Source organism: Passer montanus, unplaced genomic scaffold (genome assembly GCF_014805655.1).
Source record: "Passer montanus isolate IOZ18808 unplaced genomic scaffold, ASM1480565v1 scaffold45, whole genome shotgun sequence".
Taxonomy (NCBI): Eukaryota; Metazoa; Chordata; class Aves; order Passeriformes; family Passeridae; genus Passer; species Passer montanus.
Window position 1 is genome coordinate 8,865,163 of NW_024369373.1, and position 144,179 is coordinate 9,009,341.

The following is a 144,179-nucleotide window of genomic DNA, read 5'->3' on the forward strand; positions in this document are numbered from 1 at the left end:
ATTTCATTTAGTAGAAAAACAAAAATCAATATTAGTTTCCTCAGTCTAAACCCAGAAAAACTGCTATTTAGTAAAAAAAAATTAGATTGTATTTTTGCTCATAATCTTGTCTATGGCATAGTTTTGGTAATGGTTTGGTGCAGTTTTTGTGCTTTGTCTTTTTTTTTTTCTCTTTTTTTCCCTCTTTTTTCTGTTAGTGGCACAGCTTAGTGAAAGGACAGAGTCAGCCCCGACTGGCTGCAATAAGCTAAGCACTGGTGTGTGACATTAAATGTACACACTAGAATGTAAGATGTCATTGAAAACAAAACCAGTTCTGGAGAGATAAGGTAATAGTGAGAGCTAGCATACAGCAAGCACAATTAAAGTACACCACAGTGTAATATTTGACTAATCCTCTAAAAATATTGGTTTTCCTTAAACTTGAGATTTGTTAGAATCACAAAACAACCCAGCAGCCTAGATAAAAGTCAGAATGAAGAATCAAAAAGCCACATTTGAAAATATGAGTTATGTTGTTATACCCATAAAGATTGTAAAGCAATAGCTGTGTCAGGTCCTCTTAAAAATAATACGCTTTCATCTTATGTCTTAATGCAAGAATGTCTTTTGGAGCAGATGTTCTGGGAGTGCTCCCTCCCTTCTGCAATGACAGAAGCATAGCAGTGCTCCTAGAGAGGTTTACCTTTCAGAGCTGACAAGTGTTAAAAGAAAATGGGGGGTGCGAACAGGTTTATAATCTACATCACAGATCTGTGGGAAAGGGTTTTAAAATACACTGTGTAAGGAAGAGGAGAAAAATCAGACACATTAAATAAAATCTTTATAAATAGTAACAGTGAAGTCATACAATGATCTTTAGCAAAATAAGCCCCACTAAAGCAGGCCATGAGCAGTGAGAGCTGCTATTTCTTATGGGATGCAGTGATAAAGAAATTACATACTTATTTGAGAGGAACATAAATAAAGATTAATAGGTTAATGAGTTATTTTCCTTTCATTACTATACTATTGTACTTTATTATAATTGCTTTGCACTCATTTAATTAAATTTGAACTAGGGCCAACACAAGATAATTTGTTTTCCCTGTACTAAACAATGAGTATGCAGATTGGAAGTACTGAAGCAGTAATCAGCCCTCTGTTTGCAACACTTTTCTACTCTGAGTAGACATTATAATTGATAATTTGATTGTTGCAGCACTCTGTGCAATATATTTTAAAGCAACATTAACATAATGGAAATTATGTTGTGTGCCTAATCCAAGCTTTTCACTGTGTAAGTATATGAATCCCATTCTGTAATGAATTAGGGCACTATCCACCAAACATGCATACAACCTTTACACGCCTCATTTTGGAACAGAGCTATCTCCTTCTAGTCTCCAGTCAATGTCTTCCCTATCAAGTTATATCACTGAAGTTGTACACAAAAAGAGATAAAATAGCTAAGCATTTCAATGAAGGCAAATTTGTTCTGAAATAAATCTTGCATTAAAACTAAGTAGGTTTTTTATAGTCCCTGTATATTTTTTGAATTATTTCCAAGGAAGGTGTTTATCCCGTCCATTAGATTTTATCTTTTTGTTGTCTCTTTCCACCTTCTGAGAACCCCACTAGCAAAACAATGATGTGACTGAGAAGCTGAGGTAGGACTTTTCAATGCCTCTAATATAAACAAAAGCTACCTCATTACATTTTTATATATTCAACTTAGGAAACAAAGCATTTTTTTCATATTCTGCAAGAATGAGAGAAAAGACTGGGGTTCTGTTTGACCTTTTCTTTTTCCCAATCACATGGCCACTCTGCAGTTTTAATGCATTGTTTCCTGTTGCCCACAGTCCCTGCAGAGGAGTTGTGTCTGCATCTCCTGACCTGATGGAGTCCTGAGGGTGGTGGGACAGTCCTGAGCAGTTGTGTGCCACCTCAGCAGTCACCAAGGTTACCTTGCCTTTCAAGTTTAGGCCATGAAAAAGAAGTAGAAAAACAAAGTGAAGTGTGATGGCTTATAAAACTCTGCCAACTTTAACTTTATTTGTTTTCTGACAAAATAAGAGTGGTTTTGCTTGCGTAAATATTTGAGTCACCTCATTTAATATTTGCCTGAAGTGTCCCTGTACTAGAAAGGTGAGTTGTGGGTTTGTAGAATAAGTTCAACTTGTTTGAGAAAAGTGTTGTACAGGAGAGTATTTCACTTACTGTCTTTTAGAACTGAGCTTGCAAAGTCTCCTATGGTCTTCCTAATGCAAGGAATCCTACTGAAAATAATCACAATTACTATTTTAGAGAAGTCATGATGAGCTTAACTGTGCTGCTCACTGGAGAGCAGTGCTAATGAGTGTGGAGTGGCCCAGGTTGCCTGCACAGACTTCTTTTGTTCTCCACCTTGTGTCCAAAGAAAATTTTTGAAGAAGATAGGAAGCCTGACTGGCAGGTTTGACTTCCCTTTTTTTCTCTTCTAGTGTGTAATTCCATTTCCTTTTGCTGACAATTCTTTAACATCGTTATAAAGCCTAATATATTAGGAGAGATGCCACTATAATACTCCTGGAGCTGAGAGAAAATTAGAACTACAGGAGAAATGAATGGTGTTACAGATATTTAAAAAGGTGTCAGAGAGTGCTCCTTGCATCACCACCCAGATCTAAAACCACTGATCCTCTGAGAGGTTCTCTGTGTCTATTGCTATAGTCTGACACTACGTGCTTCCAGTGTTATTCTTTTGGGACTTCTGTGCTTTTCCAGCCATGTAACAGGACCTTGGAGAATCCAGCCCCAAATAGTTCCTCTCTTACATATGAATTTTTAAAATAGGTCCCCAAGTCCACCTCATTACTTCTGGACCCCAAACAGAACCCAAAGGTTCTGTTTGGGGTCCAGAAGTAATGAGGTGGATTTTGTGTGCATGAAAGGAGATGGAGCTGCTGGCCATGGTGAGGCACTGTGTGTTGGGAGGGAGCTGGGACTGCAGGATCCCTGCTGGAAATCAGAGTGTAGGGGAGCTCCTCTCAGCTTCATTCAGAGCCTGCAGGAGGCTTCTTTCCTGCATTTAGTAGCACAAAGACAGAAACCTTTTGTAACTTGTCTACCATGAGGCCTAACCAAAGTCCCCTGAGTCTTAATAAAGGTTGCAGTCATCCTCAGTGTGTTCAGTTTTGCAATAAAGGTTGGTGCATTTCAATAACTTTTGAGTTTTCCACAGACAGGCTTTGCCTGAGCAAAGAAACACAGGATCCATGACAGACAGGGCATCATTTAGTGTTCATATCAAGGAGTGGTGGGATTTTTCCACACCACCTTAGAATCTGTTACGGTGGATTATGCCTTCAGAAAAACTAATTTATAATGTCTCAAGTAGAAAGTGGATCATAAGTGCTCTGTCTTTTTATACAAAGCCACTGCTGTCAGCCCATAAGGCAAATCCAGGGAGGCTTCTGTTTTCCATTTACTGTACTTTTCAATTGATTGGTCAGTGGTGTGTATCCTTTTTCAGTTTCTTTATTCCCTCTCTTTCAGACTAGGGATATCATTGCCTGAAATCCTGAGGGTAACATTATAGATTTCTTTTTATTTCACACAGAGATCTTTAAACACACAACATGCCTGAATTGCCCGTCCATCTAGCTTTAAATCAGTCTGGGTGTGTAACTCAAATCACAGATTGAATGCTATAATATTGCCTCTTTGCACAATTTAAAAGCTTGGACTAAAAAGGGAACAACCCTTTTCATAGGTGTGCATAATAAATATAGCATGACTGGAGATGTAAGAATGGGAGAATATTTTGATATGAGGTGTTTTAACCGAGCTAGGTTTACAGTGAAATTGAAAAGTGCAAGAAGAAAGAAAAGCTCTGAAAAGCATAAGGGGATCATGGAAAGGTATGGATGGAAAATAAAATAGGAGATTTTCAAAGCTGAAGTTTTGTAGCTAGAGAATTCTACCTGCCATCCAGTGTGGATATTTATTTGGGATAAATAAAATAGCAGTTGAGACTGTTGAAATGCATATATCAATCATCTGTAAGATAAAGCGGGTGGGGAAGATTGAAAGATTACAGAACAAAGGGGAAAGTATAAGTAAAAGGAAGAAAATAAAAGAAGTCTGTGTGAAGGCTAAGATAAATAAGAGATTTTCTGAATACACAAGAAATGAGGTCACTGGAGAATGCAGCTGAGTTTGAGACATTGCAAACGTAGTCTACCTTTGGTTGGAAATATATTTTTCAGATGTTAAATTCTTTGAGTCAGTTTTCTCAATGAAGATAAGGATAATACAAAGAAGTGACACTGAAACAAAAAGGAATTATTTCTGAATAGTGACAAAAATTAGCACTTTAAAAATCAACCCAGAATTCTGGGAGAAACTGAAACACTAAGAAGGAAACATGAGCATGCTGACCATGTTATTGGAAATAGCGCCTGTCTGGAAATGCCTGAAGGCTTGAAGTAGAGTCCTGGATGGTGAGTTCTTGGCAGATTTTAAGTCATGACATGTGGTTTAGATAGTCTGTGGTTACAACAGAGTAGCTCTTACACAGCAGTTTCCATTATCCTTATGTACTGTGGGCTTTTTTCAAGTTTACAATAGAGAGAAAGGCACCAAAATGAGACCAAGGTGAGGTTGATGTGGAGGAGCCACATCCTCACTCCATTTGAGTCAGGGTATTTAAACACAATGAACTGTACTTAGGAGAATAGGAAAGACCACGAGCTTGCAATCAGGTGAAGAATATATCACATGCTTTCAAAGACAGCCCAGACCAGTGGAGAGCAGTAAGACTGAAGAGTTCTCAGCAGCCAAACAAAAACCAAAAAACAGCCAACCAAAAACAAAAAGTAAAAAAAAAAATAAGACCAGCAAAAAGAATCAGTTCATCAAGGTGTGAAATGCAAATACAGAGGCTTCGTCTTCGTGTAGCCTGATACCGGTGAGGCATGACAGTAACATCGCAATGCTCGAAAGACCAGTTTTAATTATCTTTTTAAAAAGTTATTGTATGATCAGAAAAGGTTCAAAACCACTGCTAGTATGGTACAAGGGCAGAGAGACCTTAGTTATTTGTTTAAGTTAGAGAAAGCAGGTCTATAGAACAGAGGAAATTAGGAGGTCATCTCATTGAGTCAGAGATAATTCTGAGGGGAATAGGCAGGATAAATGCTACCAGGTTAGTTGAACTCTTTTGAGATGCAAGAACAAAGGAGATGAACTAAGAGAAATCAATGGCCACTGTATTTATTTGGAATTCCTTACAGAAATCGGGAGCAATTGCATATATAAAATATTTCACTAATGGCAGCAAGAGGAAGAAACAATTGAAACAATAATTTAAAGGTTAGTGTATCTAAGGTTTTAAAAACATAGACATTTAACATTAGCATTAACAATGAGTCTTTTCTTTGCAAATAATTATACATTATCTTTTTGCAAGGCAGCTCTATTGCAATAAGCAATAAAAGAAGGCAGCGAACGTTCAAAATAGAAATTTTAATTTAGAGGTGGTTATAATTCTGGTTATTGGAATTTTTCCTACAGTGATTCCCCAACAGCACAAGTAAACTGTGTGTGGCAAGAGGGAGTAAACACTGCTTTACTATATATACTTCTGTGTCTACCATTCATCCTGTTTGAAAACAAGTATAGCAGAAGGGATTGTGTCATCAGAGGAGTTACTTGATTTTTGGGTTTGGCTGGGTTTTCTGTTTGTTTTATTCATTTTTTAAAAATTAATTTAAATTTACATCTGTGCAGAGGAGTACACAAATGCACACACCACACACACATATATTTTTTGTATATTTATATATTTGTATATATATATATATATGTGGTATTGTAACCCAGAAATTTGCATGTTGTAGTTCTGAACTCAAACTGTGAGAGCCCTTCAGGGATTGGTGCTTCCCAAGATCCTCCCTCTTTAACCAGGAGCTCCCCTCTTCTGTTCATGGAAAAGTGCTGACTGAAATGGGGGGCAGAAGGGACAGAGGAATTTTTTTGCCAGAGACAAACTCCTGTTCAAATGTAAAAATGCAGATTTCTGTCTGTACATGGACTAACAGGTGCTATATTTTGTTGTATTAGGAGTCCACCAAAGGCTGAGATGAAGCTGTAACATCCTGCCTGGAAAAGGGAGCCTTTCCTCCAGAGTGCTGATGGATCATCAGAGTCACTGCATCAAAGACAAAACTTTATCTGCAATAAGACCCAGCAATGACCGCCTCTATAGAAGCTGTCAGCAGAGGTCCCTATGGTCTGCTGAAACCTGGAGCTTCCCTTTTCTTTCCAGGATATGAAGATGGACATAAATGTAAGCTAAGAGTAAAGATGAAGCACATTGAAGAGTGGAGTGCAGGGTATGGTTGTGAAGGTGAATGAATATTGAATTGTTGTACATTGAAACAGTTAGGAGCAATAATTACTCTGGATTGTATTAGAAGGGGAACATGTACTATACATCTAGTTCTAGGATGTGTGCCTGAGAAATTAACATATATTTGCATAACCCTAAAAAACCCCTATAGATTCAGAACCATTCCTGAAACTCACCTAGTTTGTGTTTTGCTTTGCTAGGCACATAGAAAAGATAGGATTTTCCCTTCCCTTTCTCAGACAAAGTGGGTTCCAAAGTGGTTCAAATCCTGGTAATCCAGCCTGAAGAATGAAATATTCCTGAAAAGAGGGGGTGTGCTGTGTGAAGAACAGATCTCTGCCAGGGCTGCCGCTCTTCCAGGCACATCCAGGCTGGCTGTAAATGAGGTTGTTCAGGCAGTAATGTAGCCACAGCAGCTCAGAGCTGCACAGGGCATGCTGTTTACCCAGTTTTTCAGCCATGGAACAACATTCACATCAGTGAATGCAGTGGAGACATACCCAGAATAAGAATGTGATTTATTCTTTCAATGTGAGAAGCAGCTATATGTTCAACAAAGGCTTTCCTTAGACTAATGGCCAAAGTAGGCCCCAGTGCAGCTCCTCTATAGACTGAGAAGAAAGGATTGTTTGTTGAGGCCCAACTGTCCCCAAAATCCAGTCTGCTGAGTGGATTCCGTCATGTATGAGTTCTCTGCTGGCTTCATTGTCACGGGTGTTTCCGTGAGCCTGCCATGCACGGCATAACTGAGAATTTACTGCAGCAGTTGCTGATAGAGCAAATAATTCAAAGTCCTGTCACAGCTTGCAAAGAACAGATGACTACTACAGAACAGTTTAATAAATATATAGGATATTGTTTACCAGTGGAATACAGGACAATGTGATTTTTCTATAGACCCTCTCATTCTCAAGGAGTGGCAAAGCATTTAATAAGGAATGAGTTAGAGTTGTGGTTGTTCAGTCCAGAGCAATGGCTGCTCTAGCCTTTCAGTGCAAAATCGTAATGTGCTCAGCAGCAGCTCACAGAGCCATGGCCAGTAAGGGCTGTTGTGCTGAGACAGGGACAGAGATTGTGACTTCATGCTCCACAAATGCAGAATTTCTTCTGGTTGGGCTCAGCTCTCAGAACCTGTTTGTCCTGCAGGTTTGCTCAGAAGGGGCTTGTTATACAGGGCCTCAGAGCTCAGTGTTTAGACATGTGAGTGCTCTGGTTTCAATCTGTGCAGACAAATGCAGATTGATTGAGAAAATAGTACCCCAAAGGTATCTGATTCAACAAAACTCTTCAACACATCCTTGTCTTCAGCCATGTGGAGTATTTAGTTTTTAATGATACACACATTTGGACTAAAGCACAATCTGCTCATGAAACTACATGAGCAGAAGGAGAGGCTGAATTGATCAGCTCTTTTTCTGCTGGAAATTATTTATTCAGGTCACCCTTCTACTGTAAAAGTTTGGGAACAGGAGTGAGTCATGCCAAGAGCTTAAGGGGCTGGAGTGGCTCCATTGGATGCAGAATGATGGAAGAAGGGTGAGAGGGTGGGGAGGAGAAGGGCCACTGCCTCTTCCTGCTCCTGATCCTGGTCCTGCATGAGGTGACTTCTGCTGCTCTGCTGCTGCTCTCCTGTGTGTGAGACTGATCTCCCAGTGCCTCTCAGTGGCTGCCATGCCTCCTGTGGCCCTGCACTGGTGGCTGTCTGTGTCCCTGGGCTGTGCCCATCACCCTGGCACTGCAGGGAGAGTTGTCCCATCCCCACTGCCATCAATGCACTCTGGGCAGAAGGGGACCTTGCAGAGTTGAGGCTGTGATTGCTGTGAAGGGCGTTGCAGTACCTCAGCAGCTGGATGGATGTCATTGAAAGTGAGAGCAGGGGAAGAAAACCCACAAAACAAGTTTTGGAGAAATCTTTATCAAACAATACCTGTTGTGGGAACTGCTTTCAGTGAGATGCAAACGCATTTCCCTTTCATTTCTGCAACGGTTCTGAGCTGCTTCATTAATAACAGACTTGTTTGGGAGACTGACAAGATGGGAACCAGCACTGTAATTACACACTGCTCTTTTTGTGAGGACTGCCATGAAAACAACGCTGTGTTCTCATTTTCTCCAAAGACAAGCAGGGAAACAAATTTCTAACACCTTGCCCTCCGTTGCAGCTGGACACAGTTCCAGACTGACATGAATCAATTAAAAGTAATAATGTAACCCATAGAAACATTATTCAGCAAGCTTCATACAAAAGAAAGAATTTCTACTTGCCTAATTAAGGGATGAGAAAAAAAAATATATTTTTGGCAGTAGTTGTGGAAGTACTTTGCTTTTTTTTTTTTTTTCAAAAGTCAGACCATCATAACACAAAAAATTAATAAAAGAAAAATGTTTCCTTTTCCTGGAGTTGGCTAATTAAAAACTTTCTCCCTCATCAATTCACTGAACACCGAAGGAGACATTTTGTGGCTTTTTAGCACCTGGAATGCCATATTTATTTTTCAATTGAAAAACTGTATTATAGTGAACTGTCATACACACAGCTTACCTGGATTCTTTAAATAAAGCAGTGATAATCTTTATCATTGCTCTCTTGACTTTGTTTCAACATTCTTTTTAATGCAAATTTCCTAATCTAACTTGTAAAACATTTAATATTTAGAATATACTCCTTTAAGATCCATCAAAAGAGGCAAAGCTGCACAACAATGCCTGGTGCTGGAGCATTGTGAGCTTGCTACAAAGGAATGAGGTGATTCTTTCTTTCAGGTCAGAAGGTCAGGCTTCACTGCATTAATTTTGCTGAGTCTCTTTGTTATTTATAACAAACAAGGTCATTTATTTTCATTTCCTTGTTTCTAATTGCATGCATCTCCTTTGGAGTATGAACTCAGTAAACAGGTGGCTGAAATGCTGGGGAAAATACTTGAAGCTGTTCCAGAAAAAGGGCATGTCCCACACTGGTAAAGCAATTTGATGAGTTAGAGATTTAGTCATAGCAGGATGTGCACCTGCTTGAAAGCAAACACACTTCTCTTTGGCACACACAGATACATGCAAATTAAAAGAGATTATTTCACTCTGAATGGTGGGTTGATATTTGATCAAATTTAACACTGTATATTTTAAATAAAGCCTTGGTGTATATTAGTGAAATACAATCTCTTTTCAGCTGCTTTTGATTTTTTTTTCAACTTCTCTTTGAGTATTACAAATGAATGATATTTCTTCACTGGCTGAGCCTACAAAAAGAATATGTCTCTGGAGGAGAACTTTATCAGTGGATCTTTATGATGAGAACTGCCTACATGCACTGAAAAAAAAATGGTATAATGAAAAGCCAGGATGTTTGACTGACAAGGAATAAACCAGATCTTAAATTTTTTATTCTGAAATGAATTCCCACAAATTAAAGGGCATTCATTGGAGTGATAGCAGTATGTCTTTTTAATCCTGTAAACCCCACGTTTCCAGGCAGCCCAAATGGAACTCCTAAATATATTCATGGGCAGCTTTTGCATAGGTAGTTATTGAATTTGCATTTCAAAATACTGGCACTGTAGGGCTAAATCTGTGGCTGCTTTGTCCTGAAAGATGAGATACACTGTGGACTACCTTGATTTTAGGGCTATTTGAGAATGTAGCAGGAAGCAGCAATTGTCTGGCATGACTGAGCTTCTGTTGTTGGTGGTTGAGAGCAGGTCCAGGGCTGAATCCATAAGAGAAAGAGAGGGAGATTTCTCAGCAAGGCCTTCCAGTTTCCCAGAGAATGGGAGGCACCATGCCCCGTGTCCACAGGCTCTGCACTGAGCTCTGGAGCTTCAGAAATGTCTCTGCGCAGGGGAAAGCGTGGGAGGAAAGCTGGAGAGAAGGATGTGCCATCCCAAGAGACATCTTTTTGTCTCTTTTCTAAGATTGGGCATAGAGGGGCTGTTTGGAGGAGGCTCTGCAAAGGGGCATGCATCTTCCTGCTTAAATTGTCCTTTTCTGCAGATTATGTGCAGACTGGGGCAGGAAAGGCAATTTGGATGTAAGGACTATGCTACAGCTTTCATTGTTTAGGATACATACTGTAGCCTTTCTATGAGAAGATTACTGTCCTAGGCTTCTCTTTCCATGCATATAAAAACATACTTTGTAATTTCAGGGAGACAATATCATTAAATGGTATGTTGGAAGACAGAAAATATTTTTTATCTCTAAAATCGATAAAAATCCAAATCCTTTCTTTAGCAAAATATTTGTTTCTTGAATGTAATTATAAATGTCATTGTACATTCTTCCTGACTTCAATGCTTATCTTGAGGAGTTCAGTGAAAATAAATTGTTTTCATGAAAGCAGAGAAGCCATTTGATAAACACACTGTCTCAGAAAATTGTTCCTGAAGCAGAGGTCGTTCTCTCACTTTAAAAGAAAGAGAATATGTTTTGGAAAACAAGCCAGGCAGCAGAAAAAAGCATTTTTTGTTTCAGACAATTCATTTTTAAAAGCAATGTGTAAATCACATGGAAAATTCTGCATTGATTATTTTGACTGCTGTAGAACCCTGGAATAAATGAAGTTGAAATAGACTTATATCAAAGAACATTGCATTTAGTAGCAAGTCAGAGTGTTATTTTACTACTGGTTTGGTTTTTTTTTTTCAGATTTGGTGTTGTGATCAGATGTTTTATTAAACATTAGCCATTCATGGTAATGTGGACTGATTCTTTAAGACCAGCTTGGCACATATTGTTCATGAGCATCAGGAAATAGTCTTGAGAACTGGAATCTGTCTTTTCAACATTGAAAACCTGGCCCACTGAGGCATATAGAAAACAAAAAAACCCCACCATTAACAACAACAAAAAAAACCCCAAAACCAAACAAAAAACCAAACCAAAAAACCCCTGAACTCTATAACTGAACATAAATCCTGAATGAAAGTATAGCAGTTAATTTAGAGATGTTATTGCAGTCCCTAATCACACCTTCAGAAATCTGTTCCTCAATTTTCAATCTGATGAATTTATATATGTGTCTATTACTAGGCCCCAAACTCTATTGTACAAGTACTTATAAAGTAGTGCTTCATTTTTTTAATCCTCAGCTAGAATTATGCTGCTATTAATATCAGAGTTATTAATATGCTCTCAGAAGACTACATCATTAATTAGAAGACCTAAAGGATAACTAATGGGTCCTTTGGAAGACTACTCCTAGTTATTGTATGGATCTGATCTATCCAAATAAAGCAGTATGTCTACAGCACTATTAATTTTGTAAATTTTTTTTTTATATCTTCACATTCCCTAGCATTTGCCACTAATTATTTAATCTTATAACCTGTGCTGGTAGATGGTGTGACATGGTAAGTCACTGTAACATTTGAAAGGGACATACAGCAGCATTTCTAAATGATTCATTTTGTTTTTAAGGCATGACTGTGAAAATACATACTGCTTTTACCTTGTCCCTTGGCAGTGTCTCATCAAGTCCTTCACTGCCTTGCAAGAGATGACCAAAAGCCCATCCCTCCCACAGCCAGCAACAGAGGATGTGCATTGTGGTCACTGAGGGTGGACAGAGCCACCTCCCCAGCCCTGGGGACAGCCACTGCTGCTCACCTCGCCCCTGGGTACCAGGCAGCTCTCAAGGGTGAGTATGCCCTTGAGCTGGGGATTGTTGAATTACTCACAAAATCTCAGAAAGACCTTTCATTGATCACTCCAGAAACATCCCCACATCCTTCTTTAGGTGCTTTTTTTTTTGCAATATGTGCACCTGAAATATATCAGAGGTCGTATGTGTGTATTTCAAACCATTGCCTAAAAGAACATTGGGTGAAATAAAAACTGAGAAACATGCTTGAGTGAATTTGTTGCAGATACAAAGATTAAATGTAACCTTTCCCACCTGGAAACATTCTTTAGAATATCTCTCTAAGACTTTTTATTAAAATAATTCTTTCAGTAATTAGATTTGGTTCTACTGCAAAATGAAAGTTTCTGCCTATCACATTCCTCTAGACTATCAGAGAAATTTAGAGAAGAATTTGGATTTCTCATGGTGAGCATATTTTTCTTTCTGTAGACATTGTCCTTGTAAGTTCCCTGTACAATGTAGATGCCAGTGGCTTTTTTCCCCCTCATAATAGTTCCAGAAGTTTAAATTCAACAAATGTATGAATGTGGAGAGAGCTGGAGGAGAAAATCAGAAACATACCGCACAGCTTTATATCAACAGATGATACAAATTATATATATGTACATGTAATTATATATATGTGTGTGTGTGTATATATATATATATATATATAAAAAACCATATACAGCACCATCTCTAACCAAGTTTTCCTGTCTTGCTTTAAAATAGCATCCCTGGAAGAAAGGAATACACTGCATTATTTTCTTAGTTTCAGTTAAAACTTTTATTCTTTAATGCTAATCTAGTGATAATCTAGAAGTGACATTGTTCCAGTCATTGTTCCTCTAAATAAGTGAATTTTCATATTACTGGACAGTTCCTTTACTGTTTTCAGTGCTGCCATCAGTTTGTTTTTCAACGTGGTCTTTATCCCACAATAACTGTGTACTAGTGTGTGAGGATACTGTAACACTGCAGTCAATAGCAACAGGATATTCCCTCTGCCAAAAAGTAATCCTATATTGTCCATTACACACAGGTTATTTTGGAAGGTTATGGAATACTTTCTTTAAAGCAGCAGAAACCTTTTTGCTGTAACATAGTTAAACAGTATTAATGGTTGCCTCTGCTCTCTAAACAACTCAAATATCTGGTTTTCTGGTAAAATATTGTTCGAAATATTGTATGTGATTTGAGGTGGTAAAATACTTCAGATAAAGTAAGAGACTTCAGCAACCACAGAAGCATCAAAGAGGCATATGTAAATCTTTGAAAAGTTTAATAATTTTATTTTATTCCCAGCTTCACAAAGTAATGTATTTCCTGATTTGGACCTGAAAGAATTTTCACAAACCAAAAACTTGCAGTTGTGTTTTTCCCCTTGCAACAATCCATACTTGTATTTTGAAATAATGATTTGTGTTTTAAAGGAATGATTATAATTTTTAAATAATCTTTTGATCTACAGTTCTCTAGGTGTGGCAGCTGAGACAATGAGAAGGTAAATGATCTTCTGGCAGGTAAGCACCCAACTCCATCTCCCCCAGTTTTTTGGCTTCTCCAATCTGTTGGCTGAAATTCCCTCCTTTACTGCAGGAAAAGTAGTCAGTGACTAATAGGTGTTTATTGATCTCTGCTTGAGATACTTGCTAAGAGATGTAGATATCAATGAATATTTGATCTGACTGAATGTTAAGAACAAAAGTATTTTCTTTATTGCCTCGCTTATACAGGATATTCATGCATGTGTGATCACTTCTAAATGCCATCTGACTCCAACACCTGATGAAAAGGGGACTTCAGTGAGATAAATTTTAATGAATTAATATGCTTTTAATTGCACTTTTTCTTAGCCAGAAGTTAGTATTGTAGTTATTGCTTTGAAGGGTTAATAAAAATATTATTGATTCTCAGCAGCTGTACTTGATAAGTAGAATATAGGTCTAATTCAAAATTCATTGCAGTCAATTAAAGGGACTGTCTATTGATTTCAGGAGGCTTTAGACTCTTTTCTAAACCAGACCTGCTTGGTGCTCTTTCTTTTCTCCTTCTGTATTCCACCCTTTTTGTTTTGTGTCCTTCCATCCTCCACATGTGCTCTGGGGGAAGGGGCTCAGTCCTCACAGGTGACAGCAGAGCTGTCCTGTTCCTCCCTTTCCTCTTGTTCCTCCCAGTTCTTACAGAAGCCAGAAGATAATGTAGGAGACTGAAGGCATAGTGGGTCCTACGATGCTGAATATTTACCTTTCTCCCTTTTCTTTCTCCCTCTTTCTTCTACCTCCCTCTTCTTAAAGCTGAAACAAAAATTTCCAGGAAGTACCTTGTTGTGTCTGGACAGGTTAAAGTTTGCCGAGTTAAAAGTTTGCTAAGTGCCTTACTTCATCTGGATGTTTTAAAATTTGCCAAATTTAAAATTTATTCTAAAGTTTGTGGGTAAAAGTTGTTATTGAACCTCCTGAGAATCTGGGTGTTTCTCCCATGCACTGCTGTCTTTGCCAGTGGGAGGGAACTGTGTGGTTCAGACAGGGGGATGCTGAGATGTGGGTCTTGTGGAGGACCTGGCTGCCTACCTGAGAATTTGGGTGTTAAGAGTTTGGTTTGTTCACTCTTACCTCTGAGGTCCCTTGCTGACCCTGTGGTTTGCTGGAGTAAATCTTCCAGTGCCTTTGTTACTGAGCCTCAGATATTATTTCCAGGGTTTGCAAAGGCTCTAAGGATACAAAGTTTGGGCTGGCATGGAAAAAAAAAAAAAAAGAAAAGAAAAAAAAAAAAAAAGAAAGAAAAAGGGTTGCAAGGCTTGTGTGGGAATCAGGCAGGCTTGGAACATTCATATTTACCTGTGCAAGTTGAAAGGCTCCTGGGCAGCAGTGAGAATTTGTGCAGGCACACTTTCAAGTCTGTATATGACTGATTCACTCAATACAATTTCTGTTCTTACATCAGAAAAGCAGTTTGAGTGTTCTTAATGGCTTTTAAAATTGAATTGTGATGATGAGTCAGAAGAAAGTATAGCTGAAGATGGAACAGAGTCACCATTTGTGTGTTGCTTCCTGAATCATAATTGTTGGCATCAGTAGGCATACATTCAAACCTTTATGAAACAAGGCTTTTTGAAAAGTTTCTTTGAAATTGAGGCTACCCAGGACCACGGAAATTACTGGAGTACTCCACTTACTGTAGATAGTATAGATACTTGCTTTTATTCAACTAGCAGCAAAAAAAAAGAATACTACTCAAAATTGCAAATACTTCATACTCCATCTACTCTGAAAGAAAAAAAAACAACAGATAAACGTAGACTTTTAAAGCCACAGTTTTACCGAAGGACCTTTAATAGAATGGCTTAAGAGAATTTGTTGGACTTCTTTTAAGCATCATGTACAAAAGGTTATAAATACTTTGGCTCATTTTTCATCTTTAAAGTACTCCTGAGATAAATGCATTTAAATGCATTGTAATAAAAAACATGTAATGATGTCATGTATATGCATTAAAAGTATAGCAGAGATTACTCAAGTTTACTTATTTAATATACTACATGGAAGATGTGTTGAGAAAGAAAAACACACACTTGCCTAATTCTTTAGTTTGCACAATTCTTTCTGGTATAGTATATAATAATAATATTTTATTTAAAAAGAAAAATAAATCAGCATATATATGCTAGTTTCTCTTTAGATCATTTTAGATCATTAATTTATTTCACTGCAGTCATACCAGTTCTGCAAAAGACTGACTTTGGGCATTAGGTAGAGGTGACAAAGGTAGATTGTAACTAGGAATTGTAATTCTTTTATTGTTGAAAATATTGAAGTTCTGCTTTATTTTCATGATAGTATAAACAGAGAGTATTTAAAAACTTTTCACCAAATAATACTTTGGCGGTGTTTTGCCTAGCTTGAATGTAATTTTTTTTTTAATGCTGACTCAGTCTGTTCTAATTTCACATCAACTTTCTGAGCCAGTGATGTCAAAACACAGTGTTTTGAAGTATTCCTGTTATGGGTATTACTTTCAGAAGGAACTGTGTTGGAAACAGCAGAATACTTAAAACCATTGCTATTTACATCACCATTGCTCATGTCCTGACCCCAAGTGCTGCTGGTCCCCTGCAGCTCCTGCTGTGCCTCCCACCTGCAGCCTCCCACTGCTGGCCCTGCAGCAGAGGCTGCTGCTGGAGCAGGGGACAGGAGAGGAGGGCTGGGCTGTGCTGCCAGGCAGTGCCCAGGGCCATGGATCACACAGCTCTGCAGCCTTGCAGTGCCTGCTTGCAGTGCAGCAACAGCACCAAAGCCAGACTTGGACTCATTTGCTGTTTGTTCCTCACTCATGTAGTCCTCCACTGAGTTCAGTGGAAATATGCTTTCAGATTTCCTTAGAAGTGCAGAGACCCAGAGCCAGGCAGTGGGAAATAGCTGTGTTCATATGGCAGAGCAGTCCAGAACTTGAGGGCAATGATCTGTTCCTACACCTAAGAATCAGTTGAATGTAACGTGCACTTGGGTAGAATTCTACTTTTACTTTCAGCCTCAGCTGAAAGATGTTTACTGTGCCTGTACACTACACCTTTTCCATCGCTGTGTTGGAGAAATGCTCTAATGCAGTGTTGCATTCTGAAACAGTTTCATTGTCTTTTTCTGAACAATTTGTTTCTCTCAGGAGCATAAGTAATTTTTTGCCACAGATACGGGGTGTGCCTGTGTGCATATTCTGTGCTGTATGTGCATTAACCATTTCTCTCCTAGTAACAGGGTACATTTTGCAGTCTTTTGCCTTCGGTTAATACAGTTGCCATAATGAATATGAAATTGGATTACGTATTTGACAGTGTATGCCTGTTATCTTTGCTATTGAGGCATTTACCCATTCATACACAGTTTTCTAGAAAGTTAAATTCTGAATGCTCTATGGAAATACAAATATGTATCTATGCTATGTTTAATTCTGCTCTTAGTGCAAAATACCATGCTAGAGATGTTTGCTTCAAAGTGTGGTACTTCAGAATCAATATCCTGAATAAGGGTGATCTGGCATGTCCTATACAACCAGAAACTACTTGTCCCACCACAAATATTGAACATAAGATTTCTAGGAATGGAGCTGGGAAGATGTTCCTTTCTACATGATGTAGCTATTGACTGTTTACAGTTTGCTCCTGATGTTTTTAGACAGTGAAGAATTATGCCTGGAGATGAAGTATTGGGCACTGAACTCTGAGGAAGGCATCAGAAGTGTGACTGAGCATGGGCCCAAGGATGTGTGTCCTTCAGAGCAGGTCTTGCTGCTGTTGTACAGTTAAGCCTTGTATTCTTGTGTTACCATTGCTATTTTGCAGCTGAAAGGAGGAATCACCATCTGAGGCGTACTTTCAGCTGCATGAGAACTGCCCAGGAACCTGCCTTAGACCCAAAAGGCAATCCTCTCCCTGTCACGGAGCCTTGAGTCCAGGGCGTGTTTCCATCCCTCTTCCTTGCACCTTGTCTGCAGGGCTCAAGCTGTTAGGTTAACTGGCCTTGTGCTGCTTTAGTGTTTTCTCCAAAAGTTCTGGGGCAGATTTTCAGGTCAGCAAAGCCCTGTGCAAGGGAGCAGATACGGCTGAGCTGTGCCTACGACTGACAAAACAAATTTGGGTTATTAGCGGGTTGCTTTGACTCATCACCCGGAGACTTTGAGAGTGAGGAGGCTTTTGTAAGTGAGGCAAGCTACCGTGGTTTAAAGTCTTGCTCTTGACAGCACATTAGAAAAACCTCGCTTCTTCTGCTACCAACCTGGCGCAGCAAGGCAGCGGTGTGAATCGATACAGCGCATTATCCTAAAAAAGAAAAAAAAAAAAGGCGGAAAACTGGTGGAAGCGGTGCAAGTTACTCACCTGGAACCTTCCGGGAGCGAGGAGAGCCATGAGCAGGGCCGCTCGCAGGCGGCCCCGCTCCGGCCCGGGCGGGGGGAGCGGCGGGAGGGGCGCGGCGGGCCCGGGGTAGCCGCCCCCTCCCCGGCAGCGCGGGGCGGCCGCGGCTCCGCCGTGCCCCGCTCCCCGGCCGTGACGGTCCCCCCGCCTTTGTCGGGCGGGCGGCAGCGGCGGCCGGTCCGTCCGTCAGTCCGTCCGCGCCGGGCGCGTGGCTCCTTTGTGTACAGCAGCTGCTCCTGAATGCGGAGGCAAAGCCTGTGGCTTGGCACTGAGCTTTTAAAAAACAACAGCCCTCCCTCCCTCCTTCCCTCTCCCCTGCCCTCCCTCCTTCCCTCCCCTCCCCTCCTCCCGCCGAGGTGGACGGGCATCCACCTGGGGTCCGCTGCCCACCTCTCCTCTCATCCTCCTCTCTTCTCCTCCTTGTTTACCTGCACTTTTCCGCCGCCTCTTCCCCCGCTGTCCCCGCCGCCCCCCGGCCCTCGCTCGTCCCCGCTCTCGGGCAGGCTCGGCGCCCCGCAGCTCCGCTCCCTCGGCGCTTTGCCCGTGCCCCTACCCCGGGGAAGGCACTTGAAGGTGGATCTATTAAACCTCCCGGCGGTCTCTCCAAGTGGACCAAATCTCCAGCATGGATGTAAGATTTTACCCGGCTGCGGCGGGCAGCGCGCTCCCCGGAGACCCCTCCAACCTGGACTTTGCCCAGTGTTTGGGTTACTACAACTACAACAAGGTGATTATTCCCGCGGGTGTTAATTCCTCGTGCTGCTGCCCGGGCCGCTTGCCCGCGGAGCGGAGCTGGGGCTCCGTCGGGGCGGGGAGGCTCGGGGCTGGGGGATGCGCAGAGCCCGGGGCGGGAGCGCCGCCGCTCTCCGCGGGGCCGGGGGATGCCCAGCTCCGCAAAGTTGCGCTCGGCGGGGCCGGGCGCTCCTCCTGCCGCGGGGCTCGCCCCGGGGAACCTGCCCTCGGGCCGGTGCTCGGGTGGCTCAGAGGGGTGCGAGCGGCAGAGAGCCGGGAAGAGCTCGGGGAGGCGATCCTGCTCCCCAGGGCCGGCGAACAAAGGCGGTCCCGAGCGCGCAGCGTTCGCGGTGGGGTCGGGACTTTGGAACTTTCCCCGGGCGGGAGCTCCGCGGCTCCCGGCGCCTCGGGCGGAGTGCGGGGGGCTCGGACGGCCCTGTGAGGAGAGCACGGAGCCTCCTCTGCTCCGCTCTCTCGGCTCGGCGCGGCTCTGTCATGGCCAGTTCCTAACTAGAGGATTATCCAAACGGGAGGATTATCTAAAAGTGCATCAGCTGCTGGTACAGGAGGGTAACGAAGGCTGTCACAGAAGTTGCAGTACCACTTCTGTCTATTCACACCTCCGCGGCATGTGCAGTGTTTGGAGTAAACCTTGCAGTCAGAAGCAGCAGTCATTTCCCAGTGTCTTACCTTCATTTACAGAAATATGTTTTAATAATACGGGGATGATTTACCACAAATTACCCAAAGTTGAGAATGACACTGTGACTCACGCTATTTTGAAAAAGACTTAGCTGTTTGCACTGTGATGTGTCAATAGCACATTGAGCTATTAGCAGTGGGCCCTCACACATGCACATAAAGATCCCTTTCAGGCTGTGTTTTTCCTGGTGCTATGTTTGTCCAACCTCTGGGGCCTTTTGTGAGGCACTGTATGAGATGCTGGGGAAGAGAAGGGTGCTGCATGAAGCCTGAACTTACGTTAAATGCTTTTCCTTTTTCAAAAATCCTTTCCAAGTGAAGAGATAAACTTTGCTGAAATACAAACCTCACTTTCAGAGGGAGAAGTAGCGTGTTCAAACAGATGCAGTAGCCGGAGAAAACTTTCTCCTAGAGAAATCGCGCGTGGGAAGATGTCGCGGGTGGACTGCGGTGTCGCTCTGCAGGCCGATGTCCCTCGGGGCCACTGAAGTTTGGCCGGCGGGGCGGGTGTCCGGCTGTCCGTCCCGTGTCCATTTGTCCGGCCGGTGTCCGGCTGTCCGGCCCGTGTCCATTTGTCCGGCCGGTGTCCGGGTGTCCATCTGTCCGGGTGTCCGGCCCGTGTCTGGGTGTCAGGCCGGTGTCCGGGTGTCAGGCCGGTGTCCGGGTGTCTGTCAGGCCGGTGTCCGGGTGTCCATCTGTCCGGCCCGTGTCCGGGTGTCCGGCCCATGTCCGGGTGTCAGGCCGGTGTCCGGCCGTCCGGCCGGTGTCCGGGTGTCCATCTGCCCGGCTGTCCGGCCCATGTCCGGGTGTCAGGCCGGTGTCCGGCCCGTGTCCGGCTGTCCGGCCCGTGTCCATCTGTCCGGCCCGTGTCCAGCGGCCGCGGGGCGCGCACGGCCGCGCATGCGCGCGCGGGGCTTTGTTAGCGCGGAGCGGAGCGCCCGGCGTGAGGGGAAGGTGAAATGTCAGCTCTGGGGGCTGCTGAGGACTCCGGGAGCTCTGAAATGCCTCGTAAATGTCCGCTCTTGGCTGATAAGCCGGCTAATTTTGGAAACTTGCAGCGCTCACTGGCAGCCGGCGTGTTTACTGTAAATTTCACTTGTTCTGTGACTTTCCTGTGTTGTGCACGGCGTGCGCTTAATTCAAGCTCCGGTACAGGTTACTCTGTTCAGGCTCTTTCTAAATTTTTTTTGTACGTCCAAAAATTTTAATATCTTCTGAATCCCGGCAGTTTCTCGTGTCCATTAACTTGCTGCTAGTGCACAGTTACATATAACCTTTTAACTGTATTTCCCATCGTTGTACAATGAGAACAGAGTGTGCATTCAGGAAAAGTCAAAAGTAACTAACTTTTGCCCTATTCAGAACATTTCAGTTGCTGTGCTCCTGAACATAATTTTGGCAAGTACCTCGTAGGCCAGGCTTGCAGTCTGCAGCAGAAAATATTTTAATTAACAGAGTACAGCTCATGATGCTTGTGTCTTATAATAGATATCTTTGTATGCAAAAGGCCTGATCTGGGGCAGGCTGACACACAGGAATTGTGTTGCTGTTGCTGTGAGCTCTTCATTGGCTCAGCTGGCAAAACAGCAACGTGGTGTACAGGTGTTTCAAGGACATAAGGAGAATTTGTGAATGAGTTCCTAGAAAGGATGGGCCTAAGTGTGTTAATCTAATCTCATTTTCTGCATTGTTTGTAATCTGTAGTTATGAGTCATTGTAAATTTGTGGCGTTTTTAATTATTCTGATAAAGAGAGTACATCTGTTTTGATATCCTGCCTCCCTGCTTTGCTTTCCTTGTCTTCTGTCCTTTTCTCTGTGTTTCTAAGGAAAATAAATGATTGTCCTGTTAGCTACTGAGATGACCAGAAGGCACTGAAAAAAAGGGCTGAAATATTTACTCTGCTGAAGTAAATGTGAGAACTGTTATTGATTTCACTAGGGACAGTATTTCACCTCAAGTCTTTCTGAAACTCATTTGAGTGTCCTGCCCACTCATCCATGCCTGCTTCATTGTTAGGAGCTGAATCCGTGTTCTCCTTGTGACAGTGACATTGCCTGTGACAACTGCTGGGAAGCAGCGTGATGGCAAGAGTAAACAGAATACGTGGTTGTATATATGTGCAAAAGCAGAATTATTTATGTGAAAATATTCTCAAGATCATTAAGAGTTGATGGCATATGGCCCGCCTGTGGAAAATTGTATTTTGCATGATAGTGTCTAAAAATATCAAATTTAAAGCCTTTTAGTGCAAATGCATTGCACCCTGTGAGACAACGCTGCCTTCCACCTGCGTGCTTTAAACAGAATTTCCCAGGACTGCAGGGTTTTTGTCCTTCAGTGGATACAGCACTGGCAGGAATGTGGCAGACTGACCCGTGAACCCCCAGGCAGGACTTGGGATCTCAGGGTGCCCTGGGAGGAAGGGTCAGAGGTGGGAGGGGAGCTGCATCCTGAGCCCTGGGTCTGGAACCAGGCATGCTGAGGAGCTGTGCTGGCCCTGACCTGCAGGGAGCCTTTGGCTGGATTCCATCCCAGCTGCCTTCTAAGTGCAATGTTGTGCTTTTGAAATTGGTGCTGAGGACTGGATAAGAAGACCTAAGGGTGAGGGATGTCATCTTGGGGTGTTTTGGAGGAGGGTTAGTACTGAGTACATGGCAGGTTTGAAATGGACTGATGCACACACACATCCCTGCCACCACTGCCAGCACAGCAGTTTCCAGGAGATTCTCTGGGGTTGCTTTGGGTGAGGTGGTGCAACATGGCATGCACATGCAGAGGGCAAAGGAGGAAAGAGGGGCACGGAGTGCAGTGATTTGTCCAAGGTTACACAGTCGGTCACTGACATAATCAGGGCCACAACCAAGGTATTCTGAGATTCAGTCCAGTGGTTTATGCTGAATCTCATTTACTCTAATAGGATTACTTACATGTTTAAAGTAAAGCATGTGCTTAAGTGCTTTGCTGGATCAGGGCCATATTTGATAAGTTTTCAGCCCTGATGTGAGAGTACATTACTTGACCCTGCATGTGTGTGCCTGGTGTGGTTCGGGATAACAGCAATCCACTTCTGCTTCATGGAACTGCACAAGTGAAACCATGGACTGCCTGCTTCTAGAAGAATCCTGCTGCAGTATACTAAAAAAAAATTCACCAAAAAGGAGCTATAAAAATTACAGAAAGTTGAAAGAGACCAGCTGTTGTAAAACATTCTGCTTCTGTTTTGAGCCCTTTTATGGTTCTGCAGATGGAGAATGATTTTGGACATTCAGTACAGTTGAGTAGCTTTTTCTAAACAAACTTTTTCACTTATTGAGTAAATTATATGTCTTGTACTAAAAATATTTAGGGAACTAGTATTCATCCTGGCATATACATGTGGGGGTTTTTTTTGGTGTTATTTTTTTTTTGAAGAAGCTGTAATTCTTGTAATGCCATTTGGAAAAAGTGAAAACTCCAAAACCTAAATACATACAACTCAGTGCTTGAGTTATCATATTAAATTCCAGAATCCTTACTTCATTATTTAGCTGCCTGCATTTTATAACGTTTATCTCTACTACACAGATTGTCCTTGAAGGATACAAATTTCAAACATACATACCTTAATTTAGGCACTACCATACATATGAGATTGTCAGAGCTTGATGTTTTTGGCTGAAATATTTTTCATTTTACAAAGGAAGCTCAGGAAGTTTATCTTGTTCTTCCAGAGGTAAAGCAAAGACAGCAGTAGTTTAGTAGCAGCTAAACTGGGGCGCTAAGTCATTCCTATTAGAGTGTTGTTAGGAAAAAGTGGATTACAGTTATGCAAATAATTTAAAACTACTCTTCTTGCAAATTTAGGGTGGCTCTATATGCATGAGTTTTCCTCTCCTGCAGCAGATGGTGAGAGACAATGGGTGCATGGATGTTGCTAAGATAGAAAGCTCTATGTTCACTCATCAGCTGCCCTGCAAATATCTTGTTTACATCGGGGCTCTGCTCCGGTGCAAGGGGCAGGAGGGGCAGTCTCTGCTGCTCTGTGCTGTGCTCCTGTGTGCATCCACAGCCTGACAGCGACAGAGGTGGCCCCAGCTGGTGGGACAGGGCCACAAAGCACCAGGGAGCTCCCCAGAAGTAGAGTTGTGTAGCAGAGACACAAATACAGGTCTTGTTGGAGACAACTTAGGCAGGGGATTGGGAACTTTCTGTTGCAGTATCAACTCAGTAAATGACATTTTATCACCAGTATTTTCCACTGATCATCTGGCACATGTGGCAAGTGTGCTCAACTGCTTCTTTCCCAGAACAGCCAGCTCCTGCCTTGGATATCTCAAAACCTCAGGACTGTGTAGGCAACTGCTGCTAGGGAGCAAAAAAGTTCCCAAAATATTTGTCTGTCCAGTCCAGCACTAAAATTGTTGGATATATAATTCCTAGTCCCTGGAAGAGGAAGTGAAATGGTCACATGAGTATGTCCACCAGAATGAAAATTACAATTTGTATCATCACCCCGCCTTGCATTATGTTGTTTTGCAGGCAGAGTCACCCTGAGGTTTTCTGGCATAGCTAAGAGCTGGCTGTGAAACAGGAAAAACCCCTGTATGCCACGGCTGTGCAGGAACCTGTGGTGCTCAGGATCAACACCTGAAATGGGGATACTCATTGGATTGTGCAGTGTACAGTTTTTCTGTTGCTCACATAGTGCAGCTCCTATACTGAATGTACCATTTGCTGGTTGAGAGTTGATTGTATAAAACATATACTTTGTATAAGTCAATTTTTAGAAATAATTTTTAGATGTTTTCATTACAGTGGGTTACAACCATATCAGTAAGATGCTTGCATGAATGCAGTAATACATAAAGTGTTTGAATGTAATGCTTAGGAGATATTTAGAGTACTTAAGGTATGCGTGGAAATCACTAGTGGGCGGAGTTTCAAAACCAGTGATATTTTGTAGCAATCACAACTCTGGGGTGTGTGAGCCATGGACATGGAGACCCACTTTACACCTCTGGCTCTGGAGTGAGCAAACATTGACCAAATCCACTGGGATGACAAGAACCTCATTCCCACAGTGCACCACATTGTACTTCACAGACAGATACTCAGTCCAGCCTAACCTTATAATGAATTATTGCAAATTTATAATAAAATCTAAAATAGAAGCACAGGAAATAGCAGCCTCTATTCTTTGGCAGATACTCAAGAGAGGCTCTCAGTTGTGTGAATCATTTGTTGCAGTTTTTTGCAGTGTCTGACAAAGCAAGGCCAGTCAAACTGTGACCTGTGGTTTATGCTGCAGCTTTTATTAAATTTACAGTTAATACATGCCTATATATTTGTTGAATTCTGATACTCCTTAAAAACCTAAGTAATGCTATTGAATGACGATGATCAAATTTAAGAGGAGAAGAATTTGTACAGCACTAATCCTACCTTTTTATCTGTAATCACTTTCCTACTGCTGTAAAATTGAGTACTGTTATACAGACCTAATGGCAGGGTTGAATTTTCAAATGCTTCACACTCTTATCTGATAGCTGTGTTCTGTACTGTTACCTGTCTGTGTGATGTATTTATAGAGTGCCAGTCACCACAGTATCTTTGTGATGATTGCTGCCAAAATTGAGAACTCTGAGGTGAAAATCTAATCAGGACTTTAGATAACAATGTCACACAAGAGCCTTCTGGTCTTTGCCTCTGTGCTCTGTTCAGATGAAGACTTAGATGAGATCATGCTTGCTGCCACGTTATTCATTATTTATTTTTGTAACAAGATTTCTATTTCACATCTTTTCCACTGATGCTAGCGTGTGTCAAAACAGTCCAAATCCTGTTTTGAATGTATTCTCTCTGTTTATACCTGAAACAATGTATTCAAAATCACAGGCATTGCAGGGCAGCTGAAATATTAAAACCAAAAGGGAGACTGTCATTACACAGCTGCTTCTACCATGGGTGATCTTGAATATCCGAACTGATGTTTTCATGAACTTCTTCATTCTCTTCATGGTAATGGGCAGATTAGCTGAAAATATTATTTTCATCACATTAAAAATAGCTGAGTCTTATGAGCAGAGTGCTGGAAGTATAACTGGCCAGTGCTGCAGGCTGAATTGTGTTGGAAAAGGTGTGCTACTGAAAACAGACAATGTTTATAATTGAAAACTGTTTTAAGCAAACAGTTCATCTAGTTTTCAGTTTGTTTGTATAGTTCATGTTCCAGCTCTTGGCATCAGTGTTTGCTGTTTATTCCTGCACAACCAGTTTGCCCAGCAGCCACATTTGGTTGAAAAGCTCCATATCAAGAGGGAAAAGAAAAGCAATCCATTCTCAAAAACTGTAAGTTGAAGGTATTCCTTGTATCAAAGTGGTTTTTTCATGCATAGAAGACCCATTTAATGTGGGCATCCTTCACTTACTTACATGTGCATTAGATCAGGCCTGATCTTGGTATTTCATGGATAAATTTTTATCCATTCAGTGTTTTATTTTCACTGTTTTAGAGTAACAACCCTTCTCACTGTCTGGGTCACTAGAGCCACATATTATTGTTCCTGGCCAAAGACTTCTGAGAGCTGAGACTAACATGGAAAAGAGTGGGTTGTGACACAGGTTAAAAACAAAGGGTGTTTTGGGATGAAATGCCAGGACTTGCACTGGTAACCTCTGAAATAAGGGATCAGAGGTCTCAGCTACTGGCTGGGGTGAGAGCTGCAGACGCAGCAGCACAGGGATCTCCTCCCTTCCCTGCTCTGCTTTACCACCTATGCAAGTGATGGTTGTGTTAAATCATTATGTTAAAGCTGCACATTTCTCAGACAGATGCTTTTGCATTTGGATTTTCCTTCTGTACAGTGGATATTCTGAAGAGTTCTGATCGACTGGGCAACCTAACAAAAGGCTGGAAATACATAAAATTACCAGCATGGTAGGATTTGTGGAAAATGAAGTCTCATACAGGTGATTGAGATCATTTGGGGCGAGGTGTCTTCATCTCTGCCTTTGATTTCCATAAGAAATTTTATCAAGAGAAGCTCTGCTGTATTTGGCATTCCAAGTGGTTATAGTTATTATTGTAATTCTCTAAGCAGTTAATATGAGAGAAATTAGAAATGGGAACCTAAAATCTAAATAATTTTAGACATCCAAGTTAATAAAGTAAGGTTTTGTTTTTGTGGGGTTTTTTGGTTTTTTGTTTTGTTTTGGGGTGGGGCTTTGTTTGTTTGTTTTTGTTGTGGGGTTTTGGTGAGTTTTTTGCAAGGAAACAACATGAGCTTTATGAATCATCCTTTCTATCCCAATGGGGCAATGCCTGTATTCAAAGTCACTGAATTATATAAAGGTTTGTAGGTTCAGGACATATTTAAACACCTCAGTATTGATTAACTGTCTAATTTTGATAAGAAAATGGTGTTAAAGGCATGCAAGAATCAATTGCTGAATGTTGGAGTAGCTTATTTTCAGAGCAGATCATATTTATCTGCCATTCTTTTTATGCTACTCTCTTTATGGTTGTAAGGCTTACACAAATAGTTGAATTTGTGAATGGTTTGGGATACTGTATTTCAGTACTTGTTATTAATAAAATGCTTTTGTTAAACTGTACTTTTATCAGTTAACTGTTTACCTGATAGGGGATTAACAGTCCTCTATTTACATTCTTTAAATAAAGACGAATTTTATTAGGAATGGAAAAACAATCATTTTGTTTGCTTTAATAGGTTAATGCTGTTACTTTTGTGGTTTCCTGAAAAGCACGTGGCTGAAATGATGATGACGATAATAGGTGGTGGCCATGTAAATATGGGGCTATTGTGCTATTGATCTTTTGCAGCAAAAAACTTGGTAGTTGTGGTTTCCTACCACAACCCAACATGGTTCTTTTTTCTCCCGTTGTTTTGCTTGATACAGTTTGAAATATGTAGTATACTTTGCATTTTAAAAAAGCCTATTCTATACATGTGGTAAAAACCCCAGAATTTTACGAGGCATTCTCTGCTCTTTTTCACAGCAGAACTTTAAGTAAAAACAAGACTGATCTCAAAACTACACTGGACTATAGATGTAAATGTGCTGTGAGGTGCAAACACAAGAGCTTAGTACAGATTTGCACTACAGAGCAATCATGAGAGTAAATAATATGTTTATGCCTATATGACTTTCTCTTTGTGGTTTTATAGGAGTGTCCAATTGCTGTATTGCAAATGATAAGATGAAGTAATTTGTATCAATTTATTTTGTCCTTCCACATAATTTGCAATTTCAGGATATTGTTAAATAAAAGGATCTAACAGATGCTTGTGCTGTCCTTTCCTCCTGACGTTTTTAAATCCTACTTAGAGCTATCTTTATGCTCCCGTGGTGGTGCAGCTGAGACCCAAGGAGAGCATGTGGAGTGGTAAATCAGATGTTATGTCACACAGGGCAGCCAGGCTTCCTAAACAGTGGCTTGCATCACTGCTTCCATGATAGAGATCTACCTGCTGTTTATGACAGAGCAGAAGTGCCTTTGTTTCATTCTCATACTTTCATCTAAGCCTCTTAATGTAGTAGCTCTGTGCTGGTGTCTTGGATGGTGCTTGTAAGGTGCATTGGGTATTGGATGGCTTCTGTAATTGTTGTTTCAAGGACGTGACAAGCCCTCAGTGTGTGCAGCCTCAGTTCTCAGGGTTGTCTCACCTGGGTCTGCCTCCAGCACTCGGAGTCAGCCGTCCCTGTGTGTCGCTGGCTGCAGTGCAGTGGTTCAGTGCCCCCTGCTCTCCCTGGCCTGCTGATGGAAACAATGGTTTGTTCTGAGATTTTCCCTTCCTGGAATTAGCTTTGTGGGTGCCTTTGCTGTGAGAGGGCTCTTGGAGTGTGCTCTGCCTCAGCACATTCCTTGGGTGGCTTTCTGATCTGCTCGTGGCTCTGCTGCCTGCTGTGGCTGTGGCTGTGGCTGGTGCTGATGGCACCTACCAAAAACCTGACATGCTTGGGGCCACCACAGCTGGGACAGAACCTCAGTGTTTGTGCAGCTCAGACTGAATTGGTGAAAGGCAGGCAGTTTAATCTAGGGCTAAATGTGACTCAGAGCGATTAATGAGAGATCATATGAAAGGAAAATATGTTCATGAAATACCTACTCAAGCAGGCAAACAAACAGCACATCACTGTTGTGCATACACAGGTGTGGGGTATGTCCAGTGTGCAGCTTAGAGATCAGTCTTGCTCTTTTACCTGTAATTCTTCACAACAAACAGCTATACAATGGTAGTGTGAGCTTCTGTGTTTATTTTGCCTCGATCTGCAGCTATAGCTTGCCCAGTTTAAGTGGAAAACTGTTTTTCTAAATTTAGTTGGCAAACAACTTGTGATAGGATAGCAGCCTTTTTCTGTCTTCTCTGCTAGAAAGTGGTTGAGTAGGGATGGTGAAGATTGGCTTTGACTTCTATCAGCACAAATATATTGCTGGTGATAACATATCATAGGAGTATGCTGCCTATCTCCTGTATTCTTGTCTCCAGTAAATAGCAATTTTTCAAGGGAGGTCTCAGAATCTGCCCTTCTGTTAATAGTCTGGTGGAGAGTTTACATACCAGAAAAGAATCCTGATTCTTCGCTTGATAACATATTAAAGGGCTTGTTTTTTGTGTTGTGTTTTTTTGGGGTTTGTTTGTTTTTTTTGTTTTTTTAGGTTTGTGTTAGGTTTCTAAAGAAAATTGGCAGCTATTGCTTGTAATACATGTAACTAATAAATGTGAAATTGAAAACGTGACTCTTGGACAGTCACACATTTTTAAAGCTCACACAATGTGTATTGGTTTGCACCAGTTCTAACACAGTTCCACTGTTTGGAAAATGTGGGGAGGGGCACTTTGCTCCTGCACAGAATACCTGCGTTAGGATACAAACATCTTTGGAGATCATGAGCTCCTATGATAGCTTGTAACATTTGGATTGCTAACTAACTGAGTTCCATTATAGTGCACTCTGCATCATATTCCATGTCATTTGTGTGTTTATACAGAATTATTTCTAAATAGAAGCTTTTAAGGTTATTCCATCATGAGGCATAAGTGAGAGACAGTGATAAAAAGCTTGATTTATTATGACTAACTGCAGGTGAACACTGTTGTTATGCCTCATTCTGAGTGTTTCTGTGACTCAAAAAGGACTCCATTAAAATACCATGACGTCAATGGAGTATTTTAAATGCATATCAAAGGATAAAATCTAGAAATCATAATAGTAAAAGCATCTATCCATATACTTTTAGACTAAATAAAGCATTTGTAGATCTTCTGAGTTTCATTTATTCTCTGTGTGGGTGAGACCTGATATCAAGGTTACATTTTGCTTTCTGCTCCCCCAGATGTAACCTTTTTTCTTTTAAAATAAATGTGAAAGTAGAAGGAACAATATCCATGGAGGAAAGTTATTCTGTACCTTCAGGCTCATAACATCAGATTGATACTTTGCAGCTTCAGTGAGTACAACCAATGCACCACCAATCTGACACAGAATTTTAACAGTGAGAAATCTTTGATTTTCTTCTTTTTAATTATTTTTTCCTCAGTTCTTCTTATTTTGCTCATTTTTAGAGTTTTACTTCATCTTCCACACTTCTGTGGTAGGAAGAAGTCTGCATTATTTGTTGCCAAAGGAAATGGCCATTTGTTGATTTAAAAGGATAGAAAGGGATGTGAAACACCTTGGGGGACAAAGAGGGAATAGTGCCTTGGGAACCCTGCTAAATATTTACAATTGGAGGATCAAGTGTTTTCAGTCTCTCTGAGTTCTTAAACTTCTTTCTTTTGTTGGCAAGAAGCAGGAATAGAAGGGGGTGAAAACACATGTTATTCCCATTTAAAATTTTTCCCTACATTTTAGATAACTGATCTTTGCTTCTCACTTGATCAAAAGAAAGAGGTAGGTTTGTCTTTGCTTCTTTGTTCAGTTTGTTTATGGCATCCAAAGTTTGTTTATGGCAAAGGAGCTCATATCTGCAGCCTTTTTCCCCAAAACTCAAGTATCCAGGGGTCTTTGAATGCAGAAGTAAGAAATAAGATTTTAGATGATGAATCTCAGTATGTATGCTAGAGCAAGGCCAGTTGCTTATTGATCCCAGCTACTGAAGTTTTCCCTGTGAAGCTGATTTATGTTTATCTCAAAAAAAACAATCAATCAGTGAGACAAACTGAACTTCATGTAAGAACTGATTTAAAGCATATTCAGCTTTTTCTTTCTCATCCTTACTTTGTAGGAAAATCTTCTATGGATTCAAAGGAAAGGGTGCAATCCTGCTCTTGCACATAGGAATATACTCTCTTTAAACAAAAGAGTTGTATCTGCTTTTGAATTGAGCTTCATAAGTAGTTTCTTGGACACTGAACCACTCATTTCCTAAAAGGATAAAGCCAGTTCTTTGTACCTGCTGGCAAGACAAAGGAATCAGTTCTGCTGCTGCTGAGTTATGTGAGGACAGGCTGCAGTGTTGGTAAGTGTTGACTCTGGCTGGTAAGAAACACCTCTTCTGCTGGGCCTCTCATCCTTACCAGAAGCAACACATTGGTCTCACTAGTTTTGTTCTGTACTTTTACTAAATACATGAATGATTATTACATTTTCTGTGGCTTAGATACCAAACAAAAGGAAGGAAAATGCTACACTCATCTGCAAAGGTGCAGGTAATTTTCATGTCTGAAGCGTGAAAGAAGTGACACACAAAATTGCAGGTCTAGCGAAAAGTTTAAGGTTTTTTCATAAGTGTCTTCTACTGGAGAATTTATTTTTCTTACAAGAAGAAGACATAAGAGACAGTATCTATGGCCTAACAGTAATAATGGAAAATGCAGGGTGAGAAAGAAAAGAGTGTTCTAAGCATGGCTGTACAAACCCTGGCCACGAGCTTAGATTGAGAAGGAGAGGAAAGCCTTTCTCTCCAGAGGGCTGAGCTGCTGAGGCAGCCTGTGCATAGAGAAGGAGCAGTAATCACTTTTCAGGCTCAGGGTTGATGCTAAATGTCATCTGGTTGGGTGAAATGCAGCGCAGGCTTTTCATTAAACTTTTAATCTTGTTTAATGTTGTTGCTTTAGGTTTCATCTTTACATTACTAAAGATGTGATACTGAATTTGTGTTATGCACCCTGTGAGTCTTAGAGTGAGTCTGTGAGACTGGACAAGGCAAACACACATGTGATAATTACTTACACACTTAATAACAACTTTGGAGGATTGCACAACAGCTAATAAAGACAATTCATGTCTGAAGTCTAATTATATAATGGAAAACAATTAGAAATGAGATTTATAGATGGTGAGTAGTTATCTAGTATCTCTTAATGAATGTGGAAAGACTATTCAGTTCTTCCTTCAGAAGTGGTGAGCTTTTCCTTGGTGGTGATGAGGTGGGAGGGGAAAAGGCCTTTAAGTTTCTGAGGTGGTGGAACAATCCGATAGAACATCTGGAACCTTGACAATCTCTAGAAGTGTGGTATTAAATCATTAGATAGTTTGTCTTGATGTGGGTGTTTTGCAAGTGCACATCAGGTAATCATCTGCTTCCTCACCTCCATGCTCTGCTAACTGGTAGCTGTCTCTGTTTTTGAGAGCACAGCATTCCCAGGAAATATGCTTTGTACTGCATCCTGTGGTGTTCATTTGTATTATATAAAAAATATTAAAAAAAAAAATAGCATACTTATCTACTCTTTTAGGGAAATTTCTACTTCCTCTATTGCCATCATTATTATAAACATAGTTTTCAGTTCAGCATAAAAAAAAATAGCATACTTATTTATCTACTCTTTTAGGGAAATTTCTACTTCCTCTGTTGCCATCATTATTATAAACATAGTATCTTTCTAATTGATCTAATGATTTTTTTCCCTGTATGTCCTTTTCCAGGTCTGTTACATGATAAAAAAATGTGGGCAGTGTGTTTTTTCATTTTAAACAATGATTATCTGCTGGCTTCTTGAAATGGTCCTCTGGTTGGAGTACATAAAGTTGAAACTTCATCCAAGTAATTTTCTTTGAAAAATCACATGAAATAAGGGTAAAGCTGCAGAAGTTGTATGTCAGCAAACAGTATCTTGAGAATTCTTCAGCTGGAGTGGAATCAGTTCAGTTATTGTTTCCAGCAGAGAGGGCCCAAGTGTGTGGCACAAAGACCTGGTAGATCTCAGATCTCTTTGAAAGCCTCTCATTCATAGCACTGGATGTGACACACTGATGTTTTTGGAAATGATCGTTTGGCTGAACTGGTTTTGTGTTTCAGACTCAAAAACCTGTAGATTAATCTCAGAAGTTCAGAAAAATTTAACAATAGTAAATATCTTCTAGTTCTGAGGTTTTAGGAATTAGATGGCTCCTTCTGAACACTGTTAGCCTCATGTTTAGGTAGCTGATTATTTGCATTTGCAGAATGATTTTGTGGGAATTACTGAGCTCTGAAATAGGCTGTGAAGATGTGCTGCTTGTTTATAAGGCAGTTTAATTGCAAAAATATTATTGTCAAATTTCATTGCTGCTATTTCTTAATATGTCCCAAGACAATTATATTAATTTTGTGCTATTAAAATGTGATTAAAAACCAGTGTAGATTTTTTTTCAATAAGATTATATCTTTGTGTTTTTTTGAGGAGTAGGTTGAAATAGTTAAAGGGTAAACTTTAAAGCAGGTGACTGTAGCTGATGTAAAAGTTTTCTTCAAAACCTCAATTGTCCAAAGTAATTATTCTTCCTACTTTGGCTGCTAAGTACTAACAGTGGGGTTTTGATTTGTTTATGCTTGTGCATCAGAATGGGTAATGAAGTGTTTTATCTGGTTGGAAGAAAGATAATTTTTCTTCTTAAGTCGACTTTAGAAAAGGGAAGAGATGGGGCTTTGGTAGCATCCCAGACCCCTGAAGCTCAATGACAAAGCATTTATTCTTGGCCTAATGTGTCAAACACAGATTTTGGGGTACTGGTTTGAGAGATATGGGCTGGGATGTGGCTGGCAGGGAAGCACATCACAGCAAGGACCTGTGGTGGACTGAAACAGAAAAACCTGGAGTGAGAGCCTGCACAGTGGTCAGTACCTGACACACTTGCCCTGTGTGATCAGGGGCTCAGGGACCAGGGCTTGACTAGCCTGGAGAAGGAAAGACTTCAGGGGATTTGACAGCATCCCTGTACCTGTGAGGAGACGAGGCAGGCTCTGCTCAAGGGTTCATGGTTGGAGATTGAGTGGTAACAGACACAAGCTAAAATGAGAGTTTCAGGCTGGATGAAAAGAGGAAAAAAAAACCTTTTGAGGATAACAGAGTATTGGAAGAGGTTGCCCAAAATCCTTGATGGTTCTTAAGACCGGACTGAAGAAAAGCCCCAAGCAAGAAGTTTCTCAATTTGGTGTGGCTGTACTTTGAGCAGAGGTCAGATTAGAGATCTCCTGATGTTCCTTCCTAGGGCTGCACAAGGTGAATAGGCAGCAAAGATCAATTTGATCCTCCTTGCACTGTTGTAGAAAAACAGCTCTGGAAGGGTGGCATTGCCTCAGCCTTTGCTTGGCAGGGCCCTGCAGTGAGAGAATGAAGCACTTGTTCCAATCCAGGATAACCATCTCTGCTCTGCTGGGGAGGAGTTGGCTCTCAAGGGGGAGTGAGCTGGTCACTGTGACCTGTCAGACCATGGTGATTTGATGCAGCTGCCTGGATCCCCCTGCAGATGTATATTAACTCATGACATCCTAAAACAAATGATTTTTGTTTAGCTCCATGTAACCTTGCTGTAAGGGATTTCTAAAATGGAGCCCATCAGTTTGGTTTGGCAGTTGTTACAGTGTAGGAAAAAAGTGTTTAAAGACTTTATTTGAAACTTCAGTCTGGAATAGGTGTTGCTGGTACCCGTTAGCTTTTCATATATGTGACTTGGCTGTTGCTTCTATAATAAAGTTTTAGAGTTCTTCTTTCCTTCTTCAGAATTCTATCCACATGATAATTCAGTTTTTATTCTCTATAGTACTCTTTAGAGAAATTCATCCAAAGGAAGGTAGTTCAAACATCAGAATTTCCTAGAAACCCTGTTGCTTTTGATACACAGAAAAACAAATCACAGTAGCAGCACAGATTTGGAGATGTAAAGTAGTTTTCCTAAAAAATAAAACTTTATTGTGCACAGCATTCTTGGAAGAAGGTTTTTCAAGGAAGCTTTTAACTTTAGTAGATGTTAATTACTGCATTCTACATTTCTTCTTCCTCTGTAGTTGGCGCCAGGTGCTGGTTGTATGAGCTGACAAAAGTGCCCACGTGTGAGAGGAATAGGGAATGTGCTGAACTTTAAAATCATACATTGGATAATTTTCAAAGTCCTAGTTCCAACCTAAATCTTTGTGGTATATAGTGGTACCTAAAATGTTCCTTGTAGGATGTTTTGGATTTTACATTTAAGACACTACAAAAGGATCTGATTTTCAGAGGTTGGATGTTATGGCTATGGCAATGAAGCCCTTTAAGATGTCACGTGCCCAAAGCCCTCCCCCAGTCACCACCTGTATTGTAGTCAATTAAGCCTTGACTACGTAGTGCAGTCTGAAATCATGGTAGTGATCCAGGTCATTACTACAAGACAGTGACCTAATGAAATTGCTTTTTTGGGGAGGAAAGGACAGAACCTAAGCACTGAAATGGAAAAAAACTCATGGTAGCCTTCCAAAACTCAAGACTTCACTGTCATTAAGATCTGCTCCAAACATTGAAAGGAGTAGTAGGTTAAAGAGAAAGTATCACCACCTTCATATCTTAGTACATTTCAAAAAAGCTTTTTTATTCTTATGAAAATATTTTATAATCACATCAATTTATCAATCAGAAGTAATTAGCTTTTGCAGTTTTAGAGTCATTAGTCACAGAAATCACATACCCTAGAGAAGATGGACCAGGACTTCTTACATATGGCAAAAACATGGTGCTGCCTTTCTGGAAATGGTGCTTTCCCTGTGTGCTTTTGTATTAGTTAATAGAAAACCTCCTTGAAAGAAAAAGGATACTCATCAAAGAATGTTTTATGAAACAGAAAAAGAGAACTCATAAACCCTGTTGGATTCCAAGAGTTATTACATTTTACATCATATGCAGTTTATTTTTCCAGATGCCACAGTTAAAAATAATGTATTTTTAATATAACTTGAAGGAGTTTACAGATTCATAATAGCACGTGACATGTTAATATCCTCTGCGACATCCTACTGGTCATATCCAACTGTGATAAACAGTTGTATGTGCTATAAAAGTGACATCTATTATAAAAACAAGGATAATGCAAAAGGATACAAACAATCTCTTAAATTTGTAAAGAGTGTTGCAAATCTTGAATGTTAATTTGAAGAAAAAAGTACATGCTAATGCTAAGTTTATGCCTTCAGTTAATAGTCTTTTATTCCTTCAGAAAAAAAAATCAAGCAGCTATACTTTAAATGAATTTAATGAACTGCAAAGACTGACATTTTCACTATAAAAGTCACACTTCATTTAATGAAGTAGTTAAATATTGATGCTATATTAAAATACAGGCTGAATAAAAATGATAATATGGTTTTTAAAATAAAAATTTGAGCTGTTTTTTCTTGTTATATTGAAAATTTCATGAACTGAGAAAAGGGAAATACAACAGAATATCTCCATAATAAACACAAGGCTCTTTGTTGAAATAACATTAAAGTTGAAAGAACCAAACCTGTAAAAGTAAGGAAATCAAGTCACCATGCTCTAAACTTGGCATCTTTGTACTTAGACACTGAATGTGTAAATGAGTGGAACCAACAGTATTTTCTTAAATTTTCAAAAATTCTTGGAAACAAAGACCTGTGCTACAGGTGGTGCATAGAGGGCCTAGACCTGTGTTTAGCCAGGATAAATAGTTGAATTGAGATCAAACAGGATCCCAGTATAAAGTGCCTTAAGTGCTATGATTTTGATGACAGTGTTCTGGCAAAGCTACATTCCTGTGTTGTGGCTTCCATACATTTCAGTTGGTATAGTTTGAATTTTCAACTGAATTTTTATACCTGCACTTTCACCATAACATGGACTAAAGGAATATTGCTGGCAAACATGGCTGAGGTGTTTCCCAGCTCCAACACTTACATGATGGTAAGGGAAAAAGAAAACAAGAATGAATCCTACCATGGATGTGAATGGGACCAATGATTGAGTGATGGTATGATTGTCTTCACTTTGATGGATTGAATTATGTTTTAATGTACTTCATAAAGCTGTACCAATTCTGACATCAGGCTTCTGTGTGTAGTAAAACACTGAGGATGACATCTTTGGCTCGTTGAAGTCAATGGCAAAACTCACATTAATTTCAGCCGTCTGTAATTTCATTCTCAGTCGCTGACTTATAAAACAATGGCAAATTGATTTAGTACTTTTTTTTTCCCCTTGGGAAAGAGCTCTACTCTATGTAAAATGATTTGTCTTTTGACTTTCGTGCTCTTACTCTGAAAATATGAGTTTTAATTCAGGATAAATAGAATCTGATTTCCTTCCCATACCTGTGAGCATTTAAACATCAAAGGTGACAAAAGAAAGTGGAGCTATTTTGAAATTGGAAGGTTGTATGTATAGTTATATACACAACTGCTAATTGAAACTGATGTTGAGGAAGGTAGTTTTCCAGTGTAAGACTGTTGAATTCTTTCTGTGACTAGCAGCTATCAGGTGTGGTCTCTGCATGTGTTAGTAGAAATCTGGTTTAGGTGTTTGGGGGTTTTTTTTCTCCTTACATGCAAACAGTTTTTTCCTTAAAGCAAAAACAAACACTGGAATCTGAAGTTATATAAATGTATTTGGAATACATGCTGTATTTTATGTTTATGACAGTGATCTTCAAAATTCTTCCTAGGCTGCTACATCAGCATGTAATAGCATAGTTGTGTGTCCTGGTATTTTGGCACAGTAGGCTCTGAAACATGAGCTACTTAATAGAACATAAAATTTTGTAGGCTATTACATAATATCAGTGAAATTTACCTAGACTTAATAGAGCATTGAGAATTTCTTCCTCCTCTAGACATCCTTCCAGGAAATGGATGTCAAATACATGTTTATGCTCTTCATTGTCTTAAAGTAGCTCAGGTTCTGCAGTAGCTGTGGCTTTGGGTGGCTGATCTGCTCCCTGCCTAAGGCAGTGCTCCCAGGGAGTAGAAAAGGGTGCAGCACAGCCCCAAAGAGGAGCATTTGGTGGCATGTTTAGGAATCTGTGTCCTTATCTAGGTAAATCTTCGATGGAAGATTTGTAAGAGGTACTTGACAAGGTACTGCAAATTTTCTATACTGCAGAAATTCAATAGTTCTGTATTAGAGTTATAATAGTAAAACTGTGGCAGTGCTGCTGTCTTTAACAGTTGTATGGGGAAAAATGTTTTATTAAACACTAATTTCACTAGTTATTTAAGAAGTAGCTGGCTTTGCACACATTAATCTCTTTTTCTTTTTAATTCAAGGTTGATGGTCTAGGTCTTACACATTGTATTTATGAATAGGGCACTCAATAACTATGCAAAATATCTATTTCTCTCATGGGAATCTGTGCTTTGATATATTCTGATCCTTATTAAATTTAAACAGGATCAAATTTATACAGCTTTGGCAGAGATTTATTAAAATACACTGAGTGGACAGCTTGTGGGAGTGCAGTGTGCTGTAATAACATATGCCTCTTACCAGAGAATAGTAATTATTGAGAATCAAATAAATCTGTAGGAGGTTAAGTATATATGGAAAAGATATCAATTGTAGTTTTCTACAACCAGACACAAGTACTGTCTGAAGATTTGTTGCTGTATAAAGAAGTGAACCACCTTTATAAAACTCTAAATATTCAAAATGTCATTTACCAACAAAGCTAATGTTCATCCAGTCTTCAAAAAATGTTAATGACATTTGCTCAGTAACATTAAATTCATTATTTAATGCTCTTCATCTACATAATAAGCTATTCACATTTATACCAAAGATTTATTAAAGGTAATTGAAAACTGTTTGTTACAAAGTTCTGTAAATTTCTTCCCTTAATCTGATTTATCATGTCCTTGGAAAGGAAAATACAGAATAATGGTTACAGATAAAATAAAGAAAAAAAGAAAGTTAAAATATATCATTCAGCCAGAGTTTGGCATTGGTTTGTTTAAGATTAGATTTAGATTATTGTATGTGATAATTTCACTAGACTGAGAATTGAAAAGTTTATAGGTGTGCCAGGAAAAGGAGTAACTTCTGGCATAGCTTTGGGTTTGATGAAGCTCCTGTTATTTCATGATAAAATTCTTTGGAATTTCAAAGCTGGAAACATGTAAAAATGGTGACTTTTCTCACTAAACATTGAAAAAAGACAAACCAGCCATTGGTGTGAGGGCAAAACCAAATATTCTATCCATCTGCATTGCTGCTGTGGGGAAGAGTCCTGACTGGGTTTAAAGAGGAGAATTTGGTGGAATGTGTTCTAGTGTGGGTCCTGGGGAGGTTGTGCTTGAAAACAGAGCAGGCAGGGACTTGGGTCTTTCATGGTTTGGTTCTTCCAAACAAATTTTCTTTGGAAGGCCATGAAAGACATTTCTTTGATGCCCCCCAGTTTCTTCAGTTACATGTGGAATTTGCTACCTGTACCGATTAATTCAATGGAACCTTTGGAAGGCCACAAAAGACATTTCTTTGATGCCCCCCCAGTTCCTTCAGTTACATGTGGAATTTGCTACCTGTACCGATTAATTCAATGGAAAATAGATTTGCTTTTGAAGCAGCAGTTGAAAATCTGTAGGTTTTGTGCAGTAATGAGCCATTATCCTGATCTTTATGGGTTAGGGATGTTTGAAAGGCAGCAGTACCCAAATAGACAGTTCTGGATGTGCATGGGTGTGAGGCAGCACTGCAGTGACCTTCGGTCTCTGGGCTTTGCTGGTTGTGGTTTGAGTGAATAGAACTTCATTTGGACTGTTCCACTTCCATTTCTCCCTGTGGCATGAAAGATGTGGAGTAATTTTAGCAGGAAATGTATTTTTGAGGGTTTATTGTGTGAAGAGAGCGAATTTTTAAAAGAAAATGCATTTAAATAGAGATTATATTTTATTTAAAACTGCTATCAGAATTTCTCCGCATTTTATTATGAACATCTACTGAAAGCCATCTAGTTTCTTAGTAGGAAATTTAAAAGATATTAATTTTGGTAAAACTTTTTGTAGGTCTTTATGCTTGAACAATTGTATGGTTTTTTTTAAAAAAAATTAACTTACATTGATGTGGATGTGATATAAATCTAGCTCACTCCTTATCAAATTCATGGTGGTTCTTTTATTAGTCTTTTGTCCTGTTCTTCTTTCATCCTACATTTCCAAATGGAGTTTAAGATTTTCCTAAGTAAACTTATTAAACCTGATTACTTCAAGCTAGGAAGTGTATTCTCTTCAAATAATACATGTTCTGTTTCTGTCCTTTACTGTAGGTGAAGAAACACTGTGTATTTGTTAAAAAAAAAAAAAAGGGCATTTCGGTTCCAATCACATTTTAGTTATGCCATGGCTGTGTGACCTTGGGCACTGTTTGTGCTGTCTGTCCCTCTCTGACTTGTTCTGTGAAAGTAGAAATGATGATGATGATGATGATGACGATGATGATGATGACAACGATGATGACATATAGGGACCTCCTGGTAGTGCTCTGAAGCTCAGTTCCTGGCTGTTGTGTTGGGCTCTGCAGGCATTTCTACACTTTCATGCATGTTATAATTGTGCATAATATAATTTTGCAGAGATGAGGTTTATATGTATATGTGGTGTGTTATATCAGCAGGTTTCACCACAGTCCTGTATAATTATAGTTCACCAATGAGGCATCTTTTGACATTATTGAAATTTTTATTTCTGTTTGTGATTATAGTAGAATAAAGGTGTAAGGAGTAGGAGAAAATTCTTTTTCTTAAATCCCCAGGTGTTTTGACTCAGAATGTTTACTTTTGTGGAAAATTTTCATGTTTAAGTGTGTATGGAGTCAAGTGATTGTGGAAGAAAACTGGTAGTCAGATGAGCTGCAGTCCTAAGAAGATGTTCATCTTGTCTGTTAAATATTTATAGGTCATGCTCTTCATTGTCTAAGCCAATTCAAGAAAACACAATGTTTTGCAACTGATTCTTGTGGTGTTTTCTTTGAAATATACTAATTTCCTTTGGTGCAATGTAGATGAAGATTTATTTGCTTGTAAACAGACAGAAGACAGCTTCTAGCTTAAGCACAGGAAATTTATTGTTATAAAAGATTGCTTTATTTGTTAATAGAGAGGAGCCACATTACACTGGTTTGTATTTACTTTTATTAAATGTGTTATGTGATACAAACAAAATTTAAATATTCCAAAGTTTAAACTCTCTTTTAAGAATGCTCACCTCTTGAAATTATTTTCCCTTTTAATGCCTCAAATCAAACATATAGATACCAACTGTTAGGCTATGAATTTATTCATTCATCACAGTAAATCAGGTTGGCACTGTGGCTTATCAAAATCTTCATCTATATTGATATCTTCAGGGTCAAATAGTCATATTGCTTCTTTGAATTGTTGCTACTGGCTATATGCTCTACTACAGGCTCTGATAGAGGGGTAGATTTGTGATTGTATTGAGGGGATTATTAAGGATTTAAAAAAAATGTACTTTTGCATTTTTGACTAAGATTTATCTTGACCGCAATAGTTAGATGTTTTGTATAACGCAGCAATAAATTTTGTTTAGAGATGTAAAACAATTTATGTAATTTATGAATGTCATGGGTTTGTGTATGTTCTACAAAGACACTGTAAGCTAAAGGCAATAGCCTTGTGCTGTTGGAAGACAGCTAAATAATTGTTCTGAAATGTCAGTGGCTGTGACATTCCAAAAACACTGACATTCTCTTGAGTGATGTCTATTTCATCTCAGATTCACAATGATTAATTAATAATGCTGAGCAAGTGGAAGTTTTAATTTGAAGATAACATATGAGGTACAAGATATTAATTGCTCCAAAGATAACATGCTAATTAAAAGGTTTATGCACAGTCATCTAAGGTTAACTGTGCATTGAAATACTTGGAATAGAAACCTAATTATAGTCTCCTATCTGAATGCTGCATTTTTTGCAAAGGTAGCATCTTTTGTGCTTTCTGATTTCCTTTTCCTGGGGAAGAATTCTTTGTGCAACGTTCCTTTTGCAGTGAAGGTAGTTCAAAAAGGAAACAGGCCGTGTAAGCCAAGGATTTAGAGCAGTGTAAATAGTTCTGTGTTGAGTATTAGTTCCAAATGCAGTTGGGAAGATTGTCTCCAAACAAATAAAGTCAGTTTTGAAGAGAAAACACCAACTTCTCACATCTTAAAACAAGGGAGTTGTTTTTAAGTTTTAGAGTCTTCATATTTAGATAAAGGAGTGTGTGTGGTGTCTGTCTCCTGGGCCAAGCTCTGTCTCATTCTCTTAGCAAAAAAGGAAAGGAGAAAAATGCAACTCCTGTGGCTCTCCTATGATTTATTCTGTTGCAGTGCAATTTTCCAGCACAGCAGTTTCTACCATTCCTTCCTCTGTCCTTTGCACCCTTTTGGAAGTTTCAGCATCACCGTATCCAGCTGACAGGAGTGAAAGGAGAGCTCATGGGCCTGGCAAGCTTTGGCTTTCATCTGCAGGAACGTGGCATGTTGGAGCTGGTCCTGGCCTGAGGAGAGCCCCTGTGCCAGCAAACATGTAAATAGATAACACATGTCATGCAAGTGTCATGGCTTTAGAGACAAACATCATCTCACACTGAACGTGCAGGACTTCTTTGTGTTCTCCTTGAAGGACTATGCAGTGGATATAGACCTTTTTGTTCTTCCTAGATTAACATAAAGCCATCAGCTTCACACCAGAATAAAACTAAGTGGTGGTGAAGTGAGTTTGGAATTCTTACCTGCATGAAGTAATGGCTGTGGACAGTGACTGTGGTCTCACAGCAGTGTTAATTTTCATTCTTTGTTGGCTCAAAGGGAGCAGCCATTCTTAAGCTCTATGAACTATTTATTACATTCACTAACTCAAAGTGCAGAGGTAGTACCACTTTTATTTTAAATCATCAAGTTGAATAATGGAAAAAAGTCTCTGTTCAAGAGAATTAAGCAAATATTTAAAGAACATAAATCTTCAGTCTTGGCTTTCTCCAGTGCTACCATAGGCAGCAGCAGCAGTTGCTGCTCAGTGCATATATATATATATATATATATATACACACACACACATATATATGTATGGGGAGATATTGAAATGCACATGAATACTGCATGTATAGCTAAGATAGCTTCATATTCCCTTATATCCTGCATTGCACAATCATCCTTGTAGTAAGGAAAAAGAAGTCTTAACTTAATTGAGGCAGACAGATCAGTTACCACAATAAAATCCATCAGTTGCTTCTATGAGTGCTGGTTCTGTAGGGCAAGAACTAATTAAACAAATATTTTTTCTGCCATCTAGAAAGCTAAATGTTTTAAAAGTTTATATCCTAGTGTGTTGGACTGAGGTCTAGAGAGAAATTGTCTAAATTCAGAAGTAAGAGCTTTAAAATTCTCTTTTCCCTTTTAAAATTCCCTTTTAAAATTTTCTTTTCCCTTCAGTCCAAAGGAACCTGTAATTTTTCTCAAAAGTCTTTATACTCAGAAAAAGTTCCTATGTTCTACAGGTAGCCAGCAATGCCACCATTTATCCTTATCCTTAGAGATTTTGGTGCCTTTTTCTTATTCCCCTTGCCTTTGGAACTTTAGGTCCTTTAGGTTTTCCTACTTACATTTTAGCATTACCTAAATCTATACCCTGTGATGTTAGAAATGTTACTGTTTTCATTAATTGCTCAGGGCCAAGAGTCACAGAGAACTTAAGTAACTTGATCAAGGTCATGCAGACTCAGGTGGCAGAACCAGGAATTGTACATGTATTTTCTTAGCTGTAATTCCATCCTTCCTCTCCTACTGAGTGTTTCTTAGCAAGATGTAGAAATCTACAGGTAACTCCACTGAGATTGTTAAATGTGTATCAGTGGCTTCCAGAGAAGAAATTAAAAAGCTGCCTTGGACTGTAATCAGTAAAAGTCCCCAGGCTGGTTACAGTTCCCTGGGCTCAGGAGATTGCACTGTGGTGTTAAAACTATTTCCCCCAGTCCCTTGGCACAGGTTGGGGTTTTGCTGGGTTACCCCATTTGTGGCTCTGAAGCCTCTCTAACTCTTCAGGGAATCATGTTGAAGAAATAAATAAATAAAATAATCTGTCTTCCAAGAGTAGCAATTCCAAATCAGTCCTCACAGATGTGAGAGTACTTCTTATGCCAGAAAAATTAAAAATGCACAGGAATATGTTCCTTTTGGTTATTGCTCAGGGACAGAAACACTTTCAAATATGATTTTAACTTAAATGGCACTTACCATTGTTTAAAGAAAAAAGCTCAAAATGAGCATACGTAGACATACAGATTCAAATTAGCAAAGTTATGTAGGGCTTCTCATTGGGTATTTGTACTTTTAGTAAAGGGCATTTACTTGGACTGGACTTTGTTAGGTGCTCTTAATATTCCTTTTTCCTTCTGCTTTCAAGAACAGATCTTAACATCAAATAAGTTGCAAATTAATTTCCTCCAAAATAAAAAGAGAGCTGAACTACCAGATTTTTTGTTGAAGCAGTAAAAGACAAATACGTTACCCTTTGAAAATTGAATTGTTAGTTTATGGGTTTTTTTGCCTTATGTAGACTTCAAAGTACACTAAGCCCTATTAGAGAAGGAGATGTTCATGAATGTTTTCTTGAAAAAAATACTGAAGTGTGTGTTCTACTTCACATTGCATTAAATTGATTTCTTGGCATTCAAAATACCGCTTTTCTTTCAAAGCAGCTTATTTGTACCATCTGAAATTTTAAAAATAATCTATATTTCATACTCAATGACATCTTGGGCCTTTTCAGCCTAGAAATACCTGGATAATAAAAGTTTTATGTGGTTGGTGTTTCAGTTCACCAAATGCCTTAATTTTCCATCACTGACATTGATTTTTTTTTTTAGGCACAGTTGTTCCAAGTAAGAAAGATGCTCTTCTGTAGACAGTAGTTACCATCTTTGCTACAGAAATGAGTGTAATGACTTTTGAACAGAATGCTGAAAGTGCTTATTTGAGTGGAATGGGTTGAATTGTCCTATCCCATTGAGCAAGTGATGGTGAACACATTGTCACCAATTGTGGTGTGACAAATTCCAGTCTTAGAAAATAGAGTTCACTTGATTGTGGTAACAGCAGAAGTTGAGACAGTTACTTAATGGCTCAGTCTTTCAGTATTTCACAGAGGTTATTATTTTGGAGTCATTATCCCAGAGATCATTATTTCATTGTAGCAGAGGTTCACAAGTCTGGGGGATGATGCTTCAAGGGGTTACTGTCTTGGCAAATCATAAACAGGTTTTTTGGTTCAAAGCTGGCAGTTGTGCTGCATGAAGACACCAACCCAATTCCCTGCTAACAAAATATGCAAGGGACAAAGGAACTTTTCTAGCAGTTTTTGATCAGCTCCCTCTAAAGTGCTGTTATGAGAATTACTGAAAACACTATGTCAGTGACAGCCCTGGAAATGATCACCAGCAACTCCTAGCACAGCATGTCATGTCAAAAGTATTCTACAGCCAGTGTAGAAAGTGTTAGGTACGAAAAAAATCTGAGAACAGTTTAAACAAGCTGTAACAAGAGCTAAGGCAGATTAAGCTACTACAGTAAATGAGGAAGAGATGCTCAATGAAATTGTAACCTGAGGACAACTTGGTTCAGATGCTAATGTATTACTGCCTCTAAAGGGAAGCAGTGTATTGCTTGGGGTTTTTTTCAATTTTTTTAAAGTGTAATAAACATTTGGCTTAACTAACTGGTTTGGCGATTCAGGGCTGATTATTGGGGAGGAAAACAAGGAACCTGAATTTTTAAGTTTCATTGTTGCAACTCAGCTGTGTAGACATAAGGTGTGCATGTGGAACACAACATCATTGCTACTCTTGGGGAGTGCAGCAATGCCTGCCTGCAAGCACTTGGAATAGTGGACAAACAATTGTTCAATTCTGGGCTTCTCTAAGCCGTATCTGTGAATGAGACTGATGCAGACAGGCTGAATTCCCTCTTCTGTGTAGCCCAGGTTGTTCCAAGCATGCTGAACATGGGAAGAATTCTTTCCTTTGCAGGAAAGGGAAACATGCTAGGTATAGCTCTCATGAAAGTCAATGACTTTCTAGGCACAATGCTATGAAAGTGCTTAAATTTTGCATGTGTCCATTGAAGTCTTTCCTTGCAGCTTTTTTTATTGATGCACATTTCATAACTGATTGGGTTCAGTGTCATAATGCAGTATCACAGTATTTGCTAAAAGAGTCATGTGTGAAAGGCCAATTTTGAGGAAGGAAAGGCTGTTGCTGTGCATACATAATGGTGTGAAAGTCCGAGACTGCATCATATGTGCAGTTTGTTCTGACAGAAGTTAGTATTCACGGGGTGATTCGTTTGCCTTCTCCCTTGAATGTGCTACTTTTTCTTTCCAGTGTTACAGTTACTATTAAATGCTCTTCTAATGACCACTTCTGATGCCCTGCTAGCATAGCAAGCAGCTCTATAGTCCACTTTAGGTATAAATGAGTTTTCTGTGGTTTTTCTCCTTGATGTCAGCTCATGTATGGTAATGATAAAGAGGAAGAGAAAAGCCATGACAGCTTAAGTTTTCTACTACTTTCTTCTGAATAGTGCTTGAAACATTTTACGGAAGGGACAAGAAAATTTACTCCTTTATTTTTACTTGATTTTTCTATTGGAATATCTGTGTTGGAAGGGGACTTCAAGGCTCTTAATTTTAATGTCGTCTCCAATAATAAGAATTTATCTCTTTGAATTTAGTGGAATTATTGTAATAACATCACTCCTTGTCTAAAATTTCAGATTTTTGCCATTGATATAACCTCTGCTAATAAAAATGTCCATTAAAGTGTCACAAATATTTTAAATGCATATTCATGCTGTGCTTGAAATCCTGCACATAATTTTCTTAACTCAGCCATTAGCCTTGATATATACTGTTACTTTGCAAATCTTCACTTCAGCAATTTGTACATGTCAAATTGAACCACTGCACAATACCTAGGAGTAAGAAAACCATCTGAGTTTAGTGCTGTCTGTACACACAGCTCTCAGTATCTCTTTTGACACTTGATAGCAATCGTGCTGCTAGATATGTTTTTCACTGTATAATGCAGAACACAGGTCACCTATTCTAATCATGGCTTCTCAGAACACAAATCCATTAACCTGTAGTGATAACCCTGCTGCAAAGGCTCGACACAAACAATGCTGCACTGTGAATGATAGAGTTCAGGACTGAACTGCATTGGAAGGGGCATTCTGAATAAAGTTAAGAAAGTAGCTTAGAAAAAAGTTAATGAAATTTAAGATGAGTTGCCTGTGGTCAAGGCACAACTGCTTACTGAAGTTTCTACTCAGAGAAAGACTGATTACAACTAGAATGTTGTGCTAATATGTGCATAGCCTAACACAATGTAGAATACTTTTACTTCATTTTCTGAAGGTCTTCAGCAAATATTTTTACAGGTTGCTTCAGTGTCACTCAGTCTTGAAGAATTGAAGAGCCTCTTCATGACCAAGAGCCAGGGAATAATTCTGGCATGACAGATGATGGTGTTGGTAAAGCTGACATTATCATAGCACATCGTCATCGCTTTGGATGAGACATTCCCAAGAGCACATCAGCTATAGATGAAAATATGCTTTGCTTCTTTGACTCTCCTTCTTGGAATAGCTGTTGTTTGCTTGAGTTTTTTTCCCTCTCAAATCCAACAATAGGAATTCTCCCTGGTAACAGATTAATTGATTGGATTTTTTCTTAGGTGTTCAGAGACCTAAGGATAGTTTCCCTGGCATACCTTAGACTTTCATGTACATTTTTATCTCTTGCTACACATAGGGTCATCTTTAAAGCTGTGTTGAGATCTCTCTCATTCTTTTTTTCATTAGCAAGTTCTTTGAAAACTGTCTCAGTCCTCTCTTTTTCCTTGTATTGTGTTTTGATTTTTATAGCTCCCAACCTTGGCAAAGCAATTTTTTTCAATCTCATCACCATCAGGGCCCCTTCAGGAAGTGATTACAGTAAAATATTGACAAGTCATTGTCATCCTGTAAACAGAGACTCCATTTACAGCAGTTTGTTTCATTAATAACTTGATATTAATCTTTTGGAGGAAGTCACCTCAGACAAAGAGAATTGAAAGATAATGGACTTGTGGGTGATTTTGAAGACCATTGGATCTCCAAGCTCATCTTTCCAAGTTGCTTTGTGCTGAGAATCAGCTCTCTGCAGCAGTCATAGACTGACCCACTTGTGAAAACCCCCTGTGAGGATCTCTGTCATCACAGAGACATTTGTTCATTCTTGAGAATAATCTGTTCATTCAGAGAAAATGACTGAGGCCATGTCATCAGTGAAGGAAACATGACAAACTCGGAGCTTGGAATTGATGCAGAGAAACTGAAATCTTCAGCGTCTCAGACAAGCAAGACAAGAGCCCATCCCATTATTTTCTTTCCAAAGAGAGGCTCAGTGTGTGTTGATAAAGTCATTTGCAGTCACAGATGATAAGGCAGGTAATACCAGTACAATGTAATACTGGTTCAGGTGAAACCTCGTGACACTGATGGCTTTCTTGTGAATTGTCTGTGTCTCAGAGAAGCCTGGTGAAAGTCTTGCCAGGAATTGTTGTGCAATTCCTCTAATGCTGATGTAGGAACATGTAATAGTGATTATAAAGAAGCTGAGATCAGCATTCCAACTTAGACTCAAGCATTCCTTCTATTGTGCATGGAAGCACAACATCTTGTCAGCAATTACTTATTACCTGTAATGTCTTCTGTGGTCAGGAAGTCAAATGTACCTACTGCAAGTACACCTGTACGAGGCCTTGATTTTAAATGGCACATCTCTCAGTAGTTTTTCTTGCCCGTACTTGTGGCAATATTTTCAGGTTTTCAGCAACATTTCTGATACTTGCAGGACACATTAAAAAAATAAGGGAATAAGATATTTGATTGCTTTTAAAAAGAAAAGTAAAAATTGTAGTGGTATAAATCCAGCTTAGCATGACTGAAATGCCTGTCCATGAATGCACTCTATTTGGTTTGTATAAAAGTCATGTCTGTTCGTGTTTTGGTAGTCACAGTGAAATCCATCTGAACTCCGTATCAGGAGTACCTATCTTCTGTTTGATTCTGCAGTCTTCACTTGAATTCAGCAATGTGTCCCTGGATGAGTAAGTCCCTGGTGTGCTTAGCTGCTGCATGGAACCACTCATGTAAGACCTGATCAACATGAAAAAGGGTTGAAGAACTTACTGCCTAAAAGAAATCTATATGGGTATATTTTAATTGCTACATTACCATGACAGTCTACAATATTTATAATTCTAAAGACTTCTTTGAAACAAGAAAGATAGGCTGCTTGTATGCAATAGAAAAGAGTCAATACATCAGATGCTTGTCAGATCAACATTGCAGAGCTACCCTAATGAAGGTATTGCAATTGCATGAATGTCTGAGATAGTTTTAATGTCAAAAGCTTAATGCCTTTTGGTGCTTTTAGCCTTTCTGATTTCCCTAAGTGATCATAAAGTTATGAAGTTTTTTAAGGAAGTTGCTAAAAATCCTGTTAGGAGCTTTTTATTACACTGTCAAATTCATGTTGAATTGGTATTCATTTTCACTATTACAGAATAATCAAATTTGTGCTGTTACAGTTGAAAAAGGAAATAATGAGGATGTAATGTAACACTGCTAATGTGCTGAAGCATTCTTACTCTGCTGGGTAAAGCATGCTCTGGCTGCCTGTTCCAGCTTTCTTCAAGCAGTGATTGAGGGAGGAAGTGGAGGGTGTTCCATTTGTGGCATGAGGTTACACACATTCTGATTTCAACATGTAATTGTGTTCTGATGGCTGAAAGGGTGATGGTTTACCCACTTGCACTTCCTGCCAGGCTGTGGTTTGGTTCTGGGCTGCGAGGACACACCAGCCAATGTGTTCCTGCCATCACACATTCGGTGCTGTGCTCTCCTGTTTTACTTGTGACAAGCAGCTCATGGTTCTCTCTCCAGAATAAATGGCTCATATATTCTTTTATGTTCATCTGAGGAGTTTTTTTTCCAAAAGGGAGTAAAGCTTTTAGAGTGTGTTGTTAAAAACTCCAAGCAGCCCCCTAAAGGTTCAGATCTGACAGGGATGTTAGGAGGCAGGTCAAGTGACTGCCTAATGAAGATGAATGGAGAAAATTGCTGGTACAAGAATCACGTGGTGGGCGCTTAGCCCAGGTTGCTGAAAGTGTGATGGAATCTCACAGCTTCATTTATCAGTGTCATATTTGGGCTAAAAGTGAGCAGTATTGTTCTCATTTCTTCCAGATGGATAGGTCAACTTTAATATTTATTGCTCTTGTAGAACATTTGTTTGATGTATTTCCATTAGCTAGGCAATAATAGAAAAGCAGTGGAGAGAAACATAAAACAGCTCCCGTCCTCTTCTGCTGAAATATAGCATACCCTAATGTGTAAATATTTCTGAGACTGCCACAGATTTTAATTTTTTTTTATTTATTTGATGATATGATCATATATATTGAGGAATTTTTAAAAAATAATGGAAAAAAACCATTGTGGAAATACCAAATATTTAACTTTTGCTTGTAATTGTTAATCTTTTAACTTTCTGTGAGCTTATATAGCCTTTCAGGAGGGCTTTTGCTTAAGAATGTCAACAAGGGGGGGAGAGAGAAGACACAATAACACTGATTTGAAGGACTATTATAAGTCTGGAAGTATTCTAGCAAAATCAACTTAAAATATTTGATTTCTAAAAGTGAATATAAAGATATTTATTTCTGTCTTTTTTTTTTCCTTAATTTCTGTTGTTGCTAATTACTCTCTCTATGATGGGAACAGACTACCTAGTCTGGGTTGGTGTAGAATTTAAAATAAATAAGGGATTTAACCATTACAAAATGGTGGCTTGTAGCTGATAGTGGTACACTGTGGTTACTGCTTATAAACTTTTTTTTTTTTTCCATTTACAGGAATTGGGTTCAAGGTGTTTGACATATATTATTTTATACTGTGGAAGAAAACTTAGCTGTTTGTGAAGCAGGTGTTGTGTTAAGTGCAGTGCAAACATCCTAGCCATATGTTTCTATAATTTAAATTAATTTGGTACAGTCATACTGTTAATCTTTAGTGACTTGTTGATTGGCATTTTGCAGACATATTTCTGGAAGGCACCCAATACCATTTTCTGTAGCCTTTCTGGCAGTAGCAGAGAGTAACATTTCCACAAATTGGAATCTTGTACAGCTCTGGGAAAGGAGCCAAGATTTAAATTAGACAATAACCTCTGCTCTGTATATAGCTTCTATTCTTCAGCTGTAGGGAAAGTGATTTGTTTAATACAGTCAGCTCTGTAGCATATAATAGACTGATATATGAGTCACTCCTTGGCAATGTGTGTTTCTTAAATTTATATAGATTGAACAACTAGTTGGTAATGTACTTAGTTACAGTTGTGCAAACAATAACTATTAGCAGAGCTGAGGAGACCTAGAAAAAATTGTGTTTGCTTGGTGTTTGCTGGGGATTCTGCAGAACTGTTGGGTTTTAGTTCTTCTCTTCAAATGCAGAGGATACAATTTCATAATCATGAGTATTCTTTGGGCTTTGGAAAATAAATAATAAAGCTAATAATAAAGCTTTTATATCAGAGTTTAATATTTTTAATGTTTTATATATGGACATGCATTCCTTAAAAATGAAACTTAGCATCAGTCTGTTAGAGCTACATAATTACATTGCAGCTCTTTTTGGTTTGCCCTTGTATGTTTTTTTTCTCTCTTCATGTAAAAATCTGTTGCTGTCAATTGATACCTGTGAATGCAAAGAATTCTTTTCTTTCCAAACAGCAAGATTCTTTTCTTTAAAGGAGAGCTCTTTACACCATTCAGTTCATGTTTATTTAAAAGCTTAAAATCTTTAGAGCAAATCTCACTTTTTGTCCAACAGAAAATTGATTTTGCTAACAAAAGTGGTGTGGGCTTGTAAGAGAATATTCAGAAATATGCAAATAAGTACAGATAGAAATCTGTGTGAGCAGCTGAACAAAGCAATCAAATTTTTCTCATTGGAAGTTTGTTTAGCTCTGCTGTGAACGTTTTTGAACAAAATTATGAACTACTGTTAGTGCAATGCTTCTTTTTATAGGAAAAATGGGCATTCTTTTTTATCACAACTATTTTTAATACTCTACAATTTTTCTGCCAGGTCTTATATTTACAAAATAAAGCACATTGTAAATATTGAACAATAGACAGATACATTTCCTAACAGTTTATAATATGCTGCGTATTCTGGGTGGGTTCCAAGCAGCAGTTAGTACAAATGATATGCCAATCAAAATTATTTTTGCAACTATAACCTGTTATAATGCAGTCTCTTATCTGAAACCTCAACTTGATATAAACCAGATCTCTTTTCTTAAGCTTTAACTGTTACATGAATAATTTCCCTTGTCCTGAACTAATCCTGCTTCTGTCCTGTAAGCTTCTTGCTAGTGCATGGCAGCAAAGTATAATTTATCTAGAGGTTATATAAATCTTAATAATCACTACTTCCTTGTGGGCATGTGCATTTCTTTTTCCTTATTCAGGGCTCAGTTGTACACAGAATTTTTGATGTACTTCAGTGAGTCAGATTTGCACATCCAGCATGTCCCTTCTGGGCCGTCTCTCTAATGATTCTGGTTCAGTGTAGAAACTGACTTTTTTAAAAAGTCCCCTGATGGCAGTGCGATGAACACTTAAAATTCTACCATTTCTATTGGTGAATAAATGTGTGGTTTCACAGTGTGCCATGTTTGTCACTGCTGTTAGTTCAATGTGTTCCTTCATCTACACTTCATTTCTGCCCCAGGTGAAAAAGAATCTTTAATTGCATTTACCTCCCCAAATTCTGTGTTTCATTTTTTTGCAGTGGGGCCTCAAATAAGTTGTGTCAGCATAAGCAAAGGTATACTGAGTTATAGAACAAATAACTGAATAAGCAAGTGGGTGGAGGTTTGAAGCATGATGCACGCTGAGATATTCTCTGGCACTTGAGGTCACTTAGCATCATTTCTGCTGGTGGCAGTGCTGACATCAGGAGTTTGAGTCACTGGAATGTCTTTTAGTTTGGTTCCCACTGCTGCTGATATAACCATTTTATTGCTGCATGGCATATAACCTTTTTTTGGAAGCAGGAAATGCTGTGACTCTCCTTCTTTGTTGATGATGGCCATTCTGAATGTTGATGATTCTGTTCATAGGACCCAGGAACTTCTGTTGCGGGGAGTGTGTGAAATTGTCACTTAAAGATTTTGATAATAAAAGAATCTATTAATGAAGTTGAAGGACTGTGATATTCTCAAGCTGAACACAATTCCATATCTTTGAAGCAATCAGGGATTACTGAGCCAGTAGCATGGGCTATGCTTCTGAGGGGAGGAAAAGACTGGAAACAGGCCTGAATTTCCCTAAATTTATGTTCATGAAGGAAAACATAGGAAGAGTGAACACTGCAGAAAGAGAATTTACAATTGAGAATGGTGAAGGGTTTATACTCCTTAGACACTTTTCACACATGCATGGTGTAACAATATGCAAAAACTTTTCCCTTGTCTCAGAAAATGATATATTTAAATGTTGACATGAAAATTGATAACCCTTTTATTTCTTTATAGTACTTATTTTAGCTACAGCTGATACACCATTTACTGGAATATGGCACAAAACCAGCACCACCATCTGAATCAAATGGCACAGCCTGATTTATGCTGGCAAATAACCCTTCAGTGTTTTTTTTCCCCTGGTAAACACCACAGCAGGTTTCTGATTTTTCATAGGTAATTCTTATACAAATTATTGTTTGAATTTTGATTTGATGAGAGGTGTGAGGGTTTGGGGGTTTGGTATGTAAACAGAAGCAGAGGGGTTTCTTACAATCAGGGCTTTGTAAGGTTGGAATGAAAGTGAGGTTGCAGCACTGAAGAGTTTCCTGTGTCCCTTGGAATCTGTCCTTGGTGCTTTGGGTGGTGCTAAGGAAGGTCCTATGTGGAAATGTGTGAAGTGTCATCACAACATGTCACCCAAAATTTCCCATGGCTGTATGTGAACTTAGACATGGGCAACTGTTCATGTGCTGGAGAAGGAAAAACTCTGAGATTGTGTGGGGGACAGAGGAAAGAGACCTCTTTGCTCTAGACCTCTTTACTGGTGGCCTGGAATTATGAGATTAATTTAAATTTCATATTTGCTGTTATAAGCTGTCCATTTTTTCAAAATATAGAAAAATGGCATTTATATGAAAGTGTAGGTAAAAATGTGTCCTTTGAATTGTTACTAGATGCTCTCAAAATCATGCTTTACAAGGTATTACAAAATATAAATATTTTTCATTAAATTTTGAGCATTTTTCCTTTCTGTGTTCATCTTTCTTCAAAAGTTATTTTAATCTCAGTTTTATCTCTTATGTGTTTCAGTCTATCTTTTCCTTATCTATCTGATAATCTAATCTTTATTATCCTTTCTGAAAATCATTGCCTTACTATGCTTTTCTATGGGTCTTTATTCCACACTTTCTCTGCTTCCTAGTACCCAGCACTTGCACAGCACTTCATACAACTTGTGTATCTTTTTTTTCCTCTTCAAACCATACTATGTATATTGTATTTGACAATTCATTTCTTCCATTAAAATTCATTCATTTTTCTTCACCAGTTTAGAAAATACAGTTGAGCAACTTTGTTTTGATGACCAAAGGAAATCTCTTTCAATGGAAAACTGCTATAATTCCAAGGCAGATCAGGCAAGCAATTACAGGCAAAACCATTAGTGTGATGATGGCTTTGTTTTGGGATTTTCTAAATCTAAAATCAATGGACAGTTGTTATCAGAAACTGTTCTAGATGCTGATACAAATGAAGAGAAAGCAATTAATTATAATAACTTCTATTTTCAGCTGACACATAATTAATTTTTCTTACCTTTTCTTAGTATTTTCTTCTTTTGGTAGCAAAAAGCTGCCAGAACATCTCATGCTTTTACTCTGTTCCTGCCTTCTCCATTACATTAAAACCAACACTGTGCAGCATTTCCCAATTCAGGTAGAAAAAGTGACTGAGAAACTTCATGGGAGAGCAAAATCACCCCAGTTTGGGAGATGATGAGCAACCAACTGAATGGATTTCCTGTGATTTGTTCTCTCTGTGAACAGGCAGAGCAATTTGCATGTTTTGTGCTCCCTTGCATGGTTTTGAATCGTTTCATTGCCTCACTAGAACTGGATGTGGGATTTGAAGTTCTGAACTTTCATACAGCTTTGATATCACAGAGGCACCACAATGTCTGTGTTGTAAAACTTGGCTAAAGTTATTGTGTGATCCAAAATATAATATAATAATGAAACAGCTGTAGCCCTGAGTGTTTGGGAAACAAAACTCTGAATATACAGGATTTTGTGAGAGTGCCCTGACTCCAGGACTCACTTCTTGTGCCCACAGATTTCTGATCGCTGGGGAATTTTTCATTCTAAAAGTGGGATGGAATGGTGGGGTTCAAGATATAAAATAAAGTTGAGAGAACTCCCAGGAGTTTGCAGTTAGTTGTAGCAGGCATCTGCCTACCAAAAGCATGTGGTTATGGTGCATAGTATTACTTGGTTCTGTCAGAGTGGTTTCTATATCAAAAATGCTATCTCAGGGACACCCAAAGAAATGTTTTTGGTAGAGCTCAGGTCATGTCATCAGCTGACGAGGAAAATGAGTGCTACATGTATATAAGCTTGAGACTTTTCTGATTTGACATCCAGTTATCAACCTGGCTTGGAATTAACAGGTATCTCTAGGAATATGGTGCATAGTTTCTAACATTTAGACAAAGAAAGTTCATGAGATTACAGCTTTTACACATCTACTGATTATGATTACAGTTCATGCATCTACTTTGAATTCTTGCTAAAGCTACATCTGATCATTTTAAATTCAACTAAGAAGTGTTCAACTTCTTGCACATCTTTGATATGAATAGCATGAGACTGAATTATCTCAGTCCACTAATGTAGGAGAATATATTCAGAGTGTGAGTTGTGAGCTGTGGAACAGCTTGGCAGCAGAAATGCCACTAGGATCTGGTGTCTCTCATACTTCAAGAAAAGAAATGCAAGAATTTGCATGTATCAAAGCTTGTGCATGCTTACATCAAGACATGAAGGGCAGTACTTGACTGTTCAAGTGAGCTTTTATTACCATTTTTAGTTTTATATTTAAAAACTTTGGTTTTTCTATGGCATCTGAAAATTATGAGAACGAATTACTGGTGTGCTTTTTAATAGGCACTTAATTCTAAGACTAATTACTAATTAGTATTTTGACACACCAATGCTGAAGATCACCTGAAGACTTGAGAGCCTGGTTTTGTGATGATGCCAGGCATTTCCAGCCCTGCATGTGTGAGATGCTTTATAGAGAATCTCCATGATAAAGCATCTGGATTTTCCTAATATGAAGGTTTGACTGAAACTTTATTCATTTCATTTGTCATAAATGGAATTTGCTGTGCACCCTTTGTGTGTCCTCAACTCTCAGCTGAACCTCAGGGGGTGCAATCAATATCAGAAGTAATTTCTGTGCCCACTTTCAAGAAGAAACACAGTGACCCAATTAAGTGAAGACAATTCTACACTGTAGTAATGGATGAAAATGCAATTAAAGTAGGTTACTCACCTACAAAATAAAGTTTCTGCTGCCCAAAATGTTGCCTTTAGGTTGGAATGAAACAGTGGGAAGCTAAAGATAGATAAATTAAGCCTGATTAGTCTCTGTGGCATAAATTAGGAATACAAACCACCATGAGGGATTATTCCACTCTTAAATTTAATTCTCCTGTACTGTTATTTCAGAGCATTGCATCCAATTCCATCTTGAATGTTTAAATAAAGTCAGATGCTGCTGAAGACTCTCCAGAGGCCTCCCTGCTGTGGGACTTGTAATGATGCCCCAACTAAAAATAGTGGAGAAATCCTGCAGGTTTCAGGTTGATGTGAAATAAAGGAACAGGAGGAAGTGCATGTTTACAAAATGCATCTCTGATCTATGTTGTATTAACACATGTAAGTTTTCCAAACTGAAAAACGTCATCACCTGAGGAACATTTGAGGGTGACTGACACCAGGTCTAGTGCTGGCGTTGGGGCATTTCTGAGTGGCTTTCCTCAGTTTCTCCTTGGAGTATGTGTTTAATAAGAGCAGTTACATCCCATGGGCTGTCTTTGCAATGGACTTGCTTCGTACAGCCTTGCACATGGTGCAGTAGAGTTAACGGAGACTTCAAAAAATGCTATTTATGTATTTGGTTATGATTAGTGCTTCTAAAGTGGAAAGTATTTAATTTCATTAAAAAATGCAGGAACTCATGGTATCAACATGGCTGAGAGTTGAGATATTTAAGACTTTTTGCATGTACTGATTTTAGACTGAAAGTATCTTGACTGATCCTCCATTATGATTATTATAAAATGTCTACATCTGCTTCACCCTTTCTCTATCAATTTTACATTTAAAACTTGATATAATTTTCTACTGTAGTAGAACTGATTCACAGTCTAGAATGGAATTTACAATTTTCACTGAAGTGAGTGGAATTTGATATAAGATTGTAAGAAAAGCTACTTACAGCCCCAATTGCAGTATAATCACATCACTTTAAATTCGTGTGCGAAAATGTTACAGTAATCTTGAATATAGTGATGTAAAAGTATTTCTTGGGATCTGAAGTATAAAACGCTGTCATTATGCTAAGAAATGCTTAGGTTCAATGCTTAGACAGTTTATATAAAATAAAGGGGGGGGGGGGGGACATGATTAACAGCTTGATTATATGAATTGAATGCCTCAAAGAGGGAAGTGAAACAGAAATGGTCATATGGCAAAATCAGTTCTGTGTTTATGTGTTTGCCTCCTGAAAAAAACCCAACCAAACAAAACTCCTTGTAGGAATATCCCTTGCAGCAGTTGAAGTGCTGGGTGTAAAGGTGTGCTCAGAGGTGTGGGAGGGGAGTTAAGGAAGGGCCCTTGATGCTGTCCTTCCTTGGTGCCTTGGGGCTGCTCCCTCTCAGGACCTCTGTGTCTCTCAGGTCCGGCAGGGATGGGGGACTCCTGTCCCTGAGCTGGGCGTGTGGCAGTGGCTGCAGCCACGTCACCAGGGCTCCATGCCACCAGGGCTCCATGCCACCAGGGCTCCTGTCACAACCTCTGTGGGACCAGATAGGAGGGGCAGCCCCAGCATCAGGGCCACTCACTTGATTTAGGTCCTTTTCTCAGATTATTTTGTGGGTGTGTTGGAGGCTGTTCTGAGAAGCTGTCTATTGGAAAATGTCATGGAGAAAAGAGCCATTTCCATCTTCTCACAGGATCACGGAAAAGCTCAGTTGTGCTTTAGCCTTGCGTAGTTCTTTACAGCAGCTGTGTAAAAAGAGCATATTGTAACTGCCATATGTCCTCAGATGTCGTCAGGAATGAAATCTTATGTAGAATTTCAGCTGTTTAAAATAATGTAAAGTACGTACATCAAATGGGTGACGTGAAAACTGCATGCATGAGAAGTCCTTTGCTCATGTGGAATCAAGATTGCCCCAAAGTTTTAGAAAAATACATAAAAACAGGAGCAATATAAGTAAGTTCTTTTTTCATTTTAGCAATATTTCCCTTCCATGACATTTATGCCTAATCTGGTTTATTGTAACAACAAGTATGCGCTCATGAGAGTGGTTGGGAAAATAATTTTGTAGTTCATCACTGCAAGCACATCTAGGTTAGAAAGCAAGGCAAGAAAGCACATTCTTTAAATTCTTTAAATATTCATATACTTTTAAACAAAGACTTAAAATACAGTGGCCTCTCCTTGGCTTTATAACTGAATATCTTAACATCTGGTATCTCTCTGTGTTTCAAGTGTCAGGCAACAACAGGATGTGATAATAGGGAATGTACTTCAGACCTATGGGACGCAACATCTGTAGATCTTGTAAGGTCTTTTTAATGTGAAACCCAGTGGGTTGGTCTCAGTTTGGTATTTGTATTATCCTTGTACAGAGGAGAAGTAGTCTTAGCAGATGTAGGAAGACACAGAGGTATTCCCAGAATCTGTGTGTGTCCATTTCATTACCTTTGAATGCACAGCTGCACAGACTGTGGACAGACATTCCTGTCTACAAAGAGTCAAAATAGTAAGTTGAAATTCTTTGAACATGTAACAGCAAAATTGTTGCTATGTTTGTCTTGGAGAACACTCTCAAGATTCAGACTAACTTTATAACACCTTAATCTTGTATAAATATTAGGACCAAGACTGCTCTTTGAACCACCTTTTAATATGCATGCATTTAAATATGGAATAAGTAGCATTAAAAGTCTGGTGTATATTGAATTGCCTTGACTGTCAGTCAGCAGAATAATACTGTGCATATTCATACAAAGTTACTTCTTACATATAAAAACATTTATAGAATGTGTCCTTCTTAAGAGATCTGAAAATGTCTAACATGAGACCATTAAATATTCCTTTCACTACTGTTCCTAAGACTCGTTCAGTTTCACACTTTGCAAAATATTATTCAGTTACAGCTTTTGGCTGTGGAATTCACTGAAGGAGTTCATATTAAAGCATTTGGCTGGAATCACAGAGATTAAGTCAGTGCTTTTTATTGTTATTGTCAAAGTTTTTATTTGCTGGCTGAAAGCTTTTAAAGTAACTTCAAATGTTTCCATTCTAATTGCTTTCCAAAAATTTTAAATCTGTACTATCTGCAAACAGTGTGTCTGATGGATATTGAGACAATATTAAAAAAATATAAATGTTATTTTTCTTTTGGATCTTACTCAAGTATTTTATCCTGAGATTTTTTTTGGCTCTAAGCAGAGTTAGAGAATGTATATGTGTACATACATATACAGGCATAGCCTCACTTATATAAGGATATATATAAAAATTAGTGTGACAGATGTTTGAGACTCAAAAATTCGAATCTAAATGGTCCTCTGAATTAAAAGGTTAAAGATTTTAAATATCAAAAGACCGTCACATGTATGATTCTACACATATTTATGAAGAGATTCAATAATTAATGAAACACTAACAAGATTATTAATTTGCCTAAAATTTAGGATTGAGAATGTGGCAGCAAAGATGGGTACTTTAAACTTTTGCGCTCCTGTCTGTTGGCTTGTTGATCATCAGTGATGTGGCTGTAAGCAAATGCAGCTTTCTGTCATGAAATCCCCTATAGGAACTCCTTTGCTTCTCTACAGGGCCTGCATTCCCTCCAGGTCATTGCAGGATCTTGATATGGTGTGATAGAGAATCTGATGGGGAAGAAATGGAGAGACATAACTGCTGTGTAGCAGGTTCTGGTGGCCAGAGTCACCAAGGCTGACACTTCCTGGGTGACTTTTTACAAGTCCATGAAGACATGTCCTAGCAGATTTCTGGGCAGATCCTCACAGGAAATTAACCCTCTCCAGAAGTCATGAACTACTGAAAATAAGAAAACACTGTAATCTGTCTCAGCAAGCAGATTGCTACTGTAGTATTCTATAAAAATAACTAATCTTAAATTTGTTCTAAAATTATGAACAGGAAGTCCCAAGTATAAACTTGGCATCTATAGTACATGTTACCTAGTGGTTCTGTATTTCATGAAAGTGTTCCAAAATGATATCTCTTGCTGACAGAGGCACTGTCCCTACCCTTGTGTGTACACACACAGAGCAGTTTGCTCTTACATGAACTGGGATACCTTTTGTGCTTACTGACGTGCTCAGAGGCTGACCCAAATGTCTTCTGCCTGCATCTGGTCCAAATCTCCATCTCCTTTATGCTCAGTGGCTCTACCCATAACCTCCTAGAGCTGCCTGTTGTCTGTGGTGAATCACTGGCATCCTGCCAGAGGACTGAGTCCCAAAATTTCTGTGGGTACTGATGTAGTGTCAAAATCAAGGCTACCATTTTGCATTTATCCTGACATAAAATTTATTCTTCATTTGAAAGGTTTGAAACAATGCTTCATTCACTTAAAATGATGTGAATACCTAACAGCGTTGCTGGTGTGGCACCTGTCAACATTCTGCCTCCTCTTTTCTAGCAGCAAAATCAAAATAGAATACTTGTATTTTATGAAATAATATGGATATCATCTACTGCTTGTGAAGTATTGAAACTTCCATGAACGACTTTCTCTTCCAGAAAAGAACTCCCTGTTCCTCAGAATACTTGTATTTTATAAAATAATATGGATATCATCTACTGCTTCTGAAGTATTGAAACTTCCATGAACGACTTTCTCTTCCAGAAAAGAACTCCCTGTTCCTCCTGTGAACACATAATAACTTAGGAGTAAAGCCTCTACAGAGATTAGCTGGATATCCATCTAGATCAGAAAGGACTGCAGAAGTCTTGTGTGTTTTTTTATGTTCATTGAGAAAATAAATTGTGTTTTCTGATGAGAACACCCTCAGTATTTAATTTAATACATCTCGTAAGGACATTGCTGTTCATAGATGGTGATAGTTAATACTATTAAAAAAAAAGAAAAAGTCCCCTATCCCAGCCCTCCTCCCACTCCTTCTACTTCTGCCAGAATAATTTTAGTGTATATTGTTTTGTTTGGAATAATCAGGCTGAAGTAGCATTAGTCCAGCTTCTCATCTTTTAATTACAGACAGTTTATTGTCTATGCTGTCCCACTTTCTGCATGGTTCCCCACCAGCCAGCTAGACTTAGCAATCTCCATTAATTTAATTTGGCATTTCATTCAATCAGACAGGCTGTGAACATGATGAATTTTTTTTTTTAAAATAACACAATGCTCATTCTTAATTGATGTCCTTATCAGACATTGTATTTGCCAGAGCTGTAATTATTGGTCAGGCAGCAAAATCAAATCTGCCCAAATGCAGTGAAGATGTTCTCTGGTGAAATTATTAAGATACAGTACTTAGACCTGCAAAGTAATTTAGTTTTGGTCTGTAATTACATCTTTTGGGATTGTTATCTTTCATTTTGCTCATACGGGTAGTGTAACCTCAGAGGAATTAACTTGCCAAATATGAAGATAAAACTGAGATTCTTGCCATAATATATATTTGTGCTAGCTGATATTTGAAAACCACAAGTATGCTCACACCATAAAATAATGATCTTATTAATGGCTATATTTTAAAAATATGGGTTCTAATTTTACTGCAGAAATACTGTAAGTGTGATCACTTGAGGGTGCCATTTTCCATAAGCAGTAAATTGGCACCAGAATTTGGATGTGTAACTGCCTAAAATACATGCACAACAGGGCATGCAGTGCTGTGACAGAACTGGTTTAGAGCTTGTTCTACAGGCAGTGAGGATTTTGACTAGAAATACTATCCTGACAAATTTTAAATGTGTATTTTGACTAGACATTAACTAATAATTATGAAGGGACGGCTGGTGTAATGATAATTAAGTCCAAATTCTGTTTTCCAGTAAGGGTTGGGATATGGTTTTCTTTAACTAAAAAAAACCAAAGGCAGTAGGGAGTGGATTCTGTCATAACTATACATTTTTTAAAATTTACTGTCAGATTTATGAGATGTAGTCTTTCTTTGAGTATAGAATTGCAGTCACTACTTTTAAGCAAAATTTAAGTTGATGGATTAGCTATGAGTAGACAATGAAATGTGTTTCATTCCTGTTATGGATATATTTTAAGTTTTTCATCTGAGACATTTATTCACATTTCATGGTTTTGTTGTTATCCTGTGCTGGAATAATAATCTTTCCAATGATGGTTCTTCCTTGAGGTTGCACTATAAAACAGCAGTATTGTAAAAATAATTATTTGGCATATTTAACAAAATTGGCTGCTGAATTAAATTTTCTTTTTGAGTGTAAAAATATTATTATTTGAACATTCAATTTTGTTCTGTTGAGATGCTCAAATAAAAGTTTGTGCTCCTTTATGTGTGGTTTTATGTGGCTTATGCATTTCTGTATTTGACTTCTTGAGCAAATGAATAGTTGGAATAGAATTACACCACAAGTCAGTCGGTTGATGACTTGTACATTGTAGGTAAAATGATTTCTCCATGAAAATCAGTAGCAAAATTCTGATTAACTTTTATAAGTTCAAAATGTTATTCTTTGTGTCCATAATAGTAACACGTTCCAATGTTATTTGCTTTAATCTTGAAGCTTTTTTAAAATTATTATAGTTTTGTGGTGTGAAGTTCTCTTTTTTCTGTTTTATCTCTTGCTATGATGAGTCAATCACAGTTGCTGAAAAGCCCAGAGAGTGGCCACAATTCAACATTTGAGATTTTTCTGAAGACTTTTTAGTTTGAATTCAGGCTCAGTGGACATTTAATCACTGATTTTTATCCCAAGCTGACAAGGGTTTTCTGTGGCATTCATCATATCAGAATCCTGCCTTAAAACAACTGCTCATTAGTCTCAGTTTCATAACCAACCAATTTTTAAGCTCTGGTGAGTACAAAGGGTAGTTTGAAAACACAAATAGCATTGTGCTGTGCCAGTTCCAAGTGCCTTATCCCTTGATTTACAAACAAATAGCCTAACATTTGGCCCCAGAGGTTTGGTCTAAGAACACACACTTGGTAGAATTGTGGCAGTGACACAGTTTTTATATCCCCAGTGCTGGGCAGGAGTTGATTTGGTCTTCATTAGGGCATGTGGTGAGGAAGGAGAGGGCATGAATGTCCCCCTTGCATTACAAACACACAGCCTTGCTAGAGAAGCTGAGTAAGGCCAGGTGTTTGGCTTCAGGTCTGGCAGTCAGAGAGAAGAGAAGAGAAGAGCTTCAACCAGCTATTTTAGAATGAATGAGTTTTCTGGACATGCTTTATACAAAGTGTTAGTAAACCAAACATCCAGTCTCATTCCAGTCTTCCTGTCTGTCCAGAGGGATTTCAGCAGTGCCAAGATTCAGGTGCCCTTCCAAAATACAAGAGCAGGGGACTGAACTGTTGTAGTTTTAATGCAGTGATTTGCATGAAGCATGGAAGCTGTGATTCACAGCAAGTTCAGAAGAGGCTTTGTTTGTGTGCAGTTCATTTCCTGAAATGGGCAGATGCCTGTGGTTTCCATGGGTTGGTGGTGGCAGTCAGTTGGGTACTCCCACTTAATGTGTTCATCAAAACTGAAGAGAGAGTTTGAACTGAAATCAAATGAAAAAAATTGTAATGCAATGGTGTGTATTGCCAAAGGAAGCTGGAGACATTTTACCCTTTCCTAGTTACAGAACATGGGAGCTCTGAGTTTTTTAGGTGAAGTTTAATCAAATCCTTGCTAATTGCTCTGGCAAAGTTCTTTGCAAAGCATCCCAACACCATCCCAAAACAGAGACAGCTGGACTAGATGCTGCATCTTTCTCTTCTGTCCCAGGGAAACCTGACAAGTGGGAGCCTCTGGAGTCTGCCTGGGCTGGCCAAATTGCTGGGTCTCCCCTTTAATTTGGATCCCTGCTGGCAACCATACCAATGCTCTGAGCTGTTTATGAGGGGTCAGAGCAAGGGATCCTTAAGAAAATAAACAGAGAAAAACAAGAGTCTTTCCACAAAAAAATATTTTACTCAAATAGGCAAGAACCCGTTGTTCTATTTAGAATGATTTATAACTGTTCCCAGCTGATCACAAAGTGTTTCTAAATTAAAAGCCATTAATTATAGCCTTATATAGATACAAAGATATGCAAGAAGTGCTTTGTAATTCCAGCTCTGCACTTCAGGTGAGAGCTTTTTAAATTACTTGGACCATTGGAGCCACCTGCTTGACTAAATGCTGAGGGCCCTGTGTTTCAGTACTCATCAGTGCATTGCAGTGTTAACATTGTTACTGATTTTTCTTATTTCTCCAGGGCAAATACTAATTAATGGATACAATTCACAGCTGATTAGCTGTAGTTTCTTCAGTAATTACATTCGCAGACTAACTGTTCAGAAGAGGATTTCTAACCCAGTTCTTATTTCACTCTAAGCTTAATTTGTTTTTTGAATTGTTTAGGTCCTTAAGATAATAACCATTTTATTTTCTTTTGTTGTTATAGGTACCATTAGATAATATGGAATTTTAATCTTAGAAATACTCACTGAGAATTGTTATGTGCCTTCAATAGATTTCTAGTTTAAAGACAAAAAATAAATGTGAAGAATATTAGTTGTGATCCATACTAACGAAAGCTGAAATATTCCAGTTTCTGACATCATTGCCTGAGTCATACACAATGGGGTCTTAAATATTATAGCCTAAGAACAGAATGACTTGAAGGATATGTACCTGTAACTTTTAGCTTTGACATTTTTTGTTATATCATTTGCTTCCACAGTCTTAATAAAATGGAAAATTAAATTGTCACTCTCCCCTTTGTCTTACTTTAATAAAACAAAAAAGAAGGAAACCACACTGGCAATCAGAAAGCAGTAGCTGTGCTGTGAGCAATATATGTCCATCAAAACAACGTAGAATTTTACTCTTCAAGGAAAAAATCAGCCACTTTTCTGTTTTGAGGCACTGGAGCCCTCAGGTCATTAAAATAGGATAGGGTTTGTCCCCACTTATTTATCCAGTGTCAGAGTAATGCTTGCCTAATGTACCTTTGCCCTTAGGTATCCTTAGAAAACTTGATTTCTTTCTTTCTTTCTTTCTTTCTTTTTTTTTTTTTTTCTGTAGAAAGAACAGCTCTATTCGAGCCATTTGAGTTTTTCATGTAAATCATTCTTAGTTTGCCACTAAGTGACATGAAAAATTCTCTCCTGTCGATCGCACTGTTGAGCTGAAGTAGTGTCTTTGTGCAACAAATCCACACACACATCCCTATGTGCCAAAACAGTCATTTGAATGTGCAATTTCACTTGAATTTTTTAATCTCCAAACATGGGTGACATCTGGGCTTTTAAAAAATGGATGACATTACTTGAGTATCTGCATAGCTGGGGATAACAGAGTTTTAATAGCTATGAGGCAGCCTACATATTGTGCCAAGGCCTCTGTTGCTTAACATGTGTTATAGGTTGAAAGATTCAGAATGATAAGTACACAAATGGCATTTGTTACTTGAGAATGAGGGATCTCATCTTGTATTCCTTCCATCCCGTGAGTGTCTCCTAATTTGTTTGATGTCCTGTTTAGTCAGTCTGACAATTCATCAGGTACAGAAGGCTCCAATTCTTTTTTTTCCCCTTTTAAAAAAGTTATTTACTTATTTATTTATTTAAATCTCCTTTTAACTTTGTCTTATTGCCAAAAGTGAATATTTGAGTTTTCAGGGAAAGAGCCTTTCTTGAAAGGATCACTGGTCCTTCCAATGAGAAACTGGAGAGTCTGAAATATTTCACTGCTAAAAGCAGTGAGGCACCAAGTGCAGCTGTAGCAAATTGAGCTGAAGCAAAGAGGTTTTCCTTTCAGGACAGGTTCAGCTGCTCTGAAAACACACCAGAGGTTCTTGCTTGGAAAGAAGAAGCTGTGCAAGCACATGGTCACCCATCCCCATGCACTGGCTGCAGAGCTTGTGCTCCTGTTGGGAGTGTTTGATGTTATGGGGCTGAGGAGGGGTGTCCACCACAATCTGGCAGATAAGATAAAATAAAGCCTTCCTAAAAATATTTGTTTTATGGAACTAGAAAATGGGAGTTAAGGGAGGAATTCTCTGTGTGGCTTTAGCAGCAGTGATGTGGCAGGGACAGCACAGGGGTTTTTCCCTCCCTTAACATTCTGCCTTGCGCTGTGCCCTGTGCCTGGTAGGAGCAAGGTGCACATGTGAAATGCCTGTTTTACTGTAGGTTCCTAACATGCCTGGTGTCTGTTCCTTGAAGCAAAGACTCTGGATGCCTCCCTCCTCTGGGAACATGTGCAGGACTGGTTACCAGCCTACATGCCTTTGGAAGTGCTGTTCAAGGGCATAAGGCGCTGTATTATGCTGATAATTCTCTTTCCTGTCTGTGTTCAGTCTGTAGAAGTAAAAGTACCTCAACAAATGTTCATACTGGAGAACTTGGAGGAAATGACTGGCATTGAAGGAAATCCCTTGTGATTACTGGCATGTGGAATGAGAGTTGCTTCTCAGTGGGAGCAAGGGGCACTGGGCACATCTTGGGTCTCAGTGTCAGACGATTTCTCTGATTTGCAAAATGTTCTGGTGTTAATGTTCACTGGGAGAGTGGGAGTTCCACTGGAGTGAAACAGAAACAAAAGGGGATTGTTTGGCTTTTCAATTTTGTGGAAAGAATGGGAATTCAGGAACAGCATTGCAGATTCTCATTCTTCCCCTTACTGGCCTTCAGCTCTTTGGAGCCAGGTCTGCTTGGAGTAGGAATACAGCAGCTACTTCTGGCTGCAGCAATCCTCTGGGTCAGGATCACTGGCAGAAATGTTATCATGTGCATCAAAAAACATGTAGAAGAGTAGAAATGTCTTTCCTGGGGGAGTCTCTTCCTAATGGATTCTTTGATGCATGGGCAAAAAAAGTTGGAGAGGTACGCATGAATATCTTCCTTCTAAAGACTGGGGGATGCAGAGTATGTATAACAATAACAATAATAATCATAATAGTAATAATGATGTTGTTGAATACAGTTGAGTTCTGACTTCAAAGAACATCTGCAAATACTTTTTATCTGTTTGTTGCTTTGGTTTTTGTTGTTTTTGTTTTCTTCCCCCAACCTTTCCTATTCCAGTGATGGGGTAAAGAAAAGTTTATTATGGCATACATTAAATCCAAATATTTATTTTTCTTTCAGTTTGGAAACAATAACAACTACATGAACATGGCAGAGGCAAATAATGCATTTCTTGCTGCAAATGAGGTAGATGTTTTTATTTTTTATCTATGCTCATATTCTGCTGTTTGCGGTGATAATTTAACAGACTTTGAATGGATGAAGAGTGAAGTGCCGAATTTCTGTGTGTTTTATGGAGCACAAAATAAAGACTTTAATGAGAAAGAAAATAACCTGACAGCTCTCCATTACTAGTCAATTTAGCTGTCCATAAGGCTGTTACTTACATAGCATGTCAATAGAAACAAATCTGCTTTATGTATGGAAAAAAATTATGAACAGAAGGAAGGAAATAAAAGGCACAGTAGGTGTACACTTTGAAAGCAAGCTTAGTAATAGTCATTACTAGCTAATGTTCTAATTTTTGTTATCGATACAAATGGTTTAATTTGGGTTCTCAATACTCATACGAGATAGAAAACCAAAGCCAGCTCTGTTGTCTGAAGTGTATGTGCTACAACAAGGAATCTTTTGAATCCAGGATCCAGAACAAACCCAGAGGCCGGGCTGGTGGAGGATGGCTGGGTTGTGGAGATGATGTATTTGATCACTGCCTTTGGAAATGGAAACAGGAGAAAGTGTGGGAGCTCCAGGCTCCATGTATCTGCTAGGTGGGGCTCCCTTATAACCAGTTAAAATCAAACACACTAATCCTGACCCCAAGCCCAGGCAGAAACTGCCTTTGCTCATCCTTAAAACCCAAGCTCTTGCTCCATGCACTGTCTAGCATGTGCACAGCAATATGGAGAACTAGAACTGTTAGAGGGTGCATGTCATAAATGATCTTCCCTTCATAAGGAAAGGGTAGAATAAACAGGCGGCCCTGATTTTTGTGTTGTAAGTGGGGCTCAGTCACAGGTATTCCTGTGCACTTCTAAAACACTGACCTCAGAAAAAATAAGCAGAAAGGTGTAACAATAAATATGTAGGTTAGAATTAAGGGTAGGATTTTATGAATCATTTATACAATGGTCACCATTTCTTTTTACCCAGCAAGACTGCTTAGATAAGGGAATATTATTTGGCAGTAGCTCCAGTGTTATTTGTGATAATGAACACAAACCCCATCTGTAATGACAACATGATGTTTCTTTCTGTAGAATTTCTTTCCTACATTTGAATCAAACATTGATGAAAGCTCTGCTGCCAGCAGCTGTTCAGAGACAATTTAATTCCAGCTGTGATAATTCACCGTGTCAGACATTGGCTGTTATATGTTGATACAACAGTTCTCCAGATTTGCATTTTTATCAAAAGGAACAAATGTTTTGAACATTTCAGTACAGATGGCATTTAACCATGCACACAGGTTTTTAGTGTTTTTTTTAATATATGTGTAAGATATAAATATTTGAAAAGTTAATAACTTTAAAAAATGTGATTGGTAAGATAAATCTCACAAATGTTATACCATCTTTTGGTCATAACACCACCTTTCTGCAGTCCCAAATTGCATACTATTCAGGCTCTTTTTACAGACTGAATAGCCCAGTGATTTGGATTTAAGGCTACTTCACTAAGGGGCTTGCTTTCTTCTTAAATTACATCTATTTTATTCTCATTCTTATTTCTATGTTTGGTTTTTTTGGGTTTTTTTTGTTTGTTTGTTTTTGGTTTTGGTTTTTTTAAGATGTGTAGATATATGGATAAATTCTACACCACAGTTAAATTCAGATTTAAAAATGTTAAGTCATTCATCAATTTACTCTCCCATTTGTAGCTATAAGTGTTAAGCTATAAGTATTAAGATGAATGCTACCTTTCTAAGTAAAAGAATATATTATTATCTGGCTGTGTTATAATCTTTCTGCAGCTGTCTTGGAATTATTCTGTTAGATGGGGAAAAAAGATCCAGTTCTTATAATAACTAATATCTCATAAATATGTCAAGTAAAGAGAGGTTCAAATGTACCATAATAATACTGATTTCACTGAACCCTTTAGCTTGAACAAGGAATAAAAATATTATTAAGTGTTACTGTTCGTATTAAAGCGTGAACCTTACTTTGCAATTACTGCATTACAATGTATTTAATTATAGTGGTTTTGCATTAACATGAATGTAGCTTTCTCGGTATTATTTTGGGCCTGAGCACTGCTGAGCTAGAATCCCATTTTATTTCTGTAAATAATGCCTTAAGAGTGTAATCTTAGAGCACATTCAGGCTTAGAAGCCACACATTTGCTTTATGTTTTCTGTCTCTATGTCATGATTACTACGACTCATTTTAAAGCACCTTAAATATTTATTGAAATAATATTTCAAGTGTTAATTACAGTGGTAATGAAAACAGCCAAATGCCACATATCAAGAATGAGTGTTTATCCGTATTGTTAATGTGATATGTTAGATTTCATTAAGCAGTAATGGGGTAGCAAATGAGTCACAAATTACAGTTGCATCTGTTACTAGACCACATTAGTGCCAAAATAACTGCAAATGCAGCCATAGGGTTATGTTCATTAGCCAACCACTTCTCCTGGCCAATCCATCCTTTGTGTTTGTGAACCACGGGGTCCTTGAGAAGAAAAATTCACACCTTTTGTAATATAGCAGTGGGGAAGTCAAACATCTCCCTAATCCAGGCCCAGCCTTCACATCCAGAACTGAGTTACAGCCTTGCAGTTGGAGGAGATGGGCACAGTCTCAGCAGACTCTGATGGTGCTGCAGACTGCAGCAATCTGGGACCCCATCATTTCTGGTGTGAGACCAATAATGACAGCTGACAGGTTCTATATGCAGGCAAAGGTTTTTCTTGTGTTTCAGCTTCCATCTTCTCTCAAGCGGTTATTAATTTATATCATCATTAACAGTTTGAAGGATGACAATTTGCAGCAGTTAATGAGATCTTTCACTGAACTTATCATTTTTAAATTAACTGGCATTAAGTCACTCTTTCAAACAATGTAATTAATACATAAAACAATTCTCCCTTCCGCTCCAACCTGAATCCTGAACTAATGCAAACAAACAAATCCCAGAGCAGCCTTGCATGTCCAGAACAAGACAAGAGTGCCTATTTTAGGATTGCCAACTGCCCAATTTGATCAAGGCAGTCCTGATTTGGGTACATTTAAAATGGCCTAATTTCAAGCACTGCATTTCTATTATTAAGTAGCAGTGGACCTGAAATAACACATGAAAGTTCATTTAACTCTCAAAAAATTTGAATAAGCGTAGCTCATTTGTTTCCCAAATAAAAGTCAGCAACGTTGAAGCCAGATACAGACTCTGAATAAAGATTATCTTTGACAGACACATGCACACGTACAAACATGCACAAACCCTGAAGATAACTGGCAGTAAATGTTTTGCTCAAGGCATCTTAACAGGTGTTTAGTTCATAACAAACCTACTGTTCAAACAAAGCTGGCTTGCTTCAGAAAGCACTGGAAGCTGCTGTAATCACCCTCACGCTTTCATACGTCTCTCCTCCAAATTGCAACCTGTGCTTAAAAGGCTTCACTGTATTTTGGGAATGGAAAGGAAATAAATAATGGTCATATTTCATGTTTGTTAGTGGATAAAAGCAGACAAAAGATGTGAAATGGTCAGTGCTGAATTCCTGTTGTGTGTGTGCTAGGAAATTGTCAGTGTTTTATGAAGCGTGAGAGTAATGTAAGCTGTTTGTGCTATTTTACTAACATATCAATAAAGGGGCAGTTTGTTATTCAGCCAAATCCAATGTAGCTGATATTCGGACTAACAACAGACAGATGTTGCTAATTAAGTACACATTAAAAAACTGTTAATACTGATACTCCATTTAAGCCATATGATAATGAGACTTAAATCTTTAATCAGAATGATCCACAGACTCATTCAGCATATGAAATGTAAAAATTTTGTTGGTTATTATAGAGTTTGCTTTTGAGAAAAAACTAAGATTTGGACTTCAGGTGTGGAGGTGACTGCTGAGCCTTGTGTGCCCTAACACTGTTTGCCTTGTCCTGTCCTTTTCCAGCAGACGTTCCATACGCCGAGCCTTGGGGACGAGGAGTTTGAAATCCCACCCATTACCCCCCCGCCTGAGTCAGACCCCTCCCTGGGCATGGCAGATATACTGCTCCCCTTTCAGGGCCTTGGTGACCAGCTGCCTGCACAAGGAAATGAATTTACGCCTCAGTTTCCCCCCCAGAGCTTGGATCTTCCCTCTATTACAATATCCAGGAATCTCGTGGAGCAAGACGGCGTCATCCACAGCAATGGATTGCATATGGTAGGTCTGGTTCTTTGTGTGTTCCCATTGCCTACTGGTGTGTGTCACATGTAGATCTGTGCCAACTCAGTTTTCATTGACCCCTCAGAAGATTTGTGTGTTTTCTTGGGTACCTGACCAAGGTTTTGCCAGTGTTCTGTGTCACGTTACAGGCGTGTTCTGGATCAACGATGACACACGTGTTGGTACACAGCAAACAATGATTGGCTATTGCTCAGCTCCCTAAGGCAGTTGCCAGATGGTTAAGGGTTAAATACTGGTGGATTCAGCAAGATAAACATGTTTGTTAATGTACAGTGCAATGCTATGCTGTTTGTGAACAGATCTCTTGTGAAGAAGCAGTCAGGCTTTCCAAACAGAATTTTCATTTAGGGAATGGACTTGGAAGCCCATATCCATTGGCATCATGGGCATCCCAAGTGCTCCTAAAGTTCAAAAATGTGTTTATAGTGTTGGCACTGGCATCAAGAATTGAAAGACCATAGTGTTGGCCAGGGTGAACTACAACATTTAGAATGAATTGCTTGTCTGTATTTGAAGTGTAGGACCCACATCTGACATCCTTCGGGATATTTTGAGAGTGCAGTATTCAGAGTAGCTCAGAAGGAGAGTCAGACACAGTATGGCAGCAGGAAAAAAGCAGTGTATTTCCCTCTATGCTGTATATTCCATGGCCTAAATCTTTATAAAAGGAAGTTAATTCATTTTTTTAAAACTCATAATAGAAATGACAGAGATGTATTTCCTTGAAAATACTCAAAAATATAGGGCCATAAAAGGCTTTGTTTTGTCCCGTGCTCTTGCTGGCCATGGAGGCTGGGGCAGGGTGGTCTTTTCTTGGGCTGTGTCTGAGCCCTTAAGAACAGGGAGGCATGATCCGGGTGTGGAAGAGCTGAGTGATGGGGACTTTGAGGCTAATTCCAGAGTTAATTAGGACAATCAGAGGCAGGGCTGTGTGGAGTTTTCTCCAGAATCTACACACACTGCAGGGCTGCAGTCTCCAAGGGAGGTGCATGGGGCAGTTCCCATGTTGTTGCAGTGTTTCCCTGTGGGCTCAGGGATCTCCCAATGGGTTCCTGAGAGCTTTGTGCAGCAACATCCACACTGCCAGCCATGAGACACAGCTGTGAGCCAGTTTATCCTACTCAGCATTTTAAACTCGGTGCTTACAATTAGAATTAGTTTCTGTGTTGCATATTGAAGAGCGAGTGAATGTTTAGCTTGAAAAGATATTTTACATCAACTGTATTTTTTTCTGATTAGCTCTTTTATATAGGACCTTTTGCTGAACTTGGCATAGTGAAAATACATATTTACTGCTGGACTGTAATAAAGGTTGTGTTGTTATGTTGTGATTTCTTTTTTTATTATTCTGGCAAGTGAAAATTAATTAAAGATTTACAAACCAACAGGCAGTAAATATTTCTCTGTAATGCTACAGGCTGCTGACTTCATTGCAAATTTCAATATTTCTTTGGAGGTCATGATGAGTAGACTAATGCAGAGTGAAGCACAAGCTGCTCACTGCTCTGGATATACAGAGTTCAGTCATTCTGTGGATCCAAAACAGGCAGTGCCTAAAACAAGCCTTGAAGGATGTGGTATTTGTTTTAGATCTCATTTTGCACTGTACATGTTGGGTAACTTCTGAAGGAAGATCAGATTAATAAAACCTGAGAGTAAGGAATGTTGTGCCTGAAAACAAAAGTAATGGAGTGTGTGTGCACTGAATACAATAAAACTTGGTCAGAAAATATTGTGGGCTGGATTGGTGTTATGTGTCCCAGTATCACCTCAGTGCTATCAAGTGGTTTGTAACCTGACCCAGTTTTGCCCTTTAATTTTGCAGCCTTTCACTAAATGTGATTCTTCCATGAGTAAATGGTGTCACCTTAACAGTACCAACCAGAAGAGACCTCTAGATTATGTATTCCTTCACTCACCTCTTCTGGTGCTGAATGGGAGGCTTCACATCTTTGCCTTTTCTCTTGACTGTGCAATGTAGAAATTAATGGCACAGTTTACATTGGCTACATTGGTAAGATTTGTTCCCATACAGGCCAGTGAAAAGATGTAGAGAAGCTCCTGCCTTCCTACCCCAGTAGTCCAGTGGCATTTTTAGGGTGATTTCCAGTTCAAAGCTGTGGATTGAGAACTTGTGTGCTACAGTTTTGCTGCAGAGAATTGACGAGGAATTGTGTGATTGGATATGGAGGAGCCACATAGGGAGGTTTGTATGTCAGACATTCCCCACAACTGCTTGATTTGTTTCATGCTGTGAGATGGAGTGGCCCCTGCCATTGTATTCTACTCAGTCGACTTTTCTCTTCTGCTCATAAATGCTAGGTAGCTTTGGGAAGTTTAAAAACATTAACAGAGGGTCCTTACATAGCTTTCCCCTGAACTCTCTTTAGCAGTCAAATTTTCCAGCAGTTAATCTGTATTTCAAAAACAAAAAATGAAAACATTATATCATATTTTATGTAGAAAATGTGCACTTTATTAAACTGGTAAATATTTATTAATAATATTAGAATTCATCCTTAAATTAGACATTTCATGAATTACCTTGCCTTGGAGCTATAAAAACTTTATTACAGCAATAAAAAAATGTAAAGGAGGCATTTTGACTATGAAATTTCATTTCATGGTCAATTGAATTTACTATATCTGAAAGAACTAAAGATGGGGTTGTAAAATAATTATGATGTTCGTATACACTTACAGAACAATGTTCTTATCCAGCGATACTGGGATAGTCTTATTTAAATGCTGTATTAATGGTGTATTGCTAATCGCTAAAGCTTCTTGAGCTGAATACAAACTTAAATAATTTTAATATTAACTGCATTGAGTTTATTGCTTATCTCGTGAAGCATTAGAGAGCTTTACTGTAAGCAATATTTAATTTAGGTAAATGTAGTCCTACCCTGTTGCAAAGCCTGCTAGAAGAATTTCACCTTGAGAAATGTCATGAGATTTTAAATCACAAATGTTGGAAAAATAAAATGGGCTTGGACAGAATTATGATTAATACTGTGTGTCTTTGGCTTTTTTCTATGTACTACCTGACATGTTCACCTATAAACTTGAATGCAGAATCGCCAGAGGCATGGTTAAAAATAGGTTATGTCAAGGTTTTCCTATGTCTCCCTTAGGGTATGGAGTTGGCTAGGTACCACATAATGCTTCTGCAAGTATCTCACATATTACTCACAGGAAGACATACACATGGAAAACAAAAAAGAGAAAGAAAAAATGTTGAACATATTCTTTATGTGCCATTGTGTTGAAAATTGCATTCATGATGCAAGAAAGATATCTATATATTTATTCTCAGCATAAATGTGACCTAGCAATTACTAAAGATTGTACTGGTGAGTTAACCATTGTTTATGCTATTACGATATATGTACTATGGAAAGAGTGACAATTTGCCACAATGCTGATTAACTTCATTATTATTGGCAACAAACACAACACATTTATCTTTACAGCATTTTTTTTAACGTTTAAAAATAGTCAACAGCAACAAAAAGAGGAGATAAAATGGAGGCAGTTTGATTAATTTTAATATTTTAATAACATGCAAATAAAATTCTGATGTTCAAAAAGGAGTCACTGAAAAATGGAGTGTTGATGTACATTTGACTTCAAAGAATGCATGGATTTACATGATGCAAATATTATCCCCATAAATACTTGAATATAAATAAGCAGAAATCAACAGCAATATCCTCATTAAAAATCAACTCCCAATATTTTATATTACTGTTCTGTTTTCTGTTGAGCTGCCCATAAAAAATTATTTTAATCTGCAAACTGTGGCAATTCTATAAAACTACAAGTTTTGCTCCTGAGGGTTCCTTTTTTTAACACCTCTCTCTAATCTGCCCAGCCTGCTGAGTAGCATTGACATCAGTAGTACATCAATTTCAGAAAGTGGATTATTTTTACTAGACAGCTATTGTGACATATTGGGTCAGTCATAAATGAAAGATATTCATGCAAGCATGCAATACTTGTAATGAAGTCTCACTCTGACCTTCTGTATGATTGATTCTGTAATTTAGTTTTCTCAGGCAGTGCCTGAAATGAAATGAAATCATGTTGAACAAGTTTTGAATACCCACAGTGCACCAGGAGAAGAAAAATCTGCAGCCCCAGAGGCTTGAGAGAGAGCAGCTGAACGATTTATCTCCATGCTATTATAGCCTTTGCCAGCATTCAACATTTCTTTTTTTTTTCTTTTTTTTTTTTTTTTTCTTATTTGGCTTAAGTACTTAATTCTGCAGGTAGCTGTAAATGGGAAAATAAAATGCTGTTCAGATTTAAAATGACAGGACAGGAGTATGTGCAGGGGACTGATAAAATATCTTGAATAGAACTGACCTTTCATGTAGCTGAAAGTTACTGGGGGATTCATCCTCATAATTACCATATAGATTATTTTTATTTCTTTCCTGCAATGAAACATTTCAGAGAGCAGTAGTGCTGATTGAATGAAAATTGAACTTGTTAACATTCTTTTCAGCTTAGCCTGTTGTACATAACAGAAGGTTAGCTTTGATGAATTTCAAAATTCTCTTTCTGATATCTAAGAAACAGACAGTAAAATAATTGTCTTTTTTCAGTCTGATTTTTTCTTTTATTCAAAAACGTACAATGGTTGGAAAAACAGACTGATAGTTTTGTATATATTGCTCACTACATTACTTATGCTGTTAGAGAAAATGTGTTTCCTATTTGATGAAGATTTGAGCCTGTTTATATTTTATAATTGTTGCAGTGCTGCCAGTGCAGTCAGGATTCTGCACAGATAAGGCTAATTCATAGTGGAATATGCTCATCTTTAATTATATTACTCCTTAGGAGTGGCACCGTGCTCAAATCAAAGACACAATTGCGACTATTGCTTTTATTTGAAGAAGAGACTTTTAAAATAAACATCTCAAGAATGTGGCTTTAGAGAGATGAGGTGGAAATTTGAACTTATTAAAGACTGCATACAATAGAAATATTATTAATGTTTCAGAATAGTGATGCCTTTTACTTACTTTTACTTTTACTTTTACTTACTAAAAATGATGCTGAAAATCATTTTTAGTAGTTAAATTCCCAAATTACTAATGAACTTTAGGTGAACAGAATGACATAAGATTGGAAGACTAAAAGCTAAAAATGTTGCTTTGAAATTGGCAAAAGATAGTTATTTCACTCCTCACCTGACTGGGTGCCTCTCATTTACAGGTTTCATTTTCCTTTACAAAGAAACTTATTTCTACATCTCTCTTTTAATACCCAGTCAGTAATCTCCTATCTGGAGAGAATGAAGTAGGCTTTAAATTAATAAAATGTTATAACAACATTGTTTAATGTGTTGCAGATGAAACAGTTATTTCATGGGTCATTAATGTGTTTAATGCCTGGAATGGTTTATTAAAACAAGCCCTTGTTATTGTTATGAATGTGTTTATTGTCATCTGTGATACAAAATGTACAACAAATTTCACAAGTTTCTGGGTATTAGTTTATAGAAGTAGCAATTACTCATACTAGAAGAGGAGATTCTCTTCTATTTTTTCTTGGAATTCTGAGCTGAGTTGCTAAGCTCGGGCTTTAAATCAGCAGTGTTAGTCTGGCTTGTATTGGCCTTTCCCAGCAGAAATGGCAGCTGTTATTGCCACTGGTTTGCAGAATTTGTGGTACCAGGAAAAATTAATCTCAAGCAACCCTGAATTAAAGGATGCTTGGGCAGCTCTGAGCAGTGACATTTGGCCATGTACAGAACAAGAGGAATGCTCTGGAAATGGAGACCTTTAGGACTCAGTTGGCAGCTCTGGGGGCTGCTCCCAGCTGGGCTGGGGCACAGCTCAGGGCTGGGTGCTTTGTGGATGGACTTCAGTTTTCACAGAGTACTTCCTTTTTGTTTGGTGTGGAATTAATTATTTTATTCTACACCTGATGAGGTAGTTGGGCATTTTGCAGTTCCCTTGCAGAGCGTGGGTGCCCAGCTGCAGGCCCTGGGGCCGGTGGGTGAAGGGCTGGGAGCCCTGCAGGCAGCAGCAGCTCTGGCACAGGGCCATGCTGTGCCTTTGGCCTGCGGGGAAGGTGGTGCTGGCCTGCTAAACAACAGTGTGGAGATTTTCCTATCCTCAGTGACTTTGTAATTCTCAGTGTGGATGATATAGAGTCATTTTGCTGAGACATACTCTCTTCTCATTGACCAATGAATGGGTCCCCTGTTAATGAGAGAGGGAGATGTCTTCTGCTGTTCTTAAAAATAGGCCACTCATAGTGACTGCTAGAAGGGACCTGTCCATAGGAAACAAAGTGGCAGCAGTTGCCAACGACACCTGTCTGAATAGGAGGCACTAAACTAAACTAAAAATTAATAAAAATTGAAACAGGTAGGTTATTGCCTATTGAGGTCATGAGGTCATGGACTCCTGTGCAGCAGGATTGGCAGAATAGTCTGGGAAAATAGACTGTGACTATTTTATAATAATAGTACCTAAATCAAGATCCATCAGCTCCAGAAAGTATTGTGAGGTACCATAAGAATCTGGGGGAAAGGCTATAGCTCACTGGGAAAGCTGTCAGGAATTGGAGTGGAAGCTGAGGGTCTGATGTTCCTACGAACTGAGCTCAGAAGGAACTCAGACACACGTATATGGACACCAACTGTGCATTAAGCCTAGGCCATGGCTGTAAGCTATTCTGCCTTCTGAGTTTAAACTCTGAAATCAGGTGCTGTTTCCATAAGCCAGCTGAATGAGGCAGATGCTGCAGCTGGTCTGGATGTGCTGTACCTGGCCAAAGGCTTAGTTGGGTCCAGCCACCCTCACTCTTGGGGAATTTGAAAACTTCCTTTGAAATTCCTGCTATTCTCTGCTGTTGCCACTCATGTTTCCCTCTGGACAGTTTACCCAATACTCAGCTTCCACTTCAAGTTTGCAAGTGTTGAAGAAATGTGATGTCTCTTTAGAGTGTTTAATTACTCCATGTTGTCAGGTAGATGGAAGAAAAACATGCCTGGGTCTGGTAATACAAAACATAATGAGACCTACTTTTCTGATTTACTTCAGAAACCAACAACTAAATGAACAAACCTCATAGAAAAGAAAAATCTCCCAAAACCTAAAGACAACATATCCCTGAACATAGCTACCAACACTTGTAGCAATTTTTAAACATAAAAATGCCATGTAACCCCTGAGTCTGTCCCTCTGCAATTCCTTGCACAATTCTTGTTACCTTTGATAATGTTTGTTAGTTGTCATGCTTGCTCACACTCTCTCCCCACGTTCCTTACTGCATAATAAGGACTTTTGAAGTCTGCCTTTGATTTGAGAGCTGAAGCACCTGAGTTGTGGAGGTTGTAACAAAACTGCTAACAGCGTTTATCTGACGTTCTGGGACTTAATTTCAACTATCCAGGATTTGTTTGCAATGTGTTGTCACTGTTTGCATACAGCAGACCTAAGCTTGTACTGCTAATTTGGAGAGAAGCTCCTCATGCCAAGAGACTCATCAGATCAGAGCCCAGATCTGTGATCTGAGTCACACATGTATTGTGATCATGCTGTTGGGTGCCTTGTCCAAGAGGAGTGTGATTCAATATGCTTTAAAGTATGGTAGAAGCTTGGGAGGAAGACAGTGGGGAGTCTGTTTTAAAATGCCTCTACAAAATGGTGTAAAGATTAAATTATAAAGAAGTTGTGAGTTAGGTGGTGCTAAAACAGCAGCAGCAGCCACTGTGGGTGGAGGTCTGTGACCAGCCTGTCCTTGTCTGCAAGAGCAGAAGGACTTGGTAGCAAATGAGGCAACCAAGAAGTGTGACCCCTCTGGCCTGGGTTGGGAATCATGTGAGGAATCTGCAGGCTCACAGGGAAGTAACTGGGTAAGAACAAAGAGAAAACACTCCAGGGTAGGGTGGTGGGGCATCTCCAGTAAGAATTTGAATTTGAATTAAGAATTGTAAACCTTTCAGAGACCAGTCCTTGTCCCTTAGTTTGATAGTTGTGTGGTTTTGACCTTGCTGTGAGCTTTGTGTATTTCTTCACCACATAACACATTGTTTTAGTAGAGACTCACAGGTGAGCATGCTGTGAATGACTGGGCCCAGCAGAGGCCAAGTTCTGGATGGTGAAAATTGTTGCAGGAACCATCCCAGGTGCCTATGCACAAACTACAAAGGGGAAAATTTCAGGCCTGGGGTAGGCAAAAACAAAACTGATGCTTTGCATTGCCAGGTTCCATTATATATGCAGTATATATCTGCAGTAGATTATGCAGTATGTTATATAACAAGTCTGTGTAAGTGCAAGAAGTGGTGCCACAAATGAGCGACTTGATTTTGAGAATACCTATCTTGTGTGACCCCCCACAGGAGCCCCTGATGACCCTCAAAATAAGTTGCTCAGTTTTAAGGAATAAATCAGTGGGCCCTCAAGTTCATTGGGTTTGGGGTTTTTTTGGGTTTTGGGTATTTTTTTTTGTTTGTTTTGTTTTGTTTTTTCTTTTCACATTTATTCTATGGTTTATGTGTGAACAGAAGAGAGTAGAGGGATTGGATGGGCACACAGACCAAAAAATGGCATGTTCTTCATGTTTATCAGGCAATAAAATGTGTATGAAACTCTTGTCACCAACCCATCTCTTAGATCCAGATGAAGACATATTTTTTTTTTACTAATTGACATGTGCTGTTTCTTGTACACTTTTTTTGGGAATCAAATTAGGTAACTTTACTTTTCTACAGAGACATGAAGTGGAACATGGGAGTTTTTTTTACTGCCAGAGAAAAGAAGCTGCTGCTTGTAGGATCTCCTGATAACTGCAGTTTGACAGCTCTATTAGTGATGATGGTGTGTGTGCAGGGGAGAGGAAGGACACTTCTTCAGTGGTGGCAGTACCAAGTGCAACTGTTTTGTATTCTATTAAGTAAGGATTTAATCTCTGACAGAGAAAAGCATCCTGTTAGTTTGATTTGTTTTGATTGGCAGTGAAGTCCAATCCTGTAAAAATTTAGATTAATGGATTCTTTTATCTATGCTTTACTTGTGGAGAAAAAGAATATTGAGGATTTCTTCTAGAGATATGCTGACATGACTAAAAGTAAAGGGAGTAATTTACAGTCAGGGACAACTGAGGATTTCACTCTTTACATTGCAGTGCATTTGCTTCAACTTAAATACATCCTTTAAAATATTGCATCAGCTTATGTTACATTGACAGTGATGAATTCCTCAGGCAATAGAATATATAATAGTTTAAGTCAACTTCTGAAACCAGGGCACAGTGAACATAAATGGTTATGTTGGGTTTTGCTTAGTTATTCCTTAGTTATTTTGGTTGGCAGATTTCTCAATTCTCTTAAACTATCTCATGCAGTGTGGGGTGAGATCCCAGCCCTGCATCCTCCTCTGGGCACTTCCATGGGGCTCTTCCATCAGTCCTCACATGACCAGAGTCTCACTGGAAGTATTGCATATTTAAATGATGGAAGGCTGTAGACATTGATTTTAATCAAGACTTCAGTATTGCTCAAAAATATTCTGAAAAGTGATTTCCTAGTTATATTTTTAAATGTCTTGTTGAAAGTTCCCAGAGATTAAAATTATATCAGGGTGGGAATTCAGGATAGAATTACTGTATGGAAATTATTCTTAAAATGCAGGGTAAGTAAGTGGAAATTAGGACATCTCTCAATGTAATGGCTGGATGCATTTATCTGTCAAAATAAATACTAACTCTATTACAAGCTATACTAAGTACCAAATGCTTAATAAGTTGCTAACAGAAGAGCAAACTACCTTTTATTAATATCATTTTTTCACTTAATACTCCATGGTACTTTGAAAAACACCTTTGATAAAACTGCATAAATTAAAGCATGGGAGTTTACACATTCCTTTCTTTTTCTTTATTTTTTTTTAAGTCTCCTTACATTATTTGCTTTCCAGTGTCTGTTGATGCATTGATATTTTATATAGTTTTGAGAACTTGTTCTTTTACAAATCAATGTAGAATAAGCTGTATATTTGTCATGGCTGTGAGATCTGTCCTTTAGCAACAGGACTAAATATGACTTTTATGGCATGACTGTCTGCAGTGATTAGAATTGTTGAGAGTAGGACAGTTTGATGGACAGATATCTTTATGGTTCCTTTGATGAGACCTTCTATGAACCAAGTGCTGAATGTCTTTATAATGTGTGACAGGGTGGTGTAAGAGATTTTGCCTACACAGTCACCATAAAGTTGTTTTGAGAAGGAGAAAACATTTTGGACTATATTTTTCATTTTTTAAAATCCAGGTATATAATTAGAATCATAGAAGGGTAAAAATTATGTGGGTTGGAAGGAACCTTAAAGATCATCTTGTTCCAAGACCCCTGCCATGGGCAGGAAACCTTCCACCAGACCAGTGCTCAGGGGCCCATCCTGCCTGGCCTTGAGCGTCTCTGTCCAAGGCTTCATCACCCTCACATTAAAGAATTGCTCTCTAATACTTTATCCAAGCCCCCTTGCTCTCTGTTTAGAGCCCTTCCCCTTGCCCTGTCACTGGAGAGCCCACAGAGGTGGCCAATGTTGCCCTCAATAAATGTCTCTGTACCTGAGGGGTTTGTAGCACTCGTGTAGGATGACAGCAGATTGATCTGAGTCAGAGCCATTTCAGCCTGCAGAGGAATTAGACAAGTTATTTCTCCTTTGGTTTTGGTTCCACACATCATGTTCTTGTTTGATTGTCATGCTGAGTAAACCAGTGGTTGAACTTTGCCTGACTTGTTTTAAGATCACCAGGTTTTGCCTGACTTCAATCTAAGGCTGTAAAGCAGATCAGGTTCAATTAAAACTGGATACTGTCTGCTTGAGAAGTTCATGAATTTTTGTCAGAACTAATCTCTTGGTTTTGCTTAATGTTACAAAAATCTTCAATGATTTTAATACTTGCGTATCACATTTACTTTGGGAAAAGTTTATGTAGAAGAGCTTGTGATAGTCTCTAAAATTCTCCCAGTATTCTCAGTGGAATATTTTTGAATATGTGAGCTTTTCAGTTTTCATATATTAATGTAATTAGGATGCCATGTGGGTGCTTCAGTGCACTTGTATTTCCATGTGTGCTCCTGATATAGGATGATTTTCGTTGTTAAACATTTTTTTGATAAACATCTCAAGCATAATGAAATGCTATTGATTCTTTCAGTTTGGTATTGGTCTTTGGTAGTATCAGGGAAATTGTAAGAGTAAAGATAATGAATGGAAATTTTGTTTTCTTGATTTTAGCTCCTTCTCAGAAGACTTTTGTTTGCTCAGGTGCTATAGGAAAATGCCATGGACTTTAATATTGCTGTGAACTAGCCTCCCTGCCTTCTTTCCAAACCACTGTACACACATAAAAAATGGCTTTGTCTGAAAGCTCTGGTATAGGTACCGTAGGTTATTCAGGGCCACAGCACTGTACCACAAAGCAAAAAAATGAAAACCCTGTTCCTTTCTTTTTTTTAATATTGATCACCCATATAAGTTAAACTGAAAGTGTAGAAAATATTTTTTTTTGTTGTTTTCATATGGACATATGAATAATAAGGGATTGGATATTACATGAAACATTTTCCTTCATATAATGTGTCTTATCAGTTTAGTTCTAAATAGCGAGTTACAAAATATTGTTGTTGCCATTCCTAGGTATTACTGAAGCTCTTAAGATTAAAGAAAAAAGGCTAAAGAAATCAGGAAAATATACAGAAAAGAAAAACTGAAATTAAGTAAATGGATGCAGAAAACCCACACAAGCATCAGAGAGTATCAGAAAAAAAGGACAGTTAAGAATTCATGGGCTTGTGTATAAAATTAGATTCTGGGTCAGTGCAAGTCAAGAGAATTTAGTCTCAATAAAATCATAGATGCAACTGAAATGACAAGACTTGGAGTAAATGGTTTGTAACCCTTGTCATCACATTTTGTTGCCTCAGTGTAAAGGCCAGAAAGGCCTGTATTGTGTAGCAATAAAGAGAGAACAAAAGCAAGGCTTTTAGGGGTAGAACACCTCCAAGAAAGTACTGTCTGCACAATAATGAAGAAAGTTAGTTTTTATGAGAGAAGGTTATTCTGATCATCTTCAGCTTTGCTGGAGAAAACCAGCAGAGTTTTTCTTCGTGCAATAGAGTAACGTCTGCAAGCTAAAATGATTGGAGTAATAGGCAGAGTGATATCGTTTCACAAAAGACTTTGAATGACTTCCAGATGCCACTGCCAATACAAGTCACAATCAAAATGACCCTGTAGTTAACAGCAGTAAATTTTCACAGAAAGGTGCCCTGAAGCAAATGGGTATTTCAGCCAATAAGTCTGATGTTTTGATCTTTCTGTATCAAGTGCTCCACTTTTGGCACACACACTCATCTCTAAGGAACTACAGTCCTTTACTGAAAATATTAAAAGCATTTAAGAAGTAGGAAAAGCAGTGTGGTGTGGTATGGATGATGAGCCAAGCTGGCAATGGCTGGGGAAACATGGGGAAGGTGAGGGTGAGCCCTGGGCCACAGGATCTGGATCGTGAGGTTAACTTGATCGGTACTGAACCCAGCTGCACGTGCATTTTTATGCTAAAGAAGGATTTGTTTCTACTGTATAGGCTCCAGCAGAAAGAGACACAACTGTCAAATTCAGAATTAATATCATTAACTGCTGTAGGGAAGCAGTGAGCTGCAGTATTTGTGTATAAAGATACATGAGGCAGACGGTATGCATCTTCTCTGACACATGTTGCTTCTTTGTATGGCCACCCTTGTCCCAGCCAAGGAAAGGCTTCCAGGAGCACAGAACCACTGCCTCTGTTGAGGGCAAAGTTATAAAAAGTAAGGGAAAGTCATTTGGGCGAAACTTCTACCTCCATGCTGACACAGATTTTTGAAAACTGGTTTGTACTTATCCATACTTAATAAGAGAGCACCAGGAAGGTCAGACTCTGATGTCGAAGTCCAGTGGGCTCCCACAATTGCTGTTTTGTTCTGTGTCATTTCATTAAGGATCATTGCACCTGCTACTAATTGCAATGTGGCTTATTAATAATGAAAGAGTTTTCAAAATCTAATTTATTTCTCATGTTTCTGGCTGTTCAAACAATGACTGTAGATTAATCAGGTTGCTGAATCAATTTGTGAGCTATTTATTCTCTTATTAACTTTTAAAAAAATCTTCTTTTCTGTTTACATGTTCCTTCATTGTGTATTGATCTGTGTGTGGTCAAAAAAACCCCCTAGTTTTCATAGGCAGATTGCAGCTGACTTTACCTTCAGGGTCTTGCTTCTTTTTATTTACAAATGTGGTAAATGTTGTGCAGATGTAGGAGACACAGTTTGTGCCCTCAAGAAACAGTAGAAACCAAACCATGCAAGCTCTTGTGTTTCTGAGACGTGGAGTACAAGAAAAATAAAGTCAGTGATTTGTACATCGATTGCTACTTCCACATGTTTGATTGTTGGATTAAAGATAAAAATGTGCAGTTTTATGTGCTACTTGCCAACAGGGATCTTTAGGAGTGTTTAGGATTACTGGACTGGTTCTCCAGCATGCTGCAGTGAATGCACTCCAGACTGGCAGGGCAGTGTTCTGTGTTTAAAACAGCTTTAAAATCCCATCCAGGCAGGACTGGTTTATACCTACTGCTGTTACTTGTTATGGCCAAGAATAATTGAAACTCAGTAAAGGAAGATGCTTTTCTCTCTGTATATATATATATCCCCTCATCCCACCCCAATTTTGTTTACTTTCTGACAGCAGTTTGTGTCTCCTCATTTGCAAAATGTTTTCTTGAATTCTCAGTCATCCTTTTCCGTATTGTTTATGTGGGTATTGCTCACTACATCAAGAGAAGAAATGTTTAAAAACAGAGAAATGCAATTCTTAGTCAAAGAACAAAATAAGCAGCCCCAGCTGGGGGAAAAGTGAAGTCTGGGGCAATTATAGTAACTGTTGCTGCACTTAATTTATTAATAATGTATTTAATTCATTAAAAAGGAAGGAAGCGAACTGCATGTTGACAGTGTTGGTTCTGTAGGCCTGTGCAAATAGCTTCACCTGCTACTGCTGTATGGTAACTGCTAATACCTAACCAACATTTCCATCTCTTTTAGGATCAGAATCACAGCCAGGTTTCCCAGTACCGCCAGGATCACTCTCTGATTATGAGATCTATTGTCCACATGACTGATGCTGCTCATTCGGGAATTATGCCTCCGTCTCAGCTCACCACCATTAACCAGTCTCAGCTGAGTGCGCAGCTGGGGCTAAATTTAGGAGGCACTAATTTGCCACACACTTCTCCCTCCCCTCCTGCAAGTAAATCAGCCACTCCTTCCCCATCTAGCTCTATCAATGAGGAAGATGCAGATGAATCAAACAGAGTAAGTTATTCCATGTGCTGCAGCCAGCAAGCCTCACACATCCACATGCTGGGTTTTCATGGATGTGGCAGTATCTGCTCAGTATCATTTAAAATACAAGTGTTACAGTGAAATGGAATATGATTAATTTGCTGATAAGCTTCTTTACTTAAGAAGTTTCCATACTACCCTCATAATAATGAACCTAAGAATAGACACACATACATACATTTATGTATGTATATTTCTTTTGGTCTAATTTGACTCAGGTTTTCAGATCTGTTGAATCTCTTCAGGCTTCAGTCTTGGACAGTTTTGTCATTATGGTATTCTCTGGAGTCATGTAAAACATAGATGTGTTTAGAGAGAAGTAAAATAAGGTTTCTTCTAACTGAAAGTTTAGTTAACTTATATCTTCCTTTAAATAAATATCTTATAAAAGGAAAAAAAATATTGACCAAATGAAGAACAAATGTTGTTATAGCAGTATATGTAAAAGCCTAATTTAAGACTGTTCCATAAAAGGTTTTCTCATTAAGTTTATGGAAGTGATACATGTGGAAAGTTCATTGTACAGGGTCCTCAAAATATCAAAGTAAATTACTCTCATAGAGATACATATCATATTACATATCATATTTAGAGCCACTTGATCCCCTTGTTGCAATAATCTGTGCACAGCTCAACAAAAGAGAGTCCAGGGCACGAGGCACAGACAGGGAGCAGAGCTGCTGGCATCCCCATCCCAGAGGGGAGAGAGGGGCTGTTGGTGCCTGGCCAGAGCACAGAGCTTCCAGTGCTCCCCTAGGGGCACCTGCCCTGCCCTGGGGATCACAGCCAGAGCTCCTGCAGGTGGGCACAAACTGCCCAGCTGCTGCTGCCTTTTGCCTGAAGAGTGGGGTTTTCAACCCCTGGCCCATGTCTAAGTTGCCAGTCTTAGCCTGGAAATTGGGAAATGGCCTCCAAGCTTTTGCTTTTTGTGTCTCAAATGCTGAGATTGGATCTTAAAGGAAAAACATAGATGGTTTCTTCAAAATATGCTAGGAACTAAATCTGAATTTTTTAATACAAATTAGCATTGGGGTGTCCTTTTTCAGGTTAAGCTTGTAAGAAGTGACTCTCAGAGCCATGCTTAGAATGAGTAGTAGCTACTCATGCGTTTAGTTCCAGTAGCTCCAATGAGATTATGCTGAAACTAAGAGAGAAGGGCCTGCACAACAGGACTCTCCCAAGTGTTGCCTACATAATAGCTTTATCCATAGAATATTATGACTGACTGTAAATAATTTTTTGCAATTTATTTGAATTATTTAATGCATTTATTGACTGTTCTTGTTCTTACTGTTTCTTAGGCTACTGGAGAAAAAAGGGCTGCCCCAGATTCTGGCAAGAAGCCCAAGACCCCAAAGAAGAAGAAAAAGAAAGACCCCAATGAGCCACAAAAGCCAGTGTCAGCATATGCCCTTTTCTTCAGGGACACGCAAGCTGCAATTAAAGGACAGAACCCGAATGCTACGTTTGGAGATGTTTCAAAAATAGTGGCATCTATGTGGGACAGTTTAGGAGAAGAACAAAAACAGGTAAATTGATGCAGGGCTGTCTCACAAGAATATAGTAATCCTTGTGAAAAAAACCTCCTACCTCTGCTCTGAGTGGACCACGCTACTTGATGTAGAACTCTATCTCTGTAGACCTAAACTGAATTTTGAAGACTTGGCATCTAAAAATTATTTTTTTGTAAGAGCCAACAGGTAGTGTTAAATGACTGTATTTGTCTTTAAATTTTAAAGGGCAGTTTGTAAAAGAGCTCAGGTTATATTGTCCTAGAGTCCTCTTAAAACCATCTTTTGATGCTTCCTATTTCAAAGCCCTTGTTTCCTATTAATAAGTTAGAAAAGAGGAAGGTACAGCATATTTACCATTTCCTTTGATCTGCCTTATGAATTTGTTACAAAGCGTGTTGATTTCTAACCTTTGAAGCCAATCCTCTGAGTCTCATTACAATGTTGTGTGGGAAATGCTATCTCCAGCTCCAACTGGGTACAGAGTGATGAGTTTTGTACTTCCTTGAGGGTTGTTCTTCTTCCTATACACATGGAACTGCTGCACATGGATTGAAGGGGGTTAAAAATACCCTTTGTTTGTTCCCAGTAACAGTTAATAGACTCTTGTATGGCAGGACAGATTCCCAGATAGGACACCTTTTGGCAAGAGATGAAGGGTACTTTTTTCTGAAATACATATAGAAACTTTTAGACTGATCTAGCAGATGATAATGAACATGATTTAAAGGTGAACTTTAAATTTACTCATGATTAAAAACAGAGATTTAGTAATTTTTGCTTAACAGTTCTCATTTAACTCAATAGGATTCTCTCATGCTGCCTTTGGGGCAGGTCCAAGCTCTTTGATCCACCTTTTTTGAACATGTACAGATTTTTTTATATGTCGTTCAAATATTTGTTTTCAAAAAAAATGCACAGGTGTATTTTGCTATTCTAGACTACTGCTGATACATTTTGGCATTTGTAATACCCAATGTTCTAATATCCCTGCTACTTGGAGTCAAAAAGATACTGTTTTCTGGAGAAGTAAAGAGTGCATAGGTAGTCTTATCAATCAGTTTGCTGCTCAGACTGATATCAAATAGCATTCTTTTGTTATTCCTGATAATCAACATAAATTGTACTGCAAGTCCAGCAAGTAGCCCTGAAAGCCTGTAACCACCTGCAAGGATATTTAGGACTTTCAAGGAGGAAAAAGCACATCTAACAGTAGAATGTTTTCAGGGGTTTTGGTTTATGTCTTTTGTTTCTGTGCAAGTGATTTTGAGAGCATTCTGGCAAAAAAAAAAAAAAATCCTAATAATTTGAGTTGGTAAAATTATGGTCTCTTTTAATAGGTATATAAAAGAAAAACTGAAGCTGCCAAAAAAGAATACCTAAAGGCACTTGCTGCCTACAGAGCAAGCCTTGTTTCTAAGGTAAGCCAAATATTGCCTTCTATGTAACGCAAGTGAGCTTTTTCCAATGATATTGAAATATTTGGGGCAAGGGAGGATGCTGTGCACAACAGAAGTAGAATGCTAGGATTTCTGTAATACAGCTCTACAAGATGTTGTGCTGCTGCTTGAACCCTGCTTAGTCTCTGCAAAAATAATTTCATCTCTCTGCTGGCATACTAATGATTACCAGAAAACATCTTTGTAATTGTACATCTTCCTTGAGCTGCAGAGGCAAAGTAATGCACTTCACCACAAAAATAAAATTCAGTCATGAAAAATATACTGACCTTTCGACATTAATATTTGCAAGCTGTTTGCAGAGGTTTGTTTTTCCTCAAGTGCTGCTTCTCAAAGGACAGGCTTGCTTTGCATGGAGTTGGAGAGCAGTTGTTGTGTGACAAAGCTTAAGTATTTTTGCAGGTGAGGGGAAGAAATGTGTGGTGGCAATGAATTTGGAGAGTACTAAAAAAGGGACTAGCTGGCAGTGAGCCACAAGGAGTATTTTAGTGGATTCTGAGTTAAAATAAAACCTGTGAAGAAAACAAAGCTCTGCTGTTTTACTTGAGAATTTACCTTTCTAGACAGCAGCACTATACAGGTTATAGTTCTGTTGCATCTGAATATCATAAATGGAAATATGCTTATAGACATCTAAAATATGGGTAAAACATTGGGTGATGATGTCTTAACTCCTGAGAATATTTATTTGAATGTACAACTGCAGAACATTAGTAAATCATATGGAAATTTGCTGTGTATTTCAATTAATGATTAAAAATACATAATCAGAAATTATACACGTGTTTTTGAAAGCTGGAAGATTTCTTCTGCTTGAGTTAAGAAGCTGTGTTTTTCTGTTGCCTCTGGGGCTTAGATAATATTCTAAAAGCATTTAGTATCACAATGCTAAGTTCAAGATCAGCAGGAATTCTAAATACCTTTGAGAGATGTTATTTTGTGAATCTTAAATTCCCTTTTCAAAGCCATCAGAAATTATGTTGCTTTCTCCAAATCCTTGGGACCAGGACTGCCAAGTAACTTCTGGGTAGATTGCAGGTGGAAATGATGCTCCAAGTCATTGTATCTCATCTCCTCTAAATTAAGACATCCTTGCTATAGCTTTTTCACACGTGATGGTTGCTCAGGGTAGGGATGAGAGAGAAACTTGTGCAGCACAATTTATTACATTCTCAGGTAAATGTCTGAAGAGTTAATTGCTCGGTTAATTGCTCATTTGTTGGTAACTCATGGGGTGGGGAATGTGTGTGCTGCTGACTCCCATAGAGCAGGGTGTTTTTAAAAACATGTAAATATGTTGGGTCTGTTCTAGCTCTTTCAGTGACAAAATGTATGTGACATCTGTGACTTTCTGGTGCTGATCAAGGGCACAAGTTAGTTTTTGTGCAAGACCTGGAGGTGCCATATAGGGAGGCAGATAAAGAGGTGATACAATGTATTGCTGATCAGTGATTGTTTTCAGACTGCAGATTGATCTTTCCTGATAGAAAACAAAAGATGGCAAAGGTCTCTGAGTAGCTGTTACTTTTATTACCATGTAAACAGTAACAATGTTTTTTCTGTTGAAAAGAACAATTAATTTCTCTTCCAAACACAGGCTGCTGCAGAATCTGCTGAGGCCCAGACAATTCGTTCTGTTCAGCAAACACTGGCATCCACAAATTTGTCTTCCTCCCTCATTCTCAATAGTTCTCTTTCTCAACACGCCACGGTGTCAGCACCTCCCCAAACTCTTCAACAGCCCCTTTCCAGAGCAATTGCTCCAAAACCCTTGACCATGAGACTGCCAATGAACCAGATTGTAGCTTCTGTTACCATTGCCCCAAACATGCCAACAAACATTGCGGCTCCGTTGATAAGCTCCATGGGCACAAACATGGTGGCGACGCCGTCTTCGTCTCAGCTCAGCCCCTCCATGCAAAGCCAGCAGCACCAGATGCAGCAGCTCCAGCAGCAACAGATGCAGCAGATGCAGCAGCAGCAACTACATCAGCATCAAATGCATCAGCAAATACAACAGCAAATGCAGCAGCAGCATTTTCAGCACCACATGCAGCAACATTTGCAGCAGCAGCAGCAGCATCTCCAGCAGCAGATTAATCAACAGCAGATGCAACAGCAACTGCAGCACATACAGCTTCAGCAAATGCAGCAGCAGCAAATGCAGCATATGCAACACCAGTCCCAGCCTTCTCCTCAGCAGCATTCCCCAGGAGCCCCGCAGATGACTTCTCCCATCCCTGCCATTGGGAGCCCTCAGCCAGCACCTCAGCAGCACCAGTCACAAATACAATCTCAGACACAGACTCAAGTATTGTCGCAGGTCAGTATTTTCTGAAGATAAACGATCTTGCAACATGGCTTTGTGCTGATGGAGGGGTAGGGGTAAACCATATTTGGCTGAAAACTGTAAATTGTTGATGGTAGTTATGCAGGGATGCATAACAGATCAAATGATCCTCTAAAGTGTCTATTAGATAGGCAATAAAGAACTACAATGTAGCTGTGTATCATCTTTTAGCTGACTATAAATCATTTTGTTTAAAAGAAAAAATGCTGTTCTCTTTTTCATGTGATGCCTTTTTAATTTATTTAAGCTTTACCTACAATATGTGAATCAACTGGCCTAATAAATACCTGGACCTTATGACTGCAAAATGGCCTTTCAGAGTTATATGCTATAGCCCTTCTTTCTCTAAAAGTGAGTAATGCACTTCAAGGCAGTATGAACTCATGAAGCCCTTAAAGCACAGTTGTAACTACCTGTAAAATTATGATTGGATTTCATACAATCATACTTGTATGACATGAGTTAGTTGATGGCATTTTTTGTCATGAAAAAATAGAGTAAATCACAGATTTTTGCCAAAGCTCTTATTTTTTTCTTTTTTTTCTCCTAAATGTCTTCAGAAATACAAATGCAAGTAACTGGACATAAATGTTTGACCCAACTTTTCACTTCATTTCTCCAAATAAATCTGCCATAGTTTGTAAGGAAATATATATTGACATTTACCCTCTTACGTTAATTCCAATTACAGAACAAATGTGAATATTATATTCTGTGTCGAAGTGATGAGTTTCAGATTTAATACACTGTATTTTTAAAAGGGAAATGCACTTAAATAAAACTGTTATTACAGAAAGCTAAGATGAGAAATGCAAGTTATTAATACGCTGTAAAACCAGTAGAATATTTAAATGAAACTCCACAGCTGAATAATCAATGTAAATATTTTCTTTAAAAGTTGTAAGTTTTCATATCATGTGTTGTAAAGTTTTCATAAATGAGGCTTTAATGTAAACACTGGTAACATGAATTATTAATTGCTACATTGCTTATTGTGTTTTTATGCTGTTTTATACTTTTTTATGAGTTATGATAGCAGCAATTAAGTTGTTTGTATTTTGCTTATCTAAAATAAATGCTTTTATCTTGCTATAGAATAAACACATTTCAGTAAAACTGATGAGCTGTAAGTCTTTCATAGAGGAACCAGAAATGTTTCCTTCTGCAAATGCTTTCTTGGACATTTTTAAACTCCTTTGGATTTTTATCAAACATTCTGGGTGAACAGGTATGAAGGGAACAGAGCAAGTACTTGGCTCTTGTACCCTCCAAGATGCTCTGCTGCAGAGCTGTGGGCAGCTTCTCTGAGGTGTCTGTGTCTTCAGAGAGAGAATGCAAGTGCTGGCTCACAGCACAGTCATGGTGCCCTGTGCTGGTCATCTGCAGGAACAGGGAAGTGAGCCCCTCTCTCAGCTGTAGTTTTCAGAGATGAAATCAGCTCAAATTGTTTCTTTGTATCCCAGAGTTCCAGATGTAAACACAGCTACTGCTTCCCTCTGTAAACCTCCAGCTCTTGACTTGGGCTGCTCCTGAGCTGTCTGACTTACTTTCTCATTAAGGTAGAATGTGATGGAGTGGGGAGGATGGAGTGGGCAGGTCTTTCATATGAAGGCTTTGGAAACATTAACATCCAGTGTGTTGTCAGGTTATTAGTGCTGTTCCTATATTTTTGCTCTGAACAGAAAGGAGAGAGCCTCTATTTTCTTGTTTCCCTTTTTCTCCTGCAGTATGTGTGCTGCGAGTGCAGTCTGACCACTATCCCCAGTTGTCTGGCATGATTAATTACAGCATCTGTCCTGTCAGAAGCTATAATGAAGAGGTCTTGATAAAAATTGCAAATTACCACTGGCAACAATCTTAAACTGCTTATGATAAAATGAAAATTAAAAACAGCAAGTGTCAAGCCTGAGCAGAATCCTAATCCTGTTTGAGGCATGGCTACCATGCTCAGAGCACAACCCAAAAATAATGGAATAGAGATCCCCAAAAAGTTGCAGCCAGACTTAAGGGAAGAGGTACTGCACTGTGTGAGTTTCTTCATAATGAATTCATCTTTCAATATTTCATCATCCTCAGGTACTCTACTTATTATGTACAAATATTGAACAGCAAGAGATTCTAATTATAAATTTATAGATTTCTTGGAGCAGAAAAAATCATATATAAATTGAAGCTTTTCATAATAGGTGTTAGTTGACAGCTACCCATGCTCCTAATAGCCTTAGCATGATATCTAATAATGCCTGGAATGGAGGGTGTTTATTCCAAGTGCAAGGAAGCCTGTCTGCATTAGAAATGGCACAACAGAGGCTGGTTGAGAGAGATTTTTTCTGTGTCAGTTTTAACCAATGTTACGTAACAAAGGAAACCATTTTATAGTGGTTTTTGAAACCTTTAGACAAATGTCTTCAGAAATAATTGCTAAACTGCATGTGACAGTAATTGTGTATTAGTTCTATAATTGTCATTTTGAAGACCTATGAAGTATCGTTGGAAAAATGTCACAAGTGATAAGAGTTAATTACAACTGAAGTCTGTTTTCAACTATTTGCAGCGAGAAGCAGGTGTTATTACACTCATTAAATGGTTTCATAAATCCTGGGTTTTATCACATTTGATTAAGAGCTGCTGAACTACTGATGTTCAATTCCAGGAAAAATAGTTTTAATTACTGCAGCAAAAAGAAAAAAGAAAATTAATCATCAAGCAGGACACTGTACATTTTAAATATCAGAATTTGAATCTTGAAAAACTGGAGCATACCCCTGCTTGCCACAAAATTATATTTTGCATTACCCACAATACCATATTGCAGAACATCTTGTGTTTCAAACTGTGCAAGTTTGTGTTCATGTTCCCTAAATCTAAGTGAATAACTGTGCTATCATAGGTCATAAATAAAACTGTTAGTTTAAATCGCTTGATATGCAATTTATACAAGAAAAATGCAATAATCTGTACGGTTTCAGTGTTGTGCATGTTTTTAAGAATGTTTTTCTTCATAGCATTTACAAGCACTTAACTGCTCCCTTCTTTTCCCAAGGTTTCAGGTGCTTTATCACCTCGGTTAACCACATTCTACTTTCACATTAACCCAGGTTGACACATGATGAAAGAACATAAGGAGGTTTAATTTTTAGCTGACACAGGGTCATTAGTTTCTAACTTGGAGAACAAAACCTTTAAATACCTCTGTGCAACATAATCGCAATTTTATATTATCACCTGACCATTGTGGTTTGCAGGACAGATGGATTAAATATCTCAAGTTTAACCACAAGTCTTGCACTGACTCTTTTCAATGGGGATTCCTATTTGAATGGCTCCTTTTTCATTTCTCACTTCATGGAGTATTTTGCAGCACTGGACTGCATTCTAACCTTTCCCTCCCCCCTTTGTTTGGCTTTTGTTTTGCAACAGCTGTTATTATCGTTTTTGGTCAGCTGTGATTGCTGGAGGCAAAATAGGACCAGATGGTGTTTTGCTATGCATGAATGGCGAGTTAGAGGAGTTTAGATTGAATAGGCCAAGTTTGAATGGTGTCTATGCACCACCTGCCCTCTTCAGCAGCAGCACACACATCATAGGAGCATGATCTGTCTCAGACCTACTAGAATTGGATGGGAATGGAGAGCGCCTCGTTGGATTTTCTCCATATTTATTGATCTTCCATGCACTAACAGCATAATGCAGTACACAGTCAATTTGAGTTAATTGGATATGACACAGCATGTACATGTAATCTATCACCAGAGTCTCCTGGTACACTTTAGGGTTTGCTGCCACAAGAACATGCAGTATTAGCCTGCATTAATAGGCTAAGTGGATGGAAGTAAACCAGGATCATTGTAGGGTTTGATTTGACAAAATATACTGTAGTTTTACAATAGTACCCTTGAAACTGCCAGAAATGCAGTTAACTATGAACATTTCTGATCTGATAGATGGGGGCTGAGTGTTTTGTCACAGAAAAATATATGTCGTTTCTACACATTTCTGTGAGGTTTGCCAGTGAAATTTAAACAAATGTAGGGAGCAGCATTCATAGGGATGGACCAGTGCCATTCAGAATAATACCAAAGGGCTGCTTTGGTAACCTAAAACTGGCCAGAGAGGTGGAATTTAAATGTTACATAAATGTAAGAACTATTGTATGCTCTGTTAAGGCTGACTGAAAGACATGGGGTGTGAAAGACTTGTGCCTGGATGTTACAGAAGAAAATACATATGTTATGAGTAATGAAAAAATATATAACAATAATATATAATACATAAATTGCTTGCATTGTTACAGCAATTGGATGTTTCAAAGCCTACTTAATATGTGACTGAGGGCTGCGATCATGCTCTAAGTTGGCAGGAGCTGCTCACTCGGCGTCTTTGTCTGTGGTGTCAGGTAGCCAAGTGAGCTACTTTATTATGAAAATTGCATCCAACTGAAAAAATGCTAAATATTTTCAAGTGCCTGTGGGAAAAGCTAGGTTTGTATTAAAGGATTTGGTTCTTAAAGTCACCAAGAAGTTAATGCTTCTCAGGTGCATCGGAGGGAGAGAATTTTCGATTATAATACGAAAATCTTTGAGAAGTGAATGTATTGCTTTGAATGAGCTGCTGTGACACTTCAATAGCCTACATTGGAGATTTAGAATGCATTCTGTTTACCTCAGTTAAAAACCAGAAGTGGTATTTTAAATAGTGGGTTTTGTTTGAGTTCTTTGAGCATTAACATCTCCAGCCCCTAAACAAGCCAAAGCAATGGAGAATTTTCTTAGAAGGTTTGAAATTAAATTTATTTTATTCTTCTTGATTAAAAAAAAAAAATTGAACAGAAAATTATACTTGTCTTGCACTTATATGGACACTTGTTCCAGGTATCCTTTATTGTCCTTCCTCTCCAGGAATATCTTTATGATGCAGTTATCTTTGGTCTGTTATTTTTCTTAGTTTTCTTAGAAGGCTTGAAATTAAATTTATTTTGTTCTTCTTGATTTAAAAAAAAAAAAAACCCCAGAAAATTATACTTGTCTTGCAGTTATATGGACACTTCTTCCAGGTATCCTTTATTCTCCTTCCTCTCCAGGAATATCTTTATGATGCAGTTATCTTTGGTCTGTTATTTTTCTCCAAACTGGAGTTGCCACATCATTGTAACTCTGCTGCTCTAATTGTAAAAGAGAGGCTTTGATCCAGAAAATAATTTAAAATGAGCTGATAATTCATGTATAAAGGTAGTAATTTCATTGAAGTGACTACTCATATGCTCTGTTATGCAGTTGCTCAAGTGCTTTTATAGGTCAGGGGTCTAATTGCAAAACACTGTATTTGTTTTCCAAACAGATCCAAGTATTTATAATAATAATCAGAAACTAAAAGTAATATTGCATTTTCTGCATTTTCTTTTATTAAATTCCATTCAAAACAAGTCACAGGTCTCATTTTCAAGTACAGTATTCTACCCTTAGTGCTGGTTCAATGACTGAATCATCATAAATGTGTAAAGAATTACCCACCTGATGATGAATTGTACCTGCAGTCATTTGGAAGGGATTCTACTGTGCACAGGTCTGAAAACTTCTACCTGGATCAGCAGTCACAGCTCTTCACTGAGCAGATGCCTTAACCAAATATTTGTATTTACAAAACAGAGAAGTAAATGCAGGCAAACAAAGTGCCATGGCACCTGCTGGCAATATTTGTGAAACCTAAAGGGTGTATTTACTGCAGGCTGGTTTATTTTAGTGCTACAGCCCATACTGTATTGATAACAAACATACATTGCATTAGCACATACATAATAAACAATAAGTTAAGTACATACTCAATAAACCCCTTGTGTTACCATTTTCTTGCTGGTAGTTAAAGGTACTTAATCTTGGAATTAGTTTTGATATTCCAGAAATCATAAGAATTGACCATTAAATTTAAAAAAATAGTAAGTAGCTGTACCATTTCTTACTTTCATCTTTCTAATTTTGAAAGTGAAGAATATTCAGTGTCTGGAAAGCAGAACTCACTTTGGAAAATTCTGCTGATCAGGATATTATCACTGCTGCCCTGATGTGCATGTGTACACATATATATAAAATAAATAAAATTGTGCACCCTGCTCCTATCTGCTCACCACCTGTGGAAAGCTTGTGCTGAAGAACTTCTCCTCTTCCAGGCCCCCTTCTTGTTCCTCCTGTTCCTGTGGGTCACAAAGAGATTAATAGATTGTGCACATACACAATACATATTTGTTTTACTAAAGAGATGTCCAGATGGGTGCACTTAATTGTATGTGGCAAATGTCTAAAATATACATAAATCTAGGCATGCATTTGGGGATTTTGGGGTTAACATGTTAGGTGCTTTGCTGTACAGACTGTCAAAGGATTTGGTTACTGCTTAGCATGCCTTGGCATTGACAGAATATAGATGAAGCTAGTGATAATTATCATCCTTGTGTAAACAGACTTTCTCCCTTATAGAATGGTGGCAGATAAATCTATAAGAGTTTTGGTCAATTACAGCAGACAAGTGTATTACAGCAAATCTTGAGCCCATGGTGAAATACATGTAATTCTGAGTGTCAGTTTAGATACTTGTGTTTCTGTAGAAGCTGGGCAATCTCCTTTTTTCTTCCTTTTTTCCTTTAACCCAAGGCAAATGAAGTTATCCTTCACTTCAGAAAATAACCAGAACTTGCTAGCAGGCTTGGACAAATTAAACATCCTTGAACAAAAACCATGATACTTTCACAGTCATTTCTGTTTATTTTTCCTGTAGCTGTACATGGCTTTAAACTGAAGGTGGAGTTTCTTCTAATTATTTCTTTCCAGTTTCAAAACTGCTGATGAGCAAAAAAAAAAAAAAAAAAAAAAGAACTGATGCATAATTCTGCATCCCTGCCCATTCAGCTGCACAAGAGGCAGCTCCCACTGGGAATGGGTGCCAGTCCCAGTGCCACCAGGCACTGCAGGATGTGGGTGCAGCACGAGCTCCATGCTCCTCTCCTTTCATGCCACTTTGGTGTTAGATGTCAAAGCGAGGTATAACAGCTCAAAGGGAGCAGAGCAGCCCACCGTGGGCCACTGCATCCCTGCAGCTACAGCCTCTGCTGGGCAGGAGATCTCCCAGGGCCAGGGGGGCAGCAGCACCGCTGGGCCCTGCACTATGGAAATTAACAGCTGCTTTGTGCTGCACTCAGGGCTAAATAAGAGCCCATGAAGCCTGTAAAAATAATCCCAATGATTTCAGGATACTTTGGACCAGGGTTTAGCTGAAAATGGACAGAGAAATGCAGCCATTACGAGCATGCCTGTAATTTTTTCCAATGACGTAGGAATATTTCTTGGAGAAAGAGAATTTGAAGGAGAGGGAGGAACAGCAATTTTCCTTCTGAATTGAGAAAATGAAAACTGTTGGGTGTGTGTTGCTATCACAGCAAAGTGTTTCTATCCAGGCTCAGTGTTTCAGCATGTAAACAACTTCCACTGAAATCTGCGAAGTGCCTGTGCAGAGCATCTGGGAAAATATTTGTGCTGTAAATGCATTAAGCAAAATGATAATGTTATTTGACTTTGGTTAATCAATAACAGAGGAGAAATATAATGCTTTAATAAGCTTCTGCTATACAATACAAAGTCAGTGAAATAAAAAACACTTTGTTCTATTTAAAAAAATGTGCATAAATTATAGTGGGGTTTCATTTTAGGGAGTGTGGGCTTTTTCCCCTATCGTTATCTGTATATTTTATCTGCAGTTTGTTGCTTTAGAACAACGTATTTGTCCACTGTAGACAAAATATGCACTTTGTTCGATTCCTTACTTGAGGTCAAATTCTCTTGAGGAGAACAAGTGTGGGTTCTGTAGCTGTCAAAAGAGGGTTTAGTGCTTGACCCTAAGAAGCATTCAAAGCCCAGATCTTTCTTTTTTTATTGCTTTTCATTTTCATTGTTTGTACTTTATACTTAAGAAGGGGCCTCTGCACAGGGGAAAGCCCCTGCTTTCGTATTCACAACCAGCAGCCTTCTACTGAAACACCTCAAAAGCTTTTCACAGCAAGAATTTGGAAACCACTGCCCTGTGTCAACTGCTGGTGCATAATCAGGCTGCACATGGAGGGGCTGGGGCAGGATGTGAGGTGCACGTGCCGGATGGAGCTCGGGGAGGATGGGATGGAGGTGCTGTAGGGATTTGGGGCATATGCATAAATGTTCTGGCAAGAAACAGGATGAACAGGTCTGTAAACTTATATGCAATAAAGCAGGAGTGTGAGTCCAAAAGGTAAGTTGCTGAATTGATGTCATTTAGAAGGTACAGACAATAGTTGTTTAAGTGGACACTCACTGAAAGGTTGATTATACACTTTTGTTTATCTGTGCTCCAACAGAAGTTGTCTTACATTCTCTACAGATGGTGTTTGTATAGTGTGCACAAGCTCAGGGTTAGAAATAGCCATAAACAAGGCCAGAGATTTTTTTAAATTATTCACAATTACTACTGTGTAATTGGAAAGTGTAAGTTTTGCATTACATTTTATTTCATAGAACTACAGTGCAATTGTACTTGTAAAAGCTCTTGCCAGGATGAGGTACCTTATTTGTAAAAAATGCAAAATGCTTGTAGTGTTCCTAACTGGACAGGAGTTTTGGTTAACATTCAAAAGTGGCAAAGGTGATTTCAAATCCTTTCCATGCATATTGGTAAGATTGGTGGCCTTATTTTTTTTATCCTGGGTACTATCTCAGTTCTCCAGGGCCATTCCAGTGGAGCCAGGAGCACAAGAGGACCAAACAAACAGATGGACTGAGAAGCAGAAACCTGAGCAGTGGAGGAAGGTCACCCCTTTGGAAAGTGACTCCCATTCTAAACCTCCCTCCTTATGAAGTATGTTGCAGAGTATAAAGCATAATTAAGATTTAGGAACAGTAGAAGAGCCTGTAACTGCTCATAATCCATCTCTTCTTTCTCCAGACTTTAAAAATAGAAATAATGAGACTTCCCAAAGGTTTGATGTTTTAATTTTATTTTGTGTTTTTGTTATTTTAAGAATTTCACTCTATAAAAGTGAAGTAAGAAGTAAAGTTTGTTACACATGTTTTTGTTAAAATCAGTCCTTGTGGGAGCCTGATTTCAGGTGCTTCCAGGTGGGAGGTGGGCACTGCACAAGCCCTGTCCTCTGCTGCTGAAGGCATGAAACAGAATAAAAGAAAAGGAGATGACAAGAGGATTGGTCATCCATAGAAATTGAGACAAACTACATATACCATGTATTCTGGGATAATTTACACTCTTAAGAAACCCTAACAAGGAGCAGTTACTGGCCTACTCAGAACAGAGACCCCAAATAGGCATTCAAGTGGGGAAGAATGGTTTTAATTATACAGATCTGCAGTCAATATCTGGGAGCCAAGGAAATGTAAGGGTACATAAGCACTCTGTATCAGCATCACCTGGTTCAGCCAACAAGAAGCATTTCATAGCACAGAAAAATAAAAGTTGAATAAATCAAAAAGCCTTACAATGAAGAAATAAAATAGCATTCAGGTTGAGAGTATCAGGAAAAAAAAAAACAGAACAAAACAAAACAACAAAACAAAACAGAAAACACCTCCAAAAAAAAAAAAACCCAAACAAAAACCCCCTAAAATAAAACACAAAACCACAAAAAACCCCAAAGACAACACTCTCAAAATTACAAATGGTATGAGCTTTCATGTGTAGCAAAAAATTCCTCCAGAATTGTATTTGTTGCTCATAACAGGCAACTGGGAATAACATGACAGGTTTGCAGAGTCCCTGCAGGGCACAGTGCACATACAGGCACTATCCAAGCCTTGTTCTTGAGGGCAAATGTTGCTTTCTGCTTGTTGCCACTGGTTCAGGACTGTCATTTTCATGCAGACTCGAGGCCATGTCATTAGTCTCTGCTGCTTGTTCTCAACAGCCAGCCAGCCTCAGCTCGGCAATGCAAATGGAAAAGTGACTTTCAGGATCCTCACAGAAAATCCCTGAGACAGGAGGGAGCCTTCCCTGTGGTATGGGGCTCTGTGGGCTCATGCAGGCCCTGCCGAGGATCAAGGGCATTTTGCTGGCTGCACCAGGCTGAGGAAATCAGAATTATGGGTCCCCCTTCCCTGGGAGTGTTTCAAGGCCAGGTCGGGTGGGGCTTTGACCAGTGTGGTCTTTGTGGAAGGTGTCCCTGCCTGTGGCAGTAACACTGGACGAGATGAGATGATTAGTAAGGTTCCTTCCAACCCACACCATTCTCTGATTCTGTGATGCTGTGATTCTTTTGCCTTCAAACACCTTCACTGGATGATCCAGAGCTACGGTCAAAACTAATTTAGGGAAAGAATTGTTTTAATGCACATGCAAAAAATCCTGTGTAAGATTAAAAGTCTGGAGAGAAGGAAAGGGCAGGAGAGATGATTTCCAGCCTGTGATTCTGCATGTTTGATTGTTTGATTTTTTTCTGTTTCTGACACGAGGCTGTTTAAATTGCAGCATCTTGGGGTGAAGGATAGAGTTTCAAAATCCCTACCTCTCTTGGGATGGCAGATATTGTAACATGGCACTGATCTGTCTCTGACCTCTGACGCCACTGAAAAATGACTGGAATCAAAGCACTGAGGAGAAAGGTGGGCCTGGTGCAATGGATTGGAAATGCCCACAAAAAAACAACAGTTCCAGGGGTTCCCTGCCATCCTCCCTGTCAGGTTTGGTGGGTGGGAAATGCAGTTTCACCACAGAGACATTCACCTGGCTGATCTTGTGATGGATGTTGGGATTGGGAGTGGGCACAAGTCCCCGTGGACTGACCTGACTGTACTCCAGCCCTCACTGTGACTGCAAAAATCCATCTTCAGGCCCACTGACAGTCGGACCAGACTGATTCAGCACACATTCAGATGTAAAAATCGCTTAAATTTCATGCAGAAAATTTAAACAACAGAAAAATAAACACCAGTAAAAGCCCAGGTAAATCAAACCATTCCAAATCTCCCACAGGTGTCAATGGCCTCTGTCAGCCTGGAGATAATAATGATACCTGTGGGCTGCCAAGAGACCATTTCTGGTTACCAGCATTCTCACACTTTGCCTTCTTCTCCTTGGATTCAATGGCTCTTAAGCTCATGCTTAAAGTTAAGCTCCTTATGAAGTATGTTGCAGAGTATAAAACATAATTGAGATTCAGGAACAGTAGAAGAGCCTGTAACTGCTCATAATCCATCTCTTCTTTCTCCAGACTTTAAAAATAGAAATAACAAGACTTCCCAAAGGTTTGATGTTTTAATTTTATTTTGTGTTTTTGTTATTTTAAGAATTTCACTCTATAAAAGTGAAGTAAGAAGTAAAGTTTGTTACACATGTTTTTGTTAAAACTTAAGCAGCAGAATAAATAGGTGGCTTTATGAAGAGCTGAAGCAGGTCACTATTATTCTTGGTGATTAATTAACATCTGTGTGTTTAAATGTTGATAACTGCACCTGTTTCTTTGAAACATCCTGGGTTTCCTGTGTGGAAGAGCAGAGGGTGAGAGGCTGATCACCTGCAGCTCAAGACAAATACTGCTGTGACTAAGATTTGCTAGTCAGGTGCTATAAGAAACTGAGTCCTTGGAACAAAGTAGATGGATGATCCCTTTGTGAATTTAATGGCACTTGAATAAAAAATAATTAACCCTTTACAGTATCATATGTAGAATTTCTATTCCATACTTTTTGTTTAGTATCACTGGGATTTTAGCTATCACCTGTTCAAATCCATTGTAAAGCTCGTGGTGGCTTTGGAGCTGCTGGACCAAATCTTGACAGAGCAGCTTTGGTACTTTTATAATGTAAAAGAATTATTATAACTCAGAGCTGTGCTTATCTTCCTGCTGGCAGCAAGGTGAAGGCTGTTTGACTCAGAGCCCAACACAGCCCTGTTCACCTTTGCAGCCCCATATGAATGATTGTGAGCAGTACTGAGTTTGGGCAAAATATGGGGCTTCAGTTGGAGCTGAAAGAGTTGATACTGTTCCTCCTTACAGAGAGAGTGAAGTGTCTTGCTTTCCACACTTAGACATTTAAGCAGCTAGTAATTTAAAAAAAAGGTGGTGCCCCTACTGTCCCAATATTTGCTCACAAAGCAACATCAATATTTTCCATCTTACACCGAGGTGGGATTAGATTTTCTACCCTATTCCTTTCCTACTTTTAGTACATACACAACTCTTTTAAGCAATACAGATTTGATTAAAAAAACTCAACCCAGCAGCATAAACCAAACCCAACTGTGTTCATTGAAGCGTTGTACATCATAGCTGCTACTTACCATTCTTATTCATCTGGCGTTTACAGAGAAAGCCTGTCTTGATATCTTGAAGGCACTTTTAATGAGTACACATCATGAATTTTCCAACTGCTTTTAGATTGAAAATGATTTCCTTTCTATTTGTCAGAGAATCATGTTATTTTACATTTTAAAAGGTTCTTGCACACCTCCCCAGCACCTGGATTGTAAGTGATTATTGGCTATTGTAGTTTGAAAATGAAAGTTGGTAGAATTTACTTCAAGACTGTTCAACTAAATAAAAAAGTTAACTTCTGCTTAAAAAAAAGAATTAAACTGCCACATAGCTACTGTACTCTCAGCTAAATACCTGCTTTGATATATTCATGCAAAAAGTTAAATCCTGCACTCCTTCTCTGTACAACACCTGTACCAGCCATCCCATCCCCTCCTGCAGAATATTCGACCTGTCAGGCTCCTCCTGTCAGGATGCTAAAAGTTTATGAGGGTTCAAAGCATGGCCCGTGCAGGCACACAGTTTGTGGTGCCTGGGAGTGGGGCTGGCCCAGCCCCATCCCCAGTGGGTGCAGCTGTGAGCAGCAGGTGAGCAGCACTGGCAGCAATGAGCCATGGAGTGCCCAGGGGCACTGACCAACAACCAAAGGGAGCAGAGGCACGCAGGGGCAGGGCGTGAACATGAGGGGATAAAAGGCTGGGCTAAAGACCAGGAAGGGCAGACGCTTGCAGCCTTCTGATGTGGTGAGGTGTTACTCTGTATGGATTGTGGTTTTTTTGATATTGTATGGTAATACTCTGTGTATTGTGGCTGTCTCAGCTGTGACCTATGCTGTGACAGGACTGGTCAAAACCAAGGAAAATCCTTTCAGGTAACACATAGTTTCTGGTTTGGGAAGCACCCTGATAAAATTCGTTGGAGACTGTAAAGTAATCTGGGAAAACATCATATTGTGTGCATCTTGTGCTTGCCCTCATAACAGAGTAGCTCATTTTGGACACTGGAGACCAGGCTGGGTAAACCTTTGCAACCCCTATTTTTAAGTCTTGTGTTAAATGGCATTTTAAAACCACTGCAAAGGTTAGTCTGGGTTTGGAAAGTTTCAGAATAAGGAAGGTAAGGCTTAGTTTCATGAACAAACTCCATAGGCAAAATTCATGAGTGGGAAGGCAAGTGGGAAAATTTACTATGTTGGGTTAAGTCAGTGTTTTCCAAGCTCTAAGCCTAACTGCCAAATACTGAGCAGAAATTGATAATTTTCTTTCTTTCTCAAACTGTAGATACATTAGAAGTATTTCCTTATTTTATTGTTCAAATACTACTAAAGATGAGTACACTCAGCATTGACCTGCTGTGCCACACTGGCCAAGGAACTCTCAGAGGGAGCAGATGGAGGCTCCTGCCTGTGAGTCCATGGCTGCACTTTGATCACCACTGATCGGGTGACTTTACTGACTGGGCAGTTTGGTGTAAGGAAATAGTGCATCTTTTAGTCATAACCTTGTAAAACTTCACTTTGCATTTGAAAATGTTTTGTAAGAGAAATAATTAACTGTTTCTACCCATATTAAACAGATAATTGAGAATATGAATATTAAGAAGCCAAATCTAAAGAGTTGCTGATTGATTTGCTGCAAGTTACTGTGAATTAGTCTGCAAGGAAGAAAACAGGATTACCATTCAAAGATTGTAATTCAATGGCTTAGAATTTGTACCACTTCCCATTCTCATTACATTTGCAGGAATTAAGCACTTCTGTCACACAATTTAGCATTAACTAGGATAAAAGAGATTTATTGTTTCTGTTGTTATTTTGATGATCATACAGTCAAAGAGAGCAGCCAAAACCATCATTATTTTTAATGTTGGTTGGTGATGTGCATTACTGTTTGGGCAAACATGGCAGGGAGTGGAAAGGCCCATACCCCATGGATGGTCTGAAATTAAAATCTTGCTTTGATGGTCTAGCAAAGCAAAGCCATAACTGAGCAGCCTGCTTCCCACCGTGACCCCTGCAGAGGGAACATCCTTCCAGCATTGCAGGGGCAACGGAATTAAAGGCTGCTGGCTCTCTGTGGTGTGGTAGCCCACACTTGGAGCACTTTTCAAGTGTTCCCACTCTGAATCCAGTGGTTGGGTTTGTGGTCAGACTATTAATAGTGGCCTTTGAGTGGATTCCTTGAAACGGGAGGCTTGGCAGGATCCTGGCAGCTCTCCGGGCTTAAGCAATTTAATGCTCATGCCTGGGATTTAGCATACAGTCTGTTCAGTGCTCATATTTAAGGACAAATTTGCAGACAGGGAGCAGAAAAATGACTTGGTTTCTAGCTAGCTATCACATATGGCTGTTCAGTTTTTTGTGTGAGATCTTAGACTTGTTTTCCAAAACTCACCAGCAGAGAATATGATAGCAGTTCTTATGCAGAAACAAACAAAGCTCTATTTATGCAGGAAAGCTGTTTGTTTGTTAATGATCTTATGCAGGTATAGCTAATAGTAGTGATGGTAATTCATTGCTTGGAACACATTTACCCAAAATACTTGTATTTATTTTTGGGGAAGATGACATATACTGACTTCTTCAGTGCAGATATAAAGAAATATCTGTTGTGTTTTACAGAACAACTGCCTTTATTCTCTCTTTTCCTTTGTCCCTTGAGGTTTAGAGTATGACTATTTAATTAAAAAGATTGAATGAGAGACCAAGTTTAATTTTTTCTAAACAATAAACTCCAACATACTCAACAATGTCTCATGCCTTCCTGGCATTTTGACGTACGCCTGCAGCAGAGTCTATTGAATTTGGTATGTGACTAAAATCTAACAAAGAACACTGTCTACTGAACTTTAAATCTGCTTGGTTAAATCATTCAATGTGCTGAACAAGTTGTACAGCTGAAATTGAAAATAAGCAGAGCCCTTGCAAAACTCGGCCAAGAAGCAGCTTAGCTAAAATTCTCAAGATACAACTTAGGAGCTCTGGGATAATTTCTACAGTAAAAAAACTCACTGAAATGATTGCTTTATATGAATCCATTTTATTTTCTGCTCTTGTTGTTTATTCATATTTCATTAATACTTAAATTAAAACTGTGAGAAATGTGCTTGGTTGGATCCTTGCGACCAGTTGCCACAATGCTTGTTATTTGGGTAAATATATTACTGCAGTAAGAGCCTTGTCTGACTGGGCTGCAGAATTGGCTCAGCATTGACATCCATACAGTTAGACAATAAATCCTTCTTTTGCAGGATGTAAAAACAAAAAAAAAAAAAAAAAAAGCCCTGTACTGGAAAAATGGAAGTGTTCTTTTGCATCTCCAGTACATCTGTTTGTCAGACAGTACTCTGCAGGGGAGACACTTCCATCTATTGACATATTGTAAATAATAAATAAAAATAACAAGGCAATACATGATCACATTTAAATAACAAATAAGCAAAATATGAGGCAACACCCACTGACCTTTGAAAGATCTACAGAGACAACATTTCATGCTGAATAGGTCCTAAGGAAATGGTCAAAAGGACATGAGAAGACTCTTAGAAATCTGATGAAGTGCTGTTTGTTATAAATCCTGGGCTAAGGGTTCAACTTTGGTCAAACTCTGTTGAAAGTAGTCATTGGAAATAAAAAGTGAGCATATTTATGAGCTGTTTAATAAAATAATCTGGAGCCATGTTAAACTTAAATGACCTGTTCCACATGGAGATTGCACCCTGAATTATATCAGGGCAGTTATAATGAAAATAGCAGGTGTCCTATTGCTTTTTGGTCAATTACCGTAGTTAATGAATGAAGCAAATTTTTTATTACAATTTAATTACCCAAGATTGTGCAGCTCACTTGCAGCCTCTGGGTTTTTTTTGTTGTTTTTTTTTTTAGCAAGAGCCTGCATGTTGAACCCAATTTTTTAAAAATTAGGTCATCTAGAGCATAAAGAGCTTGATCCAGCACTGTGCATGTGAACTTCTCTACCCAGAAGGATGGAAGATCATCCCAGTGTCAGGGACTGCATCCTCTTGCATTCTAGAGTAGAACTATTGCATCCACCTTGGTGCTGGTCTTCCCACCTTCTCACTTTTTGCTGGAGCTGTGTCTCAGCACCAAAGACCATGACCAGCAGCAGAGTGGGGTTTATATAACTACAGTCTCTGGTTTCAGGCTGTGACTTCTGCACATGTGGGAAGTCAGCTGCCTTAACTATTGAGGAAATAATTCTTATAAACCTTCCTTGCATGTCTGTCCTGATGCTCCTTCTGATGCTGTACCCCAGCCAAAATGGCACTATCAGCCTGGAGACTCCCAGCCTGGTGGGCTCTAGCCCAAGCAGAGGGGACTCAGCTCTTACAAATGGGATGTCTGGATGCCACGAGGGCACTTCACTGCACTGTGCAGCCTTGGCATGTTCATTGCAAAATATCCTCATGGCTCACGGGCAGGAAGTATGTGTGGTACTGAGATGCACTCCTGCTACCAGAAGGCATCAACTCAACAAATGAATTATTGAGTAAAACTCTATGGTCAGACTAAGTAATCACAAGGATCTCTTCTGCCCCTAAAATCTATTATCTTAATTCTCTTTTACCCTAAGGCCATTTTACACCCCTCTAGCAACATAAATGCACCTTAAGGGTTGAATATCTATATCCCCTTTGAGGTATTTTTCTGTTGCCAGAGTGATGCCTCAGAAACCTTTGTGCAAATGAAAATAAGGAGCTCCGAGTCCCTCAATTGCCATGCTGGAAGTTGGCTCAGGGGCTGGGGTTTTGCTTGGTTCTGTGGTTTTCCATGTCTGATCAATACATGTAGACTGTTTGGGAGTCCTTGTTTTAGTATTTTATTAACATTGATTCATGTAACTTTGTTTATGCCTTTTGTGCTGGGGATTGGCTACTTAATGGCATAACCAATTAACCACCTGCCTTTGGCATAGTGTAAAATCAAGGTGTATATTTTTCCAACACGTGCTGTGAAATCATACCAACCTGTGGAGGTGTGAAAAGAAACCAAACAGTTAATCTAAAATGGTCTGGACTGTAATCTTGGAAGCAACTCCTAATGGCTCTCAGCCAGACATCAGATGTTTCTGAGGTGTTGGTGAATCTCTGCTGGTGAGAATCTGAGTGGCACAAGGAGCTGAGTTTGAAAGTAGAACAACTTGACCTGGGGTTACCTGTTATTGTGATTGTGGTTATGTGTCCAAATTGGGGTTTCTTCATTAAAAGCTGCAGTAGCATGGCCCTGATATGCATTATACATGCACACTCTAGGAGCAGCTTTATCTTTCTTGTGGTTTAAATGTAATCCAATAATAAACAAAAATTCCTGGTGGGTTCTTGGATTAGATGAACATCTGCTCACTAAGCTGTTTTTAAACTGCATAGTGGCTCTTTCCTGTAAGCTTTTCACTTGGATGAAAAGATAGTAATAAATAAATAAATAAATAAAAAAGACTCAAAAACCCAAAGAGAAATTCAGGTGCTCCAGAATCCTACCAGATAAACACTGGCATTGAGCACTTCTTGGAGTACAGCACTGCTCCCTGCACAGAGCTCTTCACTCTGCTACCAGCAGCCCGAATGCCTCCTACAGTGAGGGCTCTTTTTGTTTCACTGGGCATTGGATGCAGCGATACAAGCCATGACACATGGCAGGAGAAAAGCAGACACCCGAGGACAGATTCCTCTGTTGCATAATTCCACAGCTGAGAGATGTGCCAGGGAATGCAGAATTATGACCAAGACTTTTCCAGCTTTCCTTCTCATTGTCTCCATGGCCCAGTAGAAAACTGTGACAGCTGGAAATGAGGGGAAAATGGAGCTTTATTGCTTACCAGGGTGAGATGGCCTTCAGTAATTATAGTGAGAAGTGCTCCTTTTTAATGGATCTGTTGCAAATCTGTGGACCTGGGCTGTATATTTGTAAGGATGGCTTTTTAGTCCCAAGTACTCCTGAGCACTGGCAAATGGTTCCAAGATCTTCCCTCTTGCAAATGCAGAAGTGCAGCTACTTCTGCAAGCGCCCAAGTCATTGTTATGTCTTCTCTGGGCAAGGAATAGCAAAGAGGGACAAGCTAAGCTTAAAACTGAAAAAAGACCCCAAAGTGGAAAATGTTCCAAGAAAACAGCAGAGAACAGCTTTTGCTGCTGTTTGTTCTGGATTGGGTTTGTCTATTTTAGTTTTATTTTTTTTTTAATTTTTATTTTGAAATACAGGACCTGTTGGCAGGGCACGTCCCCACACGCTCTGGTGGCCCACAGCAGTTGGTGGCACTTGGTGGCAGCGTGGTCTGGCCACCCCAGTTTGGAGAGAGGTGTGAGGCCAAAGTGAGGAGAGGACTCAGCAGAGCAGGAGTGTTGATCACAGCACACCCAGCCTTGTTGCACAAGTGCTTTAATGAGGCATCAGGCTCCTCAGAGCTTACTGCTTTGGATCACACCATGTCACCTTCTGTCACACCGCGTGGAGCCCTAAGTGAGGCTGGCGTGGTGGAACTCAGGGGATCCTGGTGTGGAATGTTATTACATGCTGCAGTGTGTGAGACAATCAAAGTTTGCCTCTCCTGGCATCAGGTGCTTGCTCTCCACTCCTGCAGTGGCCCTGCAGTCCAGCTTCCAGCAGGGGGTCAGCAGGGTAGGTGTTGGGAAGAACTGGGATATTTTCATTAAGCAATTTCAAATCTCATTAGCAAATTTTCATAAAGTGATAATGCAGTGGCAATATTAGCTGTATTAATCCAATATGAAAGTCACTCTCATACTAGGGAAAAGTGCTAATAAAAGCCTTTCATTTTATACAGTCTAGCAGCACGTGCAGCAGTGTGCTCTTAATAAAACGTTGCAGAATTTTAATCTCCCAGAATCAGTTCAAAGCTTTGGAATACAGTGAATTAATACCAATTGAAAGTTTTAAAGTTCATCTTTACCTTCACAATAACTGCCAGCTCTTAGTAAAAACAAGATTTTTTTTACTTAAATAAACCCCCAAAAAACTGAACAAAACCCCCAAAATTTTCATTTAAGCCTGACAGACAGAAGGGATTTGTGTTGTTGTACAGCACCAGATAAAAGCAGCATCTAGAGCTGTGCTTCAGTTGCCAGGACGACAAACCACTGCCACACACTCAGCCGTGTGGACTGTGAGGGAGATCAGATCCTCTGTGATGGATCAGCCCAACCAGCAGCCCCATGACAGACACAGGGTGACTTCTGGGGGATGCTCCTACTTGGCCAATACTTGATCTGAGGGAAAAATATAGGGCCACACCTATTTCTAATTTAATCTTTACATGTTAAAGCTTCTTGTAAGGAGATGAATTACAACATGCATCCAAGTGTTTTTCTACATTTTGCAAGCCACTGGCTTTCGTCTCACTCAGCCACTCTCTGCTCATGCTATGAGGTCTGTTTTTGTAGACTAAGCCATCTAAAGCCCATCTGAAATCAGAAACCAGTCTTGCTGAGTGACTGGTTGCAGAGGGAATAGGTGCAGGGCAGACTTGCCCTTCTCCCATTTCACAGCTGGTCCCACCCTGGTGGGTCACAGAGGGCCAGACCAGCCCTACCAGTGAGTGGGAACCCCCTCTGCCCCACTGCTCCTGTTCATGCTGTCCCCAGTGCAGATGTCAGGCCATAAACTCAGGCTCCGATACAGGCAGACCCTCTGGGGAAGGTATAAAAACTGTGTTTAATTCCAAGCTCAGCCCTGTGTCCTCCCCATGCAGGGAACATCAGCTGGTGCTGAGGCACAGTGCTGGGTCCGAGGTGGGGTCACTAATTAATTCCAGCAGTGGATGCTGCTGCAGATCAGATAGTTTATGCACAACGAATTTAATTAGGTTCTGGTTTCTCTTTACTGTTTCATCAATTAGTGTGAGCATAAAGTGGTTTGTAAAAGGATCAATAGGGTGGGGTTTTAATTACTTAGAGAACATTGTTTACATTATTTATCCCATGGTCAGTCAGGTGGTTTTTGTTTGTAAAAGGGAGTTGGAGGCTAAAGGGCTGCTGCAGCAGCTCTGCTGAGGCTGGTTAACCTCTCATTGTGTAAGGAATGCTGCTCACGTGAATAAGTGCTCTGTAGTTTTGTCAAGAGATGTAGATAAATGCTGCCTAGAAGTAATCAGTTTCTTTAGTTTCATTCTGCATAAAGAGTTTCTAACTTTAAAGACTCTTTTCATGAATGGGAAAATATGAAATCAATTCCATTTATCTGAATGAATCTTTCAGCGAGCTCAGGGTTTAGTGTGGGGGCACTGCAGGCAAAATGTAACAAATGCAGCAGTATAAAAATGATTAAAGCATGATGAGCAAGGTTATAGAGATAAAAATGAGTGAAAGAATTGGAAAAGTGCAAACAAGAAATCTGTGTGATACTAAGGAGTTTGTCTATTTTTCATGTTTACTTCTTCAGTGTTCATAATTTTTTGGTCCATCATCAATCACTGTCAATTTGAAAAAGTGCTATACTTAAGGTCATTTATTCAGGGCTATTGGAGGCTAAAATTATGCAGTTTCAGTCAAATATACGTGAATAAAGACTGTCATTTCTGATTAATGACATGTGACTTCAGTGTCTTACAGAATCATCTTGCCATCCAAGCTTTACAAAAAGGTTATTATGTAAAGCTTCTTCCACAATATATCTAATTTTCCTCTTAGAACACTGGAGAAGCCATTTTGCTCCCATTAAAATCAGTGCAGATATCCCTTATGCCAGTGGTAATTACTCCACAGTTTTGGAGTTTGCCAGAATAAGTAAATTTTTGTGGAAGACAAAATTGCATTACTGAGGATGATTACAAAGCTTGTGGTTTTTGCTGCTGTTTCAGAGTTTGCTTTTTATTTTAGCTTTAAGAGAAAGCCTAGTCTTTTATTGGAAAAAAATATCTATAGAAAACTCTAATCTTATGCAATGTATTTAAAACCACCACCACATATGGCATTTCAGCATTAATTACTGTTTTTCATGATTCACCATTTCCCTTATCTCCCAGTGCATAACGCAGCCCTTGTGTGCCTTCCTCTGAGGAATGGGTGAGTTTAGAAACTTCAGGGCAATGTCAGGAAAGGAGAGAGGGGGGAAAGGAGAGGCACCGGTGCCAGGGGCTGCAGGAACCCTCCCCAGGCAGCCTGTTCTCCTCAGTGCTCCAAGGAAAATCTCCCGGCTGCCTGTGCAGCAGCGTGGGCAAGCACAGAGCACTCGGTGCCATATGTGCTGTCACTGCTACTTCTCACTCCTGCAATGGACTCACATAGCAGCCCTGGCACAGGCTGGCTCCTCTCAGAGCTGTTTTCTCACTCCAGGACAGATCATCCCTCTCGCAGTAAAGCTTTGTTCTGAGGGAAAAGAGGGAGTTTCTTTCTCTGCTGTTTTGCCTCCTGTTGCCTGAGGCAGGGGCAGAGTTTAAGGTCATGCCAGGAGCCTTGGTGTCTTGAGGTACCCAGAGAAGATGCTGCAGGAAATCCCCCTGTGTTGCTGTCCCTCTCTTCAGTGCTTCCTGGTATCAAGAGAAACATTAATAGTTTAAAATCTCCAAATTTCCGTTTCTACAGCAGGGGTGATAGTGGTAAGGCTGCAGCTGTATTTATTAGTTATCAGAAACTTTTATCCTAGTGGTGTTGCTGGTAAAAGGCACTGCTCCATCAAAATACTTAAGAGCTTTCTCTGAAGTCTGGTTCTTTCATAGAAGCCTGGATTTGTTTTCCTCTTTTTTGAAGGACATTAGCAAGGCACACTTCTTCACTTGAGTAGCCATAAAATGAGGGAAGTGTGACAAAGATGGCACTATCAGAGGAGCTGGAGCTACTGCTGAGACCCCAGTTGTCCATAGAGCTGAGCAGGCAATAATGCAACTCCCACACTGGGTCATCTTTTAAAATCATCTTTTAATTTCTCTGGTTGGAAAAAAATGTACAGTGAGCAAGTGTTCCTGCCAAACACCCTTCCCTGGCCCTTCTTTTCTCTGTGTGCCTGCATGTATGGCTCAGTACCAGCTCATTAGATGACTTCAGGTGCTATATGGGCTTGCATTTTCTAGGAGGAGAATTTTCTGGTCTTGCCATAAGCCTTCAGAGGCAATCCCCAGCTCTGCTGGGAGGGGGCAGGTTGTGCAGGAGGCTCCCAGTGCTGCTGGTGCAGTGCTCACAAGGCTGGGACCCCACACTGCTGCTGCTGTTTGTTAACTGTGGGGAGCCCTGTGGTACAGCTCTGTGTGTCTCTGCACACAGTAATAAAAACTGACTTGGGATAATCCAGTAGAAAGGCCTAACAGCCCAGTGAATCGATATTTATCATATCATGTCAGAACAGAGCTATTGGTCCACACTCTCCCCTTGAATCCTCCTAGTTTTACTGCTTATTGCTTTTTACTATGGTTTAAAAGACTAGAATCTGTAATTTGTATGCATTCCATACTATGAATGAGGGGAATGACTATATTAAGTACAAAAGTTAAGATAAGGAAATTTTTAAAGATAATTATGTCTCCAAGACATAATTTTTTTCTATTTCTCAAAAAGATTAAGGTAAAATTTTGTGTTGCTGTGTAGATGCACAACACATTACACCTCTACCTTTCTATTTTGTTTATTCCAGTTACTTTAGCTGTGTTTGGAATGTCCTTTGACTTGAATGGAAACAGCTCTGTCCCAACATTTACTCTTCAGAGTAATTGTTGGGACAGACAGAATGCTCCTTGGGAACTGTATTTCCAGCCCCATGAGGTGCCAGTGCTGGTGAATGTGCTCTGAGCTGAGTACTTGGGAAGTGACTGATTCCTGGTCCAGGACAAACAGCTTTTGGGTGGGATGAGTTGGAAGTGCACGGCATCTCCAGGAGGCCCTGTAAGCCAATCTCATAGTTGCTCTTTTGTTTCTAGGTGCTTATTTTGCAAAAGTCTTCTTTTGCTTTGCTTGCAGCAATGTTTGAGAAGTTGCTGAGGTGCTGTCCTTTTCTTTCCCCTCCCAACCAATTGAAGGTTCAAGTATTATCCCTGCATGCTGGATAATTTTGATCATCATCCAAATGGTCAATCAGAGTAGGTTCAATGGAAGCTTCCCTAAAATAAATGCTACTTGTCTAAAGAAAAAATGCCATTTAGTTCGATTTCTTTTGTATTTATTGTTCATGGTGCTGGTACTAGAGACCCACACATTTGGGTAGGAGTATTATACAGTATTTAGTGGTTAGGAGCTACAGACATAGAAAATATGCTGATTCAATAACCTATTACCTTCTGCTGGGTAAGGGATTTGTTATGGCACTGTGATTGCACAGGGTGGATGCAGAACATCCCATCCCAAAGCCTTTTTCTGCTAAGGCATAGTAGTGGCTCCACAGGTGGCCATGCTTTTGGGGGTGTACTTCTGATGACTTTGGAGGCCGTCACTGCTTAAATTTATGACCATAAATTGTGAATTTGTCAATGTGATATACATAGAATCAGGATTTGTTAATATATATGTATTAATGTCAGTGAAATATGCATGCACACACACTTATAATGTCAGTTATATGCCTTAGTGTTAAATTCACAGCAGAATTCATAGAGAATTTGATCTAATGTGAAAAAAAAAGTGGTGCTCAAAATGTGAAGGTCTTGCTAGAAAGATGAGTTACATCAAGGCAGATAAGATCAAGAGGAAAAATAAAATCACATGTGAAGGGAAAAAGATTTTGGGAGATAAATAGACAACAATAGTAAGAGGAGTAAGAGCAATGGGAAAAACCTCCTATTTGCATTGTATAGTATGACATTGTCCTATTTTATGCTGTTTTTTCTCTGCAAATCAAATGGTATCCAGCATCATGGCATGATATAGTTGAATCAACTCTCATCAATTTTGTTTAAGGACTACAACACAGGACATCTGTAATATAGGACTGTTCATATTTCTTGTGGTTCTGATACTATTAAAGCTACTTAAGTGTCATGACATGTTTATTTATGAGATCATCAAAGCCACTTAATAACTTTCTCTTGGTAACTTGTTTACATCTGTGTAATACAGAGCCAGATTGTGCAGCCCACAGCCACATCGGTGAGCACTTTCTCATGCAAGTTGTGCCACTGACATAAGGGTTTCACAATCTGGCCCATAATGTATCAAAATACACAAGGCCAAAATCTTATCGCTTACAATCATGTAAATCTGGCTTTAATCCATTTAAGCTCCAAGTTAGGTACCTAGATATAAATCAGTGAAATTTCGTTGGCTTCAGTATTTGTTTCAGCAGAGCTGCTCTGATTTACACTGGGAAGATCAGGCCCATTAGATTTGCAATTCAGAAATGCATTTGCTCCACTGAATGTGTAAATGTTGCGATAGCCAAAATTAACATAGCCACAAAGAAAGATTATTTTCCATGCTGGCTATTTAAAATATCTCTTTGCACAATATAAACAAAGAGAATTATGTCAGAGTTAGAAGCAAGGAGGTTTAAGAGTCGCATATGTCTTAACCTTTACACTGGCTATGAGTACATCAGTTCCTACAAGATGAACTGCATTATAAAGTAAATAGATCTGCTTTAAAGAAAGGTCAGGACACATGTTCTGCTAAAATCTAATTTCAGTCTATTGCCCTATAACCTACTGCTCTCTTGAATACAACAGATATAATAGTAAAGAGCCTGCATTTAATTATCTGTGATATAAAGCCTCCTTATCCTCCTGAGAATATTCACAGGGATAATAGAAGGTATTCTCAAAATTCTGTATTTACTTCAGTATAGTGAGTGCATTCTGTTTTAACTGTCTTTCTTACTTTCTGGAAATGTTATTTTAGCACCTCTTATACCCTTAATTCAATTTTATATTACTTTTATGTCCTAGATTGCCTAGATTGTTTTACAGACCCAATCAAATCCTATTGTGGTGCCATTAGCTAGTGGTGAGTTCCTGTGAGTGCAGTAAGAGCAAGCTTTGCTCCTCATCTCTATATGCACTGTTTGCAGCTGCCTGTTTTTAAGATGAATTACATTAGGATTCAACAGCTTAATAATAACATTAATTTTGCCTGGTAAAAGCCAGAAGAGCTTTAAAGTGGAGAGAACTTGCCACAGTAACAGTGTTAGCCTGACAGAGAAACACCTACAGATAATATGTAGAGTTAAGTAAAAGAATAATTTAGGTGGGCTTTGTCATATTATAACTGATGTACCATGCAGGCCTAAATCAACATGCCATTTGGAAAGGAGAGGGTGAGTTAGCTTCCACTGGTGATCATTCAAGCACTGGCCTAAAATATTTAAGCAAAGTTCAGGAAACAAAAGAGAAAAACACCTGTCTGTGGTTCAGATCTGCATGAGGACATTTTTGTCCCATGAGTGATACTGTAAACAGGTTTGTGCAAAATGTATTATGAACTGGTATTAACTGGCCTAATTACTGAATAAATCAGAGTAATTCCATCAAGATCCAAGAGCAGAGGATCAGGCCTGAACTGCCCAGAGCAATTTTTCTCACCTGGATCCCAGGAAGGACTGTCCTAGAGGATGCTTTGAAAGTAGGTGATCCCTAACAATTACTATTTCAGCAGAGTTTGAGGTTGTTAACTTGATTTTTGCAGATGGGTAAGGATCCACTCCCTGTAGTTGTATCCAGGAAGGGACTGAGCTGGCCACATTCATAGCACACACTTCTGCCTTCGTTCCTCCATCCAGCACCAGCTCCACTGTCTTAAAATTGTTGTTTAATATGTAGGTGAATTAAAACATCATATATTTATAAATATACTGCCCTGGAGTCTTTTCCATTGAAGACAGTCATAGTCATTTAAGGTAACATTCTGTCATCATTTGGAATGCATCATTCATGGTGAAATCCAGGATTTTGGAAAAAGAAAGAAAATTACAAAGCAGGAAAGGAAAAAGGAAGGAAAGGAAACAGGACAGCTCCTAAAGCTGTCTCAGGAAAATGGATAGCCTTAGTTCCTACATCTGTCAGTAGCTTGGGGATTGGTTTGGAAATGCCTATGAAATTGTTACCCAAAAAGACATTCTCTTTGCTTATGGAGTGGCCTACTGTGTTATTGTCTTGCTGGAGCGTGCTGCTTTGGTAGAGTTTATGGCAGAAGATGCTGGTAAGAAGCACATCACTTTGGGTGTCACTGCACCACTGATGCTCTACCTGTGAAGGTCCTCCCTGCTGCCAACCCCCAGCAGCTGAAGCCCAGGGAAGGTCTTGCAGGCTCCAGATGATTAAATCTTTTGCTCTGCATGCTGATGAGTTTAATAGCACTATTTGAATCTTTCAAGGAAAAAAAACCCAAACTAACTAAAAGAAAAAAATTGCAAAATGGTAAATACTTATGTCAGTTGTTTCAGTCTTGCTGCTTCTTGATTTCCTAGACATTTATCTCAAAAAGACTTCACACCTGGTGAAAAGCCACAGCACAAAATGAGTTCCTGGGACACTGGCACCTGCATATTTATTTATATGTTTATTTATCCTCCTATGTCTCCTTCAGGGATCCCCATGGGTCCCACGTTCAGTCTGGCATTGCCCTGATCCCTTTGTGGAGGAAAAGGACGAGATGACCCAGCTGCAGTGGGGGCAGAAGAGGGGCTTTGAGCGCCCTCCCTTGTGGCTGTGTGGTTTTCCTGGTTGACGTGTCCATAAGAGTGTTGCAATCTGGTGCAGCTCAAAATTAGAAAGGATGTGAAAGCGTGTGACTGTGCTGGTGGAGCTGCCTTAATCGTACCCAAAGGAGACCAATAAATTCCACCTAGAAGCAAGAAAATGCCTCTAATTCTCCTTTAGGGAGAATGTCTATAACTAACTTTCCTATTCCAGTGCAATGAGACCTAGCAGTCTCTGCAGAGACTCCTGGTTTTACTGTATCAAATTTTCTTGGAAACCTTAATACTGCCACACAGGAGAGTTCCTTTTGGGGCATTAGAATACAGATCCCTAGGACTTCCCTTCCATTTCTTGCAAAAATAATGGTAATTACCAAGAATGAGTAGCAGGTTCAGCGCTTATTAGTCTTCCTTTTTAAAAATCTGAAACAAATGTTTTTTCTTCCACTGTAACTGATCATTTTAATTTCCCTTCTTTGTCTGTAATAAAAATTGACGCTGAAGGATGCCTGAGGCAGTGTAATGAGAAAATGAAATTAGTTTTTCAGTTGGCTGGTCAAAAGCATTTTATACATGATAATAAACAGTTTATTTTACTCTTTTGCTTATGACATAATAAATGATAAAAACATTTTCCTGAAATAGATATTACCCACTTTTCTACAGAGAGCTCAAGCTGAGATTTTTCCATTCATGGAGTCCCATACCTCTAGGAACTGTCTGCTTTCTTGATCTACTTTTCTTAACCTTTTTTTGGACGGTACACAACAGTGCATCTCCACGAGCATGGCCAAAAGCTAAAGGCTTTTTTTTTCCTTCTTGAAAACCTTTCTCAGAAGTGCTGGGTCGATTACACTTTGTCACCCAGGAGTAAATCTATGTCAAGGCTTTTCTGAGGAGTTTCTCAGAATTTTGTATAGTACCTTAAAGCCATGCCCATCCCTGTATTGGAACCAAATGTTGCTGGTTCTTTTGCAAGCACTGGAGCCCAGAGAGAGCCTGAGCAGGAGCCAGACACAGCCTGGTGGTCCCACTGCATGAGGTGGGCACCTTTCCTCCCCTCTCCTTAAACTTGGGCAGGGTGGGAAATCAGGGTGTTAATGGCTTGCATAAATTCTTGATTGTCAAACTATCCAGCTTTCTGAGGTCATATTGAGCATGTTTTGCAGATACAGGGGAAAAGAGGCTTAGTTGTTGTTTAGGGCTCTGTGGAAGCCTGTGACCACTTTGAAAGTTGTCCCATTTCAGCTGCCTCCCCCTGCATTCAGCTGTGCCTGAATTGTAAATGCCTTTTCTTCATAGAGGCTCTTTCTGAAGTGAACATATGAGACTCATTGGTTTGTTTAGATTGGTTGAGATTGATTATAGTGGTTTCTTCAAAGCAAGAAATCAAAATAGGTGAGTGGTGAGATGAACACATAACATATTGATAAATGTAGTTACATATATGAAATGGGCAAGAAAAAGAGAGAAAAAGCTGAGTTTCTTGCACATGATTCTTACAGGTCTTGACAGCTCGAACTCCCACATGCTTGAATAGTTCAATACTGGATTAGTGTGATGTCTGCTTGGTGGATCCTGTGGGGCATAGGCTCAGCAAGAGACACATCATTCAGGATTTTGGGGACAGCTTGTAAACTGTGCAGCTCTACCAGCAATCCCACTCCAATCAAAGTCAAACTTGAAGATGGAACAAGGGGGAAGGGGGAAGAGGTGGTTTCTTATTTATGCTCCCATAGTTGATTTTCTAAACTGTGATTAGTCAATTTCCACACTATAGTGCCAAAGAAGTATTTATTTGTGAAAGAATATGAATTTCATAGAGCAAGCTAGAGCATGCCTTATTAACAAGAAAGAAAAGTAGAATGGACATATAAGCACTGAACTGAACATTTGATTATGTATTTATTTTTACTGAAGCCCATGGCAAGGCTGGCACTATGTTTATTAAAGCCAGGGGGTTTCCTGTTAACATCAGAGCCTGATCTTTTCCTGGTGCTCAGGAAAAAAGAAATTTCTCACTAAGGTACATGTATAACTTGTTTGTAAATTAAAAGTGATTCTGCTAAATTGGATCCTTTTGGTAGAAAAAAAAAAAATTAAAAAAATATTGAAATCTTTGGAATCTTAACAACAATACTAATTATATTAATATTCCAGTTATCATTTGTGCTGCGTGACTGCTGCATGTCCACATCATGGTGTGTGGTGGTTGGTTGACTTGGGCTTGTAGTGCCTTAAAACTGTGTAAACTGGTAAGTGGCTAACTGCTCAAAAAGGCCTGGTTTTTGCCATAAAGGGCTCTCCTTTGCACCTGCCTGGGGACTCTGTGTTGCTCTGCTTCAGACATTCACTCTTGAATTTCTCAAGGTTACAGTTATCCAGGAATTTCCTTCAGATGGACAGAAAACATTTTAGCAAACATGATCACTGTAGAAATAGCAAACTTGTATAGAGTTATAATTAAAATGGATTTTTTTTTTCTTGTGAATATTCTGTTGGAGTTTTTTTCCTTCAGTGGTGAAAATTGAGGAAATTTCCAAAGAAAACATCATTCATACTGTGTATTCGTAGCTTTTATAAGAACTTAATTTCAAATTCCTGAAAGTTGGTGGTTTTTTTCTATGCAAGAAATGCAGCTATTTCCTAATTTTCTTGAAAATTAACAAATTGATGTTCTAGGTAAAATAACCTCTGCCTCTGCTTAGCATTTTGTACCAAAGTTTCACTTTAGATATATTATTCCTCAAACATTTTAATTAATTGAAGTGTTTTTCATAAGTTTTATGACAAATTGAGTTACAAATTTCACCTGGTTGCCCCTTCGTGGGGTGTGCAGAAGAGGTCATGGCACTTGCCACATATCTCTGCCTTTCAATAATTTTCCAAGGACGCCAAGGATGAATAGACTGACCTCCCTTTTACTTTAAAGCTTAATTATAGAAAATAGAAATCTGGGAGGAAAAAATCAAACTTGTTTTGGAGAGGAAGCAGCCACTTTTTGGCACTGAGCATTGCTTCTCCCTTTCCGGCTCAGCCCTCCTTGTGTGGCGTCCATATGGATGAGGTTTATGGGAATAGATGCTCTTCTAATGTATCAAAATATTTACCTTGTGCATTTCAGTGCAACATCATTAATTTTGCTAAGCTCCCAGTCTCGGTGAGTGCCAGCTGTCTCTGGGTTTGCAAGGCACTCGGATCTGATAAGTGAGCTCTTGTGTTAGCACTGCGACGGTCAAAGGTCCGTGTCAGGTCAGGACCTCTGCTCTGTGGGAGAGATAAACTGATCTAAAACTACCAGAGGAAACAAGTAAAACGGAAAAATGGAATTTATAAAGCTTATGAAATGTCACAAGATGTGTTGCAGTCTTTTGGACAAATGTTAAACGCAGTTAACCTGAAGGGAAAAAGAGGAGATAAAGGATCACCTGCTACTAGAAAAAGATCTGGTGCTAAGGATGAGTAGGACTTAATGAGATCTTTTTAGCTGTATCAGCAATGATGTTTTGATTTTTCTTGATAGAAACTAGAAAGGTATAATTAGGAACATTTTTTCCCCTCTACAGATTCAGCTTGTGAGCTTTATTTAGTACAATAAAAAGTCCAGAGAAATAAACCCATCATATTTAATTTGAGTTCACAGTAGAACATTTGTTAATATTTGTCTTTTTTTGGTTAAGTGGGTAAATCACATAGCTATTAAATCTGCAAGATATAAATCACATTCAATTAAATGATAGCTAAGGTACTGTGGCAGGCCTGATTAAATTGGTGATTTAGTAAGTTTATATACACAGCATCCGTGGAACAACATCTCTGATATGTGCTGTGAAATTGAAAAAAGTTGTTGGAGTCTCAGCCACACAAGTGTTGCTCCCCCATGTTGAATACAAACCCCAAGCCTTTGGACAGTCTAGCCTGAGCAAGTCCTGCAAGTCACCCCACCTACATAAGAAAGCCCCTGTGCATCTTGGATTTATTTATGACAGCTGCTGCCACAGGAGACAGGAGGAGACCTGGGTGGAAGGCACTTAGGTGCAGCAGTGACTCTCCCCTTTCCTCTCCAGAGGGCTGTGCCACTGGGGAGGCTCTCACTGGAGTCAGGGAAATGGCAGCAGCCTTTGGAATTGGTGCTTGATGCATTTCAGAGCAGGAGGCCCTGGATGTTTGGGGATTCAGAAGCACAAATACTGCTTCATCTCTTCTGTTTTCACAAATATAAAGCACTCACCATAGAAGTTCAAATGTCACTTTTAACATCTTTTAAAGTCAAATCCTGTGGTTAAGATTCAATGGAAAAATTCATGCTGGAAATAGGATTCTTTTCCAACTGTCAAATATGGCATAATATGAAATGTGTCACAGCAGATTTGGTATTATCTTTTCTCAAATGCTTTTCCTAAGGTTTCTTGATGTGAACAAGTGAAGGTATTAGAGAAAGGTGCAGTAGTTAAGAAAATACAACTACATTTGGGATCAATTTCATTTCAAATCAGAAATAAATTTATTGTATATGTTGCAGTAATAAATGTCTATCACCTTTTTCAGTTTTGCATTTTAAGACATCTGTGAACACCAGCAGGAACTGTTATAGAGCTGTGTAATAAATCATTCTTGTGGAGTTTCCATCCACCCGAAAATATGCATCAAAATAAGATCATTCTTTTTCCTTGTCTTTTCCTAATAACATTTTGCACATTTGATTAGTAGGAGAATGATTCTGCAAAATCAATGCTAAACAAAATCTAAAGAAAACGTTTTTGCTTGAAATTGGAACTAAGCTCAGTGAAGTTGATAGCTGTACAATCTTCAAACCTTTTCTGAGGTATTTTAAGATGGTGTCATAAACTTGGCAGGATTTGTTTTTGAGTTAGCACAAAAGGTTTTGGTCTTTTCCTCTCCTGTAAGTTATTGGCACAGGAATAGAATTGCTGGTAAATGCAGCCTGAGAGTTGAATAAGTCCCCATTTCTAAGGCAGATACAAGAGTCTCACAGTTGCAGCCTCTCCCCAGGTACGGCACGCATGGATAGCTTTTGTTTCTGCTCTGACAGCCTTTCCAGCATATACAAAGTAAAACTGCATTATCTTGGCACTTCCTATTTTAATTTCTGCATGGCTAGATTGCTTTTCTCCTCCATTTTTGTTAAGAAGGGCTGGAATGGTGCAGAGTTTTGCTAAGCTTTTCCAGGAGTTGTTTCTTGCCTATCAAGAAAATTGGGCAAGAGCCCGATCAGACAAGTGTGCACATTTGCCATCTTGCTCTGCTCTTGCAGTGCTGACTCCTTTGTCAGGGATAATAACATCAGGGAGATGACCTTGTGAGGTAAACCACACATTTATTCAGTCTCTAAGCTCTGCTAGCATGTTGGGTGAAGTATGATCTTTGTCAAGCCCAGAGATGTAATTACCCTGAGAGTTAATGCTAATTGGTTTATTGAGTTTAATTGGATATCATTAAAAATACTACCATCTTATGCTGGAACTAAGACAATATTCTCTTAAAGGAAGAATGATGATTCTTACTTCATCTTTCATATATAACCTTGGGTTTACATCATTATTTCACAACAAACTTGGATGAACGAGGTCCACCATTGAGGACATTTTATTTTTAGTTCTGCCTACTACTCTTAACCTTTCCCAAAGTTTTGGATGAAGAACTTGATGAAATGTTTGATGATATTGCTAAGGTTAATTACAATTTCAGCTATGGCAAGAGACATGCTATAAATGATTTAAAGAATAATAAAACTATAGAGGTCAAAAGAGCTGACAAAGGAGGTTTCAGTCACCATAATGAATTGGAATAATTAGACAGTTTTAGTGATGATTATCTGAAATTAACATGTGATCTCACTAAAAAGTTTCAACTGCTCTTAGATTGGATTAGTGATAAGCTTTTGGAAAAGGGGCGGTTTATAATTAATAAGGTTATTTTTTGTCGTTGCTAGGACTGTAACTCAGTATGGTGCATATTTTTTAAGGACACAGAAGTTTAGATAAAGAAGGTCCTAGATAAAGACTGAGGTCTAATTCTGGCTTTGGGTGCAGACAGAAAAATGACAACATTTGGGCTCATTTACTTGTAATTAAGACAACAATTAAAAATGCATAATCCCCTTTTTTGGGGGTCAGAGTTAAAAAAACCCCAAAAACTTATAGTACCAGGAGAATCTTGGCCTTATGGTCAATTAGTTGGATTATGACTGGAGAACTGAAATTTTGGGGAAGTGTCCACAAAGTCCAACTCTTTAGAAATAGAAACCTTAGAAATATTCAAGCCCCTTCCCCCTGGCCCACCCCATTCAATTTTGTTCTGCTACTCCACTATTAAAAGGGATTGAGCTGGACTTTCTTCTCTTTATTTCCTTTCAGATGTGACAGGCCTTGACCAGAGTCCTGAACCCCTCTGTTCTGCTGATGATGCACCTGGATGTGATGAAGAGGACACCTGTAGCTTCTCTTTGGATTTGGGTACCTCCCAACAGGACTGATGCTGATTCCAGTCACACTCGGCATTTTGCAGGTAACATTTTGCAATTAAATTGTTACAAACAGGGTAACATGTAGAAAATGGGGTATGTTAAACTTCCTATTTTTAGCATTTTGCAGGTAACATTTTGCAGAATTGGTTACAAACAGGGTAACATGTAGAAAATGGGGTATGTTAAACTTCCTATTTTTTTGGGATATGTGATGCTGTAGCGTACTAAAGATAAACATCACAGAGTTTAAAGCCTTTCTAAAACTCAATTTAAGCTTTCTATTTAATATTAAAAATGTGTTAGTATTTCATTCCACTCTAAGGCCTCTTTAGCTGGTTCCCTTTAGTGTCTCTGGCTCATGGTTACTAAGGCAACTCTGTCTTTGGAGACAGGTATACAATAAAAATATGTTGTTTACTTTAATTTAAAGACATTTCTGTTGCAAAGATTTTTTTTATATTAAAGATAGCTAATTTGTTAATAAATTTTATAAAACTTTAATTAAAATATGATAAATTTTAAAGATTAAAAACCAATATTTAAATTAGAATCAACATTAAACAAATTTTCTCTCAGATATGTGGGACAAAGAGAACCCATATATGAATAAGCCAATATTCAATAGTATTTAACATGACTTTCAAAAGAATTTCTATGGGGATGTCTTCATCACTTGGCCACTTCCCCAGCCATGCATAAACATCTATCCTAAGAGAAAAGCTGTGTGACAGCCTCAATCAGGTCAGTGGGATCAGGGCCAGGCAAAACCCACCCTGTCCATCCTTCCTGCCATGGGGTTTCTGCAGGTGGGCCTGACAGAGTTGTGGTGAAGTCATCTGAGTTCTATTTTGACTTTAGCTAAGTTTGGCTGACTGGAGGTTTTAAAGACATTCATTGTAAAGCAGCAGTAAGAATTTCACTGTTAAGCTTGTTTTCCTATTTTCTTGCTGGAAGTTGGAAGGATTTGAAACTCATCCAGGGATTTGAAACTTCAGCAGTTTCTCTTCCTCTGAAATACTTCAACCAGGCAAAGAAAAATTTCAGGCTGCATTATGACCTTAATTCCTCCTTTTTGCCCATTATCTGCTCATTATTGAGCTATAATAAACATGGAGTTCTTCAAGGACTTTTTTTCCCTCCCCAAATCTCCTTAAGAATGAATGTAGCAATGTTGAATCAAGGGCATAGTGTCAAATGGAATAGTTTCAGGATAAGCAGAGTTTTCTTTGAATCTTGTTTAGATGGGTGTAATCAAAAAAAAAGGCAAGACTGGAGTTTATATCTAAGAGTGAGCTTAAATGGGAGTTCCCATCAGTCATTAACTCTTCCTTTTCTTCTGTGTATCTTATAGCAAAGGTAACCATGACAGTATTGTGTGATTTCCTGGATAATATGTAGTGAGATAAATTAGATTACACAAGTTAAGTGGTTATGTATGACCAGCAGCAAAGAAGTTATATAAATAAACCAAAGTTAATTAAAATATTAGAAAATATAAATAATCTGAGGTTAGTGAACATTGTTTCATTTTAAATTAATAAATATGCAAAGGTAATGTTTATAATTAAAGCTATAATTTATCTTCATGCTCTGCCTGTTTAATAACAGTGGGAACATAATGTTACATGCAGAAATATAGTAATAGATTTGTTTAGCACTGACATTATAAACAAATGTCTCAGTCTATTTATTCTAAGTTATGATACAGATTCTTTTCACATGCATCTGATGGCCTTTAAACCATTTAAAATGAACCACATTAATGTAATCTAATCTTGATACTGAACATAACATTTCAGTTTGAATTATCCAGAATCCATGATCCATTTTATTACTCACAAAGCACTTTATACACTTATGATAATGGCAAACCTTGCTCTGTTATTTAAATTCCATTTCAGATGGGATTTTTTTATTATTATTTTATTTTTTAAAACATTTTTGGTAGTAAAATACAAATAAAGAAAAGTCAATGCTCAGTAAGCCCTTTAACAAAGCAAACAATTCAGCTTTTTATGACATTAGCAAATAATAAAGAAAAGATCTGACATTTACACTTGATGAAATTTTATGCTATAACAGAGATGAAGAAAATGGAATGGAAATCACACATGATAAAACCTGTCCATGAAATTCAGATGAGTCTTAGAAACAACCACTACTAAATATTTTGGGAGCTCAGTTACTGTATTGAGGTCCATATTATTTTACTGAAAATTCTGTCTTCAAAAGTCACTTCAACACATGTAAATTCTATTTATTTTGAATTATTCTGATCAAATAATAATAAGGGTCTTCACGGATTTTATTTGTGTAAGGACCAGGGAAAGGTAACATGGTATAGAAATAGTCAAAAATAGGTTTGTATGAATTAGAATTGATTTGTTATCATAGTTACAAGAATTGGATTTTTCTGAAAACTTCTGGTTAATGTTCTTGGTATTTGCATTTAATTAATTTAATTTTGAATTCAACATATTTTACAGTAGGTCTAGATTTTCAACTGATGGGCCATGGCTGTATTTTCATGGCTCTATTTTCTAGAATGTGGCACAAGGAGCAGTGATGCATATTAATTTATTACAGTAAAACTTATTTATAGTTAATTCACCCTTTTCCATAGATGAGATCTTTTTGTGCATTAAAGTAGCACTCATAAGACCTAAACCTGAGGCAAGCAGCTCACACCTCCCTTTAAATAATAAATTGATTAAGCACTAGGTTAATTTTACTAGACCCTGAAAGCAGAATTCAGAGTGGCTTTCCTTGTTTACTTTGTTAGAATGATGATGACACAGAGCTGCAGAGTCACTTATCCAGTGCATCCTCAAAGCCATGGCCTGCAGGTTAAAGGAAGATGGCTCTATAGTGTGGTATCAGGAATTAACTTATCAGATAAACTCACTGATCTAAAATTTAAAAAAAAAAAGTAAAATGTATTCAGTGTCTGAATACTAAAGAATAATAGAAAAGAACATTCTGGATTTTATAGGCTTGTTTTACTTCTGATGTGTCACAAAAATAAACTCCACGGCAACTGTTTGCATAAAGTCATTATTAATAAACTGCCATTTTAAGAAAGCATTTTTAGAATTATGTCCTTCAATACTCTGGGGAAGTTTATCTTTTGAAAACTTCACCTTCAAAGTCATATCCAGCAGAATTTAATCCTTTATAAAAGTGATGCCTGAATATTTCTTTTCTCTTTGTATCTGCATGTCAGCAAGGGATTTCAATGAAAGCTTGAAAGACTGAAATACAGCTGAAGTTGTAGGGAGAAAAAAAGAGCTCCTCATCACAGAGCTAAGTTTACTCTAAAAGTGTTTCCCTATAGTGGAAAAATAAGAAATGAGAAAAACATCCAATGTAGCATGAGGTGTATAGAATTTACTCATCTACTTAATAAACAAATTATATCTTGGTGAATGTGATGGTGTTTTGAAAAGTGGTGTATAAGAAAGCAATGGAGGCAGATGTCAGGAACTGTCATTTATCTTGTGGCTCCAGCTGAGGTTTTTGGTGTCTTAGACAGTTGGAGTTTTGAGGCATGCACAGTTTTTAGCTAAGAACTTTAGATTTAACCACAGAGGAGAATTAGGAATCAGGATCTTGTGGGTCATAATTTTCAGTCCCAAGATTGGCTCTCTCAATTGTGTTGGACAATTTGTTTATCTGATGACCCTTAAAAAATATTTTAAATAAGGCATGCATTTTGTGTAACTTTTAATTGTCATTAGTAGGATATAGCAGGAGCATATTTAGCCCATTATTTTTTAGTTTCATCATGATAAGAGGAAGGCCTCATAAAAAGTGACCTTAAATACTGTATTTAAGGATGAAAAATAAGAGAACATTTTCACAAGGAGTTAAGCAGCAGATCTCAGCTGTATTATTCACTCTAGATGATCTTTTGTAACAGGAGACAAAACAAGAAAGGTACCCTCAGAAGTGGTGCCATGCTATTTTCATGTTGATTGCAATAAGTGCTGAGAGCTGACTACGTTCTTGGTAAAATCAATGTCTGCAAGAGGAGAAAAAAAAAAGGCAAAAAAAGCAACACAAAGGCTTCAGGATTTATCCTTTAAGTGCTTCTCCAAGAACAAAGCTTTACCCAGCAAGGGCAGGAGCAGTGGCCAGGAAGGAGGAGGTGGACAATGGAAGGGCTGTCGTGGGGTGAAGGGGTATCGCAACAGGAAGAGCATCAGGAGGGAGCATCCTCATTAATTCTATCATGTATTTGCTTTCTTAAATCTTCTTATGTGTCCATTCAGCCTTGATTCCATTATGTGATATTGTTGCAAATTTATAGTAAACATCTCCCTTCAGGATAAGGAGCAAGAGATAAGCCTAAACTGTAAAAGAAATTAAAATAAAAGCAACAAATAGCCCAAACCCTACTACAAAACAAAACATAGGAGTCCCAAAACAAAACCAAAAACCAAGAAACCCAAAACAAAGGGTAAAAGGGCTTGGTTCAATAGAACCTGAAGCTGACAGTCACAAAACTGAGCTACAATATCACCAAATTACTCCAGTGCTCTTTCACTAGAGAAATCTCTTTTCCTTTCTTCTTCAGCAAAACCTTTCCTCAGAATAATTATTAAGGCAGGCCTAGGGAACTGTGTTCATTTCAGAGCTTTCATTTTTAGAAAGACTGTTTAATATTTATATAAAGCTCATGTTAAGTTTATGCACCTGTCAAAATACTAAATTATATGATAGTGATTGCAAAATGAGCTATTTATCAGACAGATGTCTCTACCAAAGCTGCACACACAGATCCGGAGGGGCAGGTCCCCCCCTGCCACTGGTGCTTTATTTATGGCAGGAGGGTGTTTTTAACCCTGCTGGCTCCAAGACCTGCGTGGGCTGAAGGAGCTGTGCCCAAGAATGCCCTGACCACAGGATACTAATAACCTTTTCTTGGCTAAAGGCTTGTGAAGTACAGGTAACTATTCTGATGCACAGCTTACCTTCATGTTTCCTATACTGCTCAAAAGTTGCCTTGTTTTGAGATTGGGTGGCTGCTTTCTCCAGCTGTGGTCTTAGGAGTGACAAAATAATGGGAGACTATGTTGTAAGTGGAAGACAGATGTTCTCATGGAATAACTCTATAATCAACAGGACTGTAGAATAATGGCTGGAGGTGTTAAAGGCTGACCTCAGCCAGCTGTAAATTGGGCTGAAATGTGCTGTTTGTCACTGCTGGGAGTAGGTCACAGTGTCAGGAGCCCAAGCCAAGGGGCAGAGCTCGAGGGAAAGGTCAGAGCAGGAGAGGATGGAAATGTGACAAGCTGGGGAACCCAGGGCAGCAGTAACACCACAACCCACAGGAAGTTTAAGCAGTTTGCTGTAACTTTCACCAGATGTCTCTGAACTTGTGCCTTGCATTTGTTGGAGTTTTGCAGGATACCCATTGGCCTTGGCTGTGTCAATGAGAGAAGCACAATGTAGTGTCCTATTTTCATTTTTAATGAACAGTCCCTGTGCCTCAAAAACCCCTGTATGTGCATGATAAAAAACGAGTGTGGTGGCTCTGGACTTTAGAGGCTTGGATCTTGCTTCTAGAAAACAGCACCTTCCTTCCAGCAAGGCTGATCTCACACTATCTCAAAGTAAAACACAAGGTCTCTATGTCCAAACTAATCTTGTGCTGCTTTTTTTTTTTTTTTTTTTTAAAAAAAAAGGTATTTATTTGTGAAGAATAAGCTACATGGGCTTCACTCTGCTTTGGAGAGAAGTTCTTTGTAAATATGACTAAGACTCTCTAATCCTTGCTATAATAACTCCACTGATCTGAGCAGGTGTATATCACAGTTGCTGCTTTTTAGTGCTTCCTGCATGATCCATGGAGCAAAATTTCTCACACTGGGAGAAGAATAAGAAAAGGGAGAAGGTAAAATAGCTGAATTCCTCCCTCAAATGCAAATTTATACCATTTTGCTACTAATCTCCCTTGAATAGCTGTGCACTCAGAAACTAAGAGGAAACCAGCAGCCAGTATCTGGCTGACAAATCACCCCCTGTGTTATCCAAGCAGCTTGGCAAATAACTGGTAAATGTATGCTTGGAAGCATGCAGTTGTTTTTAATAAGTCCTCAAACTCAAAAGCCATTAGGGAATTTTGCAAGAATTACTGAAATGTATTAGCATAATAGAAAAAATACATTGCATATCACTTGTGTGGACTGCAGAGCTGTACTTATTACAGTTACTTAATACCTATGTTAAATACATTGGGAAGAGAAATAGTTTTTTACTCAGTTTACATTTGTTTTGGTTCTGTGTGCTGGATTATGAATTACAGAGCTAGGGATATACCTATGGAAAAATACAATGCAGTAGATGTCTAATTATGACCTGAAGTGGAAATGAATTATAACTCCGTTTGATACTTATTATGATTTGCTGCATTATAAATAGAAGTGATTTATTATTGTTTCACCTACTGCTCTGCTAGTGATGGATCATAATAGTAGATCATCATAATTTTGAAATCAGAACAGAGCTGGTTTTTCTTCCATATAATTCAATTTTAACTCCACTACTGAGGTTGTTGAGTATCACAATCTATCTACTTTACATTATATTTTATTAGAAAGAAGATATGTTAATCTATTTGGTAGCTGTTCATTACTAACATCTGTTTATGAGACTTCTCTATTAAACTGTCCAACATACCTTTTGATAGCCTTATTACATTTTTGACATGACCCACATGGCAACTAGAAAAAAACCCAGATGACTGAGGACCAGGGTTGAAGAGGAAGGCTTCCCCTTCTGTATGTGCTGTATATTTAAAGCAATATTGCTGCACCATTATTGTAAAGTTTCAGATCAAGATGGTCTCAGTGTCATAGTGTTCAGTGGTTCAACAAGACCCTTCCTGGTCCTTGGCAGTGCTTTACACTCAGTAATTCCACATATTGCCCCCCTGTTAAAGCAGTGGTGCTGGGTCTTGTCCTGCCAGTCCTCTGGCAGTGGTACAGCTGTGTGAGCACTTCCCTTCCCCTCTGAGTGAGGCTTTGCACATGCTCTCCTCTGCAGAAGGAAGCCTCCCAAGAAGCAGGAGCATCCTCACCACAATTCCAGCCTGTGGCAGGTGTATGAAACCTGAAATAATATTCATCTATGGGAGTTTATATGTAGCAGGTTCACAAAGTCTTAGCCGTGGAAGACTCTGAGTCTTCCATCCCTCTCACTGCCAACAGATTCCCCTCACACTGCTGCCATCATGCTCCACTTTCTTTTTGATGCTTCAGCACCCTGTGCTCCCCTTCCTGCTACGGGCATGTGGCCATGGCTGAAGCAGGAGTCACAGTGGCAGCTAATAAAAGCTCTCCATGGGAAATAAAGCCCACTCCCTAGGAGCCTTCTCCAGCTCCACTGCTAGGAGGAGGAGGAGCTGCTGGATGTTTTGGTGGAGCAGATCAGTCACCCTCAGCCATTGCTGTGTTTGCCATGCACAAACCCCTCACTGCTGATAGCGTTGGATTCTTTCTCAGCAGCAACTGCCCCATCTATAAATACCAGGCTGTGTCTTTTAAAAATCTGTTTTATTTAAATCATCGTATTCATGTAGTCTGTGGCTGAAACCTCAAGCTGCTTCTGGAGCTTCCTTTGGAGAGGACTGTGTTAGGAGAAACCTCCAGAAAGCACTGGGCAGACTGTGGCAGTCTGGCTGCCAGGGACACTGAGTGGTCACCTCAGCCCTGCCTGGCCCTGGGATAGCCAAGGCTCCTGTGGGCTATGTGGAGCCTCTGGCTGCCCAATAGGAATGGGAAAAGCAAAGAGCAGCCCTGCAGGAACAGGTGTGACTGTGTCTGTAGGACATGTGCACCTTTACTGAAGAGCTAAACCTCAGCTGAGATCTGGAGCTTGGGAAGAAAGAGAGAGATCCACACAGCCTGTGGTGAAGGAATATTCATTTCTCAGATGTGTTTGTGCACCATGGTTTAAAACACACCATGGAAATGTTGCTGAAAACTGTAGATGTCTTAGTCCTTATTTCTAAAGGCTACAAAGGATTAATTGAATATCAGTTAAATTATTTTGTAGCTGATTGTTATCTTTTCTGAAAAAAAAAAGTTTATCCTATCTCTAGCTTAGCAGCTCAAAAATTGGTAGTTGTCTTCTTTCTCTATCCTGTGTTTGTGAGTAGGCAGCCTGGGTTCACTCATTTGAAAGAAATTGTGTGAGTGCACTGCAGTTCATAAAATGTTTGGAAATTACTTTGTGGCTCTTTACATTTGAAAACTGGAGGTGGTTTTCCTGGACATAACACCACCACCAATTTCCCTGACATCCTATGTGGAATACTTTTAATATTTGGGTGAATGAATATTTATGATTTAAAGATCATTTTCTCTGAATATTCTGCAAAATCAGTTCATAATATTTTTATGACTGTGTCTACCATTAACTTGTAAATGTATGGGAAATAGGCACAACCACAGTAATTGTGTGGTTGCATTCACTCAGTCCCTTTTGTAACTGAGATTTTCTGTCACCCAACAGCTGTTGGGAGGCTCTGAGAGGAGCTAGCTGCTGTCAGACCCACTTCAGAGGGACAAGCCACCAGGTCCAGTGACAAACTGACACTTGACAAAAGGAGGAGAGAATGGAGTGGGACAGGGTGTCCTACCTTTGCTGCAAGGTGACTCCTAATTGCACCTGAATAAAATTGGAGAGCAGAAAAAAGTAGTTTGCATCGTGATTATCCCATTTTTGTGCTCTCTAGATAATGAGATGTTGTAGGCACACAGTTTGTGGTGCCTGGGAGTGGGGCTGGCCCAGCCCCATCCCCAGTGGGTGCAGCTGTGAGCAGCAGGTGAGCAGCACTGGCAGCAATGAGCCATGGAGTGCCCAGGGGCACTGACCAACCACCAAAGGGAGCAGAGGCACACAGGGGCAGGGCATCAACATGAGGGGATAAAAGGCTGGGCTAAAGAACAAGAGGAGCAGATGCTTGCAGCCTTCTGCAGTGTTGTGGTGGTCCTCTGTATAGGCAGACACCTGAAGCCTGCTGATGTGCTAAGGTGTGACTCTGTTTGGGGAATGCTTAAAGCCTTCTGAAATTGTGTGGTGATACTCTGTGTATTGTGGCCATCTTGACTATGCTGTGACAAGATATCAGCCTCTGGACCCACCTTTAGCATATTCTGCAGCTGCCAATTTCATTAAATGGTCATGAGAAGGAAGTACACTAACAAGTCAAAGTAGTTTCACTTTTCCTTTCCCACTATTAATTTCTTTTGATGTCTTAGCCTTTGTATAGGAAAGGAAATGCATATCAAATTGTATATTCTGTTCTTATTTATTGAAGAAGAAGAAAAAGCAAATTTAAGAGTCTGCAAACTTTCACAAAGGCCAAACTATAATGGACCTCAGAAATGTTGGAAGAAATTAATAAGTAAAACAGAAAGGAAGAAAGAGGAAATGCTATATGCACAAATGAAATGTGTATGTATATACAGTCTTAAAGCTCCTGCTTTACAACTGAATAAATAACTCCTTGAGCATTAATTTATTTTCATGCTGTTAATTAGAAGCATAATTAATTTTTGTAGATTATAAATAATGGTGCGCAAAATGTCATTCCCAGCAGATCAAAGGGAAATAATATAAACATTCTTAAAAAAAACAAGAGTAGCTTGCAATGAAACTAATGAAACTTGTACTAATGAAAACTATAAATTTGTGTCTGAAGTTAGTAATTTATTGGTAAAATGCAAGGGTTCATTAATCATTCTGCTTTCTCTTATACTTGGCACATATGGAAGGAAAATCTCTATGTTTATCACTGCTTCAAATAAACAGTAGCATAAGTAGATTATTCCCAACAGAAAATTTTTTCCCACACCCTAATCTCAGAGCAATCATTCACTGATCTAAATGAGCAGTTACTTAAACCGCTAAGAAGGGATGCTAATTAGCTAAGGAAAACTAGGCAAGAGTATTTAATTTTAAAAAAATCCAACACTTTTTCCCCCTTGCTCTCTTATTTCTAATGTGTTATTTACTTCTGGCTGTCTTGGATGCTGTCTTCATGAGAGTGTCATATGTGGGTGTGTCCTCAAAGGAGGACTTGGGAAGTTCTTGCAAACTTCTTTCCTCCAAAGCTTTGGGTTTGTAGCCTCTGCTCTGCTGTGGTTGCACCTCTCGTTTCCCAGTGGGCTGAGGTGTTTACTGGGCTGAAAATAGGAATGTGTGAGTCCACCTTGCTCTCTGCAAGCAGGAAGGCTGCAACTGCATCTGCTGGACTCTAAGCACTTTAAAACATGTAAATGTTTTCATTTTTCTACAGATGCTTCATGCCTCCAGGTCCAAACAGTTCCTCTCAAGCTATATGCCTTAGAAATAAATATCTTTTAGCCTTTGATGCCAAAGAGAATCTGCAGCATGTGATGCACAAATAACATCAGAACTTTGCTAGGCTCGTAGATAATTTTGGGTCTCTGCATCCTGGTAGCCTTCTCTGGTGCTCTAGTCAGCAGTGAGAAGTAATTGGCACTCATGAGACCAAGGGAGGAAGAGTTTGTCACCCAGCCACCAGAATCCTTGTTCCTACTGTCTGTCCTGGGAACAGACCTGTCCCTCCTCCACACCTCCAGCAGTGCTGAGGAGAGGAATGTTGGGATTATGGTCACTGTTGGGACAGGATTGGTGTTGATGTATTAATCCTGGTCAAGCACATCTGTCTGTAAGTCAAATTGCTGCAGAATGGCTTCTTTCAGTAGATTTCTGTCATTTCTGATCATCCAAAGTTGTAGATTTTTGTACTTGAGGTGCCCTGGAGATGTGAGTTGTCTTATTTTCTCCTAACTGCTGTCTTCAGTACTGTGAGCTCTGCTGGTAGTCATCATGTGAAGAGGGACAGTACTCAACACAGTACTGGGGTAGCACAACATTTCCATGCATTAGAAATTTGAATTTCATTTTTTGGTTCCATTTTACTCATTTTATTCTGCCTTCTGACTTGCCAGTATTGAGGGATGTAAGGAAGGGTCTTTTGGAAATGCATGGACATTGTCAATAGGCTGCTAATGGCTGCAGGCAAGCTTTCAGATTTTAAATTTATGTATTTATTCCATTAAAAATGAAATGATTCTACAGAGGGGAGAGGCACTATGTAACAACAGCACTATTACTGAATGGATGGCACATATTGGATATGGATATAATTCTGGAACTGTCTTACACCTCATGCCATCTCAGTCATTCATTCTTGCTTCTAATTCCAGCAAACAAACAAACAATGCTGTAGAAGCATGACCTCATCTAAGATATAGCTTATTTCCTCCCAATAAATTGTATTTCCTTTACATTCTCTTTTGCAAGCAAAAGACTCTAATTCTCTCATACACTATTCTGCAAAAATCCTTCCACATCAATTTTTACTTTAATTCTTCAAGTAGAATTTTAATGTGTTTAAAGATACTTTCAGGAGGGTTGGCAAAGACAAGCTTTTAACAGATCTAGGTGTTAGAGATTTTGCTGATATTTCTAGAAGGCTGCAAATCTATGTGTGCATGGTAGAAGCAGAGCTAAATGTTGTTGAGCCCAGGCAAACGCATGGAGTATATTCCTGCTTGCAGAGATTAAAAATCAAGCCCTTGTAGAGTGTGTAGATTGGTCTTTGTTTAGCCTGTGAGCTGTGATTCACCAGTTTGGCATTCTGTTGAGTAGCCAGGCATCATTGTCGACCTTTGATGTATTCTCCATTAAAATGCATGTGCTGTACTTCTGGAGGATTGATGAGAGGTGGAAAAATTGAAGACGTAGTAGAAAGAAAACAGAGTGAGAAAGAATTCTCATAGGCTACATAGAAACAATTCATGTCAACATGTGAATAAATACTTCATGTACCTATGGTTATACAAAAACCACTGAAAGACTTCAGTGCTCTACTGCATTTTGTCTACAAAATTCACAGCACAAAAATAGTTCTAAACAAGAACAAGACACATTCTGAACTAATGCTTTTGTGTTCAAAGCAATTGGACATCTGTGATAATAGGTTCTGTTCTTAACTCTCCCACAGGCTTATTTTAAGGCTTAAAAAATGTTTCAAAAAAGGCCTATGTTTCTCTTTCTCTCTTGGTAAGAAAAATATCAATCTGATTAGGAAATTGTTAATTATAATTTCTGAAATACTTTGAGGTCCTTAGAGAAGAGTACTTAAAGACATGAAAAGAAGTATTATTTTATAGAGATTTTACAATTGGGCCTAAATTCTCTACACTAGGGATAGATAGGTTTATGATAGATCCCTTCACCTGTTTGGTATAAGTGCTATGAAAACTGGGAAAAAAAGAGTTTGAATTTAAGATATGCAAAACTACAAATTGTTAGTGTGCTAAGTATTATTTTAAATTCTGACCTCCAGATCCCTTCACCTGTTTGGTACAACTGCTATGAAAACTGGGAAAAAAAGTTTGAATTTAAGATAGCACACTAACAATTTGTAGTTTTGCATAAGTATTATTTTAAATTCTGACCTCCAAACGACATCTTCCATTGGATAGATGCATGGTTTTATATAGTAATATACAGAAATAATAGAGAAGGGGAGGATTCAGAATTATGTGACTGAAGGCATGAAAGGCTCTCAATGTCTTTCATGTTAGCATCTTTGAATAGTGCTTTGGTCTTTTGTTCCTCTTATGATAGATGATACTTTAGTGTTGCAGTGACAGAGAAACTCCTTCTCTAAGCTGAAGGGGGAAACAGCAGATATTAAATACGTGTTCACTTACTCACAAAATTTTTTCATAAAACTAATTGCTACCAATAGGTTTTTTTTTTCTGGATTTGATGATGTATAACTCATGTATAACTGCTTTCCCTCACATCATAATTAAATGTAATGAGATGTTTCTATGGTAAAAAAATGCTACATTTATTCGTTTAGTAAAATAAGTAGGTTTTGAAAAATAGTACTATGATGACGTTTTTAATTAAACTGTTAGATAGTGGCCTCTTAGAGAGATTTGTGTCATCTCAGATTGTCTTTATTCTGAATACTCTTATTTTACTATTCTCTGCCTGACTCTACTACTTTTATTTTTGACCTGTTTCAGAAGCTTTAGTGAATCCAAACTCTTATACAACAAGTTAAAATTTACAGACTCTGACCTTTAGAAAGAAAGAACTCATGTGAAAATGCTGTTCTCTCCCTCCAGCATCATCTTTTCTGCATGAAACCTAGATGCAAAAGTTTGTGTTTGTTTTGGTGTTGTTTTTTTTGAGCAACAGGAATCTGAGGGGGTAATTACTGGGTAATTGATATGCTGTGCTACAGGGCTGCTGGGCTCACACAGCTGCTCAGAGAAGCAGGACAGTCCCTTTTTCTTGTACTATTTGGTGCAATCACAAGGCTGCCACAGCATCAGCTGGTCATTTTGGCAGGGTTCACTGGGTATTCTAGACCAAAAAGCACATGCAAATAAAAATAGAACTATTTTGGATGTGCACTTCACCAGAGTGCTCCTGTAAGACATCTCATTTCATAACACAAGCCCTCTCTAACCCAGCCATTAAATTATCATATAATTTAAGCCTTTCTTTGTTAATTATTAGGTCATAAAATGTGTTCTGCCTCCTGCAAACTTAAGGAAAAGGCTATGGGATGCTCTGTGGGAGATAACATGGAGAAGCCCAGGAGTCCTTTGGTAGTTGCACTGCACATGTCCTCTCTTATGCAAACACTCTGGGGCCACATTTTGTTAAACAGCATTGGGGAATATTCTGCATTTGATTTGGTACATTTAACTGGGGTAACCACTGAGGCTGCCCCAGTCTTGCAGTAAGACTTCCATCATGTTGGTTCAAATATGAGCTGTTAACAATTCTATTTTATGTGCTTTTTGTGGTCTTTCTGTTACTCTTGTCAGTTATTTTTGAGTTATGTGGGGTTTTCTTAGTCAAGAGCTTCTGAAATGCATCCCATAGCATGGAATGAGGGAGGGGGTACTGTTAAGTGCTCTCAGCTGGTGTGGGTGGGTCATGTGCTCTAATATTACAGGACCACAAAATGAAAGTCTTTAGGAACCGGGAACTCAGCTGCAGCCTATTCCCTGGTGGTGAACTGATGTGTTCCTGTTAGTGGTTGTCACCTTTTGACCATGGTGCCTAAAAATTAGAGAAAAATAGAAGAGAAGGAGGATTAACAGGCTCATATTGGAGAAATGCTTTACAAGAATGATGAGCTTGTTTGATTTGTATGTAATGAGCACCAGGTGCCACACCATATGTGTAAGCTGTGTTACTCACCATCCCCAGTTTCAGGAAATTTGTTGTGTCTGGCCTCTTGTTTTCCTGACTCAGTTTATACTAAACTTCAGATGGGTGACAAAACAGCCTAACATTTCAGATTCACTTGTTACCACTGCCCAGGAGAAAATAATATAGGTATACAGGTAATGATGCATTCCAGCAAAATACCTAGTGCTTGTAGAGCTCTGTAAATCTCCAGATGTGTATTTTGTTTAGTTTAAGGGCATTATATGAATGATACAATCTACTATATGTATAGAAAATTATGTTTATGGAAATGTCTCTATTTTATATATTTTAGAATATCTTACTTGGCATCTGAATGCAGAACAACTTCATTTTTATGAGATGACGTGGCCATGAATAGGAGCTATCAAGCACTAGAATAAATAATGACCCATATGTAAGAGTTGCCTTTAGATATACAGCCATGTTTACAGAGATTATGGGAAAGCTTCATGCGCTTCAGTGCAATTTACTAAATACAATGTGGGATGAAATTGCTGTTGTTGGAGCACAGGACAGCTTCAGAAATGAGTAGCTTGGGGGAGGAAAGCCTTATGTATTCACCTGAAAAGAAAGCATTAGTAAGTTTAGATGACTGCTCTCTTGAAATAATTTGCAAAATTGTAATACCTTTGACAGTGAATTCCAGTTAATTGCTTTACAATGAGAAAGCAGTTGTTTTTCCAGGAACAGCTCCCATATGAGCCTTCCCTAATAAAGTCTTGCTGATTTCTGTCCAATTTCTTCATGTGTTCTGTCATGTCATCAACTTCATTTCTCCTCATCACATCTTCTCTACGGTGGTGCCTCAGAGTTTTTTCTATGTTTCAGCCCTGTATGCTGATGAAGTTGTTTAACTTAGTGTTTTGTAATTGCTCCCCAATGACTCATAAGCTCTTGTGTAGAGGGGACAGAGACAGCACATACCCCTGCTAGTGCAGAGTGAGCCTGTCCTCAGCATGGGCAGTCAGAAGAGATGCCATGAGACTGCACAGGGACAAAGTCCTCTGAGCATCTCCTTAATGGGGACAGAATTTGGCTCTGGCTTTTGTGACATCTTTAGCAACAATCTCTCTGATAATACTGCCTGTCTGTTTAGAGTAACTGGCCAGCAGAATCAAAGGAACAGGCAGAAGCACAAGCATAAAAGGGTCATTTCTTTAGGAAAGCAGGCTAAAAATAATTTGGCCTTTAGATATCTGCAATATGTTACAAATGCATGGTATGTTACCACACAATTCCTATTCCTCTCTTCTATCCCAGAAAAGTCTCTGTGTGTGTACACACATTTATTTATTAAACACGGTGGAGTATTCAAGGGTCTCTCTGTAATGTTATACAAAGCATCAGTGCTGAATTTAAAAATAAAATGAATGCAACTTAACAAATGTTATACAAAGCATCAGTGCATGCTGAATTTAAAAATAAAATGAATGCAACTTAACTGTGAAAAGCCTGCAATTAATTTATAAAATATCTGCTGAAATGGAAGAATACATCTTCCAGGGGAAGTTGTGAACACTTAATGGAGAGAGCTAATAGGATTGGACCAACATAGTTGCAACTAATAGTGTGCAGTGGGATTTTCAAAAGCACTAAGGGAAAAAATACTTTAATAGAACTCCCATACTTAATCTTCTCATTGTTGCTAAGCTTCCATGATATGAACATTCTAACTCATGTTAGGAAATACTTGCCTTGCTAGACTTGTGTTTTCAGACTGTGAAACTGGAAATTCAGTTTTGTAAAGCACTGATGTTTTCCATGACACCTTCCATACGTTGTACTGTTCTACAAGCCACTATAAGCCTAGCTTAGGTAGACATAAAGATATCTGAATATAAACCAGAGTAATTAATCATTGCATTGAACAATTAATGAAGCCTTTTAGGGAAGCTATTTATGAAGACTTAAGGCAGTGAGTGGTATCATTTGGCTGCACAGGAAAAGCAGTTCTGGCATTTCTGCAAGGGGGAGAGAGGCCTGTGTAGATGTGCCCAGGTCAGGCTGTACAGTGCTTGTGCTGGCTGGGAAAGAAACAGGGTGCAGGCTTACGTAAGTGTTCTATTCCATGACAATTTAGCTGGTTTCCATGGAGATAATTATGTTGTCACAAACTAAGGGTAAAGATTTCAAGTGCAAGATAAATAGGAGGAGCACATGGACTTCCAAGCAATAAAGATGTCCTTCTTTTGCTCTGTTGTAACAAAAGGCAGCTATAATCACAGCCGTGAAAGAGTGAGCTGCCTTTGCGATAAACATTGTTAGCATTCAGTATATCAACACCCTGTATTTCATACTATGCCTCTCAATACCTTTTTCTTTATGATCATGCTTTCAGTGGATAATAGTTTTCACCAGTTACACTAGAGTGGGGCCAACCCTTTAGCTGGAATAAATCAGCCCAGCTGGACTGCAGTCAGAGAAACTGTGCTAATTTAAAGCTGAATTAAGCTATGCTGATTTAAACCATTTGGGAATTTGACTTAACATTGTTCACCTACCCTGCCAAGTGATCAGGTCAATAATATAAACAACAGAAGAGAGATGGCTGATAGATATTTTTCTTCAAGTAGTTATTCCCTTCAACCCTCTGAGCTGTTTGAGACAGCAGTTTGGTCAGGCTTTGGACTTACAAGTGGCCCAACCAATTCCTTGCTGTAAGGGTGTTGTGTAGTCCTGTGTTTTAATCACCATTCTGGTTATTTAGTGAGGTAGCACTTGGATTTCTTCTTTCTTATTCTTTCCCCCTGCCTTCCAGCCACAGGCTTATGTAAGTTAATGACAAATTCTTGTTAAAGAGTTGGATGTCATGTTTCTCAAGACTATTTACAGTGCTGGTCTGTGAAACTCTTGATTGAAATTGTTCTCAATTTTTAATCTGTTGACAGTACTGGAAAAGAGTCTGAATAAAGCCTGGCTGCAGGCATCTATGTATGCTAGAAAATAAACTGCAGGTGAGTCAAAGCATGTTTGTCATCTCTAGAGCCACATCCATATGGTACAGATTTGTTAGCTATTGGTTGTGCTGTTAACTTGTTGGCCTTGTAAATCACATCTAACATCAAAATAACAAGGAATATCCCCTTTGAGTGGGCAATATGCTCAGTTTTTTAAATTTAGAAGCCACTCAATACCATTACATGCAAATTACTTGCTACGTGTTGTTGATTGTGGTTCTAAATGTTAACAGTACAATTGAGTTGCCTGAGCACAGGCCCCTGGTGTCACCCTGCTGCAGGGCTGTCAGAGCTGAGCTGCCTTTAGGAAGACCTTCATATGCTGGGAGTATAGAAAAGCTAGCATAGGAGATTGCAATGTAAAGATATTTTTCTCAGCAGGGTGATTATCTGTTCTCAGTGGGTGATCCGTATTGTACTCATAGAATTTATATTTTCTATATCATGCTTATTTATGCATTAAATATATTAGTTATAAGTAAATATTGGAAGGTAAGGAGAGATCTATGCATTACACAGCTAGCAGACTGTATACTTAGACTATAAATACAAGTTGAAACTCTATCTCTTATTTATTAATTCAATGGCACTGCCTCACTTGTGTTCTTTGTTTGGCACTGACAAAAGCTTTTGTAACTTTACACTGAATCTGAGAGTTCTAGCTTTCTTTCTGTGGTTTCATGTTACTTGAGTGAGAAAGAAGCCCTGGCCAGTGCTGCCCTGTGAGCTGGGGCTCTCTGTGGGAGCCTGGCTGTGGGGGCTGCCCCACTCCCCAGAGGTGCTGGGAGAGCTGTGTCCACATCATCTTTCTCCTCCAGAGCAGAAGTCCTACCCCATTCATGTTATTCTCTCACTCTGCCACCTGCTTTTAATCTGGGAGTGGGGCTTATTGCTCTTGTGGATCTCATCTGCTTATTTTGTCTTTTTATTTCCTAAGTGTATGGTAATTAGAATGAGAGAATAGAGACATAACAATAAGCATAAAATTCCTTCACATTCCTTTTTTTCACTCAGTTGTATTTTTATATCTTCTCTTCACTGTATGTCTCCTCCTTTTTTCAGTTTTTTTCTTCAATATATTAGATGTTCAATATAATATCTTCAATATTTTTCTTCTTGATATTAGCCTTTGAGCCAGGATGCTGTGTTTTCCATCCTACAGGGATTTTTTTATTGATTTTTTCACAAAATAATACATGTTTAAGAACATTTTTAGTTTTCTTTACAAACTAAACTAAAACAGTGAGTCAGAATGAAACAATGAGCTCTCTGAATTATACTTTTCAGCCAGTACAGCAGTGGAATGCCCTACCATTAAAAGCAGTTCAGTTTTTCTGTCCATGACTTAGTTATGCTGTGAAAATGAACTTGGGAATATTCAATGCCATATGAACTGAGTGGATTTTTAATAGCATGTTTCTCAAATTATTGGGGTTTTTTTGTTGTTGTGAGATTTTAATATATGCATTTTCAAAATTACTAACAAATCTGTGGTGGGGGTTATGAAAACCTGGTTTTCCTGGCACTGAACATTGAGGAAACCCACGGTATCTATCTTATCCTTCTGAATTCCCAGTGGGGTTTCCAGTACTTGCCACATGAGAAAAGAACAAAGGTCTCAGCTGCATTTCTTTGTGTCTGAATTTGAACTTGTAAGTCAGGCATATCCCAGAGAGACACTCACGTTGGGGCTGCACCCATTGCTGGGTCTGTTCATGAGCTGGGACAGCAGCCCTGACGGGGCAGGTTCAAGGCATTGTTTATTTGATGAAGCACCAGAGTATGAATAACAGATACACTCATTTTCTGCTTGCAAAATGTGTGATTATATCACAGAGTGGCACAGCTCAAGGGCAGCCAGAAATGCCTTGCTAAAGAGAGAGGAAAAACCCTGTTAGTTGCATGGAGGTCCATTAGCAGGGGAAACCTGTGCTACATCATCTCTTGCTCAGGCTTTGCATTTCAGATATTCTTTTTTTACTACATTTCTTCTCCAACGAGTACATAATACAGAATTTGCATACAAAATCTGTATATCCTGAAATAAAAAGGATTTCTCAGGTTGTAAGGATCTGAGATTTTTACTCATGTGTACTACAAAGGACAGGAGGGCAGCATCAGTGTGAAGATGGTGCACCTCTGCACCACCTCCAAAGTAAAAGCAAAAGCAATTTCAGAAGCTGTAGTTTGTTTTTTAAAAGGCACAAAAGACAGATTTGGTCATTCACTTCTGTGTCTTAGTGACTCTCTGGCATTTAAAGATGTTGTTTCTCATCCAAGATTTGATGCTAATACTATAAC

At 39.0% G+C, this 144,179-nt stretch overlaps 1 protein-coding gene across 2 annotated transcripts; it reads left to right on the forward strand.

Annotated features, from left to right (window-relative positions):
• Window positions 1–18,499: 18,499 nt before the first annotated feature.
• On the forward strand, window positions 18,500–92,468 carry TOX3 (TOX high mobility group box family member 3). Of its 2 annotated transcripts, none has more exons than XM_039721498.1 (7): window positions 18,500–18,628; window positions 67,261–67,326; window positions 71,266–71,520; window positions 85,667–85,936; window positions 87,268–87,495; window positions 88,818–88,898; window positions 90,535–92,468. In XM_039721498.1, the coding sequence occupies exons 1-7, from the start codon at window positions 18,527–18,529 to the stop codon at window positions 91,273–91,275; spliced, it is 1,743 nt and encodes a 580-aa protein (XP_039577432.1). In that variant the 5' UTR covers window positions 18,500–18,526; the 3' UTR covers window positions 91,276–92,468. The 2 variants fall into 2 exon arrangements, with proteins under 2 accessions (XP_039577432.1, XP_039577433.1); XM_039721499.1 differs by having other exon boundaries at window positions 71,269–71,520.
• Window positions 92,469–144,179: the final 51,711 nt, after the last annotated feature.

What these genes read in the sequence shown, in the direction of transcription:
- TOX3 (XM_039721498.1), top strand. Translation starts at nt 18,527, where the DNA reads ATGGATGTAAGATTTTACCCGGCTGCGGCGGGCAGCGCGCTCCCCGGA. An exon ending in TAGGAGAAGAACAAAAACAG is followed by an intron (nt 87,496 to 88,817) that starts GTAAATTGATGC and finishes CTCTTTTAATAG; the next exon opens with GTATATAAAAGAAAAACTGA. An exon ending in GAGCAAGCCTTGTTTCTAAG is followed by an intron (nt 88,899 to 90,534) that starts GTAAGCCAAATA and finishes TTCCAAACACAG; the next exon opens with GCTGCTGCAGAATCTGCTGA.